General features: G+C 40.4%; 1 protein-coding gene across 1 annotated transcript; it reads right to left on the bottom strand.

Annotated features, from left to right (window-relative positions):
* Positions 1-52,549: 52,549 nt before the first annotated feature.
* On the bottom strand, positions 52,550-102,020 carry LOC126469774 (V-type proton ATPase 21 kDa proteolipid subunit c''-like). The gene is made up of 7 exons (XM_050097004.1): positions 101,876-102,020; positions 101,095-101,143; positions 96,382-96,465; positions 92,221-92,368; positions 79,796-79,931; positions 68,334-68,449; positions 52,550-56,694 (listed from the first exon to the last, which is right to left on the bottom strand). The coding sequence occupies exons 1-7, from the start codon at positions 101,934-101,936 to the stop codon at positions 56,662-56,664; spliced, it is 627 nt and encodes a 208-aa protein (XP_049952961.1). The 5' UTR covers positions 101,937-102,020; the 3' UTR covers positions 52,550-56,661.
* Positions 102,021-144,179: the final 42,159 nt, after the last annotated feature.

The following is a 144,179-nucleotide window of genomic DNA, read 5'->3' as shown; positions in this document are numbered from 1 at the left end:
GCTGTTTGTAGTAGCTTACCCGCACTCCTATTCATTATTATATCTACTCCTGCATTACCCCTATTTGATTTTATATTTATAACCCTGTATTCGCCTGACCAGAAGTCTTGTTCCTCCTGCCACTGAACTTCACTAATTCCCACTATACCTAACTTTAACCTATCCATTTCCCTTTTTAAATTTTCTAACCTACCTGCCTGATTAAGGGATCTGACATTCCACGCTCCGATCCGTAGAACGCCAGTTTTCTCTCTCCTGATAACGATGTCCTCCTGAGTAGCCCCGTCCGGAGGTCCGAATTTGAGACTATTTTACCTCCAGAATATTTTACCCAAGAGGACGCCATCATCATTTAACCATATAGTAAAGCTACATGCCCTCGGGAAAAATTACGGGTGTAGTTTCCCCTTGCTTTCAGCCGTTCGCAGTACCAAAACAGAAGGGCCGTTTTGGCTAGTGTTACAAGGCCAGATCAGTCAATCATCCAGACTCTTGCCCCTGCAACTACTGAAAAGGCTGCTGCCCCTCTTCAGGAAACACACGTTTGTCTGTCCTCTCAACAGATACCCCTCCATTGTGGTTGCACCTACGGTACGGCTATCTGTGTCGCTGAGGCACGCAAGCCTCCCCTCCAATGGCGAGTTCCATGGTTCATGGGGGGGGGGAGGGGGTTCGGGACTTTTCTAATATTACAGTCATAATTTATAAGCTTTCTCGGAAAGTATCTACCTCCATTGCAGGACGATTGTTAATATGTAAAATTAAAACACGTCGAACGTTACATAAGTGTGTTCACTAACTTCCTGGCACTGCCAAATAGGGGAGGTGAGATGTGTCTCGGCCAATCACAGGTCGTTCGTGGTCGTTTCTGTCAGGCGGCCTGAGAAGGGAAATCCACAATGTCGGGGATAGTTATCGGAGGGTGAACTAAACAATGATGTAGTTTGAGGTGCCAGCCAAGCCGTTCGCCTTGGTAGGCCATCGATCCGGAGGTTTCACCCTCGGAAAGTGGACAAGATGATTTTCCCGTCCATTAAAATAAAAAAGGTTAAATAGCTGTGCGAATAAGGTCCCAGGCTAGTACGCTGTGTTGCGTTTGTTCGATTCCACTCCCAAGCGAAATGTGTTTTTCGTTTCCTCTTTCTTAGTTCTTCCTCTTACAACTTACAACTACCTTCATTACACTGACTGCAATGTAGATGACTAAGAGATGAATACATCATATTTCACATTTAATATTCTGTAGGCGCATGTAAACGCATTTATTATTATAAGATTTAAAATTTTTATTGTGTTAGTCATCATAGCAACTTTGGTAACATACTGAATATTGTTCTTACATCATGATGATTGCATGAAGGACATCTCCCCAACTTGGCGTTCAGTTGTCACTAAACTGAGGGGAAAAGTATTTCATTAACATTCTGATGTCAATTATGTATCTCAACTGCAGGCATTTGCTCCGTGCGTTGACTCGCGAGTGACCGCATTGACATGAGACATGAACAGACGACGGCGGCGGCTACGATGGCCTTTGTTGAATGCAACACACTGAGCGAACGAGAGAATGTAAAGTCCACAGAGAATTCGCGAACGAGAGCATGTGAAGTCCGCAGAGATGCGTATCTTTCTTGCATCTTTGTGAGTGGAAAGAGATAAACGAGAGTAGTAAAGTAAAGTCTAGATGTCATTTTGAATATGCGATACCAGTTAGTGTTTGCAGTCTAACAGAAATTCAGCGGGCTTCTCTTCTGTTTTCAGTAACGTAAACTAACTCTTCTAAACGCCATCAAAGATAAGAAAAATTAAATATTACACTACTTGTATCGAACCCAGGACCCCAAAAAGGCCTCCCTAAGAGCAGACATACTTGGCTCTCTCACCATAACGTAACATGATGCAATTTTAATCTCGTCCACTCTCTGATGACGAAGCTTGAAATACCTGGCACCTTAAACTACATCGCCATTCATTCAGTACTCTGATCCCCATCCGCAGCCCCATGCTCTCCCCTTAAGAGTGTGGTATATTGTCCACTGCATTCTTTGAATTATCGTGGAATCTGAGACTTTTCTTCCCAATATTACTTTTAGAACTCTAGCTTAGACAGCATAGTCACTCCAGGAGACGAATTTTTTCACAGTATAGAAGTTAAGAATTCATAGTATTAATCAAAAATATATTATTCCCAAATTAACATATAATAATTTCTTTGCAGGACGATAGCCCTATTCATAGTAGCAGAATCGACCATAATTGTAATACACACATCAAAAAAAGTTTTGCATCATCACGGTTCCGAGAATTCCGGAACCTGTACAGAAAAATGGAATAGAGATCAACATAAATATCATTTCCGCCCTTTTTATTGCTCATGAAAACCACACATTGCATGTTGTACCACCATACAGCGAGACCTTCAGAGATGGTGGTCCAGTTTGCTTACACACTGGTACCTCTAATACCCAGTCGCACGTCCTCTTGGATTAATGCATGCCTATATTCTTCGTGGCATACTATCCACAAGTTCATCAAGGCACTGATGGTTCAGATTGCCCCATTCCTCAACGGCGATTCGACGTAGATCCCTAAGAGTTGTTGATGGTTCACGTCGTCCATAAACAGCGCTTTTCAATCTATCCCAGGCATGTTCAACAGGTTTCATATCTGGATAACATGCTGGCCACTCTAGTCGAGCGATGTCGTTATCCTGAAGGAAGTCATTCAGAAGATGTGCGCGATGGAGGCGTGAATTGTCGTCCATGAAGACGAATGCCTCGCCAGTATGCTTCCGATATGGTTGCACTATCAGTCGGAGGATGGCAATCACGTATCGTACAGCCGTTAAGGCGCCTTCCATGACCACCAGCGGCGTATATCGGCACCACATAATGCCACCCCAAAACATCAGGGAACCTCCACCTTGCTGCACTCGCTGGACAGTGTGTGTAAGGCGTTCAGTCTGATCAGGTTGCCTCCAAACACGTCTCCGACGATTGTCTTATTGAAGGCATATGCAACACTCATCGGTGAAGAGAACGTGATGCCAATCCTGAGCGGTCCATTCGGCATGTTGTTGGGCCCATCGGTACTGTTCTGCATAATGTCGTGGTTGCAAAGATGGACCTCGCCATGAACGTCGGGAGTGAAGTTGCGCATCATGCAGCCTATTGCGGACAGTTTGGGTCGTAACACGATGTCCTGTAGTTGCACGAAAAGTATTATTCAACATGGTGGCATTGCTGCCAGGGTTCCTCCGAGCCATAATCCGTAGGTAATGGTCATCCACTGCAGTAGTGGCTCTTGGGCGGCCTGAACTAGGCATGTCATCGACAGTTTCTGTCTCTCTGTATCTCCTCCATGTCCGAACAACATCGCTTTGGTTCACTCCGAGATACCTGGACACTTCACTTGCAGAGAGCTCTTCCAGGAACAAAGTAACAATTCGGACGCGATCGAACCGCGGTATTGACCGTCTAGGCATGGTTGAAGTACAGACAACACGAGCCATGTACCTCCTTCCTGGTGGAATGACTGGAACTGATCGGCTGTCGGATCCCCTCCAATCATGCTGCTCGTGCTTGGCTGTTTACATCTTTGGGCGGATTGAGTGAAATCTCTGAACAGTCAAAGGGACTGTGTCTGTGATACAATATCCACAGTCAACATCTATCTTCAGGAGTTCTGGGAGCCGAGGTGATGCAAAAGTTTTTTTGATGTGTGTATTTCCAGCACCAGCGAAGAATAACGCTTCTTCTTTTCCTGCCGTGATCACCAGACATAAACCCCATTGAAAATAGTGGACAGAGGTTAAGAGGTCACTCCACTTGAGTACCGAATGCAGATGACCTATTGTCTGGTATTGATAGTAGGCGATGGGAGTTAATGCTCAGGAAAGTATATTTACGCGTTTAGCATTATCAGTGTTCCAGCGCCTTCGAGCGATACAAAAATCGTGAGAGGGTTTGTAGGGAACAAAAAGCGAAAAAAGTGCTAATCCAGTCAAAGTTAATGCAGGCCTGATCTCCCACAGGAGTCGTGCTGTCGATCTTCTGCTGGTCAGTGTACAACTGCCTTATAGCAGATCTCCAGCTAGTTTGTTCAGCGTCCTTCAGTCTTCTTTAGAAACAATTTCCGTTTTCAGGACACAGAAAAGGCTCTATCACTGCACAGTAACTGATGATTGGATTGGCGCATATGTTGTCCATGAAACTTAGATCATCTATCTCACTAAACTACAATTTCACATATCATCGATGTATTAGTCTAGTATCCACAATATATCCACATTTTCGTAGTATTCCTGATATCCTACCTGCGCATAACCCAAGACCAGACGTGGATACAATCTGTATTAGGCCAACAATGCACGTAGATACAGTCAGTTTTAGGTCAACAGTGAATATTGTCTTACTGCTTCTAGACATTGTACCCAGGTCGTTTTCAGTCATTTTTAGTTTTTTTTTAAATAAGCTTTTGCCACTAGCCGATCAGAATAAGTGTGGAATTTATTTGTGTTTTTCAATTATGTAATCTGCTGATGGTCTGAAGCCTTCCCTTACATCCGTGGTAGTCAAGCAGGTCGCTATGGTAAGTAATTACTGTTGTATGCTTTAATTTGTTGTAACTCGCTTTATAAATTTTATAAAGCGTAGTTGCTTCCGTACGTTATAAATCACCTTTACTGCGGAACTGATGGGCGGTTAGAAAATTTTACCATACTACTAACAGAGTTATGAAAGTGGACCGTAGGTAAAAAAGGTTGACTACCCCTGCCTTAGATTGACGTCTGTCACTTGATATGGAAATATTGTTGATGATGTTTGGGACCTCTGTGATTATTCACTTCCTTTCGGGACTGGTAGGGGAACCTGGTCTAAAATGAAATACTAGGATAAAATGACACACCACTTGTTTCTCGAATACCATGATACTCAGCTTTAAATCTAGTGTAGTGCGCAATTCATAAGTTGGTAGTAGTGGTACTGTGATAATGACGTGCGCCTCTTGTGTTTATTTTCCGCGCTAGATGTTCAAAATGGTTCAAATGGCTCTGAGAACTATGCGACTTAACTTCTGAGGTCATCTGTCGCCTAGAACTTAGAACTAATTAAACCTAACTAACCTAAGGACATCACACACATTCATGCCCGAGGCAGGATTCGAACCTGCGACCGTAGCGGTCGCTCGGTTCCAGACTGTAGCGCCTAGAACCGCACGGCCACTCCGGCCGGCTCCACACTAGAGCTCAAAGTCGTAATCAACAGGCGCTGATCTAATGTCAGTAAGTCACATAATGCTCTAAACACGTGCTTTATTATATTGTTATCAAAAATGTAAGTTAAGGTCACGGAACCGTATTCTTTTCTTTGTTTGTTGACTACAAAGTTTTGTTGATAGACATAAGCTAGTCATGTGTCTGTTGTTCCGAGTACAAAATGGCTGTCCAGGGTAAAATGATACACCATTTACTTGGGTATAGTGAAACAGTTGATCATTTTATTCGTATATAGTGTGCCATTTTACCCTGGCAAATAAATCATATATTTTGAATATTTATTGTTGTGTTTACATATTAAAATTAATTATAATACTAAAAACAACAAAACAGTGTTAATAAGATAATGAAATTATACAGGGTGATTCAAAAAGAATACCACAACTTTAAAAATGTGTATTTAATGAAAGAAACATAATATAACCTTCTGTTATACATCATTACAAAGAGTATTTAAAAAGGTCTCTTTTCACTCATAAACAAGTTCAGAGATGTTCAATATGGCCCCCTCCAGACACACGAGCAGTATCAACCCGATACTCCAACTCGTTCCACACTCTCTGTAGCATATCAGGCGTAACAGTTTGGATAGCTGCTGTTATTTCTCGTTTCAAATCATCAATGGTGGCTGGGAGAGGTGGCCGAAACACCATATCCTTAACATACCCCCATAAGAAAAAAATCGCAGGGGGTAAGATCAGGGCTTCTTGGAGGCCAGTGATGAAATGCTCTGTCACGGGCTGCCTGGCGACCGATCCATCGCCTCGGGTAGTTGACGTTCAGGTACATAACTAACCTTTTTCGTCGGACTCTCCATACAGTTGATTGTGGAATTTGCAGCTCTCTGCTAGCTCTGCGAGTCGATTTTCCTCGACTGCGAACAAATGCTTGCTGGATGCGTGCTACATTTTCATCACTCGTTCTCGGCCGTCCAGAACTTTTCCCTTTGCACAAACACCCATTCTCTGTAAACTGTTTATGCCAACGTTTAATACACCACCTATCAGGAGGTTTAACACCATACTTCGTTCGAAATGCACGCTGAACAACTGTCGTCGATTGACTTCTGCCGTACTCAATAACACAAAAAGCTTTCTGTTGAGCGGTCGCCATCTTAGCATCAACTGACGCTGACGCCTAGTCAACGGCGCCTCAAGCGAACAAATGTACAACTAAATGAAACTTTATAGCTCCCTTAATTCGCCGACAGATAGTGCTTACCTCTGCCTTTTGTCATTGCAGAGTTTTAAATTCCTAAAGTTGTGGTATTCTTTTTGAATCACCCTGTATATCATAAATGTTTTATATACAGAAATATTTGTAGGCTTAGGCTATAACTGCTGGCTGATAGTAATTGATGCAGATATAATAATATCATATGCCTAACTTCAAGTATGCTGTCTATATAGGGTCATAAAACAATAGATGCGTAATACTCAGCTTCTTTTCAGCACAAACGGTTGGGACCTACAAGAGAGAGACAGATCGTCAGTCATGAAGCGAAGACTCAATGAAACAAGCTATTCAGGCTATTGAAAGAAAAGATATGGGTTGGCTAAAAGCTTCAAAGACATTTGGTGTTCCAAAAGCTACATTACGTCGAAGAGTTATGGGAAAAAACAAACGTATCACTGGAGCAGACAAAGGCTTAGGTCGATTCATCCCTACATTTTCTAAGAGACTTGAAACATTGCTGGTCGATCACATAAAAGATTTAGAATCCCGAATGTTTGGTCTTACATGTAACGATATACGGAAATCAGCTTTTCAGTTAGCAGAGAAAAATAGAATACCTCACAGATTCCGGCAAAAAGATGAAATGACTGGCTGGCATCGGCTTAGGGGATTTCGAAAGAGAAATCCAGACATTTCTCTCAGAAAACCAGAGCCCACTACAGCAGCTAGAGCCCAGTCTTTTAACAAACAGCAAGTAGAAATGTTTCTTAACATTCTTGAACAAACATTACAGAAAAATAATACTGAGCCCGCTAGAGTATGGAATGTTGACGAATCAGCACTTTCAACAGTGCAGAAACCTCCAAAAGTGTTTGCGACAACTGGTAAAAAATAAGTTGGGACAATCACCAGTGCAGAGAGAGGACAGCATATTACTGTTGTATGCTGCATGAGTTCATCAGGAAGCTTTATCCCGCCAACTCTACTTTTTCCAAGGAAAAGATGGAAGCACGAGCTTTTAGATGGCGCACCTACAGGATCACTAGGGCTACCTAGTGAGTCTGGCTGGATGACAGGAGATTCATTTCTCAATTGGCTTAAACATTTTCAGAAGTATGCAAATGGAAACAAAGATAACAAGGTTTTATTTCTATTAGATGGACATAGACCGCATAAAGGCTTAGAAGTAGTCACTTACCCGAGAGAAAACGGAATAATAATGATTTCGCTTCCTCCTCATTGCACACACAAGCCTAGACATATGTTTCTATGGTCCCCTGAAGACTTACTATGATCAGTCCTCCACAATGTGGTTAAAAAATCATCCTGGAAGAGTCATAACTCAATGTCAGGTAGCTGAAATATTTTGTGAGGCATATGGGAAAGCTGCTACTATTAGTAATGCCTTAAAACCAGAATTTGGCCGTTCAACCCACAAATATTTCTGGAGCACGAATTTTTGCCTTCTTTAATAACAAACATTGACGAAGAGCGCGAAGAGACTGGCAATGGAGAAGTTAAAGTGGAGAATATAGTTGAGCCAACGCATTCAGAAGAACAACGTATCCAGAATGACTCGACTTCAAAAGAAGACGTTACACTTCCATATGGTTCTAATGAAAATAGTGAGAATAGTCCAGATACCCCTCTACCAGGTCTAAGGGAAACGTACTGTTCTTAGACCCAACATATCCGAGTTTCACCACAGGATATATTACCAGTCCCATCAGCTTCTGGATTTTATGTTCGAAGCAAAAGAAAATGGGATGGTTCCCAAATTTTAACCAGTAGTCCATATCTATTAAATTTACAAGCAAAGGTCGCGGGAAAGCGAGCATTCAAAGAGAGAAAAGCGGGAAGAAATGCAAAAAGACAGCTGACATTCAGGGATGAAAGTGAAGACGAACCAGATATTTTGGATAGAGATGCTTGTAATGCGACAACGTGCCGTCTAGTGAATGCCAGGCATACTCAAGGCGCAACGGTAGAGAAAGTGGACGCTTATGCCATCTGTGGGCCAGAATTGAAGGCAAAGCGGAAGTGCTTCCGTCTGGTGGCAGCTAAATTAAAGAATGCTGTGCGGGAGACAGTGTCTGGCTTGTGCTGCACTCTGACAGCGAAATAACAAAAGAATTAAACTAAATAATATTGTTCCCTGTAGTAAAAATATAAATGTAATATTACTTTAATATTTCAAAATGTCTGTAATTGAATATTGTAGTGCAATGGTGTGTTTAATTGTAAATAGAGAACTTGGCGTAATGTAAAATAATGTTTAAGTGTGGGGGGGGGGGGGGGATTCCCCGAGAATGAGAACAATGTACATGTTGGCGCGTAATATTGGCCTTAGAAGTAAGTTGGCGTAGCTCTGAGGCAGAACAAGTGTCAAGTGGCGTAAAAGTGACTGGCGGTGTGTGCTACGGTAACATTGCTAACAGACCATTTAGAAGTGAGCTGAAAACAGATATGGACACTTCATTTAATGTATGGTTACAAGCTAAATGGACACTAAGAATTGTAAGACACGGTATTTCGACGGATATGGGCTGTGAGCGGCAAAATAGTACGGTTTCCTGCTCTGAGGTACATGCCACTGCATGGTACAATGCTTTGTTAATTGCGACGAGTTGCTTGTGCCAATGGCGAGGTGTGAAGGGACCAGTAGCCGCATCCAACGGCGTATTGTGATCTCAATAACTGATGAGGTCCATTGGTGAGCTCACTTCGGTAGCAACGAACTAAAAGTTATCTTACAAGAGTATTATTATGAACAGTGGTTGTTATACCGACGCCATTACCAGTACATCTATATTTTGTGAATCAATTTGTGTAATAGTCAAACCAAGTTCTCTACAGTGTGTAAAGTTTGGAGGCAATAATAATTTTGTGGTTTAAATTACATTCCCCGAGTGTAATCAATTATTTAAAGGAAATAGCTCATTATTACCCCATATCCAGTGATTTGTATGTGCTGCAACATCAGTGAAAAGTTATGGTACGTGAGTATCGACGTAGCTATATTACAAGAGAAAATAGTCGGAATTAACGCCGAAATTGCTAGCAGACGCCGCTTCATGCAACGGATGGAAGATGTCAGATACTGTGTCACCTTAATTACTATCCAGCTCGATGTCGTGGCTTTCCAGTACATTGCCATAGGCAAAAACTACTCGGTTCCGTCCGAGCAACGTGATTCTCAATTAGTGTTTTCAGTAACTATATTGACAAGCAGATCTATGTTGTTCTTTAATTAAGCATTCAAGGAAATTGCTGCCACCACAGTACACATTGTGCCTTCAGCACAATGGAAGCTCAATAATATTAAATTCAGTAATTACAATTTGTGTAGTTTACATTAACTCAAAACAAGTTCAAGTGTTTATCATGTGTGTTTACGTATTGTGAAACGATTTCAGCCTGTGGTATTGTTTTAAATGAATAATGTTCTCCTGATAAGCAATACCAAACATACAGAATTAAGTGCTCCCTGTTCAATCACTTCAAAGAGATTATCAGTGCTACTAATAATCAAATATAGATGTAAAAATAAGTTTGTTACGCGCCGTTATCATTATTTATTCAAAAAATTCCGTGTAGTAGTTGGATCACCATAGGGTGTCTATTCAAACCTATTACAAGCGAGAGCCGCTTTCCGGAAGTCCGATGCCACATGGTCTAATAATAATACAGTAAATTCGATGCTCCTTGTATTTACTGCAAAGACCTTACTAGTCGTTCTAAGCCTAGAGAGACTTGGCTGCGGTGTGTAAAATGCGCCATGTGGGCACATGCTGAATGCGCAGGTCTTCCTAGGACAGCTAAGAGATTTGTATGTGACAAATGCAAAGACTGAATACTTTATGCCGGCCGGAGTGGCCGAGCGGTTCCAGGCACTACAGTTTGGAACCGCAAGACCGCTACAGTCGCAGGTTCGAATTCTGCCTCGGGCGTGATTGTGTGTGATGTCCTTAGGTTAGTTAGGTTTAAGTAGTTCTAAGTTCTAGGGGACTGATGACCACAGCAGTTAAGTCCCATAGTGCTCAGAGCCATTTGAACCATTTTTGAATACTTTATAACATGATATTTTTACTAGGGTAAAATGACCTACATGTGTTTCATTTTACCCCCAGTAACTAGGGTAAAATGAGACACTGAAGCAATTTTGCAATGCTTATTCTCTGCAAAAAATATTTTCTTTTTTAAAATATCTTGTGTACTAAAACATGTGTTTGTTGGTTATCTTCGTGTTTGCAACTTTGTACAAACAAATACAAATAAATATCCAGTACAGAATCAGTTTTGCTTAGGGTGTGTTATTTTGGGCCACATTCCCCTACTAACTGATACTACGTAATTCTCATAATATTATCTTTTCATGTTCATGAAGTAGTCATCGAGTTTACATGACACTTGGCTTGTAAATTTAGTTTTTCGGCCCTTGGAAGGTCATTCCACACTCAAATTGCAATTGGTTTCGTGTCTTATGCTGTTACCAGACCAGTAGACTTCATTCATTATTATTAAGTCATTGTTACTATTATTGTTTGTATTCGTTCACTGGCAAGAGCTTTCCTGTCCCTCTTTGTTAATGGTGCACATGATCAGTGGATCTGGAAAAATCGAATGCTGAATGTTTCGCCACACAAAATACATACATTTATGTCGGTGTCTTGTATTCGGGGCTTATGCTGTTACCAGACCAGTAGACTTCATTCATTATTATTAAGTCATTGTTACTATTATTGTTTGTATTCGTTCACTGGCAAGAGCTTTCCTGTCCCTCTTTGTTAATGGTGCACATGATCAGTGGATCTGGAAAAATCGAATGCTGAATGTTTCGCCACACAAAATACATACATTTATGTCGGTGTCTTGTATTCGGGGCTTATGCTGTTACCAGACCAGTAGACTTCATTCATTATTATTAAGTCATTGTTACTATTATTGTTTGTATTCGTTCACTGGCAAGAGCTTTCCTGTCCCTCTTTGTTAATGGTGCACATGATCAGTGGATCTGGAAAAATCGAATGCTGAATGTTTCGCCACACAAAATACATACATTTATGTCGGTGTCTTGTATTCGGGGCTATAGGAAAAGCCCAATAAGAAAAGATGACAATGGGAGGCCGGTGACGCAGGTAGAAATCTCTAGCAATTTCTGTTAATTTATCACCGCAAAACAGATAAATTGGCTTCGCAGCATATTACTTGATAATCGAATATGTAATATGGATTCTGCCAGTGCTACAGATAGTTGCAAATTTGTGACCACGACCAGCCGCTGGTTACAGTGTTACAAAGTAAATGGAAAGCTAAGTTTGATAATTTTGTTGTGCTGCTTTTCGAATGAATTACGTCAACGGATAAAATAGGATTTCTTCTCGCTTTTACTTACACAGCTACATAAACTGAAATCGAAATTCTGGGTATTCAGCTGTGTGTTTCAAGCGTGACATTCGATTTCAGATACAATTTGTAGCCTTGTGGAAGCCCCGACCTGGTATTTCGTTAGAGCATGCATAGTGGTCTGCTTTATGAATACCAGGCAACAACACATAAAAGAAGTCACTGGAAAGATTCGCAAGGAACAGATTACACCATACTCACTCACTGTGACTCGACGAAAACATATCGAATTCCTGGCAAAAAACATTGCATGAAGAATTACCTTTAAAAGGAAAAGAAACGAGACATAAAGCATTCATATTAACATTTAACAATGTGGTGATGCGTTTTAACTGGATCATAAACTATAAATTTAATTTTGAGTCATATTCATGTGTTTCGTATTAGTGTAATACAATACCCATGATGTTAAAATGGATCGTCTTGCCTTCATGCGGCGTTCAGAAGCATTCTGCCAACAAATCTGTCACAAAAATTTTATTGAATAGAACTTTTATTACGGGTGTGTCAGAAACGAAATACATTGTAGCTGTGTTACCATTACACTCATGACCTCAGCATTCAGGCAAAAGGCGCTATAAGAATTTAGGTAACGAATGGTCTTGACGGCCAGATATTGCAGTCAGAGGACACACAGTTTACCACTAAACCGGGAGTGTATACATCACATAACAGCATGAATCGAGAATGGTACTTCATCTCAACTATATTGCATTTGCGTATCTCAAGTTGGTTATTGGTTTTAACCACTAACTACAGTGATTTTCAATGTAGTCATTTGTCACTCTTCACTATCAGTTATAGTCACAAGGGGAGTACACCAGCTCAAACGTTCCCATAGGATTCCTAAATCAGTTTTGATGAATCCAAATATGACACATACCAGATGTCACAAAGAAAAACAAAGCACTGGGAATAGTAACATGGGGCATTTCACAGACTTAACAATCCTCCATCAAAACATGCAATCAATAAAAAAATAAAACACAACTATTAGATGTTGAGCTCCAATCTTTGAATGGCACTGTAGTTTGTGTTACTGAGCACTGGCGTAGAGAGACAGAAATCCAACATGTAGTGTTATCATCATATAAAAGAACAAACTCTTACTGCAGAACTGCTTCAAGGGGTGAAGGGTAATGCATTTATATCGGAAAAGGAACACAGTTCAAATCAAGACATAACCTCAGTACAGTAAGTGAAGACAAACACTTTGAAATATCAGCTATTGAATTAACAAGGCTTGATATCACGAAGAAATTAATCATTTTGTGTGTGTATAGATCTCTCAGTGAGAGTGTGGGCACTTTTTTCAATAAGTTGACGGAAGTTTTAGATAAAGTCTCAAGTACAAAGGTGGGGACATTCATATCAACACTAATACCATAAATGAATCCAGCAGCACCCTCATAAATATCCTTCAAAGTTTTGGCATGTCGCTATTGGTCAATAGTGCAACAAGGGCTACTACAATGACTGCATCAGTAATTGACCATGTGGTCACAAATATGGACAGGGAAAAATGTGATGTAGCTGTAAAAGATCTCGGACTATCAGACCATATCTGTCAAACAACAACAGTAAAATTAGGCATCGAATCATTCCCTAAACTACAAGCCTACAAACGACGTCTATCAGAAATCAAAATAAAAGATGTTTCAAAGGAACTAGCAAAACAAAGCTGGGATGAAGTGTATAAGGAAACCAATGTGAATATGAAATTCTCTAAATTCTCCACATTGTTTTAATTGAACTTTGAAAAGGCATTTCCAAAAGTATGCATGTCTGTATCAACATCTCACAAAAACAGGTGGATAAAGCAGGTATTAAGAAGTTCTCCCAAACACTCAAACGCTTCAGTTTCATGAAAAAGAGTCGCAGTGATCCAGAATTCTTAAATTTCTATCATAGATACAAAAAGATCTATAGGAAGGTGCTGATTGCTGCAAACAGTCATTTAATGACAAAATAATATATAATGCAGAGAATAAAAGCAAAGCAGTCTGGGATGTTATAAAAAAAGGAAACCAGGAGAGGCATTTAATGACAAAATAATATATAATGCAGAGAATAAAAGCAAAGCAGTCTGGGATGTTATAAAAAAAGGAAACCAGGAGAGGCAAACAAATGCAGAATAACATACTGCTAAGGGAGGGGGATAAGGTAATAAATGATCCACAACACTTAGCAAACTATGTAAATGAGCATTTTTCAAGTATTTCAGAGAAGTTACAGCAAAAATCTCCCAAAACAAATGTAACACCTGTAAATAATGTTGCACTGAATAAAATGATGTTACTTTGCACCACAGAGAATTAAGACAATAAAACTGTTCAAAAACCAAAAAAATGTCAGTAGGCGTAGATGAAGTACCAATGTGTGTACTGAAGCAATGCACAGAGATTATATACTAAATGAATCCTTCACATCAGGGACATTTACAGAACAGTTAAAACAGGCAAGAGTTGTACCTTTGCTTAAGAAAGGTAATGCAGAAGACATAGAAAATTACCAGCTCATTTCCCTGCTGTCACCAACCTCAAAAATTATAGAAGCAATTATGAAAGACAGACTAATGAATTACCTGAATAAATACAATCTTTTAAGCGAATCACAGTTTGGTTTCCGAAGTGACAAAAATACGAAGTCAGCCATAGTAGAATTCACAAAGGTTGTACGTGATGCTCTTGATAAAGATGAGTGTGTCACAGACATACTTTTGGATCTTTGGATTTGATACTGTCGACTAAAGGATTTTATTAAATAAATTAGAAGCATTAGGAATAAGAGGGGTAGCTAATGACTGGTTACGATCATACCTAACAGACAGGGTACAAAGAGTAGAGATATCACATACTTCACATAGATCTAAACATTTAGTAAAACACTTATCAGAACCAAAATATATTAATATATGGGTTCCACTAGGTAGCATATTAGGACCAATACTGTTCCTGATATACATCAATGACTTTCCCAGTAGTGTTACTCATGGTGAAAAAATTCTCTTCGCTGATCGCAGCAATATTATACTCACTGAGAAAACAAGAGAACTCCTTGCAGAGAAATCAAATGAAGCTCTCAAGGAAGTTTGCGATTTGTCAATAAGCAATAAAGTGACATTGAACATAAAGAAAACTAATGCCATGAATTTCAGTTTGAAGAGGGAAAATGACATTCTTAAATTAAATGTAGATGGCATGTCTATAGACTGTGTAACAAATGCAAAATTTATAGGAATGAATATTGATTCTCAGTTGAAGTGGTGTGAACACACAAAGGTACTTGCAAACAGAATGTCATCGGCATGTTATGCCCTTAGAATCCTATCATCAGTGTGTAACATGCAGTGTCTTTTAGTTAATACTATTCATATGTACACTCAGTTCTTAGCTATGACATTCTTTTTGGGGAACAAATGCACAAAATATGAACACAATTTTCACACTCCAGAAAAGAGCCATAAGAATCGCAACCAAAAATGGTAGTCGAGCTCATTGTAAAGATCTGTTCAAAACACTGGGGATTTTAACTGCTCTGTGTGAATACATTTACCAGTCAGGTGTACACATCAAAAATAACATTGGTAATTGCTGCACAAACAGTTCTGCCCATGGCCATGGAACAAGAGCTTGGCTCAACTTACATTAGCCAAGAAAAAATAAACATAAAACTCAAAACAGCATTTTCTACCAAGGAATAAAACGGTACTATAAATTACTAAAAGAGATAAAAGAAATTGCAAAAATGCACTTATTTAAGTAGGCAGCTAAAAAGTATTTGATATTCAATACATTTTATACATTGAAGGATTACTTAGATAAAACAGAGTAGGTGTTTGGTAAAAAAAAATGTTATACAAATAAATAATAATAATAATAATGATTATAAAACATCCAACATTCCACACAACACCTTCACACTATCTTATTTTCCTTCTTTTTTCCATTTCTACAAAAACTTACCCCTAAGCTATGCATTTCACAATACTAACACCCCTTTCTGAGCTCAACATCTCATTCATTATAGAGGGATGTTGACTCAGTTTTTCAGGATAGCAAATGGGAAGTTGTGGTACAGAAAATGACAAATGGCCCAGAGATCACCAGTGTGTGTGTGTGTGTCTTTGTGTGTATAGTGAGTGAAGTGTTATGAAACAATGTGTGTATAGTGTGTGCAGTGACTGATATTGAGATATGAGTGAACAGTGTGGCGTTACATTATTTAATAAGTTATTTGTAAAAAAAGTATTGTATACCAGGAGTAAATCTAATGATTGTCTCTAACTAGAAGTCTGTAACCGTATGTGTATGTGAATTAGCTTATTTTAAATTGATCTAAACTTGTAAATACTTCAACATGTCCTATATGTACGTAAAAAGAGATCTACGATTGAATAAAGCTACTACTACTACTACTACTACTATTACTACTACATTAGTTCACTTCCCCCATTTGCTTCTTAAGTTAGCATACTCTAAGGTCAAGGTGTAATGCAAATTAATTTTTCGTTTTTGAGTCCAAATTAGAGAATTTTGTGGTTAAATTATTGAATTTTGAATCGAAATCAGTCAATTTTGTGCTAAAATCAGCAAATATTGCGCTGAAATCAATTATCCTTGTGTCAAACCTGTCCTTTTACCACTGAGCTTGTACATGGAAGAATCAAATGTAGCTATTCACTCAGTATTAAATTCTATAAATGACACCTGACAGCAACCACATCATAGAACATTTACACATAAGGTTCTTGCATCACTATGTGTTTTACGTTGAACATAAGACATCAGACTTTTCACAGGGTTTCTGAATAATTTCTGATGATTGCAGCATGGCCTGAAAAGGAATAGTTGCATTGGTCTGCTGGAATCGCATCTACAAATGTGATGTACACATTTGATGTTTTTTACGAGGTGGGCAAGCTTGGTACTGTGTGGAAATAGCTAACACAGCAGAACTCGAGTAGCAACACATCACAAGCCTTTACACACTGCTGGCCTCCTCAGTGTTTAATGCACATGTCAAAAGGCATTGCACAGGCCAAACATTTGCAGGTTGGAAGAGTATATATACCCCCAAGACATCTGTATTAGAATCACTTCTGTCAGCACTAGAGCCCTACCACCGTGAGGGCTGTATCACCTGACCACTGTATGGGATGCTGATCTAGGACTGCAGTTCGCATCTACCCTGGAGTAGCCTGCCCTGAAGCTGTTTGGTCCTGTAGCCACTGGTACAGGCAGATCAACAACAACCCAGGGCAGCAGCTCACTGGCCACTAACACGGAGGCAGTGGGTCAATGTCCACAATATCACCAGTCCACTGCATTCCAACAGTGTGTGAAGGCAGGCTGAGGAGCCTACTGCCTCAGTATATGGCCCCTGCAGGGGCCACTGAGCATAGTGAAGCCCCATCAGTGGAGGAGATTGTGTTAAGAAGTCATCAACCAGCTAGTGTTGTGCTCTATCAGCAACTCTGGGTGTCAACCACACCTAAGCCAGCGGAATTCCTAAGTCGAGTCACCACCATCCTGACCTGGGTTGCAGTTAGGTACGATAATGAAAGGTATTGAGCATTAGCAGACTGTTTCTCTGGCACTGCCAGGCATCCATCTGACCATGCCCACCTACTGACACCCCATCATGGCATGTACAAGAGGGTTCCAGTAGTCACCAGGTGTCAGGGTTGCTGGTATCATCTTTTCAGCATGACGCTTGACTACCACGATATATGAAAATTAATTTTGTTAAGAGTAAGGAATCTGTGGATGTATCAGGCTAAAGAGGTAATGATAAACAGAATTCATTAGTACCTGTCAGAAGTACACAATGCAACTTGCTGCATCATTCAGCATCACGTATGGAGTCAATAGCAATGGTATATTTATAACGGAAGGATTACAGGGACATGGCTAGACAAGGCCAAGAGTCGAAGTGGTTGTGATTAGATGCAATAATTAAGCTGTTATGTTTTCTTCTGTTGTATTTATAATTTATTACTTCTCCAAAATGATGAAGGCAATAATATTGCAGAGTTGGGGACGCAAGGAGCGTCAGAGCCGGAGGTAGTGCAAATATATCAGAAAGATTAGCACAATTAACAGCAGTTAATACGGAGCTGCGTGCTTTATTAGAAGCATGGTCACCACAGCAAGACATGTATTTGTCAGCCATGGGTCTAGTTGCTCCTTTCTCTGGTAAATTGACTGAGAATGTGCGAGCATTTGTTGGGGATCTTAAGAATTTGGAAAACATGAAAGTTTAAGTTGACTTGGAGCTTTGGAAAGTGTAAAAAATAAGGTTAATAGGAGAAGCAAAGACTTATGTGGGATGTACAGAAGCTAAGGGAGTAGATACATATGAGGAGTTTGAGAAGGGATTAATATGAAGGTACAGAAAGTGGAGTAGTGTTAGGCATTTCCAGTGGCAGTTAGGTATGGTAGTGAAGAGTCATGGACAGTCTTATTTGCAGGTAAGGCAAGAGAGATCAATGATTGTATTTATCAGATGGGAATAATATCATGGGGGGCTGAGCAAAGGGCACTTGACACAATATTTAAGGGGGGTGCCTTCACAAATGTTAAAAAGAGTGTGAACAGGAGTTCCAGTTGACTTGCACTCAGCAGGTAGTTTGGCAGCAGGATGTGAGGAAATTCGTGTGTCTACAAGATTACAAGGCAGACAGGGAGTATTTTCACGTAATATATGGTGTTATGGGTGTGGGCAAACGGGACATGTGCGGAGCCAACATCACCAGACATGGAGCAATGGAAGTAAGGACAGAGGTCAGTATGTTGGTAGGAGTGGTTGTAGGGGTAGTGGACCCACCAGTACCTCATCTCCCTTACATCAAACTTTGCAGAAACTCTCCTGAGAAACTTGCAAGACTAGCACTCCTGGGAAAAAGGATATTGCAGAAACATTGCTTAGCCACAGCCGGTGGGAAGTTTCCAGAATAAAATTTTCACTCTGCAGCAGACTGAACACTGATATGAAACTTCTTGGCACTCAGTTTTAATACACCAAGAAGTTCAATATCAGCACATACTCCACTGCAGAGAGAGAATTTCATTCTGGAAACACACAGTGGAGCTTGACGGCATGATGTTTCACAGAGGCAAAGCTGTTTCCAGCTGAGAACTGTCGCAAGGGGGTCTAACATGTTGACAAACCAATTAAACCCTGAACAATTGTACTAAGACTTGATTCACGCAATTGTGTACCCAAGGGTACTGGGAAATCGCTTGGATTCATGTAGAGTCTAACTTACCTACAGGAATGCTGTATGTGGTGGAACCATTAGAAGTAAATGAACTATTGGATCCAGCAGATTGTTTTGCGAAAAGAAGCATTATACACATGAAATAGACGAATGGGGATAAGTGCTATCTGTAATCATAGATAATTTCAGTGCCGAGGATTTGATGTTAATGAAGAGGCTATTAAGTGCCTGTGGATATCCTGTATGAGGAAGAGTGGGACATCACAGCCGCTGGTCATGGGAAATTCCCACATGCCATTGAAGCTGCATTGTGAGGAAAAGTGAAGAATGTGAAGGGGAATAATAATAAAGCAGAGTTACTGCTGGAGTTGGAAGATTTGTTTATTCCAAGAGATCTGTTGTCAGCAACACATATTACGCAACACCATATACCGATGAAGAGTGAATCAGCAGTTTACCACAAACCACATAGAGTACTGAAGTACTTACAGTCAAATTTGGAGAAGTTCATTCATCAACAATTGAGGAATGTGATCATTGAGGAAAGTAATAGCCGATGGGACACAGGACTTATCGTCATGCATAAAAAATCATTGGATGGATCACAAAAATACAGGTTTTGTTGCGATTGTTGACATCTTAATTTCAATACTGTAACAGATGCTTACCCTTTGCCGAACATTATGGATACTACATACTATCTAGTCATTGCAAATATTTTTTGATCATGGACTTTAAAATTGGTTACACATCTACAACATTTCAGATATTTTTTCTTGTGGTTCTAAGAGATTTAAAACCATGTCAGTGTATAGTATATCTGGATGATATAATCATGTCTGTGAATGGTATGGAGCAGCACAGGCACCACTTAAGGGAGGTATTCTAGAGGTTGAGGGCTGCAAATCTGACTTTGGACATGGGGAAAGGTAATTTTGTGGTAGAAGAGGTGGCATATCTGGGCTACATAATTAGTAAAGACATTTTAACGTGGATTTGAAGTCAGTGAAGGCCATGTGTGACTTTCCTGTACCTGAATTGCTAAAGGAACTGCAAACATTTCTTGGGTTTGCGAATTACTATAGGAGATTTGTGAAAGTATCTGCAGATATTTCCAGACCATTACCGAAGAAAGTATTGAAGTTTGTGTGGATGGAGGATTGTCAGCATGAATTTGAGAAATTTAAAGAAGTTTTTACAGCAATTCCAGTTTTGGTGTTTTCAAATTTCAGCAAGGCGTTTATTCTTTCATGTTATGTGTCCAACCATGCATTTGGTTGTGTATTGAGTCAAGAAGTTGAGGGCGTGGAACATCCAGTAGCCTCTGCATCAAGACAGATGCTTTCAATGGAAAGGAATTACTCCATGACATGAAAAAACATGTTGAGACTCATTTATGAAATCATTTACTTCCAGTGTTATTTCTATGGGAGGAAATTTCGAATCATAATAGATCATGCAGCATTAAAACAGTTGCTGGGATAAGAGGATTCACTGAGCAGATTGACACAGTAGGCAATACTGTTGAGTGAATTTAATTATAAGGTAATAGACAGACCTGGAGAAAAGCATGGGGCAGTGTCTCACTACATCACCAGTCCACCACATTCTGACAATATGGGGAGCCAGGGCAAGGAGTGCACTACTATAGCACATTGGCCTTGCATGGGTTGCTGAGCAAGGAGATGCACCACTGGTGGAGGAGGTTGAGCCATGGAGGCCACAGCCAGCTGATGCTGTACTCCATCAGCAATTCTGGGCATCAACAATACCCGAGGAATTGGAATTACTTGGCCAAGTTGTAACCATCCTATACTGGGCTGCAGGAAGATGAAATAATACAGAGCATTGAATATTTGCACATTGCTTCTCTGGCACCGCCAGACATCTGTCCAACTGCAGATACCAACACCCCACGGTGGCATCTATAAGAGGGTTCTAGTATTCAATGGCCTTCACTGTAAATAAAATAAATACCACTGTGTGTAAAATAGATATCAAATTATGACGATCAGTAACAATAGCAGGAGACCTCAGCTATCATCTAACACCTTGACTGGAAAGGTCACTTGAAGAATTTACAATAAGTTAATTTAGTAAGATTTGTGTCATATTGTTCGTATAGAGCATTTTCATAATTTCTATAGTTTTTGCAATAAGGTTGTTATTAAAATGGCAACATGTTCTGGTCAAAGACATGATCACTATTATATGTTTGAATCCGAAATATGATGATTCTGTGATTTACTAGATAATTATGAGGTGGTCTGAGGTTGCCATCATCCACTACATTGCACAATCCGCCATCTTAGATATCTCCACCTTGCCCTCAGTCATGCCAGACTTAGTAGTTCATAGACTCCGCCCCACTGACAGCTCGCCAGATTGTCACAAGTTCAAGTCTCGATCCAGCACACAGTTTTATTCTGCCAGGAAGTTTCATATCAACACACATTCCACTGCAGAGTGAAAATTCATTCTATAATTAATAATGATCTTGATTGAAATATGATTGTTCAAGAACAACATACAGTTTCAGATAATCTGTAAAGTATTAAGGAATATTCATTCAGAACACTTCTTGTTCTATACCTCAAAACAACAGTGCACAAGAAACTTATTCAAAATATAAAAAGAAACATTTTTCTTTTTCTCTTCCAAATGGACACTGACTGTCATGAACAGTTTTTCAGAGGCCACTACCAGTCAAAATGTTTTGTTGTTAATTTGCTTAAATTAATATTAGCCAGATGAGTAGGTTATACCCTGAAACCCTAAGAAATATTAAATATTTAAGCAAGTTAGCAACAAAAACAGTGTGACTGGTTGCAGTCTCAGAAAAACTTGTACAAAACTTTCAACAAACATTCATTGGTTAATAAGCACCAGTATGGCTTTAATCAAGCACTGATAGTTGAAATCAAGAAATGTGATGCAGTGAATGAAACAAGCTGTAAGAGAAGAAGAAGGGGCCACCCTGCTTGTACTTACACAACTTTTCACATTAATATATTTTTTTATTTAATCTTGTTTCGTTAATGGTGTACATATGATATTTACACAAAACAGCTTATGCTTTTTCTCATTGAACTCAATTATTCACTTTATAGTTTCCGATTACTCATGATAATATTATAGTTAGTTTACCTGGAAATATATTTTCTAAACAAAAATATAAATAATGTATGGTTCATGAAAAACATGTGGAGGTGAAATCTTCCTTTAGCTAATAGCTGTTTATTTCTAAATTTAGTTAGTTCGTTTAAAAGCTCTTCTTCTTCCCTATTCAACGAATGTTTTATTTTTTCCAAAAACTTCTTATTCAAAAAGTTATTTGGACACAAAGTTTTCGTATTCCAGAAAGTTCGAACATTAAATGGTATTTATCTCCAAAATTCTGTATCATAGTTTTGTAGCCCAGGTTTTTGTGATTACAGACAGTCCCAATTCTGCTGGAATAACTTATTAGTTTGTTAATTACTCAGTTTGAAAAATTTCTCCTCCTTGATACGAGGGTAGTTTGAAAAGTTCTCGGAATCACCACGAGAGGTCAGTGCTAGCACAACGAGTTGTTCATGTGATATTCATTGGACTGTTGCCTGTAAACACATACACATCAGTGCTCTTAGAAAAGAGCTGTGGTGTTGACATGGCTATGTTGTTCCTGCATAGTGATTTGCGAAGATGGAAAAAATCGAGATTCGAGCAGTGATTAAGTACTTCGTAAAGATAGGTATGAAAGCAAAGGACATTCATACTGATTTCCAGAATGCACTGGGAGACTCTGCTCCTTCCTATTCAACTGTTGCCAAGTGGACAAATGAATTTAAATTTGGTCAGGAGAGCTTAGATGATGATCTGCGCAGTGGTCGGTCAAGATATGTCACTACTCCAGATATCACTGCAAAAGTGCACAAAATGATCATGGTGGATCGCCGATTGAAAGTGCATGAAACTGCTTGTGCTTACCAGATTTCATCTGAAAAGGTATATCACATTTTTAACTGCAGAACAAGAAATGAAAAAATTATCTGCAAGATGCATGCCATAACTCTTGACACTGGATCACTGTGCACCCACACACATGTGCCATCACCATGGCAAAATTATGCGAACTAAGGTATGAATTGTTGTCTGCCCCACCTTATTCACCTGATATGGCTCTGTCAGATGTCCATCTCTTCAAATGAAGAACTGATAGCCAGAGTTGACAAGTATTTTGCAGGACTGGAGGAAACTCATTTTCAAAATTGGATCAAGGCACTGGAACATTGTTGGACCAAGTGCATTAACCTACAAGGAGACTACATTGAAAAATAAAAAAAGTTTCAGTGATGTAAGTACATTTTTTCTATTCCATTCTGAGAACTTTTCAAACCACCCTTATATATTTGGTGGACTTTGGGATTCCCTGCTGAAGTAGAAACAATTTTCATGAAATAATACCTACAATTTTGCCTTTTTATTGTTTATACTGTTCACAGTTAAAATTGCTTGCTCTTTTGCCTATTGTAATTTCATTTTCTCTACTTTTTCTATCTTTTATGTTAATATTAAAGAAGGACATATATATAAGCAGGCGTGGCATTCATTACCACAAGCCAGTCCTCGTTCTGTAACCACAGTATATAGTTACTACATACACTCCTGGAAATTGAAATAAGAACACCGTGAATGCATTGTCCCAGGAAGGGGAAACTTTATTGACACATTCCTGGGGTCAGATACATCACATGATCACACTGACAGAACCACAGGCACATAGACACAGGCAACAGAGCATGCACAATGTCGGCACTAGTACAGTGTATATCCACCTTTCGCAGCAATGCAGGCTGCTATTCTCCCATGGAGACGATCGTAGAGATGCTGGATGTAGTCCTGTGGAACGGCTTGCCATGCCATTTCCACCTGGCGCCTCAGTTGGACCAGCGTTCGTGCTGGACGTGCAGACCGCGTGAGACGACGCTTCATCCAGTCCCAAACATGCTCAATGGGGGACAGATCCGGAGATCTTGCTGGCCAGGGTAGTTGACTTACACCTTCTAGAGCACGTTGGGTGGCACGGGATACATGCGGACGTGCATTGTCCTGTTGGAACAGCAAGTTCCCTTGCCGGTCTAGGAATGGTAGAACGATGGGTTCGATGACGGTTTGGATGTACCGTGCACTATTCAGTGTCCCCTCGACGATCACCAGTGGTGCACGGCCAGTGTAGGAGATCGCTCCCCACACCATGACGCCGGGTGTTGGCCCTGTGTGCCTCGGTCGTATGCAGTCCTGATTGTGGCGCTCACCTGCACGGCGCCAAACACGCATACGACCATCATTGGCACCAAGGCAGAAGCGACTCTCATCGCTGAAGACGACACGTCTCCATTCGTCCCTCCATTCACGCCTGTCGCGACACCACTGGAGGCGGGCTGCACGATATTGGGGCGTGAGCGGAAGACGGCCTAACGGTGTGCGGGACCGTAGCCCAGCTTCATGGAGACGGTTGCGATTGGTCCTCGCCGATACCCCAGGAGCAACAGTGTCCCTAATTTGCTAGGAAGTGGCGGTGCGGTCCCCTACGGCACTGCGTAGGATCCTACGGTCTTGGCGTGCATCCGTGCGTCGCTGCGGTCCGGTCCCAGGTCGACGGGCACGTGCACCTTCCGCCGACCACTGGCGACAACATCGATGTACTGTGGAGACCTCACGCCCCACGTGTTGAGCAATTCGGCGGTACGTCCACCCGGCCTCCCGCATGCCCACTATACGCCCTCGCTCAAAGTCCGTCAACTGCACATACGGTTCACGTCCACGCTGTCGCGGCATGCTACCAGTGTTAAAGACTGCGATGGAGCTCCGTATGCCACGGCACACTGGCTGACACTGACGGCGGCGGTGCACAAATGCTGCGCAGCTAGCGCCATTCGACGGCCAACACCGCGGTTCCTGGTGTGTCCGCTGTGCCGTGCGTGTGATCATTGCTTGTACAGCCCTCTCGCAGTGTCCGGAGCAAGTATGGTGGGTCTGACACACCGGTGTCAATGTGTTCTTTTTTCCATTTCCAGGAGTGTATAATCTACATGGCAGGTATCAATCATTTCATCAACAGCTCTTGTCATTATCAGTCAGTCAGTGGTTAGCTACTGAGAATAAGCTTACTTCTGAATCAGTCACTGCGAATGTGCATGTGTAATGGGTCTTTGGTTTGGTAAGGTATGGTGAGCAACTTGTTCTCTGCTGGAGGTGGGAGGTGATGCAGATGATGCAGACACTCATTATGTTGCCAAAACTCTTTATTCGCAAACACATGAATGCAGAGTAGTGCATCAGTAGCGGGCGAACGGTAGATGACCAGTGGTGACGAGCTAGGTGGTATCCAGGGCTAGGCAGGTTAGCCAAGTGGGACTACCCGGGAGATGAACACGGAACTACCAGCAGAAGAAAGGCGGTGGATGGCAGCAGCTGCTGGGCTCTCCAGAACTCACAGTTTGGCCTAGATCAAGGAGGTGGCAGCAGATGCTGGCAGCTCTGGGCTCATGCAGTCTGATGGCGGTCACATTTTCACAGCCCAGAGATGGAAAACACACCTCTGTCACATGTACAGCGAAGAATTTCCAGATTCTGTACACCACAGTAGGGCCTAGCTGTGTTGCTGCTGATGGGCTTGATTAGGGGGTTTAAATACTATGGCCAAGCAGTAGTTTGTGGAAGAGCCACATTTCTGTGTCACCTGGAAACTCCTGGAGTGGAGGCCGATGAACAGGGTCTGACTGTTGTTAATGCAGCAGCTACACAAACTGCTGATGCTTCCTGTAAGCTGTTCCACTCCCAGGTCATTGGCATGCAGGCATGGCAGTTCAGACGTGTCAGCATCTGCTGAACTGCAATATCAGTTGGGGAATTGTCTGGTGGGCAAACTATGACTGTGATCTGATTATGGTTCTGGGCTGCTTTCCATGCTGCTAGAGCTTTGGGCAGCTACATCTGTGTTGTTATGTGTCAGTTGGCTCGTAAACAATTATTAAAATGCTAACTTCTTTGTCACTTACCTGTCCAAAATGTACATTTCATGTCCAAATGGAGTAATTAAATGCAGCTATGTGATTCCAGAGACCTTTTCAAATCTTCGACATCTAAGAATTTTTAACATGTTGCAGCCCTGTTAGCAACTGTGATAAATTAATATGTCAAAAATCCGCCTCAGTTGCGAAATGTTACTGATCTTTACCCAGGTTTCAGCTAGAGTAATCTAGCCTTCTTCAGGAGGATAAAAGAAACTAATACATGCCAGAATAAGGCATGGTCAAACATAAAAAGCTAAAGTACCGTGGTACCATGTCAAGCTACATTACTTAGCTGAGGAACAGCCCCAGCCCCACTTCGTGGAAAGTGGTCGGTTAGCCACGGACGCTACGTTGGACATCTATTATATATACAAGTAGAGTGAACTACATATTAACATGCCACCATACAAATGTATCATCAAATACCTGTAAATGCGACTTTTCCCCTGGTTCATACGCTAAAACTATTGCTTACAACAAAGCTTATCACCAGACCTTGAATATTGGTTATAAATACATTAGAAGAAACTGAAACTTCTTAACTGCCATATAGTGCACATTTTTGACATGTCTGTCAGGTAATTTCATAACAGGGAGATTGTCAATATCAAATGCCAGTGCAGCTACTGAGTGCAGAATACCAGATGAGTGGAAGTTACGTGGAATGCTTGTCAACCGGGGACACGTTGTTACCTTGGCACAATGTAAAGAATTAACCAACTTTAAAATATTTGGACCAAATGTGGCAACAAACTAAACAGTGTTTACTGAGGAACTGTGGCAGTGTACATAGTGATTCACAGTATAAGAGATGGCAGTGCTTTTACGAAGTATTCATAGTTTAAGTGGGTCAGGATATAAATAAGGAGAAATCTGAGTTCAACACCTAGCAGACAACCAGTAACAGAATGGATTTTCAGTGAACAAGCTGGAGTACTTTAGCACTCAATATAAACCCAGGCATACTTCTGCCATATTGGAATAGACTTCAGCCAATTGCGAACCAAGGATATTGTTACCATATTTGAAGAGTATTATCCAATAGAAAGTTGACCTGATGTAAATAAACTGACCTGGTGCAACAACAAAATGCATCATAGCAGCAACAAACACAGAAAAAATTGTAAGGTAAAAATGTTTAATTTTTAGTTAAGTGTTAAATAGCTATTGGCAAGGTGAGTGACAGAGAAGCTGAGGACGTGTGCTAGGGAGCAAGGATTAGAAGTGAGTGATGAAAAATAATTTATAATTACGACTGGACCATATTCTTGTCAGAGACCTAACATTGGGTATGGACTCGACTTCAGATAGTGAAATAAATGCTATTCAGCTAATTGATGAAATTACTCTTGAATGTCAAAGGTGCTTATTGTAATGCTGAAATGGTGGATGCATTTAGTGTGAATATAACAGTAAGAATGTGATGGCTTGAAAATCTATGTTGTTTAAATTCAAAATTGAGCAATTTAAAGGTAGAAATGATAGAAAACAATCAAAAAACTAACAGTGACCTCAGAAATGACATTAATAACTTAAAATCAGGTTTGAGTAATGATACTAAGGATTTGGATTATAAGATAGATACAGTGACAATGTGCTGAGAAAATAAATTAGAAAATGTAAATGAGAATTTGGAAATGAAATTAGTAGCTTTTAGTACTGATATGAGGTCCAGTTATAATGAAATTCAAAACCATTGTAATAGGAAGAGGGAAGATGTTGTTAATTCTTGTCAGGCTAAATTAGAAGTAGTTATTCAGTCATAAGCTGATGATAATAGTAACAAAAGATGGCCTAAGCAGATCAAATAGTTATTCTTGATGTTAAGAATTTCGAGGTAATTGGTGAAATTATAGATGCAGGTATTCATACATTAGAAACATTGTGACAGAACGCCAGCTTAAGAGGTGTTTAAAAATCTGTAATGATCTGTGAGGAAGATAAAGTGCAAACAGTTAATAGTAATATGAGTAAAATTAAAATAGAATGTATGCAAGTAGGGAGTAAAAACGTTGGAAAGATAAATGCTGAGAAATAAAATGAAACTGTGATGAAATTCCCAACTGTAGATGTATCTAATATTTTCAGTTGAGAACAAAGTGACTAAGGTGAGGAGGCATTCTTCAATGTATATACAATGTTTAATAGAATTGTATCTGTAAAATGCAAGATGTTCAAAAATTATAAAGTTTATAGTATTAAATTTCCTATGCAAATCAATAGTAAATGTTGGGTTTCAGTGCCTTAAAACTGGGCTGTGAAGTAAGGGGTCAAACGAACTTTGGTTGGGGGTTCACTGTTCTTTATTGAATACATCACTTCATGAGTAGTGGTTGAATCCATCCTTCATTTCGTGGTTCACTCTTTACCTTTACTATCCTATATGTAGATGGTAAGAGTAATGTGTGATCCTCTACTACACTCTGTTCACATGTAATTAAAATTTTTATTTCAATATATATTAGCTTTGTCTAAGTGTGCGGAGGCTAACGATATGTTAACAAAATTATATGACACTTTTTTTTCATTTTTCTATTTAGTAACAATGAAATTTTCCACAGACTAAGAAATTTTTACGCTGAAAATAATGTAATATTTGAAGCAAGATAAAGTATGAAATAATGTTAAAATGAAAATATCAATTAAAAACTAGTGAAAAATGTAAGCATGAAAAAGTAAGGAAAATTCTTATAACAGCAACAGTAGAGGGAAAAATTTTAGATATTAAATTCAGAGTCATTTGTGTAAGTTTTTGAGAATAATGGTGAAGAATATATTCATTTTAAACTGCAATTAAATTCAATTGTCTATAATAGCATATTTTGGGTTAAATATTTCACATTGTAGCTCTTGAGGCAAGAGCAAAGTAAAACATGTTGGTTAAAGTGAAATATTAATTTGATTAACTTGTGTATTATGTGTTGTGCAAGCTGAAGTTATATACTGTCTGTATTAGCTATTCTTCTTTGTTGCCATGAAGTTTTGTTCTTTAGAGTCATTTTTGTAAGGAAGGCAAACCAGGGAATTTGATTTTCAATGATGCTGAATTGAAATAGTGTTTAGTATAATACAGTAGTGTACAATAAAACAAGGTATTGATTAAGTGATATGAAATAATGGAGTTAGATAAAGTATGTGAAGTAATGACATGCACTGAAGCACCAAAGAAACTGGTATAGGCATTTGTATTCAAACACAGAGATATGTAAACATGCAGAATACAGCGCTGCGGTCGGCAATGCCTATGTATGACAACAAGTGTCTGGTGCAGTTGTTAGATCTGTTACTTGTAGGTACAGTGGCAAGTTATCAACAGTTAACTGAGTTTGAATGTGGTGTTATAGTTGCCGCATCAGCAATGGGACACAGCATCTCTGAGGTAGAAGAGAAGTGGGGATTCTCCCATATGATCATTTCACGAGTATACCGTGAATGTCAGAAATCTGGTAAAACATCAAATCTCCAACATCGCTGCAGCTGGAAAAAGATCCTGCAAGAACAGGACCAACGACGACTGAAGAGAATCATTCAACTAGACAGAAGTGCAATCCTTCCACAAACTGCTGCAAATTTCATTACTGAGGGATCAACAAGTGTCAGCATGTGAACCATTCAATGAAACATCATCGATATGGGCTTGCAGAGCCGAAGGCCTACTCGTGTACTCTTGATGACTGCATGACACTAAGCTTTATGGCTTGCCTAGGCCTGTCAACACCAACATTGGACTGTTGATGACTAGAAACATGTTGCTTGGTCAGACGAGTCTCTTTTCAAATTGTAACAAGCAGATGAATGTGTACGGGTATGGAGACAACCTCGTGAATCCATGGACCTTGCATGTCAGCAGGAGACTATTCAAGGTGGTGCAGGCTCTGTAATAATGTGAGGCATGTGCAGTTGGAGTGATATGGGACTCCTGATATGTCTAGATACAACTCTGACAGGTGACACATATGTAAGTATTCTGCCTGATCACCTGCATCCATTCATGTCCATTGTGCATTTTGACGCTCTTGGGCAATTCCAGTGGGACAATGAAACACCCCATACACCCAGTATTGCTAAAGAGTGGCTCCAGAAACCCTTTTCTGAGTTTAAACACTTTCACTGGCCACCAAACTCCCCAGACACGAACATTATTGAGCATATCTTTGATGCCTTGCAACGTGCTTTTCTGAAAATATCTCCACCCCCATACTCTTACAGATTTATGGACAGCCCTGTAGGATTCATACTGTCAATTCCCTCATGCACTACTTCAGACACTAATCGAGTCCATGCCACGTCGTGTTGCGGCCCTCCTGCATGATCGCAGGGCCTTACAGGATATTATGCAAGTGTACCAGTTTCTTTGGGTCTTCAGTGTGTATGAGATAATAATGAAGTTATTACCGTATTTACTCGAATCTAAGCCACACTCGAATTTAAGCCGCACCTGAAAAATGAGACTCGACATCAAGGGAAAAAAAATTTCCAATCCTAAGCCGCACCTGAAATTTGAGACTCGAAATTCAAGGGGAGAGAAAAGTTTTAGACCGCACCTCCAAATCGAAACAAAGTTGGTCCGTTATAACATGAGACACAGTTTAAGTCGAATGGATGAAGATACAGTTACAGTAGTTTGGTTAGAGTCGTAAGCTTAGCAGTTAAGCTGCTGTGCGTCAGGCGCTCCATCCGTATTTATACGGGTACCCATCATTTTCACGTGCTTTGTCTGGTTTGAATCGATTGCTTATTTTGCTTTGATCTGATAAGTGCCGTTCTCTTTGTTATAGGTGTTTATGTCACTATAAGCTGAAAATGCATTTTGTACTGTGTCATGCATTGTTTGTCGCATTCTGATCATGAGTGTTTACAACCTGTCGTCGCTCGAGGCACGGCTTGCTTTTGTGCGCGCTACCCCCGCGTACAATAAAAAAAGAGAGGCATTGTCTCATTAGCGAAACAATGGGAAGAAACTGCTATTTGTTGTTACTTACGTTGGTGCTTTCTTTGATAATGATCAACAAGAACCAAATAATAGACTTCGTATGATAGAAGATGTTGTGAATGAGAGTTTAGCGAAAATTTTTCTTCATTTGAAAATCTTTGCAGACGCCTCTTTAGTACATTACATTCAGCGCAGAAATTAGGGTCATTTTATATCTAAAAATCTAGTCAGTTGCCATGTTTCATTTCTGATTATATCACTATTCAGCATAAGAATAATACGAATATAAACATGACATGATCTGTATATTCTGCAGCGTTTGCTGTTGTCTCACTCTAGTTTCGTAGTTTATTGGGCAGACAGGATTTAAATGAGATAGCAGCTAACACGAAAGAATACATGGCATAATGTTTACATTCGTATTATTCTTATGGTAAAGAGAATACTGCATGTGATTCACGATTCATAAAAGTTCCTCTTAGCAACCATCTCTTGTCACAGCTAGGAAAAAATTCAGAACGTAGAGTTGGCCATATTGACATACATCCCAAACAGTCTTGCCAGTCGGATTTTCGTAGTACATTTTTAGTGATGACTTCAAATGTACAGTGTGTTGTTGTTGTCTTCAGTCCGTAGACTGGTTTAATGCAACTCTCCACGCTTTTCTATCCTGTGCAATGCAGAGTAGCAACACTTGTAAAATAAGAATGAAAATAACTTAGAAATTAAACTCTGAAATTTAAAACAAAATTTTATTAGGTTTGTAATACATCTTATATGAAATGTTCGTATATGATTCTGAATCACTATCATTCGATTCTTTCTTACTCATTTCTTAATACAGAGCATCGTCCCACGTACCATCTAGTGCATTGGATATCGAACATTTTTTAAATGCTTGTTGCACCGTCTGATTTGAAACACACTTCCATGCATCATAAATCCATTGGTACACTTGCGACAAACTTGCGCGTTTTACACGTCCTGTTGGTGTCAGTTGTCTGTCGCTTTTCGAAAGCCAGTCTGTGTACACGCGTTTAAGCTTGTCCTTAAATGGTTTATTCAAACAGACGTCAAGTGGTTACAGAATTGGCGTCATCCCGCCTGGAATTACTGCCAAGTCCGTTTTGCTTTCCTCTAATTTTCGTTTTACTGCAAGTGTTGTATGGCCTGCATACGCATCTAATACCAACAGACTGCGTAAACCAAACATTGCGCCAGGACGACGATTGCACACACGCCTAATCCATTCCAGCACCATGTCCTTTAAAACCACCCAGTTTCGTTTGCTCGTACACTTACAGTTTTTGGAAACACTTCCGATTTCGGTAAATTCTTTCGCTTGAAAACTATGAATGGGTCTAATTTATGTCCACCAACTGTGCAAGCAAGCATGACGGACATCTGCAGTTTTCCACACCCGGATGTAAGAACACTTACGTCTTTCATTCCTTTGGCGTCAACCATATAATTTGACGGCATGTCAGAATACATGGGAGTCTGGTCAGCATTTCCTATATGACCAAGAAGGTATTATTGCTTTTCTGTACGCCGCCTAATCATGAGGCGCTGAAATTCCAAAGTTTTTCTTCATAATTTTTCGTCAGTTTCTGTGCAACTGAGGTTTGCCTCGGAAGTGAAAAACCTCAGCGCCTGATAAACAGATCAATCCAGCTGCGACTAGGCTTAATATTTTCGATTTTTTGCTCTCTAGCAAAAACATGTGCCTTAATTTTTAAATGTTCGGCGTTCAGAGACAGGAATTTCTGACACCGTTCCTTAAAAAATTCATTTAAAGTCACTTCTAGTGCGCGATATCGGCCACACTTTGGCTCCTTAAATACTTTCCTGCCACAATATTCAAATAATTTATCTCTCTGCAGTCGCCATCGCCTGACGTTGCTCTCATCAATCGCGTATCGCAGACCTGCAGCACGATTAGAACTTTGTTCCGCAAAAGAAATAACTACCTCTTGAATTTGGCACTATAATGAAAGTGCTTCATTATGATTCACTAACACTAACAAGCACTTCACAAAGTTCCACGAAGCAATAGGTGCTGCTAAGTGAAATCGTACTGAGGCCCAGCGTATCAAATCGTGCAACAATCCTAAAGCCTTGTGTTGGTATTTTTGTGTAAATAAATTTATTTTTGTTGCTACGAATATTTGAAAGGCTGCTTCATTCGAAGATGGACAATACCGAATTTCTATTTACTTCGTTGGATAATGTATGAATATGCAGTAGTCGACACTCGGGGCGGAGAAAAAAGCACGTAATCTACCTTTTTTTTAAATTCATTTACTGACGCAGAGGTTTTGGCGCCAGTATTGATCTTTGTCCCCGCAAAGCATGCCTGTGTAGCGCTACATAATACATATATAGATATATTCGATGGCAGAAGTTAGTTGTGGCGGCGCCTACCAACATGTTTCAGAACTTCAACGAACTTTGCGCTCGATTCTGAGCTGTAGGTTGTGTTTTTGGATTACAGAAGCCGGAAAAAAAGTGCGGCTTCGATTCGAATAAATACGGTACTAGTGAGGAATATTAAAGATAGTATGTAACACACAAATGGTTCGGGAATTTGTTAGAAACCCTGTCTTTGCAATAGTTAATTTTTGTGATTGCATGTCATCAGTTTGCATACTGTAAGTTTAAAATAATGAAGGAACTGGTAAAGAAGTAACTGGTATTACAGATAGTGTTAAATGTTAAGAAATGATTGTGTAATAAAGGTATTTTCTGTGAAAAAATATCTATGTGATTTAAAACAAATTTTAGCACTTTAAGTAAATGGTGTGGCGCTAAGATTAACACAGTTTAATAGTTTCAGAAAAGTAATGGTAATATTGAACAAGTTCAACAGGGTCCTACAAAAATGCAGAATAAAATGACATTTATTTAATAGTGCGTAGGTAGATACAGCTGTGAACTTGTTTTCAGGCTGTTGAAGTGCTTACCTCCAGACTACAGTAAATTTGTCTGTTTTTTAATATTGGTTGCACGTGATAATTATGTGTAGAAATTAGTTTGTGGATAATTAACTAAATTAAATACAACAATATATTTCAGTAAGATTAAACATAATTGGATTTCAGATATCACGTAATTTACTTTTGTTTTGAGATCATTTGGATCTCCAATACAGCTTACATCTGTGTAATTAAAAATTCACAATATGAAAATGAAAAATGTAGTAAACATTCTTTGTTTGTTGTAAGAATTTGAAATTCTTACAGGTATACAGTACAGGTTTTGTGGAGGTGAAATTTTCAGTGAGCAAATAGCTGTTTCTAAATTGAGTTAGTTCATATAACAAGTTGACTGCCATGAGACAACCAGCAGCCCCAGTAGAGCCTCACATCCAATGCCATGTGCCTGCGGTGAGCTGGTGGTGAAACATCCATTACTAGCCGTATGTGTGGCAGTCAACATGTTAAAATTCTCAATCTCCTCTTTTCAACAAATGTTTTACTTTTCATGAAATACAGTAGTACCTACAATTTTGCATTTTTACTAGTTACACAGTTAGTTAAAAATACTTGCACTGTTGCCTACTGTAATTTTCTTTCCTCTAATTTCGTTATCTTGTATGTTAATATTAAAGAATAACATCCATAAATAGGTCTGGCATGTAGTGCCACATTACACTCATTGTTTACCCATCAAACATTGCAGTTACTGTTTATAAGTCAGTTGGCAGTTATAAGTCTTTTCATTGATGTCTTTGAATCATTATCAGTCAGTCAGTGGTTCATTGCTGAAATGTAAACTTTATTGTGAATCCATCAATGCCAACATGTATGTACAAGGTCTGTTCAAAAATTTCTGGAAAATTCGTAATTTCATACCAACTGCATGTTGGAAGTTTCATTGTTGTATGTCTGTTAGTTATTGTTCAGTGTTGTATTGAGTAGAACGTTGTGCTGCACAGTTTGTGCTTCTCGGGATGCCAGAATTAGAAGAGCAATGTTACTGCGTTAAATGTTCTGTGAAAACCAAGAAAACCTCTACACAAAAACGCTGAATAATGCAAGAAGCCTACAGTTATAGATGACCCTTGTTCAGGACGCCTTGCGACATCTACCGACAGTGCTCGTGTCTGGAACATCTGCAAAATTGTGTGTGCCAATTGAAGACTGACTGTCCGGGAGATTGCAGAAGAATTTAACATTTCAGTTGGATGATATGAAATCCTGACACAGCATTGTGTTTCCGCCAAGTTTGTCCCTGAGCTAAAGAGTCAAGACCAGAAAGACCATTTCACAATCTGCGAGGAGCTTTTGGATCATGAAAATAAGAATCTGCCCCCTGAGACTTTTTTCTATTTCCAAAGTTGGAAACCCTGTTGAAAATGCAGTTGTAGACAAGATAAGGGAAAAGTCACAGACAGTGCTTTGCACGATCCACCAAGAGGCAGCACAATAAGTAAAAGGTAGGTGTAGAAAAATTTTGTGGACAAAGTTCTGGAATTTTTTGAACAGACCTCGTATCACTGTGTGCCAGTTAGTTTGCATCTAACTATTAAAATGTTAAATGTTTTGTGAACTAGCAATCAAAAATGTACAGACTGCAGCCAGATATATCATTTAAGTATGCTGTCATATAACTGTGTGAAATAGTTTTTGTAAATGTGACCATTTGCATGGTTGATGTGATGAATCTATTACTTTTGACAAAGCTGAACATCAGACAATGAATATCAATAATTAATAAACATGAATACATTGAAAATTTGTTACTTCAGTGAGGTGCACATTATTTGACGTGTCCACTAGGTCCTTTCATAATGGCAAGATTATCAACATTGATTGCTACTGCAGCTATCAGGTGCAGAATACCAGGTGAACAACAGTTACCTTTAATTGCAAGAACTGGAGGTTCAATTTTATGTCTGAATGGGTTGGTATAGGTTTACCATGATTTCCAGAAATCTTTCCTGTTGTGAATGTAAGCACCATTTCCTCAAAGGTCTAACCAGTGTTTTGTTTCTCCCATCTTTCTCTCACACAACATCATTGCCTTAACATTATCTTATAACCTATTCCCCTCATTTGACAACTGAACTCGGGTGGAATTAGGTCACACAGACACCGTTAAGTGTTTATCAACAGTCAGTCAGCACTAGTAAACTCTGTTTGAAGCATAGTAACACAACAGGAAATATCTCAAACCTGTCTTGGCTTGCCACCACAACAAAGATAACCTCACACTAACTCATGTGCTTATTAAAAATCATACTTTGGAAGTACAGCAAAATAATTGGGCCACTGTAGATAAAACATCAGAAAATTTGGACCATTTGGCAACAGCAGCAGAAAACCAGTTCAGCACATGTCAGACAGTGGAAGAGTGTCACTGATTCAAGATATCTGGCACTCGCCCTTTAACTGCCTATGCCCTGTGTGTAAGAATTGATTACTTGACTGCCTGGAAGAGGATGTTCCAGAATGCATTCTGGCTACACAACAGATCAGGACCCAACTGAACATTCAAAAAGTGTCTGCAGCAACTGGATATCAACATATGTGAGACACAGAGACTATTGCACTTTTAAGAATGCTGTCTTAAGGGCTCACTTCTACTGCTTAGGCTTAACTGTTTTAAGTTGAAATAACTAAAAATGAAAATCCTATAACACCTACATGTTTCTTTCTGAGATCACCTGTATTCATCTTTTGCAAACTGAAATTATAGTTTTGCATGTTTCGGAATGCTAATTACTGCCAAAGTATTACCTTCCATGAGTGTATAGACTCATGTGATCATGTTAATTTCCTCATATGGTCTGGGTAGTGGAGTGGTAATATGAAAATGCATAGTTTTTTCATAATTTCATCAAATACATTCACTAGAAATAAAATGATCATGAAATTTAGAACAACATTTATCCAAACTATACAACAGTGTGTGAAAGCAATGGAATGGCAGACCTTAATGCAAACAAGCTGCACTGTAGCTGAACCATATTTCTTCTTCAGAAAGTATTGAAAGATGTGATGTCTTGTTGGAGAGTGATTTTTAAAAGTAAGAACTAATCTTTGCTCTCTCTCTCTCTCTCTCTCTCTCTCTCTCTCTCTCTCTCTCTCTCTATAGGACACAGTGAATTTTAGCAGCATATCTTCCTCTCGAGACATATTTGTGATCCAATGCTATGGGTATTGGACAAGTTATGTTTTCGGTAGTCAGACTAACGAAAAGTTCTGTTCCTGTGTGCGAGCATGGAGATTCAATAGTAGTTTCCAACTTTTGAAAATTATTGTTGCTATTTAGTATAGAGGTATGAGACTTTATGCAGCAGCTTCCAGTAGCGAGGGCTGATTAGTAATTCTGTAGTACAGTGAAAGAGAGAGAGAGAGAGAGAGAGAGAGAGAGAGAGAGAGAGAGAGAGAGAGAGTGTGTGTGTGTGTGTGTGTGTGTGTGTGTGTGTGTGTGTGTGTGTGGACAAGAAATTGGTGTCAATAGAAACCAGTCTTAGTGTATAAATTACAAGCAGTCAGAGGCTTCTTAAAAATAAAATGAACTATATTGTTTCTCTGAGAACTGATTTTGGATTTCCCTGTTTTGAACATCAGTCTTCAGAATTTTTCTTTGCTGAGATATTTGATGTTGTTGCAGTGCTCCATTTGGGAGTCAATTGAAACATTGTAGTGTGAACCCTTATGGTTCAGTGATAGGAAATATGTATGAATTTAATGGTATGTAATCATATTGCTACAAAGCTGGCAGTATATGGGTTGTATTGATTTTTTATTCCATTCTCGAGAGTCAGTGGTGACTGGTGACCATTGTCTAAATTATTTCGTTAATACTCAGTTGTTGGAATTTAATCCAGGTCTGCAATAAATTTTTCCAGTAATTGTATAATTGTCTCATGTAGTGATAGTGCACACCTGATTGCAGTGGGATTGTGTTGACACCATTGTGACCACAAGATACAAAACTAATAATACATCTACAACACAAATTATGGGTTTCTTCACCATTTAGGAACAATTAAACACAGGAAAGATAACACAAACAATGTACTTGCTTCAGTGCCTAAATGTTTTGTCTGTTCTACTGCCATAATCTCTAAATCACTGATTTAGCATTTTTGACTCTTTAATGTGTTCCAACTACAGCGTCACTAGTCTCAATACCTACTTGTTTGGCTTGGAAGTGAGGAGTGTAGCTTGCATCTCAATGATGTGGCTGCTGAGTTGATCCAGGCCTTAAAGACCAGAAGTAGAAGCCAATGACTTTTACTCTTGTTTATTATAGTTAGACTTAGGGGTTATATCAAAGATACCAATAATACTGAGATGCAATGAAACTCAATGTAGGTTTGTACCAAAGGAGAGTAGGAAGAAAAGAGTCTTGCTGCTAGGTAGCAGACGTGGGAGGGGTGTAGGCCAGATGCTACAGGAGAAATTAGGGACAGGGTACCAGGTCACAATTAAACCAAGTGTTAGCCTTAGCCACATGACATAAGACATAGGTAATTTGTGCAAAGGTTTTGGCAGGAAGGATCAGTTCTTGCAGTTGGTGGAGCAGTGAACAGCCTGGCTAAGAATAGTAATTACTGCATTAGGGGTGACCTGGATAAAATAGGACTAGCAACAACAGACACAAATGTGAGTTTTGTGGTGGTCCTGCATTGCTATGACCAGCCCTGGTTAACTAATACTGTGAGCCATGTGAACAGTGGGTTGAGCAGGCTGCTGTTGACTGAAATGAAATCTCATATGAGTGCAGTGCCTGTGGGTACATTTGGGAGATGGAGGTATGCCACCATCACACGTAGCAAGATCCGTGTGGTTACTCATGTCAGAGGGCCACCATATTTAGGTTAGAATCAGGATTCAGGCACCCTGTTTTGAAAGAAGAGAAATAAGGTAGGTGAGATTTTTGTCTGTTTGGAAAAATTAGAGAACTCTGAAAAGATAGGCATCCTGTGCCTGCCTGAATACCAAATACACTATGTGATCAAAAGTATGCGGACACCTGCCTGAAAATGACTTAAAAGTTCGTGTCGCCCTCCATCAGTAATGCTGGAATTCAGTATGGTGTTGGCCCACCCTTAGTCTTGATGACAGCTTCCACACTCATAGGCATATGTTCAGTCAGGAGCTGGAAGGTTTCTTGGGGGAATGGCAGCCCATTCTTCACGGAGTGCTGCACTGAGGAGAGGTATCGATGTCGGTCGATGACACTTGGAATGAAGTCAGCATTCCAAAACATCCCAAAGGTGTTCTATAGGATTCAGATCAATCCATTACAGGGATGTTATTGTCGTCATGCACTCACTCCACTATAGGCCGTGCATTATGAACAGGTGTACGATTGTGTTGAAACATGCAATCGCCATCCCCGAATTGCTCATCGACAGTGGGAAGGAATAAGGTGCTTAAAACATCAATGTAGGCCTGTGTTGTGATAGTGCCACACAAAACAACAAGGGGTGCAAGCCCCCTATATGAAAAACACAACCACACCATAACATCACCACCTCCAAATTTTACACACTGGCAGATGACGTTCACAGGGCATTCACCATACCGACACACTGCTATCGGATCACAACATTGTGTACTGTGATTCATCACTCCACACAACGTTTTTCCACTGTTCAATCATCCACTGTTTACACTCCTTACAACAAGCAAGGCATCATTTGGCATTTACCGGCATGATGTGTGCCTTATGAGCAGCCGCTCAACCATGAAATCCAAGTTTTCTCACCTCCTGCCTAACTGCCATAGCACTTGCAGTGGATCCTGATGCAGTTTGGAATTCCTGTGTGATGGTCTGGATAGATATCTGCCTATTACACATTATGACCTCCTTCAACTGTCGGCGGTCTCTGTCAGTCAACAGACGAGGTCGGTACGTACGCTTTTGTGCTGTGTGTGTCCCTTCACGTTTCCACTTCAATATCACATTAGAAACAGTGGACCTTGGGATGTTTAGGAGTGTGGAAATCTTGTGTACAGATGTATGACCTAAGTGACTCCCAGTCACCCGACCACATTCAAAGTGCATGAGTTCTGTGGAGCACCCCATTCTGCTCTCTCACGATGTCTAATGACTACTGAGGTCACTTATATGGAGTACCTGGCAGTAGGTGGCAGCACGACGTAGGGGTGTCCGGACACTTATGATCACATAGTGTAACTACAGGGTTATATAAGTTACATATAAAAGATTACACTGTTGTAGGTTACTCATGCAGAAATAACATAGGAAAAGGAGGTGTTCTTACATACATTAAGGCAACACAAGTTTGAAAACATTGAGACAAGTAGATTTTGTAGTGATCAGTACATAGAAGTGTGTGCTTGTGAACGAATGCTGAAAAATAGTTCTTTTAATTGTCACTGTATATAGATACCCTCTGGGAAATTTTGACTTTTTACAGAAGAATCTGGATTCCCTTCTGTGCTATCTGTCAGCAGCAAGCTGTTAATAGTATGTGGTGACTTCAGTGTAGATTTTTTAAAGGATTCTGATAGGAAAAATGATATGGAAACCTTTTTTGGATCGTACAATTTGTTCTCAGTAATTAATTTTACAACACAGGTGAATAAAGACAGTAGGGCCCTAATTGATAATGTTTTCTATGGTGTAGCTCAAAGTAAGAAAAAAAACGTTTTACCCAGTAACATATGCTCTCTCTAATCATGATGCACAGTTAGGATAAAAAACATTGCACTTGACAGTACGGATACTCCTCGGTGGAAATCAGTTAGAATTATTAATGACTACAGGACAAATGTTTTTAAGCATAGTTTACACAAAGTGACATGGGATGGAATTTATAATGAACCAAATGCTAACATAAAAATTTGATCTATTCCATGATAAACTCATATCATTATTTGAAAATAGCTTTCTGCATAAGCTAATCAGAAAGGACACTAAACAGCCATGTAAAAAAACTGTGAATGACTAGAGGGATTAAAGTATCGTGTGAAAGGGAAAAGGACACACACACACAAACTTAAAATTACCAAGATGGAATGTAGCAATTGGAGAGACAGGCCAACCAGGCACAGAATAACTGAATAGAAGGGTTATAAATGTTGAGTTACAGGTAGCAAATGCATTTAATAATCATTTCTTAAATATAGTAGAAAGCATAGGGTCTAACAGTATGTTAAAAATGTAACTTTCATAAAATTTGATCATATAAATGTATCACCAACTTCTCCATCTGAAATTAAGAAAATTATACTTTTTCTCAAAAATTATAGCTCATCTGGTTTTGATGGTGTTTCCAATAGGGTACTAAAAATTGGTTACCATGTGATAAGCCCAGTCTTATCCGAAATATGTAATGCATCACTAACTCAAGATGTATTTCCAGAGAGAAAGGTGATAAGAGAGATGTCAATAATTACTGACCTGTTTTACTACTGACATCATTCTCCAAAATTTTTGAGAAGGTGATGTATTCTAGAAGAATATTTTGCCCTAGTAATAACGGTATCCTTAGCAAATCACAGTTAGGGTTTCAGAAGGGTTACTCTACTGAGAATGTCATTTACATTTTCACTCAGCAGATTTTACAAGCATTAAATAATAAAATAGCACCGGTTTGTATTTTCTTGACCTCTCTAAGACCTTTGACTGTGTGAATCACAGTATTCTCCTAAATAAATTAAAATTTTATGGGACTGATGGTAGAGCCTACCAATGGATAATGTCATATCTAACCAAAAGAATGCAGACAGTTGTACTTAGTAATTAAAGCAATATAGTCCAGCACACATACACAAACAGAGGAAATGTTAAACAAAGCTGTTAAAAGTATCATTTACTGGTTTTCTGTGAATGGTCTCACCCTCAATTTTAAAAAGACCCAACATATTCACTTCTGGACATCTAGAGGTAGTACACCTATGATAGTGCAATACCTGGAGAGGAAAAAATAAATAGGGTGGAAGCTTCAAAATTCTTAGGGGTCCATGTTGGTGATAATTTAAATTGGAAAAAAAAAAAAAATTGGATCTCCTGAAACAACTTAGTTCAGCCACATTTGTACTTAAAATCATTGAAAATCTTGAGACAAATCAATACATTCACATATTTTCATTCAATAATGTCATATGGAATAATGTTCTGGGGTAACTCATCTTTAAGAAAGACAGTCTTCATTGTGCAAAAATGTGCTGTGGGAATAATATGTGGTGCTCACCCACAATCATTTTGTAGACACCTGTTTATGAAGTCGGGCATTCTGACTACTGCTTCACAGTATATTTATTCCCTCATGTAGTTTGTTGCAAATAATCCACTACAGTTCAAGAGGAACAATGAGGTACATAATTACAATACCAGAAGGAAAAATGTCATTCATTACTCCACATTAAGGTTGTCTTTAGCACAAAAATGGGTGCACAATGCTCCAACATAAATTTTTTGGTCATTTACCCAGTGATACGAGATGTCTGACAGAAAGCAAAGTAAAATTTGATAACAAGCTGAGAATGTTTCTCCTTGAGAACTACTACTATTCCATAGAAGAATTTCAGTTATTGTAATGTGTAAAGGGTGGTGGGTAGGAATTACTAACTCAGACCTGCATTTATTTTTCTTTCGAAAAAAATAAAATAAAATTAGGAATGTTCAGAATGTAACCGTACGTGCAAAATTAATTTGTGATGTGAATGACTAATGACTTGTTCCACATCATTATGATCTATAGTGCAAAATGATCCATGGAACACGTTACTAACTACTACTGCTACTACTAATACCACTGCTACTACCACTACTACTGAAAGCTGAACATCATAAATCAATAGCTGTCACAATTATTATTGTTTTTCTTTCTTAAGCAAACATCCACAGAGAAATTTCATAAGCCATGGGTAGTATAAAGCCTCAAAAATGTGGGAAGATACAGTGCAGGATAACTGAAAAAATGTACTGCAAAGGCATAAAGAAAAGAAAGCAGGCAGTCTAAAAAGGAACACAATACACTAACAATAAAGTCTTTAATACATCATTTGTAAGAAAAACTGGCATTCAGTTCATATTAATCACAGAAAAGACTGCTACATTATGTGTCAATTTGCAAAATTAGCTCATTATTTGATCTCAACCACTGGAGCATTCAGCATATCCCAAAACAGTTATAAAGCCTGCAGATTACTTTATGGGTTTAATAACTCCTTCAAGATAGCTCTTTTAATGAAAAAAATCGGTTAGACAGCTAGTGCAAAACCAGAAAGACAAGTAGGCATGGAGTCTAGCAATCACTCAGGTGATTTCACCAAGGAAAAATGTGAAAAATTTATTTAGAAATCAAAAATGAAATAGAAACAAACATGCATTGTTTAGTCCCCAGCTACCATCACGCACTGCCATAAGAAATTTCAGCAGAACAGAAAAACAGGTCTAACAAAATAATATGGTTTATTCCAGTTTGATGAACCTCTTAATGACCATCAACTACCATCACTAGTCGTTTACTCTATAAGGCTGCCTTCAATTAATAACACCGTCTTCTTCTGTCCCCATGCACTATGCTTTGAAGAACAAAGCTACCAATCGTGTCAATACCGGAAGCTGCCAGGGTCAAGTCAAGTGCTTCTGGGCTAAATCACGACAGTTGCCATCAGATACTGGTGATGAAATTCGACACCCACACATAGAAACATAACTTACTCTTCTAGTCTTTCTGTGCCCAAAATGAGCTTGACCAATGCCTGTGGATCCGAAAAGCCAGCTCAGAAATTGATATGTACTATGAGAAATCAAGATGTTCTACTTCCATTTGACCACTAAGACCTCTCTTCTGTCCTTGATGAGGGGCATCAATCAGCTTGTCGATTCTACAAGGTTCTAGCAGTCCCTTGAATATTTTAACATCTATGCATTTTCACTAATCAGCATTGTAGCTACAGTTTGGCATCTTGCCACACCTGCAGAATTTTGTGATAGTCTAGCCTCTTGTGCCTCTAAAAGCATTATTCTAGTACAGGCTGTGATCTGATCAAATCTCAAGTACCTATCTCACAATATGCATCAGAAAAGTTTTTGTGACATCACAAGACACCCTCACATAAAGTTCAGGACAGCTGATGAAAGTGGGATCCCATCAGTAATGGCTGTATACAAATGGAAGCATACAGCCACTAGCTCTTTAAATTCTCTAAATTTCCCACAGCTCATCCCACTGTTATGAGAAACCATATTCCAACTATGAATCAGAAACTGATTGGAATAAATTACTTTTCTACCAGTTTGTTCCTAAGGCCAATAAATAACTTTTTGCCAATGCCTATTCCCAAAGATAACAGATTGAGGTAGCCAAGGGTTTATGAATAGTTTCCAGTATCACAAGAGAAATTCACAGTTTTGACTATGGGGGTTTGACCCAAAAGCAAGAAAGTGCCCTGTAGTTTCACTTCTTCATACCTTGTAAATTAGGCACCAGATTGCCAATATGATAAACATTGTCTACTTTTTTCGCTTAGTTCAATGGAGCCAGCAGTTGAAACAACAGTAAACCATTCTAGACTACACAGTTGTCATTTTCTGGTAGCATGTATTAATTAATAGTTTGGTAACATGCCCCAGAGCGAATGCTTTCTCATTGTGGTGATAAATCATATGAAGTGGTTGTAGATTTGTACCTGTATTGCTTCCCATATCAGCTACTCTGGGTGTTTTCCTTTTGCTCTGACAATGAAATAAAAATACTGGCTTCCATTCTTCCAACCCCATCATTCTAAAAATATTGAAAATAAGTGGTAGAAAAGCTGTTATGGACAAATAATAGAACTGCATAATTTTAAGTGTTTACTTATTTTAAGTGAAACTGCAGCTAATATCTACACTGAGGTGACTAATGTCATAGGGCACCTCCTAATATTGTGTCGGATCTCCTTTTGCCTGGCATAGTGCAGCAACTCAATGTGGCATGGACTTAACAAGTCACTAGTAGTCTGTTGCAGAGATATTGAGCCATGCTGCCTCTACAGACAATCTATCATTGCAAAAGTGTTGCTAGTGCAGGATTTTATGCACAAACTGACCTCTCAGTTATGTTGCATAATTGTTCAATGGCATTTGTGTCAAGCAATCTGAGTTGCCAAATCATTTGCTCAAATTGCCCAGTATGTTTTTCAAACCAGTCACGAGCAATTGTGGCCCGGTGACATTGTACATTGTCATCCATAAAAATTCCATCATTGTTTCAGACTCAATGGTTGCAAATGATCTCCAAGTAGCTGAACATAACCATGTCCAGTCAATGATTGGTTCAGCTGGACCAGAAGACCCAGTCCATTCTGTGTAAACACAGCCAACACCATTATGGAGCCACCACCAGCGTGCAGTGCCTTGTTGATAACCTGGGTCCATAGGTCTGTGGGATCTGCACCACACTCAAACCCTACCATCAGCTCTTACCAACTGAAATTGGGACTCTGGTTTTCCAGTCGTCTGGGGTCCAACTGATATGATCACAAGCACCGGAGAGTCGCTGCAGGCAATGTAATGCTGTTAGCAAAGACACTGCTGCCACAGCCCATTAATGCCAAATTTTGCTGCACCACGCTGATCTGATGGATACGTTCTTTGTACATCCCACATTGATTTCTGTGGTTATTTCATGCATTGTTGCTTGTATGCAAGCACTGACAACTCTATGCAAATGCCACTATTCTGTCATCAAGTGAAGGCTCTGTGCACTCTTGACACTGGGGATCTCTGAATATTGAATTCCCTAAAGATTTCTGGAACAGAATGTCCCATGAGTCTAGCTTCAACTATTATTCTTCGTTCAAAGTATGTTAACCCTTTCACGCCAGCACCGTGATTGTTGCATCATGCGCTGTGGACGAGCGCCAATCCCACCCAGCTGTGACCGCTGTATGGTGCATTTTTCACACTGCCCGTGGTGCTACTCTGCCCTGCTTTCGCACTCTTACGAGTATCGCTATTATTGGACTTTATATTATATATTTATTCAGGAAAATATTTATACAAATCAAACATGTTTTTGATATTGTGTCATGTCTGTGCACAAATCCGTCTGGAGATGTCAATGGAACAGCTGGAGTAGCATGTATACCTGATGCAGAAGCAGCTACAATAGGTGTTTCAAGTTCATCATCAGATTCGGATGATGATTCGCTTTCATCTTCAAAGTCATTATCCAGTGTGAGAGAAAAACCTTCCTTCACAATATATTGCTTATCTGCCATATCACTTCTAGTACAAACTAATTGAGGTTAACAACACGTCACTTCAGATTCAAAACGAGGCGGGAAATGAGCAGCCAACTCAAGCCAATACTTTGAAATTGAATGCAACTGCCATCTGGTGACTCTGTTGCTAACTACAGATGTTGAACAAAGTCACTAGATGATGCATAGGTCAAACTTCCACACAAGTCGAGCGTAGTGAAGCAGAGAAATATGAAGTTAGGCGGAGCTGCTACAGCAGTTCACTAGTTGGGTGGCACGAGCCGCACTCGACTGCTGCAGCAGTCCACCGGCTGAGCAGCACATATGCTCCAGACTTCTACAGAAGTTCACCATAGTGAAAGGGTTAATTCAGGTCATGCAGCCTTAATCATGTGATAAACCTTGTCACCCCCTGAGTACAAATGACAGCCCCACAAATGCACTGCCTTTTTATACCTTGTGTATTCAATACTGCTGCCATCTGTATATTTGCATATCACTATCCTTGGCTTGTGTCACCTCACTGTACCATTATTCAGAATTGTAGTAGTTTAGATCACAATTGAGCAGCATCTGGCTATTGTCCCCATACTTCAGCACCAACTGCCCATTTGCACGATTGTCACATAGTGATACCTCATGCCGTTCTGCACCAGGGCTATGTTGTTGGTCATGACCATGATGTTGAGCTATTACAATAAATCTCAAAGAGGACACCAGTGTCATGTCTTAGAGGTAATCTCATATTGTAGGGGCAAATCAACACAGAAAACATACAGAAGTACTGCATTTTATTTTGGTACTGAAATATTTAATTAGTGCATCTCCAGTATCATCTAAACCCACTGCTTTACCATTTAGTTCAACTTCTTAATGACTTTTCAGGGTTTTCTAGTAATATCAGTTGCAAGATCACTAGTTTCGGTGCTTGTTTGTCATTCTGGTTTTGCTCTATTTGTACAGACTCAAAAACTTTCATCTGAACAAGAGCTACTGTGCAATAGTATCTGGAGAAAAGTGAACATCTCCATGAGCTGCTTAGAGGCTTTTTGACTAGTTTGAGGCATGTGCAACACTTCAAGGGTTGGGATTCAACAATTTTGTCTATCTAGCACTGGTGATCCTATTTGCAACATGCCTTCATCAAAGGGGTCAGTGGTAATCCTGTCTGCAACATCCCTTTACCAAAGGAATTTAGATATAATGGAGAATTATATTCAAATAGAATCTTTTACTGCAACCATGTTCATAATTGATGAGAAATGACAAGTTGAGGGGGTTGAGATGGGGCATTTGGTGGTGTGATAGTCTGTTACTCTTGTTTATCACCTCCACACTGAGGTGACCATCTGCTTCAGAAGGAATTAAGTCATCTGCAGAAAGATGCATCATAAGGCAATTTCCACAAATAACTAACACATGATTCTGGGTGTAGAAGTTAAATGTTCTTCACACATTTTTCAGCCATCCTTTCACTGGCAGAAATTAAGTGTGGGCTATAATCCACCTTACAACAACTGTTATGGAATGATGATCATTTAGCATAACGAATTAATATCATGTCCATAGTTTCCACACATTCCAACTCAACTCCAATCTGAATCATCCTATTTGTATTTCCTAACGTTGTTGTGAGGCACTGGGCGTAAATACCACTCCAAATTAAAACCTTCCTTTTTTTTCCATTTAAGGACTTGGTGTCATTGAGCTCTTCGGCAGAGTATGTTTCAAAATATTTCACTAATTACCATTTACTGCAGCAGTCTCTAATAGTAATTACTTCTCAATGACTCTCATATAAATATAATGGCTTTGATGTGTTGTTAACATGAAACCATCAGTCAGTAAATTAAGAAAAAACTGGACTGGCTGTAATATTTTGCATTCTAAATGCACCCCACATTCAGCTAAAAGAACCTCTTACTGCTATTGCTGTGCCTCTCTGTCACAAACTTAATGCAAGTTGAACTATTTATTCATCAGAATATTTTTGTTTTTATAGGCAAAGCATCAAGCAAGGATTGTTTTGCAACAATTATGGATAGGAGCTACTTTTAGTTCTTGTGATTAATATAGACTACTGTTAGTGTATTGCGTTCCTGTTTAGATTCCCTACTTTCAGTTTTGTATGACTGGTGCTCTTTCTTGGTCACTGTGCACTGTTTTATCCCACAGTCCACTTGAATGATTTGAGACTTTAAATTACATGTTACTCGTGAAACCTTCCTGTGGGCACTCACATTTTACACTCAGTACTCTGCTATTGTCTTCTCATTTGTACTTTTCTGTTTTCGGAGGGTAGTACAAATAGCAGCACTTTCAAGAAAACTGTTTTTAAGTCTATAAAGATGTGTTACTCATAGGTAATGCTTACACTGTATTACCCTATAAACAGCACAGATCCTACAAAAGAGTGGATTGTCTCTGCTGAATGAGTTTTCCAGTTTACAGTATGCTTAAGAAAGTAAAGCAATAATAATTGTGACAGCTATTGATTCATTCTGTTCAGCTTGTATTCAGTGGGTATGCATCACATTCACTCGTGACTCAGAAGTGATGTCAGAATAGAACAATGAACTATGACGAAATCGATATGGCATCTGCAAAGTTGTCAACTGCACGCTCAGCTTACTGTACACATTATTTTGACATTTGACAGCAAGCCATGACTATGTAGCGCATCCCACAGTTGGTGTAACTGAGTATTATTAGTATCTGTGCTGTATCCCATAAGTCTAGTTTCAGAACTAAGAGTTAAAGTAACTGGCTTCTCTTTTGGTATTTTGGTCCTCGGTCAACTTGGCAGCCCCATCTTTGAGATACAAGCTGCACCCCTCACTTCAAACCCTATTCAGGAAACTATTCACTGTGGTTAATATAATTGACATCACTGCAAAATGTATTTAGCAACCACATGATCAAATTACTTCATTAATATGCTAAATTTACACAATATTTTCTTGTCATTTACATTGAATAATCTGAGTGATTTTTATGTAGAATGTGACAATGGGGTATTAAAAAAGATCGTCCCATGCAGAACATAATACTAATCTCGTCTCATTAGGGCAGTGATAGACTGTAGATCACAGTAATGGCTCGCTAGTTGAATGGTTAAATGACTGTCTTCTGAAACGATGAGTGTATTAGCTGTAGGTTCCAATTTGGCTCGAGGACAGGTACACTGTGTCAGCATTTTCTTCTTCTTTAAACTGCCAGACCAAAATCAGCAAGGAAATCTTAAGAAACCCTTTACATTGTACATCTTCTCATAAAACTGATTCAGTACCTCACAGATCTGAAGGTGAAAAACGTATTAATTCTTGAATTACACACTTGTTAATGCCAGCATTCTTCTGCTTCAGATAAGAAAATTTAAAAAAATTGTGAATACATAATTTAATTAATTATTCAATGACATTGAACAGTTTGTTAAATAGGTACCGTTAGATAACTATCATCTGTTGCAGAGTGAGACCTTGCTGTGGAGGTGACAAACAATAGTTACAGACAAATACCGCACTTTCAGCCTCCCAGCATTGTGTAGTGGGACATAAGCTAATGTTGTGCTCCATGAGTATTGCTCTCTGTTTCAGCTAAACCCTCCGATAACGAAAGGTAGTTGAATGCTTAATGGGAGATAAGCAAAGTCATTTGATTTTGACTTATAAGTGTTCAGTATGTCCAAAACCAGTCGAAAAGCTTGGAGGCTATTGTAAAGTGGAATAATGCCTTTGAGGTAAGTCCTGGGAACATCAACTTGTCTCCTGTTGCGACTGCCCGTCCATCAGCTCATGCTTAACTGAAAATTTGGAAGTCGCATAAATATAACATGAGGGAACAAAAAATAGATTCTGAGACTAGCAAACCCGTAGCGGGAAGTCAAAATTGCTCAAGCAAAATGAAAATGGCTCCAAGCACTATGGGACTTAACATCGGAGGTTATCAGTCCCCTAGATTTAGAACTACTTAAAGCTAATTAACCTAAGGACATCACACACATCCATGCCTGAGACAGGATTCACACATGTGACTGTAGCAGGTGCGCAGTTCTGGACTGAAGCGCCTAGAACTGCTGGGCCACAGCAGCCAGCTGCTCAAGCAAAGGTTAACAAAATATGACAGTGGAACAGACCAAACATTTAGGCACCAGAACATGTTCATTGTTTGTTAGTTTTCCTATGTTTAATTGCCTCTAAATGACAAATTTGTAACGTGTGTCACAGATATATTCTTACTTTGGTAGCTCATGGTCGCAATAGCGTCAACGCAGTTGCAGTGCGATAAGGTGTGCAGTTTTGTAAAAGGCAACACTTGTCTATTAACAAAACAGTTTAGACAAGGGTCACCAGCCCCCAGTGACCCTCGGAACAAGAACAAAAAAATCACCACGACCTATATATTATCAGCTCTGTAGCAATCTGATTACATTCCGTTAACTTAATATTTTCTATCACTGAACCAGAAAGATTCCTCACTACCATGTTCAATTTAACCACCAAATGGAACACTGCAGCACACTATATTGAATTACAAAATTAGCAATTAGTCATCACTACTGGAAACAAAATTAGCACATAGTCATCAGCACCAGAAGCTGCCAGCAGGAAAGCTTGTACCTCTGTACTAAATAACACTTGCTTTTGAGAATCTGAAATTGCTATTGAACCCCTATGACAGCACACGAAAATAATTTTTATTTTCTGGAATCTGATTGTAGCTGAAACATGTGACCAATGTCCACAATTTTTAAATATATATGTATGTGTGTGTGTGTGTGTGTGTGTGTGTGTGTGTGTGTGTGTGTGTGTGTGTGTGTGTGTGTGTGGGGGGGGGGGGGGGAGATGCTGCCAAAATTAATCACTGTGAAGTAAAGTTCAGTTCTTTCAAAAATCACTCTCCAAAAATTTATTTCAATGTTTGAATACTTTTCTGAAGTAGGACTCCATATATTTAATTACTTTCTGATGAACTGTATAGTTTGGAGAAACATTTTCCTAAATTTTGCAAAAAAAAAAAAAAAAAAAAAAAAAAAAAAAAAAAAAAAAAAAAAAAAAAAAAAACTGCATTTTCAGATCACCCCTCCACTACCCAAACCATTACACTATGAGATAATTGACAAGAGTATGACCACACGAGTGTATTTACTCACAGCACACAAACTTTTTGCATTGATCTGCATTCCAAGATGTGCAAAGTTCTAACTTCAATTTCCAAAACTTGAAGATAGGCAATTTTAGACTGAAGCATGTTGGTATAGTAGGACATTTTATTTATTTCCAATATGGCAGTTAACCCTGAATGGTAGATAGTGACCTTACAAAAAAATTCTTGAAAGTTTTGTAGCCTTCATTTCATATAAGTTGGTATTCAATTGCTATCCCAGTTTTTGAATGTTCAGTCACATCCATAATCTGTCTTGTACCCAGCAGGCATTCTAAAGCATGCTCTTATAGTCAGTCAAGTAAGCAATACTTTCACATGTGACATGCACAGGTAAGAAGTGAGTGTCAGATACCTCTTGTTTCCTGAACCACTGATTCATTTTAATGTCAGATCCTGAAACATTTTTCTGATGGTATTGCCAAATGGAGGGAATCTTCTGCTGTTTTGTCTACAGTGGCCGAATTTTCTTCCTGTCGGGTGTACTTCTCTAACAGGAGTAGCTTTTATTGCTGTTAATCATATTGGTACAGATCTTGTGGTTTTTGAGAATAATTTGGTGCTGCAAGTTATTCGGACATGACATGTTATCACATTTTATGATTACCTTTTGCATACTGCCTCTTTCAAGTGTGTGTGTGTGTGTGTGTGTGTGTGTGTGTGTGTGTGTGTGTGTAACAACAATCAAACATTACTGTATTTCTTTTGAATCATAGCTGTACTATCAAACAGTCTCCAATTCCTTCAGATTCATGACATATGAACTTAAAGTAATTTCTAGTTACTTTTTTTATTCCTGGAAATCCATATTCACATCTTGCCCTCAATGGAAAACAATCACTTGCTCACTATTTGAATGGCATATTTTTTCCTCCATGCTTCACTAGTCTTAAAGGACTTTTTATTTACATTAATTTCTTAAAAGTCTCACATGCCATTTTCCTTTTCAGCCTGGAAATATTCTGAGAATAAAAAATATGTTTAACCGGAGTGTCTAACTTTGTGACTTTTTAAGTCAAGAATGTGCAGGATCTTGTAAAGAGTTTTTCTTCCTGAAGTACCTTACATCTCAATGCTGCAAGATAGAGAGTATCTTAATTTCAAATACATACAAAAACCAGACAGCTGTTCAGGCAAGCACAGAGCTGAACTATTACAAAGTTTATTATTTTATTCATACAGACAGCTTTATGTCGACAATTAAAATCCCTGTACCAACATTTAATATTCACACATACAATGTAAAGTTTTGCAAGGTTTAACAAAATTTGCACATACACAAAAATCAACCATATACACAAACCAACAATAGCATATTGTGGCATAGACTGCACCCTTAAGGTTCGTTATCAATTCACATGGTACAGAGTTTATTTTTACACAGTTGGAAGACCAATACTGTGGAAACAGCTTTAACATGTATTTGCATGAATGACTAATGCCATAATAAAAAGAAAAGAAAATTTTAAATTCAGGTACATGAGAATGGAATGTTTGAAACGATTTTTTCTGGCCACTGTATCTTACATCAGTAGTTTGCTCACCCCTGTAAATATCAGGAATCTGGGAAGGAAGCACCCATAGCATGTATGAACTTCAGAAGCCTATTAAAACAGCTGCCACATCATAAATATTCATTATATTCCACACACACTAATTTTATTTGGGCAGCTTGATTTCAAGTTCCATAGAAACATCTACCACAGAAACAATCATGCTGACTATCACAATGCACAAGTAACAAATACCATGAGAACAATTACAAGCATGGTACAAGTGGTAGGAATGGATTACTCATCTGATCTGTATGTCTACAGATTTCCATAACAGTCAGCTGTGCACTGACAATTTATACTTCATATTATTCAATAGTTTGTGTGTTACTATACTGTCTGCAAGTTGCAACTGTGCGTAAAAGCTGAGAACATTATTACAACAATTATGTACAGCTACCAGGCTACATAAATTCAACCCAGGTTCACTTTGTTGCCAAAATCTTTCATTACTGACACTGCTGACTTGCATTTATCTACGAGATGTTTTCTAAACATCAACTACCATTAAATATGTCGGAAAGAAATGACCCTACATACATGTGTACTGAAGTCCATTAATAAACAGAACTATAATTAATTGTTGATGTAATTAATAAACTGCAATTTTTACTGAACAAGTATTTTAAAAACCCACTTTTCTCCCACAGAATGCATAATTTTAATATCTGTTCTGCCAAGACACAGGAAAGTCTACTTATGCCCCACACTATCTATCTACTCCATATCACTAAAATATTGAGTTTCTAATTTGATCCTGGGTGGAATATGAACAAACACTCACAGTACAGTGGAGGAACTGAGCAGTTGATAGGAAACAAGAAGTTTTTAACCTTACTTCAGATTATAAACTTCATAGTTTCAATGTTTAAAATGATGTTTGGATGCACTATCTTGTACAAGTTTTTCATAATATACATTACATACTTTAACAATGAATAGTACTCTCACCTTCGTTATGCTCATATGAAATGCTTGCAGGGTGTATCATGCGAACAGGTCATTAATCCAAAATCATGAATAGGCATTTCATCTGATTATGGGAACAAAATTACGGCTCAAGTCTTCGTCTGATGCCTTTCACAAAGGGCTGTAAGTACATAACCCAGGTGACAATCTCTCTCACCTCTTTTTAGCCAGTTGCACAATCAATGAAATTTAAAACAAAGTAAATGCATTCTTAGGAATGTACTCATGAGGAAAAAAAAAAAAAAAAAAAAAAAAAAAAGAGGACCATGAATGTGGAAATCGAAACATTCATAAAGTTTAAAAACAATACAGTTTGTACAAATTATTTTCAAACAAAGATTAACTGTGTCCACAGAATCTGTAAGAGATCAGACTACATTTGTATCTTCATTTTCAATTGTAGTGTGATCCGACATGATTTAATTAGGAACAAACGAATAAAAACTTCAAAAACTAACAGCACAAAAAAAACAGTACCCCGTACATTTTCTGATAAAAATCAACTGAAAATTGTGGGGTACTTCATCTTCTCTTGTAATTCATGATGACTACTGTATATCACCATTCTTCTCTCAAACTATTATTTCATTGTTCTTTTCTCATCTGCAGTAATATTGTTTTTACTTAAAGGATTGTCCACATCTACAACTGTCTGCTGACAAATTATTGTACATCCAGCCAGCTATATTTTACTGGTAACACACTTACAATCTCATGTGACAAATTGTACAAAAATTAATTGGTAGTCATACTAAACATGCTCCCTGTCACAATTGCAAAACATCATTCCAACAACTTAAATCTGCAGTTCATATATTGAGAGAGGAAAAAAAATAAATTTAAGATCAAAGGGGGGGGTTACAATATATGAAATCCAAAATGTGCACAATGAACACCCGTTTTACCCTTAAATGCCTCTTTTTAATACTGTTATAAGGCAAATATGCACTAAAACAGTACTTCAGACTACTCCACACCCTACATTTTATTTACAGTGTGTGTTCTTTAACTTGCATAAAAAATGTTAGCATTGTGTCTTATATGCTACAGTGCAGTCAACACACCGCTAGAATTTTCAGCATCTCCTCCCAAATTACTTCTACATAGAATTCATTCAACAGGTAGTTATCCGACTGCAGCAGAAGGCCTCTGCTCGAAATCTCAATTTTCAAATGACATTCCCTTTGTATCTGGACAGTTCAGTATATGTGGAAAATGTCAAGTTGTACTACTAAAAGTTGCTTTGTGGGTAAGATATGCCATTTATATATCTTTCAATTGTGTCTATAACACTTGAATGCACAGCTTGATGATGATGATAAAAGTAACTTGTCACATGAAGCACTTATATCAAATTAGAAACTCATTTACCACATCTTTTCAGATATAATTATTATATTGTTTGTTCAGTGTGGCAGTGCTTTTTTTAATACATCCTTATGGTTTCAGCATTCATGTTTTCAAAAGTGAACTGTCACTAGGTCCTATACTTAAAATTGCACTTCAATTTTTTTTCCCCCAAAGCAATTTTCAATTTCAGCATAACTTTTTGGAACACAAGCTGAAGGCAAGAATTTCATTTGCTTCCTGATTATCTTCATCTGAAGCAGCAATCAAGTTACTTAGAAGCCTAAGATTAAACACAAAATTACTAATAGATGCAAAGCTCTGAGTTAAGCTTGGCAAAAATGGTTATTCTTACAATGTATGAGACAACATGCAACGTCAAATAACAAATTTCATTGATGACAATATTCTGTGGATGGCACCTACATGGTAGTACAGGAAAAAAAGATACACATAATCTTGACACCAAATACTGATATTGTAGTTTGAGAAATACATAATGGACAGTGAATCAGTACAACAAATAGTTCATGTATATGAGCACTATAAATAATATGCAGGTGACAAAACTTACAAAATAATGAATTCTGTGCAAGATAATATTTAACATCTGAATATGCAAGCAGGATAGAGGAGTGATTTGATAAAATTAATACAGGCGGACATTTGTAATGCCCTCTCATTCTCAACCCTGATGGAAATGAACTATATTAATTGTCCATTCCTCTATATCCCTACCACATCATCTTGTCATCAGCACACTGTGTAAAAAAACAATTTCATGTATGTCTTGTTTCCATTTACTTGTTTGCTCTAACAACCAAGAAAGTTACAGTTTGAAGAGCCTGGACAACAGTTTCTGCCTTAATTGTGATCACACCGCAAAATATTTAATACTGAATGATGCTCTAATTACAACGTGTATACTTCAACAATTATTCACACATTAACTATATTTCATTACCAAATCACCCCACATACTTCACAAGTATAAATTACACACACTATTCCGAGCTAGATTCATTAAATTAACACAAATTTATGAAATATTTCTGGTATAAACACTAGGTTCTTCTAAGCATAATTATGTATACAAAGTGAGACAGAGAGACTTCAAATTTGAAAACTATGTACATATGATACAGTTTATATCAGGAGTAACAATCACGCATCTATGTAATTGATTAAAATAATGTAATAACAAATACATTTTCATTACATAATACTTATCTTCTCTACACCCACTTTATTTTTTACAAATATACAAAGCACATTCACACTTCTGTACACCAGCACCCCTAATTTATACATGAAGTCTCTGTACAATCCAAAAACAGCCATATTTCTTGTCTGCTGAAATGGATCACTTGTTTACTGCTTGTCCCCCATCTTTACTTTGGCAGTCTGAAATTAAAAATATACATAAATATATATTTTGAAATTCAAATTAGCTTTGAAGTGAGACAGATATACAGGTAGTAGAGCTTCAAAAAGGAATGCATTAAGTGAGACACTCTTCTGCATCTATATTCCAACTTATCACACAGACTGTGACAACACCTGGCACCAGTATTATTATCATCTTTTCTAGAAACATGTAATTTTTACCCCTCTATTATTGGTGAAGTTGTGCACATGTGAAAATGCTTAAATGAAACACAGATTGGAGCAATATGTTCCTTTCTAATGAAAGTGTGCATCAGATTTAGACTAATCTGCTTCCATGGTTTCACAAGTATTCCTGACATCTGAGCTACCTTAATGTATCAGGAAACTTTTAAGAGAAGATACATCCTCAGCTCAAAGACCATATCCAAAATAAACTACACATTGCACAATTCTCACATCACATAGGGAACCAGCCACAACCTCAAACAATACTGATCAGCTAAGCTACCCAGTTTAAATTTTTAATCAATCCCAGGTCTGTGTAACTATTCCTAACAATATTTTTATTCAAAATTAGCAGAAGAGCATCTTTGGAATAGTAGTAGTAGTAGTATTTGTTGACAAACTTTGACACCTTTCAGTCAAATGAGATGTGACAAGTATCATGAAACTACTACTACAACAATTTTATTCTTATAATCTTGTATGCACCACAAACACTAAGTCCACACAGAATTTCTGAACAAAGAGAGTGGAAAATGAAGACATTCGAGATTTACTTCAAACCTACACTATCATGTATAAGCAAGCAAAAATTTTCTATTATTGCTGGCAGTGTGTGTGTGTGTGTGTGTGTGTGTGTGTGTGTGTGTGTGTGTAGTGAGCACCTAAATGTTAATGCAACATGATCCTATGGAGTTAATCTTGTTTATACCACTATACAGTGGATTTTAACAGGAGTTGTTCATATTTGAGATCAATGCAACACTTACAGTATCATACTTTTAATGCCTGATTGTTGCAAAAAACTTAAGTCATTGTCCACATCAACTTCCTGAAGAAAATCATTTTCAGCAGTGGTATTCCCCTTCAAATGAATGGCTTCATCAGTTATGAGGAGAAACTCCCAACTGCTACAAAAAAATATTTGCACCTACAGAGGATGGCAATATACTGTAGACTATGGGTCAAAAGAGTTACTAAACTCCTATTTAATACAGATAAGTAGTGTGGCGACAAAAGGATGCTGCATCATGTTATGTAAAACTACTGAGGCATTACATGGGAGTTTCCTCAAACTTCCCACAAATCCTTACACCTAACAGTGAGAGCTTTATGGCCTCCTCCTACTTTCATAGGATTACCTGAAAGGGTAATACCAAAACTAAGAAAATTACGCGATATTTCCATTGTCAAGTTACCATGAGTTTGTAGTTTTGCACTGGTGGATCTGAAAGATGAAGTTTGTTCTAAACTTAGGAAAACCACTACAGAAATGAAGGAAATGTTGACGCAAGATTTTGGAAGACACTTGCCTGGTATAACCATTTCAGAAATGTGTAAATATCAGCTTCTGATGACAATGCCTCTTGTCTACTTCATCAGGAGAATTGAACATGAGAAGGATTATGGCTCAAGTTTGTGCCACAACTACTTCAAGACAATCTGACGCAGCATTGTATGGAACTCTGCAGGGAACAAACAAGTACAAGACAATCCAAATTTACTTTGAAAGGTTCTAGAGGTGACAAAAGTTTGGTTTATGGCTATAGCCCTGAAACCAAGCAGCAGTCATCGCGAAGGAAGAGTCCTTCGCCATGACCAAAAAAGCTCAATATGTCAAGAGTAACAAAGTCCTTGTTGATACACTGATGGGATTGTTCAGAGACAGATTGACACTAAAGCTCAAGAGAGTTCAATCATCATGTTCTTCCACAAATGGCTTGAAACATGAGAAGTAAAGTCCACAGACATCGTGGACAAATGACTGGTAGGCTTGTATGACAATATAGGACCACGAAGTCTAGCTTACTCAGGAATATTTGACAAAGAAAATCACCAGACTTAGCTCTGTGCGACTTTTTCCACTTCCACAAGATGAAAATTATGTTGAAGGGCTGAAGATTTAATACATTTTAGGAATGTCAAGCAGTCACACAGGGCACTAATCATAACAACATAAGCCTTTCAAAAGTGGCAGACTGCGACAAGTAGAACAGGCTATGGACTGCATTAATGTTGTTCATGTTTAGTGTTGCTGCAAGCCCTGGTAGCCTATATAAGGAGTGTGAACAGCATCAGATGTTGATTGATTACTGTGAAGGACGCAGATGCCATGTATTGTGAGGTACAGTCTTATCAGCACCCATCAGTGTTGGAAAAGGGGGGGGGGGGGCAGCAGCACATCACTGAATTTCCATTTGCACTGCTGGTCAAATCGTGCAATATCCATGTTTGCAGGCCATTTGGATTTGACAGTGACTCAGTGTTGGACTCCATGTGAATGTGAGGGCATGCATACTCATCTAGGTTCCAGTCAACCACAACCACCGGAAGAGAGGTCACCATATTGTGCACCAAGCACATTGTAACCCCTTCATATTGGCAGCTGCCATCCGAGAACAAGTAATTGACTCCCTGTACCATCCCACACCATTGGTCAGAGACTAGCAGTAGCCAGACTAGGGAATTACCATCTTATGTGTAAGCTGTCGTTAACCAACCACAACACAAACAGCCAGGTTAGGAGTGATGCTGTGACCAGGGAGCATGGAATGCTGACAAGTGGCATTACACTGTGTTCAGTGATTAACCACAGTTCTGCACTACCCCACATGACCATCATCTGGGAGTATGGCGACAAGCTGGGGAGAGGTCCCAATCTTCCTATGATTTGAAACAGCACAGCATCATTACTCCTGGCGTTGTGTGAGGAGCCATCAGGTATGGCTTTATGTCATGGCAGATACTGTCTGAGTGAACTCTGATGGCACAACAGTACATCACAGACATTTGGCTTCCTCGTGTGTTGCATCTCGTGACAGGGTACAAAGTTTTAAGAGCAGCCTAGAAGAGGTAGAATGGGATGAAGTATACACAGAAAATGATGCTGATGACAAATTCAATTTATTCCACCATAAATTTGTCTCAATATTTGAGAGTCGCTTTCCTGAAATGTTATCCAAAAAAGTCATTACAAAGTCAAGTAAGCCATGGACTACTGAGGGAATTAAGATATCATGTAAGAGGAAGACAGAAATATATGGACAGGCCAGAATAAGTCAGGATCTGACATTACTTGCTTACTACAAAAGATACTGTAATGTTCTAAAGAAAGTCATTAAGAAGTCGAGAAGCTTGTGTGTTATCACAGAAATTAATAATGCGGATAAAAGATTAAATCTATATGGAATATTATCAAACGGGAGATGGGGCAGCCTGACAGTACACAGAATACCACAGCAATAAAACTAAATGACGATGTTAGTGGTAATTCACAAGTGGCAAGTATTTTTAACAATCACTTTCTGAATGTAGCAGCAAAAATAGGGTTAAAGGGTTCAGTTGAAGAAGCAAAAAATGTTAATGTCATTCCCCAGGATTTTAGGCCTTTAGAAATAGCACCAACATACCCCATTGAAATTAAGAGAATTATAAATACACTGAAAAACAAGAGCTCATGTGGTGGTGATGGAGTCCAACAGAATTTTGAAGTGTTTTCTAATTCAATAAGGAGTCCTTAGTGATATATGTAATGCTTTGCTGGCAGAGGGAATTTTTCCAGACAGATTGAAATATGCAATTGTCAAACCTTCATAAGGAGGAGGAAAAGAGAGACTAAAATAATTGTAGACCAGTCTCATTGCCGACTTCATTTTCTAAAATATTCGAAAAAGTTATGTATTCAAGAGTAGTCTCACATTTAACTGAAAATAGCTTACTCAGCCCGTCACAGTTCGGATTTGGCAAGGGTTACTCGACTGAGAATGCTATCTACACATTTAACCGTCAAACAGCACAAGCCCTAAATAACAAATTATCACCGGTTGGTATTTTTTGTGATCTTCCCAAGGAATTTGACTGTGTGGATCATGTCAATTTTAGAAAAACTCAGGTTTAATGGAATTGAAGGCTATACACACAGCTGGTTTGAATCATACTTAACGAACAGAAAGCAAGAAGTTGTGCTGAACAACACAAATAATATTAGAAGGGTGGTAAATTCTAGTGAATGGGGAGTTATCACAAAGGGTCCTCTGCTGTTCCTTATTCGTGTGAATGACCTCTCACTTAACATTCAGCAAGCAGAACTAATACTTTTTGCAGGTGACACGAGTGTTATAATAAATCCCATTCCAGAAAAAGCAGCTGAAGATATTGTTAAGGATATCTTTCAAAGAATTATTAAGTGGTTCTCAGAAAATAGACTCTCCTTTAATTTTGAAAAAACTCACTATATCCAGTTCTGTACACCAAATAGTCATACTGACAATTGATGTAGCATATGAACAGGGCTCAGTTAACAGGGTAGATTTCTCCAAATTTTTGGGTGTTCACATTGACAACTTTAACTGGAAGAAGCATATTACAGAGCTTCTCAAACAATTAAGTTCAGCTTCTTTCGCTCTTTGTATAATCGCTAGTCTTGGTAATAAACAGATCAGCCTCCTAACATACTTTGCATATTTTCACTCAATAATGTCTTATGGAATAGTTTTCTGGGCTAACTCACCACTTATAATGGGAAGGCCTCAGACACGGCCAATCGATTCGGCTCAAATATGGCAGATCGCTTATGTACAACCTAAAACGAAGGAATCTAAGATATTTTGGGTCAATACCCCCGCGTTTTTGAGAAAACCACCACTAAAGGTTATGACGAGCAATCAACTCAAAGTTGGCGGGATTGATAGATAATTGTAAATAGAGCATTTTCATCATCAGGTATGGGGTCCGCAAACGCAAACTTTTCCAGAAATCGAGGAAAGAAACTTTTACAACTGCCACTTCTGTACCCCCATGGTAAACGCTTTTCGCCGACAGCAGCGATAGTCGCCGGCACGGTAGCTCGGCGTGTTTGGTCAGAGGGTTAGCTGCCCTCTCTAATAAAAAACTGAGTTAACGGCTCAACACTGAACTTGAATGGGTGTCATGTGACATCCGCACCTGCAAAAGTGAATCGAACAAAACAAGAACAATAAACAAAAAAATAGCGCAATGGCCAAGGTAACTGTCTGGGATTCGGAGAACCCGGGTTTGAATCTCTAAGAAACCTAGCGGATGTTGTTCTTTTCCATTTGTATTTTTCCATATCTCAATTGATAGGGACAGGAGGGTCAATAAGATAAGTAAATCAATAAGGAATGATAATATTAAAGTAGGCAAATAAATTTCTCAAACGCCGAGAAACAGAGCTGCCTGCTTCCGGTAGTGTGCTGATAATGCATCTGTCTTGCAACACTTTTATAAACCAAAACACAGCATCGGTAACTTCCTGCTTGCCATCGTCTTTGACAGGCTCCCAACTACATATTACAGTGCTAGTCAAGTACATCCTCCATTATTCAGATTATGCACCTGAAAGATATGACACAACAAACAATAACTAGTTACCACAGCATAAACAGACGAGCTAATTACTACAAACTACATACAGTATTCATCGTATGTTACTTACGGAAGAACACTGTATTCATTCACAAAACGTATTTCATTTGGCGCATTAACGATGTATCCGCAAGGTTCGCGGCAGCCTAATGACTGAAAACAATTCTTTCCGATTGACCTCTATTATGCTCGTGCTGGACACCTTCACTCTTCCAGGTGCACAACTATTAGAGGTGTACATGTTCCGCTTTTAACCCGCCCATGCTTGCCCGGTGGCCAGGCGGGCAGGCCGCCGCTCGTTGTCAACAGAACGGGCAGGCTGCTTCACTCCCAGCCAAGCCAAGCACAACCCAACCCGGGCAGGCTGCGGGAAACTTGCTTGCCTGCCCATATTACTGCCGAGCAGCGCTACGCAGCCGTTTAGTCTGCGCGCTTCATTGTCGTACTATGAACGTTAATTGAAAGTTTTTATTTTACCTGAGCACCAAAAGACAAACCCTAACATTATATATATATATTAATTTCAGGTCAAAAAATATTGGGTTTTATTTGTACATTCTTCCTTTACGCGTATATTTCGGGCTTATTATCTATATAAATAAAAATGAATTGCCAAATGCGTCGATAAGCGTAAAACTCGAGAACGGCTGGGCCAATTCGGCAATTTTTTTTTTTTTTTTTTTTTTTTGCTGTGTTCGTAATTCTCAGGACAAGGTTTTTATGAAATAAAATTTTTCGAAAATCGACCGAAAAATTGGAAAATTTGAGAAAAACTGAAAGTGTGTTTTAATTGTGTCCGTGTGTTTGTATTGCATACAATCTTGATGAAATTTTGCACACTATGCATTGAAACCAAGAGGAAGGTCACAGTCTACTTAAAATTTCGTAGGATGCATAGCAAAGGTTACTTTACCTAACGGAATTCGACAAATTGAACGTTTTTATTCCGATCTTGATGAAATTTGGCATACTTGATATTCAAAGCAGGATGAAGGGCGCTGTCTGCTTAAAATTCTGAATGGTACATGGCGGAGGGTACTTTACTTACACACTTCTACACCAACCTACAGTTTTATTCCGATCTTGAAGAAATTTTGCACACTTTAACATCAAGAGGAACATTACTGTCTACATAATATTTCGGACAGTGCATGGAAAAGAGTACCTTACAAAAGATTTTGACATCGTTTGCGGGTTACCATGAAATCCTTCTCCCTCTATACTGCTAAAAGGTCTCAGGTCCTTAGCACACATTTCGACGCCCTTTTCGGCCACTAAATCTTTGTCCTCTTTCAAGATATTTACGGAGTGAAGGAACTGCTTGTCAAATTTGCACACATGTCGTAACATACTCGAGGTTCCTAAATAAGTACTTAAGAGCTTTTTACATAGTTTGCATTGAGACACACCTACCGATTTATTTGAAGCGGCCTCATAAACACACGAAAACGTTTCCTATGGGGCACTTGTGCTCTGTTTCGTTACCAGCATGTATTCGCCAGTTGTCAATTTTTTTTCAATCTCACTGAAGTCCGACCTATTCATTGTGCTGCCCCCACCGTTGCGATAAATGTACTGCGGGCTAACTACCTGGCTACTCTAGTCACGGTAACTTGACAGCGCAACCTGTTGTCAGGCGTAGCAAGCTGAGTGGGTCCCGTGAAGCTTGGCAGGCCTGCGGGAACCCAGGTAGCCCGGGCTTGCGGGAGCCCAAGTCGCTCGCATTACCCACTATGCCTCAGTACATGCGTACTCTTGTGTTTACGTCGCGGCAAGCTGACCTGCATGAATGGTTGCAGAGGAGCTAGGGGCAAGCAGGCTGCAATGGGAATTTGTACACCTCTGACAACTATGATATGACGAAGAGGCAACCGGGACAACGTAACTCTCCCCGCGTGCATTCTGTCCCGTGCCTAGCTGTAAACAAGCGTCGCGCAGTTGGCTATCTGTCATCCCTCGTGAAGAATTTGCAGCACTCTTACTTGGAGTTGTTTTCATGTGGCGAGGCTTAAAACTAATACTTTACTAATTCGTGGCGTTTGGTAAATTAATTTGTCTACCTTATTATCATCATTCCTTATTGATTTACTTACCTTATTAAGCCTCCTATCCCTATCAACTGAGATATGGAAAAATACAAATGAAAAGAATAACATCTGCTAGGTTTCTTCGAGATTCCAACCCAGGTTTTCCGATTCCCAGCCAGTTACCTTGGCCGCTGCGCTATCGGCACTGTTGGAGAAAAACGTTTACCATGTGGCTACAGAAGCAGCAGTTGTAAAAGTTTCTTTCCTCGATTTCTGGAAAAGTTTGCGTTTGCGGGCCCCATACCTGATGATGAAAAATGCTCTATTTACAATTATCTATCGATCCCGTCAATTTTGAGTCGATTGCTCGTCATAACTTTAAGGGGCGATTTTCTCAAAAACACGGGGGTATTGACCCAAAATATCTTAGATTCCTTCGTTTTAGGCTGTACACAAGCGACCTGCCAAATTTGAGCCGAATCGGTTGGCCGTGTCTGAGGCCTTCCGCTTGTTAGACACAAAGTATTGATTGCACAAAAGAGAGCAGAGAGAATAATTAGTGGTGTTCACCCAAGGACATCTTGTAGGCACCTATTCAAGGATTTAGGTATTTTAACTGCACCATCAGAGAACATATATTCACTAATTAATATTATAAATATAAATCTGACTTATTCCACATCATATCGATAAAATAATCATAAAAATGATATATAAAACATGACATAACTAAACTAAACGATATTTTGGTGCCATTTTTTAACGAGAATGTTGATCCACACACAGCTTGTGTCTAATGCAAGAATAAAGTTGGCAGGGATCAACTGTGTGTTATATACTCAACAGATAAGCATTTGTATCAGCAAAGCAACTTTTATTCATACTGAACTTTATAATAGGCTCCCACAACTTATACTCTGATAATCTGTGGACACACCTACCATTAACTGAAAATTCTACAGTACATATGTACTAAGTTACTGACACTTAATTGCAAACCTACAAATCATCTTACATAAACCAGCCAGTCTCCACTTTACCAAACTGGTGCCTTACTAAGAACTGCAGCCTTTATCATGCCAGTTCAGGACTATTTTAATGAAATAAGAAAACTGTCAATATGGGCTGTTAAAGCACATAATTATTTTGAGAAGAGGTTAATAATTATTAACTCACTAAACAATAAAAAAAGTGAAAACTATCAATGATTTTCATATGAGTGTTTGTGGCAGTATTCATGACTAGCATTTGTGACAACAGACACAAGACAGTCAGGAATGTAGATTTTTGTGCAGCAAGTAAAATGAAAACTGCACATTAAGATGTGACATTAACTGTTTGAGATCCTGTCAGGACTTTAAAAACAACAGGGATTTTAAAAGCATATGGAGATTATGACATAGCATATTTCTTAAGATATTGTTTGGGCCCTACATCTACATACAGACTCCAAAAGCCACCATATGGTGTGCATGGGGGAGAGTACCCTATACCACTACTAGTCGTTTCCTTTCCTGTTCCTCTTGCAAATAGAGCAAGAGAGAGACGACTGTCTATGCACCTCCATATAATCTCATATTCATGGTCCTTACGCAAAACGTATGTTGCCAACAGTAGTTTCAGTCTGCAGTCAGCTTCAAATGCCAGTTCTCTAAATTTTTTCAATAATGTTCCTCAGAAAGAACATCGCCTTCTCTCCAAGGATTTCCATTTGAGTTCCTGAAGCATCTCTGTAATACTGGCATGTTGTTCAAATCTATTGGTAACCTATCTAGCAGACTGCCTCTGTATTGCTTCGATGTGTTCCTTTAGTTCAACCTTGTATGGCTCTCAAAAACTAACAGTACTCAAGAATAGGTGACACAAGCATTCTATATTTACAGATGAACCACACTAAACTGAAGTCTACCAATTGCCCTCCCTACCACTGGCCTCACATACTCATTCTATTTCATGTTTCTTTGCAATGTTACGCCCAGATATTCAAATGGCTTGACTGTGTCAAACAGGACACTACTAAATGTTGTATCCAAACATTACATATTTGTTTTTCCTACTCATTCACATTCGCTTAAATTTTTCTACATTCAGAGCTAGGTGCCACACACTGCTGCCCATCCTGTCCACCAGATCATACATGTACATGAAAAATAACAGTGGTCTTTTCACACTTCCACAGGATACTCCTGATGATACCCTCGTCTCTGATGAATATTCACCACACCAGGTTCTAAGGAGAGCATTCAGCAAGTAAAGCAACACTTTTTTCTCAGCCAATTTTGTTTAAAAAATGGAATTTTTTGTGAGACATTGCACAATATTCTTGCTTCAGCCCCTATAGTTTCATGAAGTTCTGATAGATGGCAGCACTATATGTAGCCTTCAAAATGGCATCTGTAAGGGAAGTGCGTTCCAAGCAGAGAGCAGTCATTTGGGTTTCTTTTTGCAGAAAACCAGAGCATATCAGATATTCATAGACACTTACAGAGTGTCTATGGAGATATGGCAGTGAACAAAAGCACAGTGAGGCATTGGGCAAGGCATCTCATCACAAGAAGGTTGCATAAACCTGTCCAATGTCCCACGTGCCAAGCGACTGCATGCAGTTGCGACTCCTACAATGTTGGAACATGTCGACATCCATTCAAGATGACCAACAGATCACAATCAAATGCCTTCCTGTTCCACTGGACAACACTTTATTGATGCACCAAGACGTGGGTTCCAACATCAACCAGTAGAGTGGTACCATGCAGGCAATACAGGCCCTCCCCGTTAGGTGGCGTAATGTTGTCAGATTGAACAGAGATTATGCTTCATAGCCTAAAGAATGCAGAATAACGCGGTGATTGGAATCGTGAACAGAACCAACATGCTTTCAGAAAAAAATTTGTTGTTTCACTTATTGAACAGTTCAGAGTTGATCGTTGCACCATGAGGAAGGACATCAAACAGAATAACCCCTTGAAAGTCCTGGTACACCATCGCCATGACTTTACTGGCTTTTCCCTCGGAGAGAAGTGGTGTGGCACCACTCAATGGATAGCAGTAATCACAGCTGTGTGTTGCCCGCTAAATTGTTGCTATTATTACATTTCCTTCACTCCTAACCACCCATGCACAATTTCTTGCACGACTGACGTCTTGTTTAGATACGGTACGGTATCTCACAGCAGATACAAGTACTTTGCCAGAATGGTAAAACATTTCAATACAGGCTGTCAGCTTGAAACAAGGGTATAAACAAGGATGTCAGAATTTTAATTGTACCCAGACATGCACCTATTCGCCCAAAGCAAATCGACTGCCACAAATGTCTTGCTCCAGGACTCCAAAAAACACAGAAACTGCATGCGAAGAGATCAGGACTGTATGGAGGATGTGTATGGGCTCCCTAGCAGAACTTTTGCAGCAAAGTTTAAACAACTTTGGCAACATGTGAGCGCCCATTATCCTGCAACAGAATGCCACTGCCCGTCAACATTCCTGGGTATTTGGATGTAATGGCATGCTTCAGTTTTTGCAAAGAGTGTCCTGTGTGTGTGTGTGTGTGTGTGTGTGTGTGTGTGTGTGTGTGTGTGTGTGTGTGTGTCCGAGTAAACAACCGAAGTTTTCCTGACACATTCTCCATACAATCCCAATCTCTCCCCATGCAATCTCCACATTTCTGATGCAACCACCAACATCTTTCCACAAAGGTATTGAGCATCTTTTCTCACTGTGGGATAAATGTAGTAATGGTTATGGCGATTACTGTAGATGTGAAAAATGGTTTACTTTTTTTCCATGACTTATTTTCATTTGGCTGTCCCTTACATATTACAAAGTTACCAAAACTTATAAAGAACAAACATGTACAATTACTGGCATAAAATACATGCACAATGTCTGTCTCACATGAACAACATTAGTACTTGACTGCAAATGTTGGTGAATGGTACTAACAGCAAAACATTTGACAGTTAACAAATCTCAGTTGATTAATACAGCTTTTAGAAAGCAAATTTCAAATTGACTCACCATATAAATTCCAACAATGAGTCCAAAAAGTCCAATAGCACTTCCAAAAATTTCTACGATCAAGATCTTGACAAATAATGCCGAGTTCGCAGCATCTGCTAGGGCCGCACCTGATCCTGTAAAATATTTGACACTCATATAGCAAGTAAACAACAAATGCAATGTGCTGAAAAGGTTTGACTTTGTGACCTTAAAAAGGGAAAATCATCATTAAAGTGAAGCTATGAACAAAATTTTGAATTATCTGAAATGTTTAGCACCATTAATCAGAATTTTACACACACTGTTTTATAGTGTTTTAGTTCTTTTCATGACAGTTCTGAAGTTCACGTATACAATGCAACCAAAACTTCAGGCAGCTTTATCTGACAAGCAAACTTAATAGTAGTGCTCTCAGAGAAACCTGCCTACATTCAGGTGTTATCAGTGAGAAACTTAATCTGAATATGACACCTTTTGTGCTAAACAGGTCACAGTTTTTTGCAATATTAAAGATATTGGTGTATCACAGACAGAATAGTACGACCTATTTTCACAATAAATAAGACACTCAAACGAAATCATTCACATCTATTCGTCAATGTCCCCACATTCTGATGGTTGGTTGGTTTAAAGGCGGGAGAAGGGACCAAACTACGAGGTCATCGGTTCCTTCTTCCTAATAAAACAATGCCACAAGTGTGAGAATAAAATGGATGAAACATTTAACACAAAACAGAAAGAAAGGAAAAGCCACAAGAACGAAGGGAAAGGCAACGAACAATAAGAGAAACAAAAGAGGACAAGAAAACAATGGAGAGATGCTAGAAATAGAAGAGTAAAACATAAAAGCAGATTACAGTGGCTGGCCAACCACGAGAATAAAAAGGGAAAGCCAGCCACTCTGCAACACATTAAAACCACCACACTAAAAGCACTAGGGTCAATGACACAGAGGGGACAAAGGACATGCACTAAAACCTACATACAAGTATAAAACTCACTCTCACGGATAAAACGTAAAACTAAAACTGATGTGGAGGCATTGTCGCCCAACACCGAAGGCAGGGTGCTGGGAAAGTGAAAAGTCTGCCGCAGAGCAGCTAAAAGTGGGCAGTCCAGCAAGAGGTGGATGACTGTCATTTGGGAGCCACAGCGACACTTAGGTGGATCCTTGTGACTGAGTAGGTAACCATGCGTTAGCCACAATTGCCCAATGCAGAGCCGGCAGGAGAAATGACTCACCAGGGCATGACCGGATGTACTCAAGAGCACGAGATATGGCCACCAGCTCTGCAGTAAAAACACTGCAGCCAACTGGCAAGGAGTGCTGCTCAATATGTGCTCCATGAACATATGCAAAGCCTACGTGACCATCAGCCATTGAGCTGTGAGTGTAAGCCTCTTCAGAGCCCCGGAACATGTCAAGAATCGAGAGAAAGTGACAGTGGAGAGCTGCATGGTTAACGGAGCCCTCAGGGCCATGCAAAAGGTCCAGTCGAAGCTGTGGCTGAGGCATACACCATGGAGGCGTACGTGAATGGACCACAAGTAGATATGGTATGGAGAAGGACTCCAGTTCGGAGAGTAGGGACTGCACGTGAACCGCAATCGTTAGCCCTGATCTGGGCCGCCGATGCGGGAGATGGACTGCCGTGGGCGGTAAAAGGAGACGGTAATTTGGATGTTAAGGGGAACTATGAATGTGTGCTGTGTAACTGACAAGCAGTTGCGCACGTCTGATCTGCAGAGGAGGGAAATCAGCCTCCACCATTACACTGGTCACCGGACTCGTCCTAAAAGCTCCTGTCACTAATTGAACCCCACAGTGGTGCACAGGGTAAAGTAAATGCAATGCTGAAGGCACTGCCAAACCATAAACCACACTCCCATAGTCAATTCGGGATTGGACAAGGGCTCTGTACAGCTGCAACAGCGTACAGCGATCTGGACCCCAATTGGTGTTGCTCAGGCAATAGAGGGCATTGAGGTGCTGCCAGCACTTCTGCTTAAGCTGATGAAGATGAGGGAGCCAAGTCAATTGAGCATCAAAAACCAGTCCTAGGAATTGATATGTCTCCACTACTGTGAGTGGATCGTCATGAAGGTAAAGTGCGGGTTTCAGACGAACAGTACGACGCCGACAGAAGTGCACGACACACGACTTTGCAGCTGAAAACTGGAAGCCGTGGGCTAGAGCCCATGACTGCGCATTGTGGATGGCTCCCTGGAGGTGCTGCTCAGCAACTACAGTACTGGAGCAGCAGTACGAAATGCAGAATTCGTCTGCATACAGAGAAGGTGAGACTGAGCCCAACAACTGCTGCTAGACCATTAATGGCCACTAAAAATAGAGACACACTCAATACAGAGCCCTGTGGGACTCCATTCTCCTGGATATGGATGGAACTATGGGAGTCACCAACTTAGACATGGAAAGTACGGAGCAACTGGAAGTTTTGGATAAAAACCGGGAGTGGTCGCCGGAGACCCCACTCATACAATGTGGCAAGGATATGATGTCGCCAAGTCATGTCGTATGCTTTACGTTAGTCAAAAAAGATGGCAATCAAGTGCTGCCATCTGGAAAAGTCTGTTTGGATGGAAGACTCCATGGAGCCAAGATTATCAGTGGTAGAGCGACCCTGGCAGACGTTGCCCTGTCATGGGCCCAGCAAGCCGCGTGACTCCAGGACCCAATCCTACCGCCAACATACCACACGTTCCAGCAGCTTACAAAAAATGTTGGTGAGCCTGATGGGCTGTTAGCTATCCACATCAAGTGGGCTTTTACTGGGTTTGAGCACCAGGACGATGGTGCTCTCCCGCCATTGTGATGGAAAGTTGCCATTGCACCAGATCTGCTTGAAGATGACAAGATGATGGTGCTTGTAGTCAGATGACAGATGTTTAATAATCTGGCTGTGGATGCGATCAGGCCCAAGAGCTGTGTTGGGGTAATGTGCAAGGACACTAAGGAGCTCCCACTCTGTAAATGGGGCATTATAGGATTCACTGCAGCGTGTAGTGAATGAAAGGACGTTCCCTTCCAGCCGCCGTTTGAGTGTGTAAAAGGCTGGGGAGTAATTTTCCAACACAGAGGCTCGAGCAAAGTGCTCGAGCAAAGTGCTCGGCAATCATGTTTTCATCGGTACATAGCTTGCCATTTATGGTAACACTGGGGACAGCCGTTGAGGCCTGGTACCCGAAAAGACGTTTCATCTTTGCCCAGACTTGGAAAGGTGACGTGTGGCACCCAATGGTGGAGACCTATCTCACTTATGACACTGTAGAGCTCGCCAACACTCCTTAATTGCTTCAGCAGCTTCCGGAGACCACCAAGGGACTGCCTTACGCCTCAGGCACCCTAAAGAGCGAGGGATCACGTTTTCTGCTGCAGAAACAATTGTACTAGTCTCCTGCTCAACCATCACATTGATGTTACTGTGTGGAGGAGATTCAGTGGTGACAGCAGAGGTGAAAGTTCCCCAGTCCGCCTTGTTCAAAGCCCATTTGGGCAGGCGTCCGTGTGCCTGACGCTGCGGCAGTGACAGGAAGATGGGTAAGTGGTCACTACCACACAGGTCACCATGGCTCTCCAGTGGATAGATGGGAGAAGTCCTGGGCTGCAAATTGATAAATCAATGGCTGAGTTACTACCATGAGCCACACTGAAATGTGTCGCAGCCCCAATATTTAAGAGGCAGAGGTCGAACTGAGACAGTAAAGTCTCGACATCTCTGCCTCGGCCAGTAAGCATGCTCTCCGCAGTTGACACAGATGGGAAGCGGGGCACATGGAGTATTGGGATGTGATGGGCATCTGCAATCTCAGCATGTGACGCTGGATGTACAGCGGGAAGACATATGGCCGAACTTCCAGCACTTGAAGCACTGCATCAGGGGATGGATATAGGGCTTTACATCACAGCAGTACACCATCACCTTTACCTTGGGCAATGTTTCTCCCTCAAAGGCCAAGATGAAGGCACGGGTGGCAACCTGATTATCCTTTGGACCCCAGTGGACATGCCGGACGAAATTTACACCTCCCGCTCTAAATTAGCGTGCAGCTTATCGCTGGACTGCAAAAAAAGGTCTCTGTGAAATATGATACCCTGGACCATATTTAAGCTGTTATGGGGCGTGATTGTTACAGAAACATCCTCCAGCTTGGCACAAGCGAGTAACTCCCGTGACTGGGCAGAGGATGCTGTTTTGATCAAGACTGACCCAGATCTCATTTTGAACAAGCCCTCCACCTCCCTGAACTTGTCCTCTAAATGCTCAACAAAATACTGAGGCTTCATTGTCATGAAAGATTCCCCATCAGCTCTCGAACATACAAGGTACCGGGGTGAATACGATCCGCTGCCATCCTTAGCCTGATGTTCCTCCCATGGTGAGGCCAGGGACGGGAACGATTTGGGGCCATACTTCTGTGCGTTGAATTGATCTCGTGATCACTTACAGACTGCTGGTGTTTCACCTCCATCGAGAGATGATGGACTATGCTTCATCACGTGTCATCCACCCTGATGCCACCCACTCCGAACAAGGGGCCCTCCCCACGGGTGCCACCCAGCCGCAGCAAAGGTCACTTGGCAGGATGGCCATTGCCGGGAGGCCTGATGCCCCAGGGGGATTGGCATCTACCCTTTGGCACACGTGGGGAGTTAATGGCGCAGGCATCAGCAGAGTGATCCCTGTGTGGTCAGGGGGCTACAACCAACAGGGTACATGGCGGCCCCACCACAACGGACTGGCTACGGTGCTGGATATCAAGTGCATCAAATAAAGACCGAAACGAGTGAAGCTCCTTTTAGTCGCCTCATACGACAGGCAGGAATATCTCAGGCCTATTCTAACCCCTGGACCCGCAGGGGGGTCCCCACATTCTGATGATGAGATAGGACTTCTATGAAGTGTTACAGTAACTGATTGACAGCAAATTCCACTAGAAGATGATAATTGATGGTTTTAATGCAAAAAATGGGATAACTAAACAATAATTCTTTGGTAGGAGGCTTGAGATATAACAACAAATGACAAAGGCATTACTTTGATATAATCTGCAAAGAAGAATAGCTAAATGTTTGATTCATTCTTCCAGACAAAACTACAAAATGGACATGGAAAGAACCAAATGGAATTAACCACATTTGTGCCATCACAAGACATCACACAGCTGCCACATGTTAAAACCTGGGGAATTGCATGGTATACATGATGAAACAGCTTGGTGGCGGCACTGTGCCATATGACACAGCTGCCTCCGAGTGAACCTTCACAGAACAGCTAGCAGTACGAGGTGTCTGGTTTTGGATGGTGAGCGAGTATCTGTCAGGGCCAGAGCTCAGCAGTGGAAGCGGCCACTAGATTTAACTGCATGCCATGGTGGACGATAACAACGAAGAAGGTCTTGGCCGATACTTGTGATATGGCAAGACTGGGAGAAGTATACTTCTTCAGGGCTATCTGGCGGGCTGTTACCAAAGCAGAACCTGGAGACAGCAGAATTGAATGTGTGAGTATGTTATTGGACAGGGCTGTTCTCTCATGTTGGAGGTCTGCAGATGTTATTACATGGTGTGCGCTGTGGTGTGTACCGACTGAATTCAGCTCAATAAGCACACATTATTAAACCAGTACTTTTCTTCGAAGCTACGCATCTCTGTCAATTCTTGATTCCCTTTTTTCAGATGTGTATTCTTTCGGCCACTGAATTTGATGTCACTTGATTTTGTTCAATGCAATCAACCTGCTCCTTATTTAACTGTCACGTTGCAGGTGATGCTTATTTGGATTCTATTAAAGATTTGAAGTAGAATTTGCTCCTTGAGTAATGGTTTGGAGTGTAATTTAATATGTATGTATTTTAAATCAATTTTTTATTACGAAGCAGCACTGATGCTTCATGTGTGTTCACTGCAGTGGAATTTCATACTGTTACATGAGCATTTTGGTGTTGAGTAAATTCTTGTTGAGTAGCTACACAGTTGATTTGTTTGCCCATATTGCGACAGTTTTGGTCTGAAAAAGTAATTATCTTTTAAATTTCTAAATTGTTCTATTTTTATGACAAAATAAATATTCAGAACTTGTTTAAATAAAATAAAAATTACTTTAGCAAGGAGCAAGAACCACCCACAGTTCAACCCAGTCCTACCATTCCCCCTAGCAGTGTAACATTTTATTAAATAATAAAGAGATTATACAGGATGTGTCAGTGCTGATATACTTTCTAACAAATATGGGGAGGGGTGGAGGTTGTAGAAAGAGAAAGGAGATACATGGAGATAGAAATCACATAGAATCAAAGTAGAAGTTGCAATGCAGAAGATGATGATGATTATTTAGGAATGGGGAGATTAGTCACATGAAATTAAGCAAGGTATTACAGAACTAAAGATGTCAGGGCAGTTATTAATGAAGAAGCAAAAATCCCAAGCAAGCAATAATAAAAGCATGACCCAGTATGTTTAGTTTAAAAAAACTATTCAAAAATGTCTTCAAGAGTACAATGAACATATGGTGAAAGCAACAACTGATAACAAGGGAAGTATCAAGAAAACAAAACAGAATCTTATAATGGGCAGACACCACATTTCATCAGTTAAGAGGGCATATAGGGCACACATCTGGAGGTGGTGTTTCAATAGAATTTATGAAAGCTTGAGGGAAAGTAATACAAATGGAATTTTTAAAACAACTTACAGAATTTTTTTGTAATCTTATTTACCTCACAAGAAAGAAGAAATTGAACTATATGCATACCAGTCACTTACTGTAATTTAAAATATATTTACAAAAATATTATACTGAAAAAACATTAGTTGTAATCGAGCAGAAGGTCAAGCTGGTATCAGATGTACATATTTTACAGGCAAGATGCTCCACATCAAGGAAGCTTTTCTCTACAGTCCTACAGGTAGTTTTTAGATGCTTAAACAGTGAAAACAAATGAGACTTAAGTTTTAAAGGAAAATATCTGAACCACCTTCATTTTGCACACAACACTGTCAGTTCAGCAGATAACTTCAACAAAGAATGCAAGATCTTAATAGAATAAGAGTGGCAACACACTCAAAAATTAATTGTATGACTAAAATGACATACTATGAACTCCTAGAAACAAAAATCGTACAAATTTATCAAGTTCCAGTCCCAATATTTTTTTGCCATCAATGCATTTGATTTGCTTGGTTCAGAAATTCAAGACAATATGCATACTATCGATAATCAGTTTTCCCATGCTAGCATTCAAAAACTGTGTGAAAAATAAGGACATTTGCTCAATGGTTCACTGGGGCTTCAAAAGAATTTTGAAGCATACATTACACTCAACAAACCAAAAGTTTTACAGTGTACATCCAGTAGCTCATCCTATTCACAATGAAGTTGCTTCTGAACTCTACAGACTGGAACAAATCTGTGTATGGAAACCCAATTCACTATGACTGGGTATCTCTAACACAAGAAAATTGGACAGGGAAGTCAAACTTCATGCAGATTTTAAGGCCATAGTTAGCACTCAAGACAGTTATTGATTCTTTCTTGCTTCGCTGCATCATGGAGCTTACAAACTGCATACAGGTGGACGATCCTTTTCCAAAATTTATTTAGCCAAAGCTTGCTCTCAGCTCCCCTCGGGTGATGGAACATGAAAGATTTGTGGTGGTCAATCTGTGTGTGTACTTGTATCAAACAAACATCTTCCCTTCGGATGCACATCTGCCCTCACATTGTTTCAACACTTTCTCCAACACGTGACATCCAAAGTTCCATGTGTTCCTAATTATTTGAATGACATCTTTGTGTTTGCCCAAACACCAAACAGCATCTCCAAAATTTAAACACTTTTTCAAGTTTTAACTGATGTGACTGAAGCAAAATCTGCAAACAAAAATTCATTTTTCAATAATAAAACTGAATATTTGGGTCATTTCAATGACGCTCATGTCACTCATCCCTCAAATAAGAATTTAAAGGCTATTCTAAGAACACTTTCACCTAAACATGTACAGGAGCTACAGGCAGTTTATGAAAAACAAACCACATTAAATTCATTCGAAACCCAGCACACACTGCAACTCCTCTTCATCGCCTCAGGCATAAAAACATTAGTTTCCAATGGAATGGAGAATGAACAATCATTTCATAGGTTGGAAAGTGCACTATTTAGCCACTTAGGTCTTCTTCACTACAATCTGCATAAACAGGTAGTGTTTGCAGTTGATACATGATCACACGTAATAGGCGGAGTTTTATCTCACAACATTGTAAACACTGAACACTCCACAGTTTTCATGTCTATGATGTTGAACAAGGTCCAAATCAACTACCGTCAGCTGTAAAATGAAGCCTTAGCCATCATATATGGCATCACAAAATTTCATCAGTGTCTGCAAGACAGAAAATTCTCTTATGACAGATCACAAGCTTTTGACTGCTCTTTTTTATCCGACAAAGGATTTGACTGATTGTACAGTGCAGAACCGAAAAATTGGTCTTTAGTTCTTTCAATTTACCAGTATGAAATATATTGCTCTATGGTGCAGCATGCAAACGCAGACAAAGGTCACACTTGCCTATGGGAAGTGACCTATGGGAAGTGATCCAAATTCAAGAGATCAGAAATCTATCTTCAAACCTATCAATCTAACTGAGAACTGCTGCAGGCTTTTCCCATTGTCAGCAGGTCGCACAAGTTATTTAACAGGATCAATCACTACAAGTGTTCCAGTATTACATCTACACGGGCTGGCATCTTAATTCGAAATCTATTTCAGAAGCAGTAGCATACAAATATTATGCGCATTGCAACAGCCTCTCTTTGGAATGGTGTAATTTTATTGCATATTCCTAATGAACAAAGATGGGTCATGATTCCCACATCACTGCAGCAATGCGTTTTAGAACTTTTACCTAGAGGACATTGGGGAATCATTGAAGCTAAGCACCTAGCACATCAGCATTGTACATGGTTCTGTCTTGATAAGCAGACTGAACAAATGATTGCCCAATCCAATGCATGTGTGGGCAACCAGGCAGCTCCACATCAAGAATTTTTCTCTTGGCCTCGATCTGATGCTCCTCAGCAATGCACCCACATTGACTCTTCTGGCACACATGGTGGCTGATGATCATTGGTGAAATCAGTAGATACCCATTTGTCATTTCAATGAATTCTACAACTAGCATTAGTATTATCAACACACTTGCTTCTGTCTTTAGTTTAGGAAGCTTGCCACTATCATTTCAGACAGTGTGCCACATTTTTCTCCATTGGAATTGCAACACTTGTCAACAAAATGGGATTCAACATATCCAAATAGTTCTGTTCTCTCTACAATCTGAGGGTGAAACCAAAAGTTTAATTCACACTTTCAAGGCTCACATGTCCAACCTTCATGCTTCACACTCTAAGGAAAGTTTCTCAACAGTTATCACACTCTGCCTTTGCATGATGCTTTTATGGCAGAATTATCACACGATGATCTTCACCATAGTTTCTTGCATCTCTTCCACCCTTGACAATCTGCTTCAGATGCAAACTTCATAATGAAATTCTGCACAAGTGGGACCAAAACCAACTTTATTTTCGTGATTATTGTGATCCTGCCATAGACTTTTCAGAAAAGGTGCCTGCAACCTCCAGACTACTGCCCTTTAACAGTTTTTGCCACCGGAGCCTGACATTCGGAAACATGGATCAACAGAAGACTGTCATGCAGGTTGACCCTTTCCATTTACACAGCCATGATCATGGTCATGGTCACAGGCACCACATCAATTGCCATTCACAGTAACATCCATCATAAACACCAAGCCTGCATCAATCTCACCATCTATGACATCCTCAGCAGTGCAAAAATGTTGCACCCATTTTTGCTGTTAGATGGACATCCTACCTCGAGTTTTCTGGCAGTTAATAAGGTGACTGTCAGGACACGGGTTGATTAGTGCTGCCTGCTACATCCAACTCCATCAGCTGCACCATGGCAAACACCTTCCCCACAGTATCAATCATACCCACACTATGTGAAGACACTGTATTCCTTCCTCCCCAAAATTGCACTATCAGTGGTGTCTTTTTCAACCACACAGGATGTACCACATGCCACTCACATCTCCATGGAAGAAACGCATAAACAGGAACCAAGAGCATCACCGCAATCCAAGCTCTCTCCAGGACTTTTAACCTTCCAATGGATGCCATCAGAGGTTGCCGTCTTTGCCTCAATTCACTGCATGTAAATTTAACCCTCCACATATCTTTTTTAAGATTCTGCACACACCAAGCTCTGCCCCAGTTGTCTGAACACACACAGTGAAAACAGAAGGACATAGCATGACACTACTAATATTGTAATGGCTACAAAGTACTCAAATTAGACACATTGCTGGAACAGAGAATTAAATGATCCAATGATATGTATTTCATTCTTTACTCTATAAATAGTGTAAATAAATGTTTTATTCACTTATTCACTTTTTAGTTTTCTACACCACCTTTTACAACTACAGACAAGTGTGACAGAATCAACCCCCACATGAATTGTACAAATGATGGTAGTGAAAGTCTGAATGATTTTACTGCCAATTTGTTGCTCTGCGAAAGACAAAGAAAGTAGAAAATTTCCTGCAGGGCTTTTGACAAACTAAACAGACTTTTCAAATGAAATTTCTGACTTGCGTGCAAAGGAAAGTTCACATTCACTGTGTATAACTAGTTTTGACCTAATGACAGAAGGGAACAATCTTTCAATTCAAAAACCATTCAAAAACTGAGGGTTGTTCAGAGAGCAACAGCGAGGTGCACAATGGTAATTACTAAGAGAGAAAAATAAATGGGTCACGAAACAGACTGGAGCAGAAGGCTATTATGACCACTATGAAATTCAAATGTATATGGCAGGACATTCAGCCAGGTAAAGGGGTAATAGAAGGGCTGCATAAGTGTACTCGATTTCAGGAGATAAGGAACGACCAAGAATGTGACCTACATGAAGAAGGGAAGACAACATTCGAAAACATGTAGGAACAACATTGATTACATATTAGCTGAAGACCCTAATACACAGTATCCTAGTACAGTTATAATTTTCAGGCTATTCTGTGAAAATATCTAACATGCCCAACTAGCCATATCTTAAGTGCAAGGTCACACTGTCTCCATAGAACAGAACTACTCGAGTACTGGTTATTCTTCATGATTTTCTGTTAACATACATCATTCAACTGAACACCACACTGGACTAATTTGGGAACACTTTATTTAATGGGCACAAAAGCTTTCACTTAAAAAAAAAAAAATTCCCTTGAAAGGGAAACAAACTATCATTTTCCTTTGAAATGGGGAGTTGCTTGACTTCATCTGAATATCAAAGAAACAAAATTGCAAATATCTACCGAAACACCAGAAAAAATTTTGTGTGTGTGTGTCAAACATTTTAGTACATGGTTCTGTTCAGTGCTTACCCACAATTCCAACTGCAATTCCACAGAAAAGGTTAACCAAACCAACACTTAATCCAGCACCAAACATTATGTAGCCAGAAAGCCAATTCTGGCCCTTCAGATCAATATTACTTTGAACGGCATCCCAACTGAAACTCTGAAACAAATTAGTTGTAATTAGTTATAAATAGTACTAAATCTGCACAAGCACATGATCTGTATGGTTAAAGTAAGTGTGTGTAATATTTCACATACAAGTTAAATATATTAGGGCCAGTCAAGAAAGGATTTAAACATTTTAAAAGAAATGAATTTCCTGAAAATACATACTGCTGCCACTACTCGAATTATTGATTCTGATCTTCAACATAATTTTGTCAGGCCCAAAACAACTTTTCATTCATTCCCAGTAACAAGAATCAGTTCTTGATTGCAAACAGTAATGGTTCCTTCCAATGCTTCAAATCATCCTTTAAACTGCTGATATTCTTTGGACACTACAAATATGATGGGAGTGATGTTGGACCTTTCCCTTTTTTGCAAAATTCTGAAGTGTGTAGTGCCTCATGGTTTTGTGTACTGTAATAAGAATAGCTTAGACAGTGGGATGTCAGGTTCAGTAGTGTTTATAATGGTACATTATTTTTTAAGGTGATGCTGGAATGAAAGATGAAGCTGCCTGGTAGAATTTTGCACAGAGAATAACTTAATCATAGCTAACACTTGTTTAGGAATCTTTAAAGAAGGCTGTACATGTGGAAGAGACCTGCAGACACTGGAAGGTTTCAGACAGAGATTTCAGAACCAGATTTTAAATTGTAAGACATTTCCAGGGCAGATGCAGACTCTGGCCACAATTTGTTGGTTATCCCAATAGACTAAAACTGAAGAAATTACAAAAGGTAGGAATTTAGGGAGATGGGTATTGGATAAACTGAAAGAACCAGAGGTCGTAGATAGTTTCAGAGGGAGCATTAGGGAACAATTGACAAGAACGGGGGAAAGAAATACAGTAGTATAAGAAGAACAGGTAGCTTTGGGAGATAAAATAGTGAATACAGCACAGGATCAAGTAGGTAAAAAGACATGGGCTTGTAGAAATCTTTGGGTAACAGAAGAGATATTGAATTTAATTGATGAAAGGAGAAAATATAAAAATGCAGTGAACAAAGCAGGTAAGAAGGAATACAAACGTCTAAAATATGAGATTGTCAGGAAGTGCAAAATGGCTAAGCAGGGATGGCTAGAGGACAGATGTAAGGATGTAGAGGCATATATCACTATGATTAAGATAGATACTTCCTACAGAAAAATTAAAGAGACCTTTGGAGAAGAGACAACCACCTGTGTGAATTTCACGATCTCAGATGCAAAACCAGTTCCAAGCAAAGAAGGGAAGGCAGAAAGGGGGAAGGAGTATATTGTGGGCCTATACAAGGCCAATGTACTTGAGTGCAGTATTATTGAAATGGAAGACTATGTTGATCAAGAAGAGATGGGAGATATGATACTGTGTGAAAAATTTGACAGACCACTGAAAGACCCAAGTCGAAACAAGGCCCTGGGAGTAGACAACATTCCATTAGAAATACTGATAGCCTTGGGAGAGCCAGCCCTGACAAAACTCTACCATCTGGTGAGCAAGATGTATGAGACAGGCGAAATACCCTCCAACATCAAGAAGAATATAATAATTCCAGTCCCAAAGAAAGCATATGTTAACAGGTGTGAAAATTACCAGACTATCAGTTTAATAAGTCACGGCTGCAAAATACTAACATGAGTTCTTTACAGACGAATGGAAAAACTGGTAGACACCGATCTTGGGGAAGATCAGTTTGGATTCTGTAAAAATGTTGGAACACATGGGCACGAGTCAAATACAGGGAGCAAAAGGCTATTTATGATTTGTACAGAAACCAGATGGCAGAGTCTAGGGGCATGAAAGGGAAGCTGTTGTTGAGAAGGGAGTGAGACAGGGTTGTAACCTATCCCTAGTTTTATTCGATCTGTATTTTGAGGAAACAGAAGAAAAATTTGGAGTAGGAATTAAAATCCATGGAGGAGAAATAAAAAATTTGACATTGTAATTCTGATTGTAATTCTGTCAGAGACAGCAAAGGACCTAGAAGAGCAGTTGAACGGAATGGACAGTGTCTTGAAAGGAGGATCCGAGATGATCAACAAAAGCAAAACGAGGATAATGGAATGTAGCTGAATTAAATCAGGTGATGCTGAGGGAATTAGATTAGAAAATGAGACACTTAAAGTAGTAGATGAGTTTTGCTACTTGGAGAGCAAAATAACTGCTGATGGTCGAAGTAGAGAGGATATAAAATGTAGACTGGCAATGGCAAGGAAAGCGTGTCTGAAGAAGAGAAATTTGTTAACATCGAGTATTTATTCAAGTGTCAGGAAGTCTTTTCTGAATGTATTTGTATGGGGTGTAGCCATGTATGAAAGTGAAACATGGATGATAAACAGTGTAGACAAGAAGAGAATAGAAGCTTTCAAAATGTGGTGCTAGAGATGAATGCTGAAGATTAGATGGGTAGATCACATACCTAATGAGGTACTTAATAGAATTAGGGAGAAGAGGAATCTGTGGCACAACTTGACTAGAAGAAGGGATCGGATGGTAGGACATTCTGAGGCATCAAGGGTTCATCAATTTAGTACTGGAGGGAAGCACAGAGGGTAAAGATCGTAGAGGTAGACCAAGACAAACACACTAAACAGATTCATAAGGATGTAGTTTGTAGTAGTTACTCAGAGATGAAGCTTGCACATGATAGAGTAGCATGCAGAGTTGCATCAAACCAGTCTCTGGATTGAGAACAACAACGCATAATGTGATACTCTGCAAATTTCTTCCATGCCAGTTGTTACAGAAGTTGATCTTTCTACCTTTTTACTGCCTATATTGCACTTATGTTAAAAGCTCAATTCGAAACACTATACAAGACTGCTGCATTGTTTCTGTATTGCAGTCACATACAGATGACTTCAAGACGGGGAAAAAATGAACAAAATCTTTATTTTCCACTTATCTAATATTTATTTATAAATAAATTTATTTATTTGCAGAATATAATGACATTCATCCATCAAGTGGTTGTAATATCTTTGTAAATAATGTGATAGAATCATAATGCTGATTTAAATTATCTCAATGAAACTGAAGATGAGAATAGAAACTTGTGGAAGTGTATAGCGGACAGAGTACAGATTATGTGATACAAAAATGAAGCACTGAATGTGAAGCTTTCAAAAACTTAAGAATGAATTTTAGTGCACGAGAAACTGAAAGCTCCTTTCAAAAATAACATCCATCAGTTTTTCAAAATAATTTTTTTAGGAACCACCTGACATACCATACAAAAATAAAAATACTGGTATAAATCAATTCTGAAGACTTTTCTAATACTAGATGTAGAAAAATTTAAGCTAATGTGGATTAGTAAGAAAAACAAACCAGTAATATTCAGATACTGCATTAGTACTGTCCTGCTTCACACAGTCATGTCATTTAAATACCTGGGCATAACATTGGAAAGCAATACAAAACGGAATGAGCATGTGAGGATTGTAATAGGAATGGTGAATGGTCAACTTTGGTCTACTGGGAGAATTTTAGGAAAGTGTGGTTCATCTGTAAAGGAGACAAATAGGACACTACAGCAACCTGTTCTTGAGTACTGCTCAAGTGCTTGGCATCCGTACCAGGTTGGATTAAAGGAAGACATCGAAGCAATTCAGAGACAGGCTGCTAGATTTGTTACTGGTAGGTCCAAAAAATACGCAAGTGTTATGGAGATGCTTCATGAGCTGAAGTGGGAATCGCTGAAGGGAAGGTGACATTGTTTTTGAGGAACACTGTTGAGAAAATTTAGAGAACCGGCATTTGAAGCCAATTGCAGAATGACTCTACTGCCGCCAACATAGTACCACAAAGATAAGATACGAGAAATTAGGACTCGTATGGTGCAAATACACAGTAGTTTTTCCCTCGTTCTATTTGCATGTGGAACAGGAAAGAAAATGACTAGTATTGGTATGAGGTACCCTCTGTCACGTGCCATGAGGTGGATTGCGGAGTGTACATGTAGACGTAGATGTAACTGTAGCTTTCAGCAAACTCTACACTACAGGAACAACAGTAAAAGCAAAGTTCATCGGCATAGAAGAAGGGTGATACTAAAGACGCTACAGCTGTTGCTAGATCATTTATGACCACTAAACAGAGAGGGACACTTAATTAATACAAAGCCCTGCCGGACCCCATCCTCTTGGATGTAGGGGATACTGTGGGAAGCACCAACTCCAACATGGGAAGTATGGTGCTACACGAAGTTCTGCACGAAAGTCTTAAGTGGGTCCAGAGACCCCACTAATATAAGGTAGTGTGGATGTAGTGTTGTCATGTGGTGATATAAGCCTTTTGTAGGTCAAAGAAGGCAGCAATAAGGTGTTCACATCAGTTAAAAACCCGTCTGGGTGGCAGACTCCAGGTGAACGAAATTATCAGCAGTGGAATGGCCTTGGCAGAGACTAGCTGGGCAAATAGCTGTCAATCTCTAGGGGATACTTGCCCAGTTTCACTAACAGTACGATGATGCTCTCTCACCATTGAGATGGGAGTTCACCCTCAGTTCACATATGGTTTAAGATGGTAAGGCGACGATGCTGACAACCCACTGATACATGTCCGAGCATTGGTTGTGGATGTGGTATAGTCCTAGAGCTGTATCAGGGCAAATGCCTAAGGTACTGAAGAATTCTCACTCACTGAATGGAGCAGTATAGGGCTCCAGGTAGTGTGTAGTGAAAAATAAGTGCAATTGCTCAATCCACTGTTTAAAGCCATGAAAGGCAGATTGCTAGTTCTCAGATGCACATGCTAGAGCATTATGCAGAGCAAAATGTTCAGCTACGGTGACTAGGTCAGTGAAAACAGCATCATTCAAGGAAATACCAAGTGCACATGCAGAGGACTGGTATACATAGAGGCGCCTGACCTTCACCCAAACCTGCGAAGGACATGCATGTGGTCCAACGGTAGAAACATAACGTTGTCCGCATTCTTGCTTCTGTCACTTTTTTAAGTGGCAGACCTGGACATGGAGCCATTTAAAGGCAATGATGTGCCCTCTATTGATGTATGCTGCTTATGGCATTGGAGAGCTTGTCTATGGTCTCTAATGGACTTGGCAACTTCTGAGGTCTACTCAGGTACTGTCTTCCCACAGGGGGATCCTGAAGAATAGGGAATTGCTAAGTCGGCTACTGACAGAATGGCTGCTGTTGAATTATGGAAAGTCTCGTCGCTGCTTCGATTTGGTGGGGAGCTCAGAATGACAACGGCCTGATGAAGGGCATACAGCTCCACGGTAAAAATCTAGCACTGGTCAAGAAACCGATACTGAAAAGGATCATCGCCAAGTACAAAGGCAAACCTGACATCATAGTAGTCTTGGGACTGTCAGTGTAGATGAAAACACTGTCTGCAAGCCACTTGCAAAGAGCGAGAAACTATGCAATGCACCAGACCAGAAGTAGTGTCCTTAGGGAGCAAACGGAGTCTGAAATGAACCCATACGTCGGCATGAAGCCAGAGCAGTGAAGAGCTTGCACTCATGGGGAACATGGCAGGGAGTGTACAGCAAAGCTGTCTAAGCAGCAAACAAAAGTGAACTCCAGAAGGCAACACAAGACAGGTGCAGCCCATACTGGCAGTCAATGGGATCTTCAAAAGAAAGGGAGCATAGGATGTGTGACCTGGCACAGAAGACAGATGGCTGCTGCAACAACTGAGAATGTCCCACCAGTAGGACAATGGTAAGTCAGCAACCTCAGCATAAAGACTCAACAGGACTAGTATAGAAGGCACCAGTGGCTAAACATATCATGCAATGGTGGACTGTGTTGAGACGACTAAAGACAGACGGACATGCGGATGAATATATGATACTTTCATAGTCCAGTTTTGAATGGACAAAGGACCAGTACAAACAGAGGAGGATGGTCCAATCTGCTCCCCACGAGGTGCTGCATAGGACACACAGAACATTGAGGCAGTGAGTACAATGAGCTGCCAGGTAGGACATGGCAAGACCAACTAAGTTTCCTATCAAATGTGAGTCCCAAGAATTTAATCATGTCAATGAACAGAAAAAGGAATGGGTCAAGACATAAGGATAGGGGAAGAAACTCCTGGCACCATCAGAAGTTCATACAGACAGTCTGGTCAGCAGAAAAGTGGAAGCCATTGTTCATGCTGTACACAAAGAGCATAAAGACATAGCTGAAGATGCTGCTCAAGTAGACAGGTTCATTGAGAGATGTAATAGTACCTGGCAGGAGACAATCCATAATAGGGCACATAAGATGATGCTGAGCACAGAACTGTGAAGCACCCAGTTCTCTTGAATAAGTGTCCAAAAGAGCCAAGCCTCAATGTAACTTAAAAACATTGTCTTAAAAATTCTTGGGTAAAAAGGGGAAAAGGCACAGGCAACCCCAGAAGCCATGCTCTTACATACTACAGAGAATACCCATCCTCCAGCAGGTGTCATACACCTTCTCCAAATCAAAAAATATGGCCACCGTTTTGCACTTCCACAAAAAATTGTTCATAATATGAGTTGACAAGGTGATGAGATCAATAGCAGAGTGGTGCCTACTGAATCTGTGCTGGCGTAAGCTGTTGCCAGTACACCAGTCAGCAAAGAGGTTGCAAGATCAATAATAGGCACTGAATCAAGTGTGCTTATCAGAAGACAGGCCAATGACAGACACAAAAGCAATGTGCCACCAGTTTTTAGATAACCACCACGGATTGGAGGGCTCAGTCAGTCACAGTTCCAGGCAGTTGGAGTCACAGTCTCTAGCTCAGAGTGACCAGAGTAGTGTTTATAGCGAGACTTTTACGTGGACTGTTACGGAAAAGCTAGTACGACAACAACTAGTTTAAAGATAAGTAGCATTCTGTTCCAATAAATAAAGAATCCTGTTAATACAGTGCAGTTTTGTTGAGAGGATACTGGCCACCAAAAAACATCCTCTCCCTCAATTATCCTCGTACAAGACTCGACAGTTTCATCAACGACAAAAGAATCCACACTGGGCGTTAGTGAGGAGATTCCGAAACTAGCCACCACAGCAGCCAACCATTACTCATATGTAACATCACTTTGTAGATGCTACTGGTGAGAGAAACCGTATGGCAGCTGGAAGGAAGGTGTTTGTCCTTACCAGGTTTAGGTACAGAAATGACAATGGTCTCTCACCAGGGACTGGAAAATGTGGCATCTATTTAAATGCAGTTATATGTAAGGAGAAGAAAGCATAAACCTTCAGGAGAGAGGTGTTGCATCATCAGAATGTACATGACATCCATTCCTGGAGCGGATGAGCCAGATAAAAAGAGTGCATGTTTAAGCTCCCTGACAGTAAAAGCAGTATTGCAACAATCACAATTCTGGGAGGATAAGGATGATATCCTTGCCTCCACTGCCTGTTGCAGAGGGAGGAAGGTAGGATGGTAGTGGATGAAATTAAGTGCCTGCAAAATATCAGTCCAAGGTGTGAGATACCAAGAGGTCTACAACGACACTGTTCGCCATAGTCAGACCAGGAACTGTGGAATGAACTGTGGTTCATGAAAGCTAACAGATTACGCCAAACAGAAGGTGGAGTAAAAAAGAGCTTTGAAAAGAAAGCCAACTAGTTTTTGCTATCCCTGAAAACACAGCAGCACTGCACACATAGCTATTTAAAATGGATACAGTTTGAAATAGTGGGACAACATTTAAAACCACAGGGAACTCCTATCAGCACACAGATTGCACTGCGGCATGTCTCAGTCCACCAGGGAACAGGGGCGGGTCACTGCAAGGAAGAGGTGCGAGGTAAGGAAAATTCTGCAGCATCAAGGATAGCATTTGTAAGGAATTCTACCTGGTCATCAATGCAGGGGAAATGGTGTTCGTCGAAAGAGGCCAGTGAGGAGTAGAATGCCAGTAAGCTTTGTAAAGCTGCCAGTTGGTTGGCTTCACAGATGGGATAGAGGTATGCAAATTAATGATACAGATAGAATGGTCACTGAGTGTGTGTCATAGAGAATGGACCACTCGAGACAACAAACAAGCTGAGCAGTACAAATTGAAAGGTCCAAGTGGGAAAAGGAGTGTATGGAATCAAAGAAATGTGGGTGTACACATGTTCAAACAGTTTAGATTGAGCTGGTTGAAGATACCTACTAAGAGAGAGCCTCTCAGACAGAGAAGTGGAGAGCCGCGAAGGGGATGATGGGCACTGAAGTAGGCAAGCAGCAAGGGAGGAGGAAGTTGAGCAATACACTGAAATGTCTGCCTCGGTGACAGCAGAAGACAAGGGTGAGTAGACATTTCAAAGAGAGAAAGTCAAACCAGAAAGGGAAAGACTGAAAGCAACAGCTTGATGATGATGATGAGTGTTTTTTTTGGGGGTGAGGGGGGGAGGGGGATTCAACTACGCAGTCATCAGCACCCGTACAAATGTCCAATTTTTCCCCACAGTCCAATTTTTCCCCACAGTCCAATTTTTCCCCACAGTCCAATTTTTCCCCACAGTCCAATTTTTCCCCACAGTCCAATTTTTCCCCACAGTCCAATTTTTCCCCACAGTCCAATTTTTCCCCACAGTCCAATTTTTCCCCACAGTCCAATTTTTCCCCACAGTCCAATTTTTCCCCACAGTCCAATTTTTCCCCACAGTCCAATTTTTCCCCACAGTCCAATTTTTCCCCACAGTCCAATTTTTCCCCACAGTCCAATTTTTCCCCACAGTCCAATTTTTCCCCACAGTCCAATTTTTCCCCACAGTCCAATTTTTCCCCACAGTCCAATTTTTCCCCACAGTCCAATTTTTCCCCACAGTCCAATTTTTCCCCACAGTCCAATTTTTCCCCACAGTCCAATTTTTCCCCACAGTCCAATTTTTCCCCACAGTCCAATTTTTCCCCACAGTCCAATTTTTCCCCACAGTCCAATTTTTCCCCACAGTCCAATTTTTCCCCACAGTCCAATTTTTCCCCACAGTCCAATTTTTCCCCACAGTCCAATTTTTCCCCACAGTCCAATTTTTCCCCACAGTCCAATTTTTTCCCACAGTCCAGTCTAGCCACTGTCACGAATGATGATGATGACACAAAAACCCAGTCCTTGGGCAGAGAAAATCCCCACATCAACTGGGAATTGAACCCGGGACCCCATGATCCAGAAGCAGTAACGCTAGCCACCAGACCACAAGCTATGGACACAACAGCTTGAAGCTGGGTGTGCAAGGAAATGGTTAGACTATGAGCCAGAGTCCCCACCTCAGGTGGGAAAGTTAAAGCGGACTGAGGTGAAGTGTGGGAGATGATAATTTTGTTCCTGGGGGTGGAAAACAACAGTATGATCACAACCCTATTGGATCTGATGCCACAAATGTTCCACTGGAAAATAGCCACATCTGATGAGAGAGAGGAGATAGGAAAAACGAGGGGACAGTCACCTCAGTGGCTCTCAAGTGCCAGGAATAAGAAAAGGAAGAGACTTCAAACACCAAAGCAGAGGAAGGGTAAGAACAGGATGGACGGGGGAGAGGACGAACTCATACGCAGTTTTACCAAGAAATGTGTTTTCCGAAGAAAGTATGACTCAGTCTTCAAGGGACAGGAGAAGAATAGCAGGAGGATACACATGCCGCACTGAAAGGGAAGCAGCACTGCAAGGCTGGGCCCCATGTAGCCAAGCATATACTCACCAAATAGTAGTAAGCCCCTCAGGGAAGGGGGTGGAGGGGGGGATTGGGGGGGGGGGGGGGGGGAGGAGGTTGAGGCAAGTGAGACACACAAGCACACTGCACAAAATATTGTTTCAAATGTGGTACAACAAAAATACATGAAACTTTATAAAACAAAGATAAGTTACAGGATGAAGTGATAAAAGGGAATAGGAAAATGAAAAGAAAGGGAAAGATGGGAAAGGAAATGGGAAAAGAAAGGGAAAGGAAATAGAAAATGAAGGAATTAACGAGACTGTGTGGGAATAGTTCATACGTGTATGGGCAAAAACTTATCTTTGTCTGGACCCACATTACAGAGTGAAGCTCTGAAGGTCGCTGAAGAGCTTAGGAAACTGTATGGCTGAAAATTTCAAAGCTACACACAACACTGTGTGGAATGAAGTGTGTGGGGAAGGTAAGAATGTGCAGGAAAATGTAACTGAATGGAAGACAATATTGCACAATCTACTTGCAAATTATGATACAAAAGAGACATTCAGTGCCGATTAAACAGGACCTTTTATCACACACTGCCTTAGACTCTAGCAATTCAAAGTGAAAAGTACACTAGTGGAAAAATGCTCAACAAAAGATTCACAATACTGCTGTGTGGAAACATGTTAGATGAAATGGAGAAGCCACTAGTGACTGAACAGGTGGCAAATCCTTGTTGTTTCAGAAACATGAACATCAGTAAGCTTCCAGTCACATGGGAAAGTGATAAAAAGGCACAGATGGTGAGTGGTCTTAGAGAAAAGCAGCTAGGCCCTTTGAATGCCAAAATAAAAAAGGAAAATCACAAAGTCCTCCATTTCCTAGATAATGCAACCTGCCACCCAACGTCAAGTTATCTAATGTGAAACTGGCTTCATTCCAGCCAGGTTCAACCAACCTCACACAACCAATGGCCAAGGGACTTACTTCCACATTTAAATCCTGTCATAGGCAGTTATTGATGTAGTCTCATTTTTAGCATTTAAGAAGTTGAAAATACACTTGCACATTCAGTTTCTGTTCTGGATGCAGTAAATTGAATTTGTTTGGCAGTATGAGAAACAAAGCCCGAAACTGCCACCAAGTGCTTCAACAAAGCAAGGTTTGGAGGTTATGAACAACATACTTCAGTACTCGTCAAAGCTCTCAAAAATGCAGCAGCAAATTGCTGAATCAATTCAAATGCAGAACATTTTATGTAGTCAAGATGACTACATTCAAAGTAATGACTATCAACTCACTCTAGTTTTACTTTGGTAACAGATATAAAAGAAATTCTTAACACAGAAGACTGTGATGAGGAAATAGTGGTAGATGAAGAGGAACAAAATGAGCTCTTGAAAAATAAATATTCCTGAAGAAGCTACTGAATATATAAATGATGTTATTCAGCACACTCAGTCTCTCAAGCTGTTGGAACTATAGTATAGCCCAAAAAATTGTACAATTTTGAACAGGAAATTGAAACAGGTTTCCCTCTCTGATATGTGGCAAAAATTGAACTGCAAAGCACATGAATACCCAAATGATATTGCATGTACAACAATAAAATTACAGTAAAACTACAGACACGCCATATTACGTATCAGTGCATGTAAACTTTTTACACTGTAGCACAGTGGTATAGAAGTAGTCAAGACAATCAAATTGATATGACATTTGTGCTCTATCAAGCCAGGAAACTACCTCAAATTGGCGTACAAGAACCACCCAAGCTACAGTGCATGCACATTGTGCAAGATTTCCAATATTCACCCACTCTCTACATGCAAACTATTAGTCCTACAGAAAAAGGGACTAGGACCTTTTTTTTTTTGCAGGAAATGTAATGTAGTGAAATTTTGTACTGGGACACATTTTCACCAGACACAACAGTGAGTTATTCAATCAAAACATACGAAAGTGACCTTCAAATGCACTCCCGCCCTATATTCAACCACCAGGGTTTTTGGTACATTGTCAATTGCACTCCTTCCTACCACTATAAAAGATTGTGTACATGAATTATTTCCCCACCTTTGATCTCCTTTGGTCTTCACTCATCTTAATTACTATTTCATTAACATCATTAATTTGAACTTCCCCGTAAGGGTAACGAAACAGACTTTCAAATGTTATGGACAAATTAATTATATTTACAATTCGATTCAAACTTAACAAGCACAGTAGTTTCTTGGTAATAAGGCCAAACAAACAAAATTGTGAATTTTAACAGCATAAAATAATAAAGTTTTGAGGTAAAACTGACACAAATGTCACTTTTACAATTTGTAAGTGCACGACTACACCAGCGCCATAACACACCAATTAACATAGACCGAAAAACATTGAATACGGGAAACAATTCATGTAGTCACTAATTTTTGAGCAGCTGTAGGAGGGAGTGCTACAAACAACATATTACAAGTCCTGACTGGTCAATACACGTGCACACTGTAGCTTAGGTGGTTTTTGCAAGCCAATTTGACAGTTTTCCAACCTGATAGATGGCATGTGTTCTATATCAAACTGTTATCTATACTTCCTCTACATCACTACAGTTTATACCCTGTACACACAAATACATAAAAGCTCAAAGACCACCACCTGGTCCAACAAGACAAGCTGACAAAAATATTGAACAAAAGCTGTTATGTAATTACCTCTATCAGCCCAGAAAGAACAATTGCAGTAATGAGACCATAGATTGCAACCGCTTCACAGAAAATGACTGATATCAAGTTCTTTGTTTTTATTCGGGGTGCTTTTACACCCCCACCAATAATACTGACTCCTGTTGTATGAATGCCTCTGTAAGGAAAAATAAAAATAAAGCTGAATCACTTTATTACAATAAAAACCACAGTATCTAGAAAAATCTTGTGCACAACTATGACTAATATATATCAATATGAACAGTGCAGCACCTAGTAAAGACTCTACAAAGCATCATCAGAATGCCAAACTCATGTGGCCCAGCAAAGTGTCTTGTGCATAAGTTTAATTAATTTACTCACAATGACAGAAAAACTGTTTGCATGCAGTAAAACACACAGTTAAATATTTGCACTACTTCACTAATAGTGAGTTGTGTTTCACAATTACAGCTATTTTATTGGCAAATTATACAAAAGTTGGACAAATATACAGAAACACAAGAAATGCATGCTTGAACATAAATGCATATGCTAGCCAAGCCTGCAGGTCGTGTTGGATTTGATCACGAACGGCATGTGTGCAATTCCCTCAAACATTGCAAGTGTCATTCATGGTTGGAACCATGTTCTGTGGAGTTGTGTGTGCATTACTCAGAGGTAAGCGACTTTGAATGTAGGGAAATTGTTACTGCTCATATTGTGGGTGCTTCCATAACCAAGGTAGCCAAAGTGTGTGGCATTTCACAGTACAACATATCAAAAATTTACCCCACATATAGGATAAGCAGAAAAATATCACCCATCGCATCTCAACACGACAAAAGTTTGTGTTAAGTGATGATAGACTCATTGAAGAGGATTATGACAAAAAATAAAATGACAGCTGCAAAATATGCTGCAGAGCTGAATGTCATGCCCACAAATCCTGTCAGCATCTAAACAACATGGATAGAACTCCATAAGTAGCAAATTGCAGGGTGACCTGGAATTCCAAAACCACTCATCAGGGACACAAATGCCCATAACAGGAAAATGCCATGTCAAAGCCATAAATCTGAACTAGATAACAATGGAAGAAAGTCATTTGGTTGTGCAAGTCTTTTTACACACTGTCTCCAACTCCTAGCCATGTTTACATCCCAAGAGTGAACAATGACGAGGATTCAGTAATGATAAGGGCAGCTGTAATTTGGTATTCCTTGGACCCTACGGTCACTCTGTATGGTTGTTTTACTATCAGCATTGTGTGACCATTTTGGCTGATCAGGTCCTTCTCATGGAACAATGGTTCCCAATGATGATGCTGTGTTCCAAGATGACAGGGTCCGTGTTCACACAGCCCACATCACACAGGAGTGGTTTCGTGAGCAAGAATATGAACTGTTGCATTCTCCTGACCACCAAAGTCACCAGGTCTCAATATTATTGAGCCTTTGTGGTCTACTTTAGAGAGAAGGATGCATGGTCGCTATCCACCTCTATCATTACCTGATCTTTCCATTATTCAGCAGGAAGAATGGTGTAAAATACCCTCGAAAAACCATACAGGACATGTATTTATCCATTCCAAGACAGCTGGAAGCTGTTTTCAATGTAAATGGTTTTCCTACACCAAATTAGGCATGACAATGGGTTGTGACTTCAGTATTTCCTCTGAAAATTCACATACATTAATTTATTATGCCTAACTATAAAGATGTCAACCCCAAAGAAAATTAGTTACAATTCACAAGTTGTATTGATGACATAATTCAGAAGACAAAGGCTCATATCTGTGGAAATTTCAGGCAGAAGTTCTATTGGCAGCAATGGAGAAATGTACAAAATTGAGAGAAACCAAGTCAACAATACATACCAACCAATACCGCAAAATCCTACAGTTCCCCAGCATGCAAATTAACCACTATAACCAGAAATAGATCACACAAGACCTACACTAAAAAGCCAAAGAAACTCTTATATCTGCATAACATCATGTAGAGTCCCCACGATCATGCAGAAGTGCCACAACACAATGTGGCACCGACTCTACTAATGCCTGGAGTCGTGCAGGAGGCAATTGACAGCATGAGTCCTGCAGGGCTGTCCATAAATCTGTAAGAGTATGGGGGGGGGGGGTGGAGATCTCTGAAAAGCACGTTGGAAGGCATCAAAGATATGCTCAATAATCCAGAACGAGATTTCCACTCTGCAGGGAATAATGTTTGTGTCTGGGGAGTTTGGTGCCCATTGAAAGTGTTTAAACTCAGACGAGTTCCTGGAGCCACTCTGTAGCAGTACTGGATGTGGGGTCTCTCATTGTCCCACTGGAATTGCCCAAGTGCGTCAGAATGCACAATGGACATGAATGGATGCAGGTAATCAGGCAGAATGCTTATGTATGTGTCACCTGTCATAGTTGTATCTAGACATATCAGGAGTCAGTCCCATATCACTTCAATTGCACATGCCCCACATTATTGCAGAGCCTTCACCATCTTGAACAGTCCCCTGCTGACATGCAAGGTCCATGGATTCATGAGGTTGTCTCCATACCCGTACACATTCATCTGCTTGTTACAATTTGAAGAGAGACTCGTCTGACCAGGTAGCATGTTTCTAGTCATCAACAGTCCAATGTGGGTGTTGACGGGCCCTGGCAACACTTAAGGCCTTGGGTTGTACAGTCGTCAAGGATACACAGGTGGGCCTCCGTCTCAAAAAGCCCATATCACTGATGATTCGTTGAATGGTTCACACGTTGACAGTCTGATGGCTCAGCACTGCAATTTGCAGCAATCTGCGGAAGGGTTGCAGTTCTGTCACACTGAACGATTCTGTTCATCGTCAGTCCCGTTCTTGCAGGATATTTTTCCAGACGCAGCAGTGTTTGAGACTTGATGTTTTACTGGATTCCTGATATTCATGGTACACTCTTGAAATAGTTGTATGGGAAAAATCCCCACTTCATCACTACCTCAAAGATGCTGTGTCCCATCACTCATGTGCCGACATTGAAGTTCACTTAAATCGTAGTAACCTGCCATTGTAGCAGCAGTGACCGATCTAATAACTGCACCAGACACTATGTTTTATAAAGGCATTGCCAATCGCAGTGCCATATTCTGTCTGTTTACATGTCTCTGTATTTGAATACGCATGCTTATACCAGTTTATTTGGCACTTCAGTATATAATACACTGAGTGGCCACTGTGCTGATAAAACCTGCAACTTTACAATGAAAGAAACAATAACAAGAGCTTTGGAAGAAAATAAGGGGAGGGGGGGAGACCCAAGTTGGATTACTTAGTAATTCCCAGAGCTTCCATGCAGCGAAAGTTCTTTCGGGTGCTTATGATAGTCTGTTAGAAGAGAGGGGCAGGATTAATGTATAATAAATAGTCCAGGAGGCATATGTGAAGTGAACATCATGGTGTTGGTGGTGAAAACAACAAAAATTCAGGGCACAGGGAAAAAGATATTGTTTGGGTTGACTATGCAGTAGTATACCATTTGTGGACACAGGTAGGTAGGTTAACAGGGGAAGATAGTCCTCATACCAAAGGTCTCAAAGATTTTCATCATATGAAGTTGTCTTTGTGGTTTAGTATACAGAACTGGTATACTGTACACTTACGGATGTATACTGTACAGTATTACACAAATTAACAATGTTAGGAACAATAAGTTTACATGTAGCTAGAAAAATGAAGTAGAAAGTAATATTTGTTCTTGTATCATTCAAAAGACAGAACAACAGTTCAGTTTCATAGTTGTTTCAGTTATTCACTGATTAACGTCTACAACAGTGCTTTAATTTTATGAACTAAATCAAAATACTTTAAAACTTTTTTTGCATACACATACTATTTTATGGAAATTATACTATATCACAAACAATAACTCATGAATTTTCTGTGAAGAATGACTTTTTCATCATTATGTCAGAACCATTACTATGCCATAACTACTACACTGATATGAACTGCACTCTTTAACAATGAACTAATAAAGAATAAACAGTTACAAGTATTGTTATCCATTTACTTTTGATTATGGACAAAATAATTTCAGCTTTCTAAAAGAATGTTGGCATGTATATGTGCCATCTTACTCCAAGAGTCTCATTCTAAATTGTTGAGATACTAGAATTTATAATCATTTGTAAGACAAGAGGTTCCACTCACAGTGCAGCTCCAACCACAGACAGAGAAACAGCCAATCCAACACCAACTGTTGCCCACATGTATGGGCTAGTCTCCGTTAGGAACCTGCAAAGGAAAGTTTTTCCAACCAAGGTGCACAAAGTAGCAGTTGTGCAACAAAAATCAACTGAAATATCCTAACGAAAATATTTAGCAATGTTAACAACTGAAACTAGTCTGACCATGGAAGAGAGAGAAATCTTTACGCATGTCGAATAGGAGGATAAATTAAAGTCTACATATACAGAAAAAATTCGACACATGCAATTTACTCTAATGTGAATGAAGTATCAGGCTATTAGAGGGGTTAAAAAGGAACCAAACATTCACTGAATATATATGTGGAAAAGGATCACCTTTGAGAACTATTTCTCTCGCTTGTTCTTCTATGCTTGCTTGGTTCAAATGGCTCTGACCACTATGGGACTTAACATCTATGGTCATCAGTCCCCTAGAACTTAGAACTACTTAAACCTAACTAACCTAAGGACATCACACAACACCCAGTCATCACGAGGCACAGAAACTCACTGATCCAGCCGGGAATCGAACCCGGGCATGGGAAGCGAGAACGCTACCGCACGACCACGAGTTGCGAACTGTTCTGCTATGGATCATGCGACTTGACTATTCGAAGCTTATTATTTTATACTTGTATGATTAACAGCCAACACTAATGACAGTAGTCATGAGTATTTTGAGTGGTCAACAGCACAGTTATTGATGAAATCATCTCAGGTTTCCATCCGGGTAGCTGTGTCAAAAATCCGCGACATTTCGATGAGTGTCATTCATATCTTCACTTTGCCAGAAGATAATGAGAATGACACTCATCAAAACATTGTGGATTTTCAATACAGCTACATGTAGTCCGAGAAGATTTCATCAGCAGTATATACCACGAGAGCCTACATTCACATATGAAGCACAATTTCGTCCTTTTTCATTATTCTCGAGCACATATGCAGGAAATTTCTCCAACGAACAGTCCCATTGTCGTGCCACACACACACAATTCTGCCATTCCTTCAGCACAGTCATTAGTGCTCTAACTAAAACACCGGCACAAAAGGTGGCCTTAATATTTTAAAGCCAACTGTTCTAGAATAACAACTTATTTAAAATAGGGCTCATTCCCAGTGACACAAATGTTCATATATTTATTCACTTTCAAATAAACATAAGTAAAACTTTATAACTTTAAGAATATAATGATAGAAAAACACACACACACACACACACACACACACACACACACACACACACACTCTCTCTCTCTCCAATTGATTAATATTTCTTTATAAAATGACAGGGAGATCTCCATAACTATGATTATCAAAAATCTGGGTAGGTACTCAGTAAACATTGTTACACCCAAAATTGGAAGGTACTTGTTCCCATTAACAATTTTACAAGTACTCCCAACATACATCATCATTTGTCTCAGTCTACATCAAATCATCCAACGTATCTTAACATAATTAACAGAAGTTCTATGGATCCTGTTGTTGCAAACAAAATTTTACAAATAATTTTCCAAATTCCTAAGAAGTAATTTATGATTTCATGTTATGACCAATTACTACAATGAATGGAAATCTTACAATCCCATTAATAAAAGGAAGTGAAGTGTGTATAGCAAGAAATGTAAGAAACAACTACATTTTCTCACACAAACCCTGTGTGAATGCTATATGAAAGGGAATCACATCTACAGCAAAAATACAATAATCACAGAGAAAATGTGACTGTATCACAGGTCTTGAAATTTTGAAAATATAAAATTTCAGTCAACATTATTCTTTCAGCCACACCCTTTGAATTGCACCAACAGTTTCAACTGTAGTATGACAGAACTGATTTAAGGCAAACAATGACAACTGCTTGTTATCACATTAACCATTTTATTCTGGTCATTGTTTCCATATACATTTACTAACGTACACCAGAGATCTTACCAATTCAGTTTAAAGTGTCACTCTTAGACCTTATTTCCTTTGACACTTGAGCAAAGGATCTTACTTTCAAAAGCCTAAAATCAATGTTATCCTTAAATTGTTCCCATTGATGCACTATGTTCCCAACATTTAGCAATCTCTATTCCTCTTTAAACTTTTAGATGGCAATTCGAGCGATTTCTGCAAATCAAGAACAAGAAAATGCTATGTACAAAGCAACCATTGAGAGGAAATCACTATCCAACACAGAAATCTCAGGAATGTTTATTTTAGAAACTCAAGAGGTATAGCCAAGAATCATTTTCATAATACTCTGAAAACTACAACTTCCCCATCATCTTCAGTGCATTCCTTTATTCACACTAAAAAGCACATACCGCATGTGCAAAACCATTGTCGCTTTTATGAAAAGCAATGAAAAGCAACTACATTTCTGCTGAAGGGACATGCTACCAATCGCACAATAGAACCACATGAAAATAGTTTTCTTAGTAAATTCCACTACGATGCTTCATCTGAGAAAATCAGAGTACAGACTAGGTGCCCTTATTTTGTTCTTGGGTCAAACAAAAAGGCTCAGATATAAAAACTTTGGAAAAAAATTGTGTATGTCTAATTATAGTCCAATTACAACTATTTGCTAGGTGGTGTCTAAAATATGCTACTACAACATGGCCCTGACAGCTTTCTACTGCCTTTCACTTAGCACATGGTCAAATCCAGTGGCTACTACAGATAAAATTTACTGCTGCTGTTGATGAAAGTTAAACAGATCGTGGCTTGCATGTGCCAGCTATTTTAACACTGCAAGTGAACTGACACTTTACTATTGCATATTAGCAACAGCAGGGAGTATACAACTACATGCCTAGTCTGCAAGCCACCACATGGTTCAGAGTAGAGGGTAACGTGTACCACAACTAGTCATTCCCTTCCCTTTTCCATTTCCAAATGGCGCGAAGGTAAAAGTCTGGTGTGCATATGTGCGTACATATGTACATATGAGCCCCAACTTCCCTCGTCTTGTCTTCACATCCCTTGCACGAAATTTATGTCCGGGGGAGGGGGGGGGGGGAGGAGGAGCAGTAGAATCTCTCTGCAGTCAACAGTAATTTTCTCAATAGCATTCCGTGAAAAGAATGTCATCCCTCTCCACCAGGATCCCCATTTGATTTCACAGAGCATTTCCGAAATACTCTTGTTATGTACAACATTTTCAGCTCTGACTGGAGAGCCTGAGTTTCAGTAAGTGACATGTTAACTAAAAAGTAATTTTAATTACTCTACACACAGTACAGTATACGTACAGTCATTACACGACAATTTTCAGACACAGCTTAAACAGTAACATTTTAATAATGAGCTAAATTCACACACACTGAGGAGAAAAGATTTGTGTAAAGCAATAACAAGCAATTGAAAAAAATTGCAACAGCTGTGATTCTGTTCATCACATACAGGCAGTCAAAATACAGATTTGGTTCTTTCCACATGGTACTTAAATTTTCATTAATATTTGTAGATCTACAACATCGTTAAATTATGCAGCACAGCAATTTAAGTTGTTGAAAGTTGAATCCACCAGATCAGTGCATATTCCAACTTATGTAAATAACCTGTTCATCTATGGCTACAGTATGATGAGTAATTCTTATGCTCTTTTGCCCCTGTGCACCATATGACACCCATGCACTACAATCTTAACTTTTGTACCATCTGCTGTTTTTATAAATTTCATTAACCATCATTTATTTCAGTTGGGCATATTTTTACAGGAAGACTTATTTAAAAATTTACAACACACCATTTGCTGCAGGATCCTTTTTTCCAGTTACATGCTACAAGGAAACATTGATGCACTACCATGTACAGGTCAAGATAAGTCACCCAAGAACCAAGAATGTGTGTCATAAGAACAATTACAATGGCCCAAGACGCAAGGTCACTATCAGTCAATGCCATCTGTGTTCTTTATTGCAAATCTAGATTTCAACTGACAGTGCAGCTATCATCAGTGCATTATAAGTAGTCCTGTAGACTCTATGTAGTTATAACACACATTTCAATCCAACTTATGCATATACAAGCATTAGTCCAACTAATTGGGTCTAGTGTAGCAGGGGATACAACCCGTAGGCTTTGGACAATGAAGTCACAAGTCGCCAGAGAGCAGTTTACCATTTTCGCTTTTGCTGTTATGTTTCAGTTTCGTTTTTTTTACTGATTGCTTAATAAAGTGGATCTGTTTATTCTATCTCGTGAGATTTTTTTTTAAAAAGCCAAAAAACACTTATCAGCTACTGAAGGGAGCTACAACACTAAGAAGAATCGCTTCTCGTTTGGCGACTTGTGACATTGTCCAAAGCCGACGGGTTGTATCGCCTGCTACACTAGTCCCAACTAATTCGTTAGAATTACATTAGTCTACTTGGATAATGGCTACACATAACACACTGACGACAGCTGCGCTGTAAGTTGAAATTTAAATTTTTTAGAACTCACCAGGTGACATTACAACCAGCGCTGCCATATCAGTCATGGGGCACAATCATTCCAATGGAATCTAGCATGCTGAATTACAATGACCACAGCAAAACTAATGTTTTGTATGTATCACAGTTTCCTTCAGTGAAAGTGACACCCACACACATCAACTTAAGTTACATCTGAAGTGCTTCTTTTAAGTTTTATGAGACTTAACTGAATTTACAGAACATAATTTAATATTTCAACTTACCAGCCAAAACTAATCCTCTCTCCTTTCCCAGTAAGTACATAATACAGCACTGAAACAGAAAAAAATAATTACTGAAAAAAAAAAACCACAGTGACTGAACTCAAAATGTTATGAGTTGGCAATAAAATAATTAAATTTGTTAAGTGACCAGTACTAAACCTGTAACAGCAATTCAAACTAATTATGAGACAAAAGAAACCTTGGGATTAGTGTGGCTTGGTTAGCTGCACATATAGTCTGTGCGTGTTCATGGACAGTGAATATAACTTTTAATGGTTACTTGTTACACGCACTAGTAAGAAAATAATTTGAAGCTTACGTAAGGCAAAGTCCTGGTTTTTAAATAGCACATTTCTGCTATGTATTTTCTGTTCTAATAAGGTCGCTTAATAGTTTACACCAGTAAACACTGTACAGGGACATGGATGCTGACATGAACGAACCTTATTGATATAAATATTCGCAGTCCACAAAGCTTATGTAATTTCCTCTAGGCCAGCATACGAACTTCTAGCAATGTCCATACATACAAATCACAAACGTCGAAGGCTCTCTCTTCATTACATTTTGTACCCTTACAAGAGAGCTCCAACACCTACCAAAGTGACAACACAGTACGCATCTGTCAGGTGTACATTTTTTGTAACTTGTGTCCTACCGTACACGCATCAACGCCTATTTCTTACTGAAAATAAATACCGTAGCTAAACATACACCGTGCACTACATAGACATAAAATACAAAACGGCAGCTAAATATAATACCAGCTGTTAATACTTACCTATTATAGTCACCGCAGACGAAAGCGTCGCTAAAAAAGTATATCCCAGCCCGTACCTCATTTTCAGGAAAATAAATAGCCACCTCCCCGTTGGAATTCTCACCTAACCAACACCCCTAACTTGTCAGCTGATCGATGAATATCATGTGACACGGGCAACAAAGAGTATCAAAACAAGATAAAGCAGTTCGTTCCAATGGCATAGTATATGAAACAAGAAACTTTGGCTCTTTCGATAAATCGAATTCTTAAATGTAGCAAAGTTGTAAAATACAGTGTTATTTAAAACGTTTGGAGAGCCCGTGACTAGTACCTACGTTGAGCCTAGCTTTGGCGGGATGTACGAATATCAGTTATTTACGTGGCGTGCAACAGTAAGGTAGTCCTATTGTACTACCATAGCCTGTAAAGCCAGCTGTACTACTACACTGTATTGTCATTAAAAAACTATGTAAACAAACTGTAACAAAACAATAGTAGCTCATCAATCAGGCCTAAAGGAAAATTAGGTATAAACTGCATTTTCGGGTTGCAGAAAAAAGCAATCAGATGCGTACAATGATAGGGTCCCAGAGAATCCTCTAAGAAACACTTCAGTCACCTCTATATGACACTCCCAAGTCTTTATACGCATAACTGCTTAATACACACAAAGAAAATATGCAGAAATTTTCCCCGAGAATGAATGTACATATTCACAGTACCAGAAATAACGGCATGCTAGACATGTGGTATTCAAGGCTATCCACTGATACATAATAGCCACAAATACCTAAGTCTGAAGATGTATAATAAACTGTCACAATCAGTAAATATCCTCATTCTAAGTAAATTTAAGATAATATTAGAGGTATAGTTTTAAAATGTGACATATTATTCAGTGGAAACATACCTTCAAAGTAATCTGAAGGACACATATAATGAGGGAAAACCCTGATTTCTAGTAAATAAAGCCCAGTTCACACTAGCCGTTGTGTTACATCAGTTGCGTAACGTCAAAACATTCCGCAATGCATTTCAAATGGCGGGATCCATACTGGCTCTCACGTCACGTCACGTCACGTCACATCACGCCACCACCAAAGTTTCATGGGAAGAAAGTTTTGACGGCTGACGTCATCATCAGTTGTCAGCCACATGAACCTGAATCTCATTTATTTACCGTTAGTCACATATGCCGTCCTGGGGCTCGAATCCCAAACTGCACTGATTAGTTGATGATATTAAGTTCCTAGCAATATATCTGCAGAGTGATCTCAAGTGGAATACACACATTAAAGCTCTTACAACCAAGCTATCGTCAATCTGTTACATGCTACGGATACTAAGCACAAGCTGAAATAGAGAAACAGTAATACAGACATATCACGCACATTTCCAGTCAGCAATCCGATATAGAATAATATTTTGGGGGAATGCACCCTGTAGTCAGTGTGTTTTCAAAACACAGAAACGAGGTATCAAATGGTTCAAATGGCTCTGAGCACTATTCGAACCTGCGACCGTAGCGGTCGCTCGGTTCCAGACTGTAGTGCCTAGAACCGCACGGCCACTCTGGCCGGCAACGAGCTATCACAATCTTCTGCAGCATAAAGAGGCAAGGTTCATGTCGCTCTCTTTTTCCTACTCTAAAGATACTGAACCTTCCGTGCCTATATATATTTGAAACAATAGTCTTTGTAAGAGAATATTTACGAGCCTCCAATGCCTATCAGCTGAACAGCTCTGTGCACAATTACACAACATGAAAAGGCAATAACATTCATGTCTCATATGCCAGGACATCAGCCTACCAGAAGAGTGTCCTTCATAGAGGCACACAATTATATAACCACCTTCCTAACAACATCAAGTTGGTAAAGCAAGACAGCTTGTTCAAAAAAAGCTGAAGTCATTTCTGATGGACCGCAGTTTCTCCTCTGTAATTGAATACCTCTCAGAATGAAAAAGAATTTTATAATCTTAAATTAATAAACAATTTATGGCAATTATTTGTTTATTAATGTGTACTAGTTGTGCATCTAACGTTGTATTAATGTATATATTTCTAGTCCACAGCATATATATATATATATATATATATATATATATATATATATATATATATATATATAATGTAATTTTTAACTTTCTGTATCATTTAATGACCTGTTCTATATCTGTACAAGATGTCACAGGACCAAAACTAAATAAATAAATAAAATAAATAAAGCTGAAGAGTTGCAAGTTGCACAGTTTCAGCAGACAGAATGCACACAAGGTGACGTGATCGTGGTTTCCACACTATATTCTAAATAATATGAAACTAAAATAGAAAACGCTTGATAATACTGTTTATAACTGACTTTGTATTTTTCAAGAATCTTGTTTCGGCGACTATCCATTTTCTCACGAACTTCAGTCAGCGATTCAGTGTTGTAATCTGACGGAACATCAATTCCTTCATTCTGATCTTTCAACAAAGACACCGCCATTCTATTGCTCTCTGTTGGTTCAGGGCTTGAGAATGGGATGGACTGGGTAGCTCTTGCCCTGTTCGCTGTAAACAGTCTCTGTTGTTGAACTATTTTTCTCTTATGTCATGTGCAGTGTCAGTTTTCGTTCCATTTTACACTCGAAGCGACATATGAGCATGAATACCTGCATATGATAGTTTTGTAGTCAGAACACATCAGTCTGCAGCTGCATTCCACCTTATTGTCTTTGATCAAATAAATTTCCATGACAGCTGAGTCAGATGCACTTTCGAATCACTATCTTCCCCTATATTGTGGTCCTTCCTTACTTCTGCACTCGAATTATGCCTGTGACAAATACCTTTCGTCTTGCTGATGAGCTTTCCTTTCATCATCACCATTATCTGGTCTCATAATTAATTTTTGAAAAAAGATGTTAGTACAAAAAGAGCATTATCAAGACACCTAACATGCTTTTCCTCCAGATAGATGTATATCAAAGTGCCATGCATTCTTTCGATTTGAATATTGTGTTCAGTCTGGCATATAGTCTATGGCAATACACCCAGAAGTGCATGTTGCAGACATAGTTCACCAGAAAGTAGGTTCCATATTCTGCTTTATCAGAATGATACTCTAAGTTTGCTATTACAGCAGGTAGCATAATTTTAAATGCAGCAATATCTCTGTCCTGTAACATCATCCTCAGAATCTCATACACCTCCTCTTGTTTTTCTCGGCCCCTTAATTTAGTGTTTATGTTTTTCCTCCAGGCCTTGTCTAGGTGCCACATGCAATAGTGTCTCCTCTTTGCAGCTTCGTTTGAAACCTTCCACCCATTAAAGAAAGTTTCTGCTATGTCTGACACGATAATTTTTGGTAGAATGACTCCAACCGCAGATTCTGTGTACTCGAAGAATACAAACAGTGCTTGTTGATTGCTTCTGTTTGATGTGAGGAGGACACATGGGAATCCTTACCTCATATCATCCAACACCAGTCATATCCTCAAAATCACAATTACTGCACATTTTTCATTGTAATTAACAGAAAATCTGTGCTTTTCAGCTTTGGGTGTGACTCCTTAATTGTGTCCTGCAGTTTATAAAATAATTCACACAGGCTTTGCCCTTCATTAACTTTATGCGCCACACATCTACGCTGGTAGCATTATTATGATGCCTAGCCATTGCAGAGCACACAGGTTGTAGTAATGCTCAGTGTTACATAAGGCTTGCCTCGTTAACAGGTGAATTCTTTCAAGTTGAGGGTCAGAAACCGAGTCTCAAACTTTATTTGGTATAGTGCGGAAAGGGACTTTACATCTACTCTACATCTACATTTATACTCCGCAAGCCACCCAACGGTGTGTGGCGGAGGGCACTTTACGTGCCACTGTCATTACCTCCCTTTCCTGTTCCAGTCGCGTATGGTTCGCGGGAAGAACGACTGTCTGAAAGCCTCCGTGCGCGCTCTAATCTCTCTAATTTTACATTCGTGATCTCCTCGGGAGGTATAAGTAGGGGGAAGCAATATATTCGATACCTCATCCAGAAACGCACCCTCTCGAAACCTGACGAGCAAGCTACACCGTGATGCAGAGCGCCTCTCTTGCAGAGTCTGCCACTTGAGTTTGTTAAACATCTCCGTAACGCTATCACGGTTACCAAATAACCCTGTGACGAAACGCGCCACTCTTCTCTGGATCTTCTCTATCTCCTCCGTCAACCCTTTTGTGATATCCACAGTTACACTTTTCTTTTCAGTTTCAGTAAATCGCAAGTGATTTTATTTGTGTGTGTGGTCAACGTTAGTAGACACAAATTTGACATGGCATGATTTACCTATGACCTGAGTGACTTTATTTTTGCAGAACATTCACAAATTTTATGGCTGCCTTGTAATTTGAGCAGTCTGATGCCTTTGCTCAACACAAAATTCTGTGAGCTATAATATGCATAATAATGTGATACTGTTGTCAGTGGGAGAATGTGAGCAAGATATTTTACAAACATCACTTGTGCAGACTTCTCAGTTCAAATGGCTCTGAGTCCATCTATGGTCATCAGTCCCCTAGAACTTAGAACTAATTAAACCTAACTAACCTAAGGACATCATACAACACCCAGTCATCATGAGGAGACTTCTCAGTTTCCACTTTCCGTTCAAATGATGAAAATGTAGCTCTTCAGACTTTATACTCATACATCATGTGCCAATCCTGAGTGTTCAAAATAATGATGCTCTGTAAGAACTTCATAATTACATATTCTAGACTTCACTGATCTTGTCTCACAAGGAACTCCTTGAGTGTGAGTTCGCAAAAGGCCAATGATGTTTACAGCATTCGATGCCCCATATATTGTCTACCAAGCAATCACAATTTTGGCTGCTAATGGCAACAAGGGGCGGGATTGGAGGTATCCAATGGTGAGTACAAAAAATGGTTCAAATGGCTCTAAGCACTATGTTACTTAACATCTGAGGTCATCAGTCTCCGAGACTTAGAACTACTTAAACCTAATAACCTAACTCATCCATGCCTGAGACAGGATTCGAACCTGCGATCGTACCAGCAGGGCAGTTCCGAACTGAAGCGCCTAGAACCGCTCGGTCACAACAGCCAGCTAGTGAGTACAGTATGAAGCTATAGAGTGTAGTTGAATTGCTTAGTTGTCGAGTAATTGACAACAGTGTTACAGTGCTAATGGTGTCGATACAAAGCAGAGCAATGGAAACGATGAAAAAAAAGCAAACATTGCATTATATCTACAATAACAGTTGCCAAAGTTGAAATTTCGTCAGAAAGGGACCCAAGGAATTTCGCAGAGTGAGAAAGAAGCGGTAGATGAAATAATAGCGTTTCTGCAAGCTGAGTTAGTGGAATGAGTGGCGTTGTATATGCTCGACTGTGTGAACTACATACATGAGGAGTGCAATGATGACAATATGTGCTTAATAAGTGAAAGTGATATTGAAATAGGTGTTGAGTGATGTAGTTCATCATTCTTGTTAGACAGGGAGCCATAAATCCCATCTCCAGTGAAACACAGTAAAGGACAATCATTATCCAAGGAGCTAATACTAAATACAATTACACATATGGAAGATCATCTGCAGCACAGTAAAAAAAAAAGTGATGAACAGAATTCGAATAAGTCCGCAGCAATACGACCATGTAGTTCATAAGAAAAGCTACGGATATTCAAGGGAGGACAATGCTGTCTTGGTATAAAAAGTGGTGTTTGTGTGTTTCAAGGATGGTCGATACAATTTACAGGATGTGCATGATAGTGACAAACTATGTTATGCACATAAAATTGCGTGCAACATAGATTATAGTTATTTCAAGGGAAGCAGTGGATGCTTGCATAACTTCAAACAGTGCTACACAATTAAAAGACATAAGATAACGAAATTTCATACAAAGCATCAACTTGAAAACGCACAGAAAACTTGTGAAATCAGACTGAAAATTTGTAGGTAAGACAACCAAATTGATCCTATCGTTCAGTTTTGTTTTCAACTCCAACCAGTAGAAATATGAAGAAGAAATGCATATGAAAGGAATCCTGAAAATTAGGGGTACCTAGAGAGTTAAATAACGTTAATGCCTTAAAACATTCGTAAACCATTACGCTGACTGTTAATCTGGATGGTAAATTGGCTTGAAATTTATTTATTGTGCTGCAAGAAATTGTAGGTGCTCTGTCCCCTACGATTCTTTCTCATATGTGTGATCTTGAAGAGGCAGTAGGTAATATTTATGTTACAGAGTGGGAAAATGGGAGTAAGAGAACTACAACTATGGTGTAAGCACTGCTTTTGGCCAATAGCTGATGAAAATAACTTGCTTTTGCTTGATACCATACTCCTTCAGAGCAAACTGCCCCTCCTGAAAAGTGGTGACATTGCAGATCATACCACATGGAACCACTGGACACATTCAGCCTCTGGATACTTGTTGCTTCCATGTCTATAAAACATATAATCGCACTATCTGCTATGCCTTACGCCTTAAAGGATAGCTTGTTTCATGTTAAGCTCCACAACAGACTGTGTTGCATTCAGTTGCATGCCATTACATTCCATCAGTTCTCATCACTCCATTCCACCAGTCTGATTCTATAAGCATTTTTTGAGAGTGGATACCTAGCTGAATGTCTTGTATGGTTTGTAAGTATCCAGGAGTTTACCTTCGATCTTGATGCCATGAGGCTTTGCAATCGCTGTAGCACGCCATTTTTCAGTCGGTGTTCATGGCGCAAGTTAATGGCTTGTTTCGAAGATTTCTTGACTGTTAACGATGTCCATTTTGTGAAGTGTAATACATACATCCCATAGGAAGCTGATCTCTACAACTTCAAACACCCATTTTCTGTCGCCCTCCTGATGCACAAAAAATGGCTCTGAGCACTATGGGACTTATCATCTATGGTCATCAGTCCCCTAGAACTTAGAACTACTTAAACCTAACTAACCTAAGGACATCACACAACACCCAGTCATCACGAGGCAGAGAAAATCCCTGACCCCGCCGGGAATCGAACCCGGGAACCCGGGCGCGGGAAGCGAGAACGCTACCGCACGACCACGAGCTGCGGACCCTGATGCACATGGTGAGTCATTAGCAACTAATATTTTTCCTGTCATAATTGTTAACATAACACTCTCAAATGAGCCTTACTAAATACTGAACTTGCGACCTCATACTCAAGGAATTCGTTGTCAGTCAGTGATTCATCGTCATGATCTCGCTGACTTCGTTTCAAATTGTGCTCATAACTGAAACTCTTGCCACAGATTTGACAGCTATATGCAAAAGATACCTGTCGCTTTAGTCATGACGTGATTCATTAAGTTTCTCTTGGTGAGCATTAGAAACATGCTTCTGCAGATTTTTGTTGCGTTTGTATCTAATCCCACATTCTGAGAACGACATATTCGTGTTGAATAGACAACACCACCGAATACAATAACGAAGAGCTACTGCTTTCTTCACAGACTGCACTACCAAATGCAATAAGAGAAAGCTACTGGCACTTCTTTTGAGAGCATGGATTGCAGCGTCGCTTCGTAAACTATATAAGTTCGTCTCTTCCAGCTAGCGTTCAGCCCGAAGCTCTAGGATGGCGTCTGGCGCTAATATCTAAGTGCTCGTTTCCTCCCGATTCGCAGCCGTTCGCTCATCTCCATACTTTGTTTCGTCGTACTTTTCGTTGTTGATATAACCTGTTATTCTAAATCTTTGTTATTCGTCATTTTTATTGTTTGTTATAAACTGTTTTGTTTCGTTATTTATTTTGTTAAAATTCGTGATTTCATACCGAATGACGAAAGATTAATTGAAGCTGTGAGGCAGCAGTCTGAACTGTGCGACACAAACATGCTAAAATTCTTGCGCTCTACTACATTTATGAAGTGGATTTTTATACATGCCGGTGCAGTATTTAATATTTTGCAATTAAATGCATTGCAATATGACTGCAACTTGAAGTGAAAGAAGTACTGTGGGAAGAATCAAATAGATTGTGAAGTGAAATTTAAGTAGCTCTCTGTATTGTTTGTGAAACAGTTTTGCCAGCATCTATAGTCAGTATTTATATGGTTTCACTAGCTATCCTCAGTACAAATAAGGCACTGGAACTATTAACAGCCAAATATAAGATGCAAAGATAACCTATAAATCTTGAAGGGAAATGTATTGAGGGAGATACGACTATTACATGAAAATTTGCACTGGTATGCAAACTAAAATTAACCCTAAAGCGACCAATTTCAGCTGGGGTGTTACAGCAGCTAATAATACTGCGTTTCTTTTAGTAATTTTGTGTGATTTGATGTAACAAATGAAAAAATTGGTGCTTCGACTTTCTAAAAATCTATAAAATGCAGATTTCTCTTCTTCAGACTCCTTGTAGAGAGCATGAAATTCCCCTTCCGTTCCACATAATGCCATTTTTTGGAACCACACCCTTTTTTTTGCATTGTTTCACTCTTCTGTTTCCCTTCTCTAATATACAAGGAATCTGCACAAGCTGCAAACCATGTGTGTCCGATAAAAGTAATTTTCGTATATAAGTGGATTCCAACATCTACGTAGATATGCTATCGCATTGTCTATGAGCACTTTGCTCATAAAAACAGTTAAGAATTATCTTGCAAAGACCACAATTCCCGCGAAAAAACTGTTGAGGACAACCATGAGAGTTGAGATCACATGACTTGACTTGATGTTATGGACAGTGTGAATAAACCCCGATGTGATGGTGCCGTGAGATGATGGCCAATGTGAATTGGTCTTAAGAGTCTCATAGCTGTGTAATAATAATATACTTTTCCATTCATGTGGAACGTAGATATATCATACACATAATGTGAAACTGGAAGAAATTTGATGTACGTTTGTAATTAATATGCAGGTACACAATGGAATAGATGGAGTATTTATTTATATTTGAATGTGCAGATGTGTAATAAGATACATTAGAATGTAAATTATGTAATGAGAATCATCAATTTGTAAACGTGCTAAAACTGTATGTATTTAACTAAAAAGTACATATATATATATATATATATATATATATATATATATATATATATATATATATATATATATATATATTCAATTAACAAAGCTAACTGCATGGTAAACATGCTAAAAGGCTTATAAATAAACATGTAACCATGCGCTACTGACTTGCTGGGATGTGGTTCACTGTAATATAACGTCATTTGGAGGGGCATGAGGTCATTAGAGGACTCTCTCCATTACTGTCAGCTTTTCAGTCTTTAGAGTCACAATTTCTTATTTAAATAGCTCCTCAGTTGGCCTCATGACGCTGGATACACTCCATTCTAGTTCTCACAACCAAGGAAACATTCTTGGCATGTTGTGAACTGAATGTAGGTCCTCCACATCACAGTTATACATGCTGACCAATAAGCTACAGTAGTATAAACACTAAAAACAAATACACTTGCTAAAGGAATGCCTTTTACTTGTTGTATTACATGTACATTCTCTACTGGTGAGAGCAGCTGCTTCGAAAGTCGTGCTACAAAATGTTGTCTTTTCTTGTATACCCCCGGTCTTCGCGTCACTTAAGACCAGTTTTTATTGTTTTATGAATAGCCTATATCTATCAGAAAATACAACTCCCAAGAAACAAGAAGAAACACAGCACTGAGCTGCAGAGCTCAAAGCACAAATTAAAACTTCTTCAGATACATTAAGGACAACTATTTATGCATTATTTCACTGACTGAAACGTAGTGGCAAGAGTAGAATTACGGTATGAATTACGAAACACTAACAAATGCTACAATTAAAATGTAAATAAATATCTCACCCTTAGTAAAACTCAGTATATCGATTCACTATCTTGTAAAAAACGTAGTAATGTCTTGTACCTCAAATGCATATGATTTCTTGAAGTGCACAGATCAACAAAAGTGTTGCATCACCCCGATATGTATTGTTGATGTGATGGTATTGTGACTCTTCCTGTACCAATTAGAAAGTCACTCTGACGTTGTTTGTAATTATAGAAGTACACACAATTACCATGAGCGTAATCTACAGGTAGAACGCCGTACTCCAGTGGACTGCAGCATTTCAGCTGAAAGTGAAGCACCAGTATTGACTCTTTAGAGACGCATATGGAACCATAGACTAAATATCCATCATGCCACGAAGGACAGTTGAGGCCAATAATCGGATCTATATAATGACGTTATGCACAGAAGGCTTGCCAACTAGCCACTGGGGAAGTGTGCCAGGGTCAGAGTGATGTAGGCTACTGCGGACATGGAATCGGCTTCAATTGACAGTTAGTGTTGAGGTCTTCTCAGCACAGGCTATCTACTGTTGACACGCGCGCAGGATGATCGATATCCACGATGTTTGACTCAAAGGAAGCATGAGCTGAGTGTTACAGAACTGAATTCGGCGATCGAAGAGGCCTCAGGACTTCGTGCATTGAATCAAACTGTAAGGAGACGATTCATGCAAATCTCCATTTCTAAAGACCATAACAAGCACCCTGTCATACACTATAACACCACAGAACCCGTTATAGATGAGCAAGAACTCATACAGAATGGACGCTCCAGAATTGGTGCTGGGTGATATTTAGAGACGAAACTCGGATCTCTCTGCACCCTGATAATCACAGACAATGTGTCTAGAGACAACCCAGTAATATCGAACTCCTGCTACGCTGTGTCCCACATGTGCAACAAGATGGTGGTGGAATGATGTTCTGCAGAACAGTTTTTATTGTTTTATGAATAGCCTATATCTATAAGAAAATACAATTGGTCCACTATACACATCTCATGGTTATTGAGGGAAATTTCACTGCTCTACAGTAGAGGGGAGAGATTCTACAACAAATAGTGGGGCAACATCGTCTAAATTTTGGTGACAATTTCATCATCATCATCATTTAAGACTGATTATGCCTTTCAGCGATCAGTCTGGAGCATAGTCCCCCTTATAAAATTCCTCCATGATCCCCTATTCAGTGCTAACATCGGTGCCTCTTCTGATGTTAAGCCGGCAATTTCATCTTGATGGATAATTATTTCCGTGCTCATTGTGCTATTCTCGTGAACAAGTTCCTACAGTATGCTTGGATCACCATAACGGGGTGGCCTGTCTGTTCCCTGGACATTAACCCAATCGAACAAGCGTAGAATAGACTGAAACGAGCTGTTTTTCAACGTCGAGAATGACCACATACTCTGTGCAACTTACACAGAATCGTAATTGAAGAGTGGGACAGTCTGGGCGAAGGCTGGCCTGATGATCTTGTCGATGATATGTCATAGGGGATGCAGGTCCGCATCCGAGCAAGACGACGGTCGGCCATAGACTGACATTGTTCATGAATGCTGTAAAACCCACACGCTCATGGGAAACAGGTTATTTTGTCGTCACACAAATGTTCGTTTTTTTTTATTTGATGAATTGGGCATATTGCAGATGAATATGTATCCATTCCTCAGATCCAATTTTTATTTTCTGTGCCATGAATTTCGAAATAAAGAAGTGATGCAAAACTTTTGTTGATGTGTATAATATGTGGCACCACTTTTCTCCATTCATAGAACAGAAAACAAAAATTATCTCTGAGGCACTCGTACATATTCATTTGCAATGTGTCCATTTCACCAGGTCAAAAAAAAAGTTGTGCAACGACAAATAGTCTGTTTCCCATGTGGGGGAGGGGAAGAGGAGGAGGTGAATTTCACAGCCCTCATGACGAATGTCAGTCCATGGTGGAATGTTCCCTTGTTAGCATGCAGGGTTGAATCCATAGTGGCATACCATTGATGAGATCATCAAGTCAGCACTGGTGCCACTCTTCAGAGACGATTATGCATAAGTCATGCAGAATACATGGTCGTTGTTGACATCCAAAAACAGCTCGTTTCAATGGATCCCACACACTCTCAATAGGGTTCATATCCGGAGAAGAGGCAGGCCATTCTGTTCTGGTGATCCAAGTATGCTGAAGGAACGTGTTCAGGAGAACACCGTGATGAGCACGCGAGGTATCATCCATAAAGATGAAATTGTTGGCGATACAGTCCTGCTACTGGGTACAGACTCTCGTCCCTGTACTGTAGAGAAGCGACTCTGCCTTCAACCACCACGAAATGTGTAGGGTGGTGCTATGCCATACCACCGCAGAACTTTGCTCCACATGGGGACCACAGTGATGGAGGTGCTCGATATTACTGGGATGTCTCCAGACACATTTTCTGCAATTATCAGGGTACAGAGAGATCCGAGTTTCGTCGCTAAGGAACATACAGCACCAATCCTGGAGCGTCCATTCTGTATGAATTCTTGCGCATCTATAACGGGCTCTGTGGTGTTATGGTGAATGACATGGCGCTCGCTACGGTCGTTAGGAGTGGAGATTTGCATGAATCACTCCTTACAGTTTGATGCGATACATGATGTCGTCCTGTAGCCTCTTCGATCGCCAAATTCAGTTCTGGAACACTCAGCTCATGGCTCGTTTGAGTCAATAGTCGTAGATGTCGATCCTCCTGTGCACCTGTCGAAAGTGGACGGTCTGTGTGGTGTACGTCCCAAAAACTGTCAACTGGAAGAAACTACGTCTCCATACCACATCACTTTGACTCTAGTGCACATGTCAAGCAACTTCCCTGATTGACAAGCCTTCTGTCTGTAACATGATGATGTGGACTCTATCATCAGTCGCGATAGTCCTTCGTGGCGTGACGGATGTTCACGCTACTGTTCCCCAGACGTCTCTAAAAGCGTCCCTACTGGTGCTTTGCTTTCAACTGAAATGCTGCAGTCTCTTTTAGTGCGACGTTCTACATGTAGGTAGCGCTCGTGATAACAGTGTGAATGTTTACGAATAATGTCAGGAGTGACACTCGGATCGGTACAGGAATAATTACAATAGCAATACACCAGCATGCCATATCAGGGTGGTGGAAAACTTTTGTTCATGTGTTTGTTTTTATTTCAGTTTTTGGTTCCCTTTCTTCATACGTGCGTAATATATCTCCATTGATGTGACCATTAACAGCTCGAAAATTATTGACGTTTACTGAACTGAATGACTGGCTTTATTTGTGATGGCAGACGAAATGAGTAGGCTACACATTCCTTCTGATTCTGGAGTCTGTGAATGAACATGGGCCGCGCGGGATTAGCCGTGCGGTCTTAGGCGCTGCAGTCATGGACTGTGCGGCTGGTCCCGGCGGAGGTTCGAGTCCTCCCTCGGCCATGGGTGTGTGTGTTTGTCCTTAGGATAATTTAGGTTAAGTAGTGTGTAAGGTTAGGGACTGATGACCTTAGCAGGTAAGTCCCATAAGACTTCACACACAATTGAACATTTTTTGATGAACATGTGCATTGATGGATGCAGCAGACTCGACATGCAGTACAAATGAATTTGCACCTGCAGTCATGCAAATTTTCCTGACAAAAATTAGCTACCTTCACCTTGGGTGCATATAGAACAAGTTGGCTGCTTCCTCCATTAATTATTCATTCATGATCCACCTCTGCTTCTTTCTAATATTCTGGAGTTTGCTTGCGACTTTTCCCTCTGTCAGAATAATGAGCCTTTGAAACGATTTCTTTCTTTCGAAGGTTACACGTGAGTGAATGGCTTTGTTCAGATGTTTCAAATTTCTGCAATGTAAAGATAGACAGCGTGATTCTTATTAACGTTTAAAATCCCGTGGAGCGACATAGATGACGCTGAGGCAAGTAATTTAAGACACTTGGGGTCGCAAATATCGGGATATACCCAAAAAGTGGATGACAGATTTTGATCATTTTTCGTCACCAGATGATGTACCTCGCCACAAGTGCAGTGGTTGAGCCTCTCAGTCAGTGTGGCTCCGGGGCTACGAGCGCGGCTTAAGGGAATTGGGCTCAGGGATCGAGGCTTCGCCTGTCAGGCAGTACTTTTCTCATAGCAATAGACAATTATTTGTGTACGCTTAGGTAAGATTCATTGTTTTGTTTATCGGTCTCGCGTTCTACGATGGCTAATTGCTAAGTACAGTACAACAAAGGCCTTCTGTATTGCGTCACAAGTAAATAAAAATAAGCTTCCGAATTGTATCACTATCAGTAAATGACTTACAAGATCTTTCCTAATTGAAGTCCGTAAACAAAAAAAGACTGGACAAAAGGGAAGAAGCACGAAATTAGAACAGCTTTTGCTTGGTTACAGCGAGGACAATAATTTTGCACTTCTAGGTTTACAACAGATCATATTTACAAAAGGTTTCGTCAAAAACAGAGTAGCCTAGTGGAACGATGTGTACCACTGCCCCCTATCGGCGAGGGTAGGATCGACAAGCTCAATCGCTGCACGTTCGATGAGGTACGTCATCTGGTGACGTCACATGTTCAACATTTGTCAGCCACTTTTGGGGTGTTTCCCGACATTTGTTACCCCATGTGCCTTATATTAAGTTTCTTCTCTCAGCTTTATCTACGTCGCTTTAAGGTTTTTTAAACGTTAGTAAGAATCATCCTGTATATTTCATTGTTGGGCGCTTTTTTTCTAGATCAGTGCTTGCATCTAAATCCCACTACTGGTTCAGTAAAAATTGTTCAAAACCTTGTATTTTGAGACTAATGTTCTTGGAGTTCAAAATTAAAATGTTGTTGTAATAGCATGTGTAGTCAGTTACTATACATATGTTACAGAGATAATAACTTCTGCTTCTTGCATCAGACTTCTCATCAGCCTAAGCACTTCAGCTTTTCTTTCCCTCGATTTAATTTTCGTTCATCTGAGGTGAACCAGAACTGTACCAACAAACTTTTCAAATGTGGCAGTATTGAGCAAAACACGAAAAAAAATGTAAAGTAAACATGGTCTCTAAAATGGACACCTTAAGAGCTATGAGCGCTTGCTCGTCATCGCTACTGTGAAACACATCTCTTCCACTCAACAACCGCTCATAGCTTTTAAGGTATGAATTTTAGAGTCCATGTTTCCCAGACAATTTTCACTTGTTTTGCCCTTACTACTTCCTTCCAGGACATGGAACTGGACGTTATACCCTGAGCTTTGTGGGGTTGCAAGTGCTGGTGGTAGATGTGACACCCAACGAGTCGTCTTTAGAGAGCCGATATACAGAGAGAGAGTGTACAACGCCGCTGTGGCAGCCATGTTTCTGCCAAGCTGTGACGGCACTTCCATGAGATGACGATAGCTGAGTAGAAAGTCCTCTGTTTTACCTCTGGCACTGAGGCCAATATATAAGATGAAATTGCGGAAAATACACTAGTAAACTTTTTCGAACTATTATATTCTTACTGCCAACGGCCTTGTCGCAGTGGTAACACCGGTTCCCATCAGATCACCGAAGTTAAGCGCTGTCGAGATTGGCTAGCACTTGGATGGGTCTTCCGAGGCAAATTGAGGAGCTACTTGATCGAGAAGTAGCGGCTCCGGTCACGAAAACTGACAACGGCCTGGAGAGCGGTGTGTTGACCACATGCCCCTCCATATCCGCATCCAGTGATGCCTGTCGGCAGAGGATGACACGGCGGTCGGTCAGTACCATTGGGCCTTCCGAAGTCTGTTCTGCCGGAGAGAGAGAGGAGAGTATTCTTACTAGATGAATAAACAGTATATGGGGTTTTATACAGTGAATGTAAAAGATATTTATGCAGCTACATATTTTTTCTTTGAAGCTTGTTCAGCAAACAAATCACTGGACTAATGAGAATGTATATTACAAATTTAGGTGTTTTCAGATTTTTTCCTTGAATGCAATGTGACTTGCTAGTCAGTTAGTGTGTGACAGTCCAAGCAGTATGCTATGAGTGGACGATAGCATTTATCAATGCAGAAAAAGCTGACATGGTCATGGTGTACGGAAAGTGCAGGAAGAATGCAGTCCATTGTTGTACAGTGTATGTGACAAGATATCTCAATAGACATCAACCCCTTCAACTAGTTATGCGAAAGTGGTAATGTAATGTGCAGACAATGTAATAGAAGAAAACAAGTGATGACAGAACAGGGGGAAGTTAACGTTCTTGCTGCTGTTGCAGCTGATCCACACATTAGCTTCCCCACAGTAGCACAAGGAAGTGGCATCAATCAGGCAAGGGTCCTACTCACTCTCCATCGGCATTGGTTCCATCTTTATCACATCTCTCTCCATCAAGAGCTACATGGAAATGATTATGAGAAGCATGCTAACTTCTGTACATGGGCATTAACACAGGATACTTCAGATGTATCATGTATCTTGTTTAGAGATGAAGCCACATTTACCAATCATGACCAAATAAACTGCTGAACCATGCACTGTTGTTCTGTTGACACTCCCTGGTGGCTTCATCAGATGGAAAATCAGTGTCCATGGAGTACAAACTATGGAGTGGATAGCGAATCATCAGCTCATAGGCCCATTTTTTGTAGACAGAACAATGAATGTGCACAAATATCACAGCCTGCTAACAGACCATCTTCCATGGATGTTAGAAGACCTTCCTTCGCCTTCAAGGAGGAACCTGTGGTACAAACATGACTGACAAGTTCATAGTGCACTAAGTATTACAGCATGTCTTCACCAATTGTTTCCAAATCTTGGACTGGATGCAGAGGACCTGCACCTTGGCTGGCCTGTTCCCTGCATTTGACGCCTGTAGACTTTTTTCTGTGGGGAAAGCTGAACGATGCTGTCAAAAAGAACATACCAACTACATCTGATGATATGCAACGATGTATTACTGCAACCTGTCCGGACGTCGCCCCTGAAATGCTAGCATGTGTGCAGCAGTTGTTCCGTAGCAAACGAAGTGTGTATTGCCGCTGCCCGTGATCATTTTGAACACAACCTACGATAGTCAATTGTTGCTGCTCAGAATCCATGTAACTAGTGTATGCAATTGTGTTGTTCTGTAGTGTGTGCTATCACAGGTATTGTAGAGGTGTCGATGTGGGAATTTTTTTAAATATGATGCCTCGTAAATGACTCACACTAGAATCTTGCAACAAACACCACTGGCATTCTAATTTATCCTACCTTCAGTCAGTTAACGTCAATAGGCATTGTTCCGTTTAAAGAAGTGAATGTTTGCATAAAAATACACTTTCTAAGTATTGTTACAATCTGTTGATTGGTTAACAATACGAGCCCCAGATTACCAATCCATTCTGTGAAAAACATACATTAATAGCACTTTCCACTTCTGCAGTATTTGTGGTGCAGGTTTTAGGTAATTCACCACATATATGCCCCTCACTTCTCTTGATAGGTATGAACTCAGAATTTTAACAGTTTTAGGTAATTCACCCTGTATATGCCTCCCACTTCTCTTGATAGATATGAACTCAGAATTTTAAAAGTAAATTTCTCTATGATGCAAAATGCCTGTCTTGTAGCCACTGAAGATTGATGTATATTTACACGACCCTCTTGAGTGTATGTATGACTACTATGAGTGATGCCTATAAAAACAATTGTTTGCTTTTTCACCTCAATCACAGCGATTCTGAAAGTTGTACGTGACTATATTAGTTTGTTTCTGCAAACATCATTCATTTCACCAGTAATGGAAACGTACTGATTTTTTGATGGATATATATATATATATATATATATATATATATATATATATATATATATATATATATAATAGAGCGAGCGAGAGAGAGAGAGTAAGGGGTACAAGAACACATATTTCTATTGATGACTGATGACTGAGTACAGTGTACCGAACAACATCACATCGATATTTACTTCATTTGCTGACTAATAATTATAGCTATTATGACTAGTATGTTTTTAGGTTGAACTAACAGTTATCCAAGTGATAGGCACACCTATCACTTAATGTACACATTATAACATATTTATTTTCCTGAATATCAGTCTTTTTCGACACATAACTTCACTGGTACATGCAACAAAGGAAACTAATCTCACTTCATTTTCTTACAACGTAAAAGTAATTGTAAATGCACCTAATGGTGGCAGCATGCTGCCAAAATCCTCATGGAAATAAAATATTAGTAATAAGTGCTTGTTGCAGTATATACTATTTCATAAAAATGTTTTTAGGTTGGTTAGTACCACCAAGTATGTGGGGTACCAGCAGGACATTAAAGTTTATTTTCCCCTGGGTCAGGTATTGAAGTGCTAACACATGGATGCAAAGTGGATAATCTATACTGAAAGGTGTAGTCCACTTCATGGCAAAGTTACAACCATGGAGAAAACATCAGGCAGTAAATTATTTGATGTGTTTGCAGGAAGACTGTTAGATGCAGAGAAAAACAGCTAGTAGACTGAAGTGAGTATGTATTGAAGTGCCAATGATCAACATATCTCTACCTATATGCTAATACACTTTAAATATAATCTGCAGTAATACTGAAACCGAAACAGAGACTGGTGTTCTGGATCATGATAATAGTGACATTGGAACTTTACATTACAAGCAAGGACTGGGAGATATTGCCTTCATAGATTGTGGTGATTATATGCACGAAACCTTACAGAAATTCAGTCCATATAAAATCAGTATGCTTCCATACCTGGTGGAATAAATTATCTTTACAGAAATAAATTAATACTGTGACATAAAATTTTGGGAGTCACTGTGAGTAAAGTGAAAGAGCAAACAATTATCATAATAGACATCCCTCACAGTAGTCATCTAATAGATTCCAGTATGGAAAAATTCAAAGGGGTGGATAGTGTTACCAGATATATCTGCTGGCCAACTGCAAATACATTGTTTCCTGGCTATTCCATATCTCCTCTGTTTACTACTAATTCCCACTAATTTTTAGTTTCTTCATTGTATAGAGAAACGAGCATAGAAAATGCCCTGGTATTACTGATGAAACTTCCTGGTAGATTAATGTGGTTTTAATCTGGGAGGAAGTATCATTTCAGCCCACATTCCTCTGCTGAGCTAAAATTCATTCTGGAGATTTGTTGATGTATACAAGTTATTCCAAATATCTGTATCAGACTTTAATCTGCTTTGTATGACACATAATTTAAAAAAATGTTACTTTCATTTGAATATTACGATTCAACATTTGTTCATTAAAATTTCCCCTTGACAAAATACGTAGAATCAACATGCTCTTCAAACCCCAGACTTTGCACTACATGCACAGCTATAGGCATTTATGCTATATGAATGAAATGTTCTTGGGTATCATCTCATTTTTATAGGTGACTTCTTCGAGATTTTCTTTTCTAAAACTGTCCATAGTCAGTTAGAAAACTGATGTCTGTGCAAAGACTTTTAAATACATAAATATATGTAAGGTAAGAGTTTAATGATGAGTAAAATGGAAAACAAAGATCTTTCAGTGGAATAGGGGGGTTTCACAGAACTGAAGGCGAGCAAGTGCTCACAGCTCTTTAGGTATGCATTTTAGAACCCACACTAAGTAGAACATTTTTCTTCTTTTGGACCTCTAAGAGTTTTTCGGTGGCATTCTGGTTCGCCCTGTATATTTTATTTACATGGTCTGTCAGAGTGCCGTGAACAGCACAGTATTCGCACAGTTTATTCCATCTGTGAAAGCCAAGTATTGTAAAATAATTCAGTTAAATCTGTCATGAATAAATGAGAACGTATTTTGCCAATCTCAGTCCTGATGTCTTCCAAAAAAGAAGACAGGATCTCTGAATCAGATCTGTTTGAAATAATGAACACTCAAGGGATACCTTGTCTCATGTTTGCAAGCACAATACAGTGGGAACTTCTGCCAGCAAATGTATCAGGATGACCAAATGTATTGGGAAGATGTAGAAGGCGCCATATTAAGACTCATCTGAGCTTTCCAAGTGATTTATTGTTTCCAACTGCAGTGCCGTGTTCCCCTCGGTCTGCATCACCGGGTCCCGCAATGCTGAGGACACGACTTCACTGTCTGCGAAACGGCTTGGTGCAGAATGGCTGCCTCAGTGACCCGTGCATACACTGCTGTGTGTCGGCCTTGTACGGCAGCGGCAGCGGTATCATCAGGATGCCGGCAATCGACTCAGTGGTCTGCATCCCTGCTGACTCAGCGCCGCTCGGTGTGAGCCGCAGGTGGCCAGCTGCGTGGTTAAGATTGTGGTGACAACAAGCACCTGCGATCCGGAGTCCGAATCTGCGGCTCTCGCCTCGGGATGCCTCCGGCGACTGCCCGCGGCAACAAATCGGTACTTATCTGACCTTGCAATGCGTGATGCAGCGCTTCTTGCAGATTCGTTATTACTCCCTGCACATCCCACACACTGTCAACTACTCCTTGCAAAAATCTGGTTAACACCACTCTGGTATCTAGTACTTCTAGATGCCCCTGTAGGGTTCCCAGGTTACGATTCATTACGTCTTCCAACACCTTAGCGTATTCCACTACCTACCCTGCTAATGCGCAGAGCAACCGTGTGTTATTCAGGACTTCCCCTTCCAATGTCCCTATCTGAGTTGCATGCCAATCTTCTGTTGCCCTACTCTCCTCTGCGAGTTGCCTCACCGCTTCCACTGTGTTGTTGATTCCTTTTATATCGCTTTCATCTGTGGTTCCACAAACTGTCTTTAAAATTTTCTCCCCCATGTTCAGCCATCATCGTTTCCATCTTACCCGTGGCACCACTTCTTCCGTCTGTCCTACCTGCTTCCGTAGCGTTTTATAAGCCTCATTCAATTTCTTATACTCCCCTGCAACTTCCTTCGGCATTCCCTTGCCCTCTACACATTGTCTAAGCTCTTCGAACACTTTCTCAAGCCTCCTTACTTCATTCCGCATTTTCCATACGTTCTATACCAACCTTAATGCCCACTGGTGACCCAACACCACCACATCTTCCTGCCTTGACTACAGCACACCCCCATCCAGGTGCTGCACCTGTAAAGCGTCCACCCCAATGATGAAGAGATGAATCACCACCAATGCTCCCTCTCTCAGTGACCTGAGGACAGGGATCACCATCACCCTCCCTCCATCTTCAAAAGGACTTCTGTCGGCAGCAGGCTATGTTTGAAAACACATACAACAGATGAAAATACAATGCCTAATTGCTCTACGCAAACCAAATGATACATGACAAGAAAAAAAAAAAAAAGAAACTATAAATACTTTACTACTTTCTGGACCGTAAACCATACGGTACTTCATGCTATACTCTATCTTCCTGGTTTTCTCTGCGCTGAACACTTCTCTTCACTATCCCTTTCTTCCTCTTTCCTTCATGTGACACACCTGGAATCACATCCGGGCAACCCTTAATTGGCTGTAACCAACCAATGTGTACTATAGTTGTTCTAGTTGGCAGCTGAAGCTAACATTAACGGGGGATGTGGTTTCAACAACTTGGTATGGCCCTTGATACCTCTTGAGGAAATTCTTCGTTTTCCCTTTTTCGTATAGGGGCTGGACAGCATTACCCATTGCCCCACTCTATACTGCATTAAACTTCCTTTCCACTGTACTGCGTCTTCTTGCCTTTCCAAAGCCTTTGTATTCGCCTTTTGTACCCATTTTCAAACATCCCGAATTGTCCTTGCGAACTGACGTACAGATTCATTTGTCCTTCTTTTCTATAGCCTCACCAAATCAAACAGTGACAGTATTTTTCGCCCATACACTACCTCATATGGGGACAAATCGGTATTTGTATGGACAATACTCGTCCCACCGATAGTGATGAGAACCCACATAAAAACAGCATCTTTCTGATTCCAGAATGAGATTTTCACTCTGCAGCAGAGTGTGCGCTGATATGAAACTTCCTGGCAGATTAAAACTGTGTGCCGGACCGAGACTCGAACTCGGGACCTTTGCCTTCCTGATTGTTCTGTGTAACCGTTCTGTCCTTCCGTTGGCCTGTGGTTGCAACGCGCTCGTCCTCAACTTTTTTACGTTCAACAATTTATACAGTTCCTTCATTAAATCCGGAATGAAGTTGGTCCCTTGGTCAGTAATTATTGTCTCCAGTCCACCAAACTTCAAAATCCGGTTGTTTAATAACGCTTCCACGACCATTGTTGCCTGTTGATTTGGCATAGCCACCATCTCCACATACCTCGATAAATGGTCTATTATTGTCAGAACGAATCTGTTCCCCGATGGTGTTCGCCTAAAAGGTCCTAAGACATCAATCCCCAGCAAAGAGAAAGAACATGTTGCTTCCGGTAATCGTTGTAGCTGTATCTGTTTCCGACTCAAATCTGCTCTCTGCGCACATGGTATACAATTCTTGACATACTGATCAACATCTCCTTTCCTACCTCTCCACCAATACCTCAACGCCACTCTCCTGTTCGTCGCTCTACACCCTCCATGACCACATAACAGGTGATCATGTGCTTCCTTTCAAACCTCGCCCATCAACTTCACTGGCGCTACTACCCATGGCCCTAACTTCGTTTCCCTGCACAGAAGACCGTCATACATATTGAATTGCGGCTGTGTCCGATACAATTTACAATCCTTGTTCGCGTCCTGTAATTCGTGTCATACTGCTAGGTCATAACTTATGACTTCTACTTTTGCCACCTTCCCACTTAGTGCATCCGCATTACCATGCTTCTTCCCAGGCTTGTGCACCACCTCGTAGTCGAAATCACAAAGCCTCACAGCCCATCTAGCGAGTCCAGTGGACGGATCCTTCAACCCCAACAACCACTTCAACGCAGCATGATCTGTCACTACCCGAAATCTTCTCCCATATAAATAACATTTAAAATATGTGATTCCATAGATTACGCTAAGCATCTCCCTCTCTTGTGTTGAGTAATTCCTCTCTGCTGCATTCAACTGCCTAGACGCATAGGCTACAGGATGTTCTTTCCCATCAATTTCCTGACTAACAACACACCCTAATCCTTGAGTCGATGCATCGCATGCTAGTATAAAATCCTTTTCAAAATCTGGAAGCACAAGAACCGGACTTCATGTTAACACTTCTTTCATTTTGTCAAACGCTTTCTGACACTCTTCTGTCAACTCAAATTTCACACCCTTCCGTAACAATCGCGTCGACAGCTGTGCCAAATCTGCAAAACCCTTCACGAACTTTCGATGGAAATTGCAAATTCCGATGAATGACTGCACTTCCTTAACTGTTTTCGGTTCCCGGAAATCCCCTACAGCCTATAACAACCTCGGATCTGACATTTCTCCAGGTTCAACGTCAAACGAGCTGCTCTTAACCTCATAAAGACTTCCCTTAACTGCTGTCTATGTTGCTCCATACTACTTGAAAACACTATAATGTCATCCAAATAGACAAGACACTGTCGTGGTTTCAAACCCCTCAAGACACTGTCTAAAAATCTCTGAAACGTTGCCGAAGCGTTTTTCAAACCGAATGGAATTATAGTGTACTGGTAATGGCCTCCAGGTGTAGAGAAAGCAGTTTTTGGACGATCCTCTGGAGCCACCTCTAACTGATGATAACCACTTGTCAAATACATCGTAGAAAAGTACTGGCACTGTCCTAAGTGATCCCAAGTCTCCGATATGTTTGGAATGGGGTATGCGTCCATTACTGTCTTATTATTGAGGTATCAATAGTCACAACAGAACCTGTATTTCTTAGTTCCATCCATAGATTTTTTTAGGCACAATGACAATGCTCGCTCCCCAGCAACTATTACTATGCTCTATAATACCGTCCGCAAGTTTCTAATCAATGAAGTCCTCCACAATCGGCTGCAAATATCTCGGTATTCTGTATGGTTTACGGTAAACAGGTGCTTCATTTCCTTTTGGTATCCTATGTTGAACTAACGGAGCTGCTGGTAACGGCCCTTGCGGAAAAAACAAATCCTTGAATTCCAACAATAATTCTTCCATATGCTCTCTTTCTCCTCCTTTCAAATGCTTAATTCTGTCACGTAATGCAGCTCTATCGGTAGTTAGTGGTTGATTGCTTCGCCTACCTCTCGAACACCAGTCTTCGTCATGTGGCACATCCAAATTTGCTTCTAAAACTCCTTTCCACAAATTCGCGTCTACAGCGCTAAAATTATCCACGTTCACTGGGACTCCTCGCCCGTCGTTCCCCTCCTGTACGCGTACAACACTACGTTTCACAAAACAACTCAGTGAACACAAAACTTCATTATCCTCCAATGGTTCCATTACACATAGCGTACCCACAGGTAGATTCGACTCCACACTTTCCGGTGCCACTAGACACACACGCATGAGAATTAAGCCTTAATGCTCATGTACGTGGTTCAGTTGGTTTGTTCATTATGTTGAACGCCTCTCGTGACAATTCTGCATTGACAACAATTTCCTCTAGCTGAAATAATATTCCACCAAGTTCCACAGTTCGTTGTCTAAGGTCATTTTTGGCATGATGTTGATGCAAGAAATCTACTCTTAGGATCACGTCATAGCCCTCGCTTACCCATGGTACTATCTCCATGCATGCATCAAATCGGACTTTCCCTATGCGAAAGTCAACTGTCACCGACGCCAAAGGCGTGACCTCCTTATCCCTTACTCCACGCATTCTATAACGTGGTGGGTCTAGCTTCCTTTGTCCCATTATTTTCCTAGTAGCCACTGACACTTGCGCCCCTGTGTCAAATAAAATCTTAAACTTTTTAGTTCCTATGGATCCTACCACTGAACATTCCACCTCTGCGTACGTATTCGTAGCATTGAAATTAAACGGGAGCTCCCTTAAGTAGGCCTTGGGCCCCTTCTGCCGTTTAACGCTTGTCAATCTCTCCAATCTCCACTTCTCCATCCTCCCCGCCGCCGATTTCCACCCCTTCCTTTATTCCTCGGTGACTAGGTACATTGCCTGTGCACATGTCCTGTACGACCACACTTAAAACATTTCACATCCACTGTAAACACTGTCTGCCTCTCGCGTATTCCTGCTGCCACGTCTATTTCCATTACTTTGAATTGTCAGCTGAATGGTCGAATACAAATCTTTCGGAGTCCCTTTACGCAATTTCCGTGACATATGCGCCGGTAACCCTCTCAAAAACACATCAAGTGCCCTTTGCTCGGCCTCCTGCAACAGAACACGATTCACCTCATCGCTCCGACCCAACTTGTAGGTATACTCACTTATTTCCCTTTCCTGTCCGCAAATTTCTCCATCGTCTCCCCCTGACTCTTTGACATTGCACTTTACCCCTCTCTAAAGTACCGAGCGCTATTCTGTTTTTTGTACCTTAGTAAAAGTCCTTCCTTTAACTGTTTAAACTGTCCCGCCTTCCTTGGGGCCTCAGAACACCTTACATATGTTTTGCTTCACCGTTAATCTAATCTTGGCTACATGTAACAACTACTTATCAGCCCAACCATTCATCACCGCTGAAGTCTCCAAGTTCTCCACAAACGAGCGCACATCCTCAGATGCCTTGCCAGAAAACGGAATAATCAAACTCGCGGCCGCTGGATCAATCTCCTGAGCCCTAGGCAACAACGACTGATCAGACGCGGTTTCCCGCTCACTTCTAGATGTTAATTCATTTCTCAACTCCGTATTGTCTGCCGTCAGTTGTGCTATTTTTTCCAACAAAATCCGTGCCGCTTCTGGTTCTGACACACCTCGTGTCCCTGACTCTGCCACTGTGTTGCTTTTGTTCCCAGTTAGTCCCGAAACAAAACATTTAAGTACAAGAATAACCCGACTCCCTACACCTCAGTATCATCATACTCGGTAACATCATATTCAAACTAATACACAAGTAATTAAATACCACAAAAAAGAATAACTCTTACTGCCCCAAATACACTGACACTTATTCTGACAAAAAATAATACACTACTGGCCATTAAAATTGCTACACCAAGAAGATGACGTGCTACAGACGCGAAATTTAACCGACAGGAAGCAGATGCTGTGGTGTGCAAAAGATTAGCTTTTCAGAGCATTCACACAAGGTTGACGCCAGTGGCGACAAGTACAACGTGCTGACATGAGGAAAGTTTCCAAACGATTTCTCATACACAAAACAGCAGTTGACCGGCGTTGTTTGGTGAAACGTTGTTGTGATGCCTCGTGTAAGGAGGAGAAATGCGTACCATCACGTCTCCGACTTTGATAAAGGTCTGATTGTATCCTATCGCGATTGCGGTTTATCGTATCGCGACATAGGTGCTCGCGTTGGTCAAGATGCAATGACTGTTAGCAGAATATGGAATCGGTGGCTTCAGGAGGGTAATAAGGAACGCCGTGCTGGATCCCAACAGCCTCGTATCACTAGCAGTCGAGATGACAGGCATATTATCCGCATGGCTGTAACGGATCGTGTAGCCACGTCTCGATCCCTGAGTCAACAGATGGGGACGTTTGCAAGACGACAACCATCTGCACGAACAGTTCGACGACGTTTGCAGCAGCAGCAGCAGCATGGACTATCAGCTCGGAGACCATGGCTGCGGTTACCCTTGACGCTGCATCACAGACAGGAGCGCCTGCCATGGTGTACTCAACGACGAATCTGGGGGCACGAATGGCAAAACGTCATTTTTTGGGATGAATCCAGGTTCTGTTTACAGCATCATGATGGTCGCATCCGTGTTTGGCGACATCGCGGTGAACGCACATTCGAAGCGTGTATTCGTCATCGCCATACTGGCGTATCACCCGGCGTGATGGTATGGGGTGCAATTGGTTACACGTCCCGGTCACCTCTTGTTCGCATTGACGGCGCTTTGAGCAGTGGAAATTACATTTCAGATGTGTTACGACCCGTGGCTCTACCCTTCATTCGATCCCTGCGAAACCCTACATTTCAGCAGGATAATGCACGACCGCATGTTGCAGGTCTTGTACGGGCTTTTCTGGATACAGAAAATTTTCGACGGCTACCCTGCCCAGCACATTCTCTAGATCTCTCACCAGTTGAAAACGTCTGGTCAATGGTGGCCGAGCAACTGGCTCGTCACAATACGCCAGTCACTACTGTTGATGAACTGTGGTATTGTGTTGAAGCTGCATGGGCAGCTGTACCTGTATACGCCATCCAAGCTCTGTTTGACTCAATGCCCAAGTGTATCAAGGCTGTTATTACGGCCAGAGGTGGTTGTTCTGGGTACTGATTTCTCAGGATCTATGCACCCAAATTGCGTGAAAATGTAATCACATGTCAGTTCTAGTATAATATATTTGTCCAATGAATACCTGTTTATCATTTGCATTTCTTATTGGTGTAGCAATTTTAATGACCAGTAGTGTAATATGCCTATGCGAGACATCTAACGCGACCTGCCATGAGCCATACTCAAAAACACACAAAGGCAAGAAAACGTCCAATACTGAAAAGAAAACTGGCCAAAACTCACCACATGGTGTGAATGTAATGCAGGCTGTGGGCTCAAACGTCGTACTTTACTGACGACGTCCGCTATTCTGACAGCAAATGTAGTGGGAAGAGGTAGAAGGCACCATATTGAGACTCGTCTGAGGTTTCCAAGCCATTTGTTGTTTCCAACTACAGTGCCGTGTTCCCCTCAGTCTGCGTCAGTGGGTCCTGCATACTGAGAACACCACTTCGCTGTCTGCGAAACGGCTTGGCGTAAAATGGTTGCCTCAGCGACCTGTGCACACACTGCTGTGTGTCGGCCTTGTACGGCAGTAGACTCAGTGGTCTGCGTCCCCGCCGACTCAGCACCGCTCGGTGTGTGCTGCAGGCTGCTAGCTGCATGCTTCTCGCTGGCGTGGTTAAGATCGCGGCGACAACAAGCGCCCGCGATCCGGAGTCCGAATCTGCAGCCCTCACCTCGGAATGACTCCAGCATGCGTAGGAAGCCAGGACGATTGCCCGCGGTAGCAAGCCGTGGAGTAGCCCACCGCTGGCTGGCCACGGACTCGGTGTTGGTCTCAGAGGGTCGAACCAGCGACCTGCCGTGGACAGGAACGCTGGCGCCTTATCTGCCGCTGCATGTAGCTGGTGGTGCGACACGAACCTCCGTCCAGGAGAGCTGCCACACTTGAATGAATCTCGATAGAGACCCGCACCTATTTATGCTCTGCTGTGCGTCTCTGTTTTGCCATACGCACCACTTCACGTCATGTACTCATAACACGCTACTTTGGATAGTGGGCCCCTTCTGCCTGCAATTTGACGGCCTGTGGCCTCTATTCTACTTCACAACTGTTGGTATGGCTAACTCACTGCAATCCGGCCTGCACCTGGCTGTTACTTGTGCTCAGAATATTGCAAAAAACTAACTTTCCCTATCCAAAACGGTGGTGCCTCTACAACAAGAATTGTTGACACGACACCATTATCATTACTTCCAAGATGCAAATAGAGTCAATACCATAATTTTTCAGCATTTCACCTTGCACACTAATAGTAATGTGAACAGTATTCCTTTTTTCAGGCTGTTTACGTCTCGTGACATGCAAAGGACGAAAAAAGGTTGTTCTCGTTTATCCAAGCTTGGAGACTGGCGTCATTGTCTTTATGTGACATCGGAACGTAAATATTACGCTACTCATTGCTACATGAATAATTTGGAGCGCTAAATTGATTTGCTATAATTGGTACTAATATTGTGTCTTATATTATGTCAAGTACTGTGTGGAATGGAATTCTAACTGCGATTTCAACAGCCAGCATAGTCCTTTCCGTTTCTGTTAACTGTAACTGATTGTAACACTGATGACCCACACAACTAGCTACATATTCGATTTTTGAGTCCCCCCTTACTTAATTTAATGTTTGCAGATAATCACGTTCTATTTCTGCTCCCTTGAGATTCCATGTGGCATTTATTTCAATGTGCCACTGCCAGTCATTGACTTCCTGGAAAGATAAAAGAACTACATACTCTTCTGACACTATCAATTTATTATATTAATATTGGTGCAAAGAAGGGTACGGTCCCACTCTCCATTGTCGCCAGATGTATCCAAGATGGCGGCGATGACGTCATCCAAGATAGTGGCGTGTAGACTTGGTAACAGTGAATGATGTCATTCAAAATGGCGGACATGACGTCATTCAAGATGGCAGATTTTGCCGGAAAGTTTTAATTTTGGCGAGAAGATCGGTCAATTGGGCTATCTCCATTACAGGGAATGGCCGGAAGTTCAAATTCCATCAGGATAATGGAGCTCCTACTAACCTAAGAAAATGGTGGGAAAGAAAGGGCAGTTGTGCTACCTTCACTAACACAAGTCAACCGACCACTACCTCATCCTAGGAACTGGCGCAAAGTTTGAATTTTGGTGGTAAAGAAAGGTCACTTGGGCTATCTGTACTAACCTAAGAAAATGGCAGAAAGAAAGGATGCTTGGGCTACCTTCACCATCCTAAGTCACGCGAACGCCACCTCTTCCTAGGGATTGGCGGGAAAAAGACTTGGACTGTGCTGGACGTAAGTCTTTATTATTTTACATGCACCAGTCTTTATTTAAACAATTTGATGCAGTACAGCCATACTGTGTGTTCACCACAAGGTCCAGAGTCCAACTGACCTAGTACACAGTACCACCACCAGAGGGCGCTCTCATATATGACGTAATCCAAGATGGCGTCATGACATCAGCTGATGACGCAAGTACCGTTATCCAAGATGGCGGGAAACAGTGTGTTCGCCATGAGGTCAGGGTATAGTACACGGTATCACCACCGGAGAGCACTGTCATCAGTTCAATGGGGTGATCAAAGATGGTGGGATAAAATAGCGGTAAACAGTGTGGTCGCCATGAGGTATGGATCTAGTACACAGCACTGTCACCAGAGGTGCAGTCGTCCATTATGTGATGTAACACAAAGTGGCTGTCTGGAGGGGAAAACGACTCAGCCTGTGGTGGGCTGCTGGAGAGAGTAAGGAAGGGGTTTACTTTATTTATTTTTGCAACAATTTATTTAGGGAAGGATTTTGAGAGACAGTATATTTATCACACTGATACAAAACATATGCCCTGAAATGCTTGGGGTCAGACCGCACAGCCTACAGACCTGTATACTACTCCAAAATAATGCTCAGCAGACATGGAAACAACTCCTAAATTACCGAAATAGTTTCAGCACAGACATTAAACTACTCCTAAATAATGTACTACACTGATGTGTAGACACACTCAGTACTCGTAATCTCTCCAAACAGCGCATAGCACAGCCTAATGACCTGCTCACAAAATAATGAAACAGACACACACCGGCACTGCCCGCTGCCCCCTGTCCACTGGACCGTACAAGCTCCCATAAGTTGAGATGCACCGACAGCCCTCATGAAGAGACGCAGCCACCAGCAGAAAAGCCACGCACAGGTGTCCATTTGGGTTCCTCAAGCATGAGGCGGCGATATCATTTTCATACTTGTTACCTGACCTCTCGAAATACGTGTTCACTTAGGCACCGTTGCTGACGCGACTGGAAGGGAGCGAAGGTCAATTTGTAGAGTGCTCGACACTGGATGCAAGCCAGTGTGAGCCATCACTCCCAGTCCACTGCCGACAGCATGTGAAAGTTCTTCGAATGTTATACTGCGACACATGTCTATCTAAGGAAGTGCGAAGTCATTCTCTGGACCTCGTATGCGGGTGTTTACCATTGCTGGCGCGATGACGCATAACTGCGGTGTGGGTCTAGACGAGACTTTCAGCGGGAAAATTATTTCGCATGGATAGCTAAATTTGCACTAACAGTTAAGCTCGCAAAAGTTGTCTACAGATCATCAAATACATACGAGACTTACAAGAATATTAGAAGCCAGGAACATATTTACCAGTGTAACTACAATTAAATATTACGATTGCTGCTACAGTCTGACACCAATCGATGTACAGGTATTGTCTTCTCTTGATTCGAATCTTGGTTCTGGAATGAATCTCAGTATCTATAGCGCACATAATTTTCCAGATAAAAAATCTCTCTCATACCCTCACGGATATCGATGTGCTGAATCTATATGTTCCTCATGATAGGACACACACTCATCTATCTGGTCATGCCACAACAAAAGCCACAGTAACTTTCCAGTGCAATATATATACACAAACAGTGCAGTTACCTTTTATATCCGTACAGCAACTGAAAAATTATGGGATGCCTACACTCACACCAGCTATATGTCTTGATTCTCCTCAGTCCTAGGAAATTATCTGACAAAGTCTGACAATCAGCGCTTCTGGAAGTTGCTGTATCCTGCCAAGATTCTATCAAAGAAGTGTTTGTGAAGGACAGGCGCCAGGCACTATGTGTGATAATGAATACCACAACCGCGGACGTAATGCTTGGAAAGACATCACTGATGCAGGTTGGTGTACTGTAATCATCATCACTATCGATAGAACAACAAGGAAAATGCGAATTCATTCTTCCTCGCGGCCCTAACATGGCACCCCATCCATCACGTGTTACCCTTCCTGCTTTCAACACATACAAATGTTCTCACCACTATGTAGAGACTCATATATCCCAGCACAAAGGATGTCTTGTGAATGAATGGGGGGTTATGATTGGCTCTTATCGAATTTACCCGCAGAATTACTGATGCCATCAGTACGCAGACGAGACTTTCAGCGGAAAAAACTATTGTACACTGATCGCCATATTCCATTGACAACTAAACCTTGTAATGTGCCCTACACATCATCAAATATGGAAAGACTCTTACTCAATTACACTGCTCTCCCACTGAGGACAGGAGCTTGAATATTAGTGCATGAAACCGATCTCCAACCCAGCAATATATCATGTTGTACCATGTCGATGTAGTAAACATACAATTCGTATCCTGCGCCATACAAAATCAGCCCTCTTACATCATTTGTACATATAACATGAAGACAGACAGCACCATATGTACACCTCACAGCACTAAATGTTTCCCTGTGAGGTCGGTAGTCATCCACTCTCGACAGGTGACCAGAGTGCCCTCAGCAGACTGAAGTCACTCTCATAACTGTTCTACAAATTCGGACTCGTTCCCCCTCGACACAAACGCATTACTGTTTCTGGTCTGGACCTGCATTCCTGCTTGCTTTTTTCTACACCCACCTCCAGACTCTGGGATTACAAGAACAAATATATTTTCGCATGGTTTGCACACAGCAGTATCATACCAATCGCTGGCGCAACATAATTCCGAAGATGCAGACTGGGAATTATTTCTCTACAAACCCGAAACTTTAGCTAGGTGGAGTGAGCTCTAGACCCCTGAGTAACTAGAATACCTTTACATGGGATCTCAAAAGAAATAGAGGAAATAGAAATTTCCACTCACGGATATCGATGTCGGTAATTTAACAGATTACAAATCATCCCTATAATCTACAAAGTCAACTACGGTGTTTCTCATATCTAGAGAACCGGCAAACGTGTCCTCCACCTGCTAAACGCACACACCACAATCGATATTATGTCAACTAAATAAAGACTATCTGCTACAATAAAAATCCAACGTGGTTTTAGTCAGTCCCTACGCATCTTGCAACTGCCCCCATTTCTGCAGTTTTGCATGTGTGATCATTCCAATTTAACTCAGAACTGAGTAGAAGTCGGGGAAAGCCATATCCACTAACTCCTGCAACCCATGTAGAAACAGAACGACATGAGTTAGTGCAACAGGACCATGTTTTGACCATTCAGTGGAAATACTCGCATTGTGCTGCATCTCCAAACCAAATACAGATACCAAAGTCCGAAGCAGATCAGTGTCGATTCACATATATCAGCCCAACATACTATCATCGTTATTCTGTACCACCCAACAGAGAAAACTTACGAATTATAAAAGCTCCACTAACTTCATCCGATATAGAACCCATCTAGACACTGATGTTGGCGCGATGAAGCGTAGCTGCGGCGGGGGTCCAGCATGGAGAGAGAGATGTCGCAATGCTTCCCAGAATAGCACAGGGTACGATCCTCCTAGCAATCCTAACTGGACACACCGTCCATCATTGGATTTACCCGTCAAACTACTGCTGCTGCTGCCAGTGTGGGACGATTCTATTAAATATACAGCTTTTGATCCACTGCAGAGGCCAGTTTAAACTTTCAACACCTGTACTATAGGAGGATGATCGCATCCCATGGACTATACTGTAAATCGCAAGAGGCACTCCCAGTGACCCTGTGTCGTTGCTTGGAAGATTGTTTTTTTTTCTGCTGTAACACGCTTTGTACACTGCCATACATTTTATTTTTCTGCCACGACTTCGAGGTCTGTGTCAGGTTCGAAACTAACATTAACACACTCAGATCGACTGCCACTCGCAGAAAACTGGACGTCTCAGGGAGTAAATCAAGATTTTACTGCACCTACCATAACACGCCGCACACATTGGATGATTTTAAATAAAAGAGAGTTACAACATAAGGAAACTGGAAGAGTTTTATAGCGTTGGCGCGGGTTACCAAATTACATTTAAACTCATCTTCATAGTGACCGAATAGCTGATGATTCTATGGTCCATTTCGACTGATTCCCCATATTGCAGTCATGTACATGATCACTGTTTTAGTGTTATCAGCCCCAGAAGCTGCTGTCCATCCACCAAAACTCTTTCTCCAACTTAAACAAGTGATACCACTCAGTCATTATGTGGTAACAAACAGAGTGCCAGTGAACAGATGGGATGGAAAAGACACCATCGATGTACCCTAATAAAAAATAAGCATTACAGTTGATAGTGCAAACAATTTTTTGAATTTTACAGTAATTTCAACATCTACCAATGATGTGACAGCATGTTTCCCAATTTCAGTATCATAGATAAACTACACCTTCTCCACTTTGCGAGTATCATTGCGCACGCAGATAGATGACTGTGCAGTACATCCATTCATTGTTAATTCTCGAACACATACACCATAAAAGTATATCAGAGACCACTCTACATATTTCTAACACCTCGAGCATAGTGCTTAATTTACGTTCTGCCTCTCTGCATATGGGAGTCACAGAGCGTCCTCACTGTCTTAGGGTAAAATTAGTGAGCGAAAGACCCCCTCACACTGTCATTGACCAACCCACCCCGCAGCACCATTACCTATTTAATCTGCAACCGACCAGAAGGAGACTGCTACATTCTACATCTCGTGAATGAATGGAGCTTGCCGAGTCCTCAGCCATCCAAGTGCACTTGATTTCTCGAGATTGCACCCACGTCGAGGAGGTTAGCACTCCTTACCGATGTATAGTAACAGATTTGAAAGTGTCATGATGTAATAAGAGACGGTTAAGAAGAACAAGAAACGGATGATTTTTACGCATGATGGAGCTCCAGACAGACAAAGTTCGAAGCATTTTTACGTAAATCAACCAAGCCATCAATTTTAAAGTATTATTCTGGAGTCTAGGATCAGTACCAGGAAGGTATTAGAAAGAGAGAGCATAAACACAAGCACTCCTAAGGCTACAACGTTCTGCACTTAAAATGGGCTAAAATGTTAGATCGCTTGCGTTTGCGACCTATCAATCGTATGGAATGTAGCGCTGTTAATATTCTAAGGTAAGAAATTTATTTCAAGCGCATAACATACACCCTACTTCCCAGTTTCTCTACGATAAACTATGTTATCGAAGCGTAAAACGAAAAAACTACTTCCGTAAAAGATTTGCTCTGCACGATAGAAGCACAATATAGCTTTCTGGTGACATATAGCGTCCACTGTTCACATCCGATCATGGAAATTATACTATGCCTGCATCAGCCCTATATACAATGATCGTTAGTAATGGAGGATACCTCTTAAAAGGAAACAGATAAACGCATAGCAGCACCACCCCACATGTGAAAATTACAAGTCATTTCGCCACTAACTCTGTACCCACCACATCTGTCAGGCAAATGTATACACGAGGAATGCAGCGCCTCACAAGCGCCTATAGCTTACTTAGTTATGAAACTGAAGTCTCGATTTTACACCCAAGATGCGACAGGGGGGATGGAGTACATCGAATAAATGAAAGTTCGTTTAGATGAATGTGTCACGTTTCATCACACATGAGATGGAAGGTCTCTGATGACCGACAGGTTTACCGTTAACGATCACAAATAGACAGTGCTCTAAATCACATACAGAACACGTGGCTGTATACGTGTCGAATGCAGGCTAAGTCACGTGACTGATGCATTCTGAGAGAACAGTGGAAAAATTGGCCTCTAGCATGATCAGTGTACCATTAAATCGTACCTCTTTACAGCTCCATCTCAATCAATCACCCCGTCCACTCTCTGTTATCCTTTAACGCAGATGCAAATACACTACTGGTCATTAAAATTGCTACACCAAGAAGATGACGTGCTACAGACGCCATATTTAACCGACAGGAAGAAGATGCTGTGATATGCAAATGATTAGCTTTTCAGAGCATTCACACAAAGTTGGCGCCGGTGGCGACACCTACAACGTGCTGACATGAGGAAAGTTTCCAAACGATTTCTCATACATAAATAGCAGTTGACCGGCGTTGCCTGGTAAAACGTTGTTGTGATGCCTCGTGTAAGGAGGATAAATGCGTACCATCACGTCTCCGACTTTGATAAAGGTCGGATTGTATCCTATCGCGATTGCGGTTTATCGTATCGCGACATAGGTGCTCGCGTTGGTCGAGATCAAATGACTGTTAGCAGAATATGGAATCGGTGGGTTCAGGAGGGTAATATGGAACACCGTGCTGGATCCCAACGGCCTCATATCACTAGCAGTCTAGATGACAGGCATCTTTTTCGCATGGCTGTAACGGATCGTGCAGCCACGTCTCGATCCCTAAGTCAACAGATGGGGACGTTTGCAAGACAACAACCATCTGTACGAACAGTTCGACGACGTTTGCAGCAGCAGCAGCATGGACTATCAGCTCGGAGACCATGGCTGAGGTTACCCTTGACGCTGCATCACAGACAGGAGCGCCTGCGATAGTGTACTCAACGACGAACCTGGGTGCACGAATGGCAAAACGTCATTTTTTGGGATGAATCCAGGTTCTGTTTACAGCATCATGATGGTCGCATCCGTGTTTGGCGACATCACGGTGAACACACATTCGAAGTGTGTATTCGTCATCGCCATACTGGTGTATAACCCGGCGTGATGGTATGGGGTGCCACTGGTTACACGTCTTGGTCACCTCTTATTCGTATAGACGGCACTTTGAACAGTGGGCATTACATTTCAGATGTGTTACGACCTGTGGCTCTATCTTTCATTCGATCCCTGCAAAACCCTACATTTCAGCAGGATAATGCATAACTGCATGTTGCAGGTCCTGTACGGGCCTTTCTGGATACAGAAAATGTTCAACTGCTGCCCTGGCCAACACATTCACCAGGTCTCTCACCAATTGAAAACGTCTGGTAAATGGTGGCCGAGCAACTTGCTCGTCACAATACGTCAGTCGCTACTGTTGATGAACTGTGGTATCGTGTTGAAGCTGCATGGGCAGCTGTAAGTGTACACACCATCCAAGCTCTGTTCGACTGAATGCCCAGGCGTATCAAGGCCGTTATTACGGCCAGAGGTGGTTGTTCTGGGTACTGATTTCTCAGGATCTATGCACCCAAATTGCGTGAAAATGTAATCACATGTCAGTTCTAGTATAATATATTTGTCCAATGAATATCTGTTTATCATCTGCATTTCTTCTTGGTGTAGCAATTTTAATGGCCAGAAATGTACATGTGTTCTTGTAATCGCAGAGTCTGGAGGTGAGTTTAAATGGCTCTGAGCACTATGGGACGTAACATCTGAGGTCATCAGTCGCCTAGACTTAGAACTAATTAAACCTAACTAACTTAAGGACATCACACACATCCATGCCAGAGGCAGGATTCGAACCTGTGGCCGTAGCAACAAAGTGGTTCTGGACTGAAGCACCTAGTACCTCTCGGCCACATCGGCCGGCTGAGGTGGGTGTAGAAAAGCAAGCAATTAAGCAGGTCTGGAAATGAAACAGTAACGCATTTGTGCTGAAGAGGAGCGAACCCAATTTGTAGAACAGTTCTAAGAGTGACTTCGGTCCTCTGAGAGTGCTGTGGGCTTTTGTCATCCATGGATGACCGCCAGCCTCACAGGGAAATATCTAGTGCTGCGAGGAGTGTATACGGTGCTGTCTTTCTCTGCAGTATACGTATGACTGACGTAAAAGGGATGATTTTGTATGATGCAGGGCAGGAATTGTATGTTTACTACATCGACACGGTATGCGGTGATATATTGCTGAGTTGGAGATCGGTTTTGCGCTCTAATATTCAAGTTCCTGTCCTCAGTGGGATAGCAGTGTAATTGAGTAAGAGTGTTTTCATATCTGACGATAAGTAGGGGCACTTTGCAGGGTTTAATTGTTGGTGCAATATGGCTATCTGTGTAAAATACTTCTTTTCCAACTGAAAGTCTCGTCTGCAGAAAGGAAGAAAAGGCGGACGTTGCTTCGTTACTGGTGGCATCAGTAATTCGGCAGGTAAATTCGATAAGAGCCAATCATAATGCTCGAATCATTCACAAGACATTCTTTTGTGCTGGGATATAGCAGTCTCTACACAGTGGTGGGAACGTTTGTGTGTGTTGAGAGCAGGAAGGATAGCACATGATGGACGGGATACCACGTTAGTATCATGAGGAAGACTGTATTCATTTTTATTCTGCGCTATTTTCGTAAACAGGTTGTTTTAGGGCAAGAATTTCCGTGCATACAAGCTGAGACATCAAGAAAGCGAGCGATAACTGTTTCTGGGACACTGTACAATTTCCGGTTCTGATTTTACATAGCCATGTGATATCAGTATAAGATTAGGAACCTTGTTAAATGCACTTCCGATGGTTCGTAACTATGCACGCACACTTTGCAGCTTTGCATCGCTCGCGCTGGGCTGTTAAGCACAGTTAGACTTGTCTCGCAACTCGCGCTAGGAAAAATGTACCCTGTGCTATTCGGTGACGTCAGTATCCCCAGGTATCACTTCAGCAGTGGTAAAGGACATGTGCTGCCCAGAGGTGTCTCACATATTAGACCGGCGTGAGCGCACGTTGTAGTTCTGTGACATCAGTATAACTCTCGAAGAACTGTAACTGTATACCCGAAAATAGAAGCAACTTTCACCTGCTCGCTGCAGGTAGCAGCGGCGTGAGAGTGATGGCTCACACTGGCTTGTGTCCAGCGGTGGCCTCTGCAAATGGGTGTTCACCCCCATCTGGTCGCGTCAGCAATGGTGCCTAGGTGATCACGTATTTGCGAGGGGAATTTCTCAGGTGTCAAGAATGAAAAAGATGTCGCCACCTCATACTTGAGGGCAGCTGTGCATGGTTTGACAGCTAACGGCCGCGCCACTCACGGGAGCCACCGGTAGCCTCCTATTCGGTCTAGTGGGCATGGGGTGGCAGACAGTGGTTGTGCTCTGTGATTGTGTGACTGTTGCATTATTTAGCTAGCAGGTCTGTAGGCTGAGCTATACTTTATTTGTACAGTTTATGAGTTGATTCACATCAGTGTACTGCAATATTTAGGAGGAGTTTGCATGTCTGTACTGAACTTATTTGGGTAATTTAGGAGTTGTTTCTGTGTCTGCAGAGCATTATTTAGGAGTAGCTTACAAGTCTCTTGGCTGTGTGGCGTGATCCCAAGCATGTCAGAGCATGTGTTTTACATAGATGTAATAAATACACTATCTTTCAAAATCGATCGTTAAATAAATTGTTCCAAAATAAATAAAGTACACTCCTTCATTACTCTCTCCAGCAACCCAGCGCAGGCTGAGACATTTTCATGTCATTTTCTCCCTCCAGACCACCACCTTGGATTATGTTGCAGGAGAGATGACAGTGCACTCTGGTGGCAGTACTGTGTACTAGGTCAGTTGGACTCTAGGTATCATGGTGGAGACACTGCCTGCAAAATAAATACTTATGTCCAGAACAGGCAGACTCCTTTTCCCGCCATTTTCCCCACCATCTAGAGTTACATCATGGAATGGACGACAGGGCACTCTGGTAGCAGTACTGTGTACTAGGGCCTGACCACGAGGTGAACACTCTGTCTGCCGCCATTTCCCCCGCCATCTTGGATTACATCACAGAACAGATGACATCAGTGCCATCTGGTGGTGGTACTGCATACTAGGTGAGATCTTGTGGCAAACACAGTTTCCCGCCATCTTGGATAACGGTACTTGCGCCACCAGCTGACATCACAGGTGTTGTCTTGGATTACGTCACGAATGAGAGCGCCCTCTGGCGACAGTACTGTGTACTAGGTCAGTTGGAGTCCAGACCTCGTGGCGAACGCACTGGATGGTGGTCCTGCCTCTAATTGTTTAAATAAAGACTGGTGCATGCAAAATAATAAAGACTTATATCCAGCACAGGCCAAGTCGTTTTCCTGCCAATCCCTAGAAAGAGGTGGTGGTTGGGGGACTTAGATTAGTGGAGGTAGCCCAAGCGCACTTTTTTTCCCGCCATTTTCTTAGCTTTGTAGAGATAGCCCAAGTGTCCTTTATTTACCACAAAAATTCAAACTTTGCACCAGTTCCTAGGATGAGGTGGGGGTCGGATGACTTGGGTTAGTGGAGGTAGCCCAACTGCCCTTTCTTTCCTGCCATTTTCTTAGGTTATTAGAGGTGTGTTGCATTATTCTGATGGAATTTGAACTTACCGTCATTTCCTGGGGGGGGGGCCGTTAGGTTAGTGGAGGTAGCCCAATTGACCGATCTTTGCACCAAAAGCCGCCCTCTTGGATGACATCTTGCACAGTTGCCAAGTCTACACGCCGCCATCTTTGATGACGTCATGGCCGCCATCTTGGATACATCTGGCAACAATGGAAAGTGGGCCCATACCCCTGTAGCCCCCCTACAGCAGTAAAGTTTGTACTCATTGTCTTCATTATTCGTGTGACTATCCTGATTCTGGTCGTTATTATTTAGATGATAATCACAGTTCCCTCTCCATTGGTCCTTGTCTTCGACTCTTTCTAAAAATGATAAGAACCTTATGTGATTACCTCCTATGTAACGTTTTCAATGCTCTGGGAGCTTTTTCCGTAGTTCCCACCCTATTTCGGATTCGTCTGTTTCTCAAGTGTGGCAGTTTCAGATACCACATTTTGCCAAATTCTTTCATTGAGTTTCTACCTCTGTTGTCATATAACCTGTCCATGATAGACTCCCGCCATAGGCAGTTCTGTTTTTGCTCCAATCAGAATTCCTCTATGAATTTCTGTTTAAGTTCCCCAAATAACATATATTCTGTATCAAAATTTAGGCCCCATGTTTTCGCATCGCTAGCTAATGTGCTGATGACCACATTTATATTTCCTTGGTCCATTATGTAATCAGGAAAATTCTTTTCACAGTTTTTCAAAAAATCGAACGGGTGCCATCCATTATACCTTTTTGCCATACTGAATCGTTCTTTGCCCTCTAGCAATTTGGTGCACGTTATTCTGTCAGTAGCATAATTCGGTTTTCTCTTATTTTCCATTGAAGATCCCTCACTTTACCTTGAATTTGAGACGTGTTCTGCTCACACTTCTTTTCGCATGTTGTCACTTGTTTGCTCAGTTCCTTTTCTGAATCATTCATCATTTGTCTCAATTGAGAAATTTCGGTTTTATGTTTGTTTACTCTTTCGGTTTGGAGGCCAAAAACCTTTTCATCAACTTTTGTTACAACCAGAGGTTCTAAAGTGTGTTGAATCTTCATTATTTCGGTATCGAACCTATCGTTGATGTCATTAATATGTCCCTGCGTAGTGGCGGCATTGTTATTGGTAGTATCTATTTCAGTTTTTAAGTCCTCGATTGCATTACTGACAACACCTACTTTTGAGTCTATCTTTTCGATCTGTTTACATAGTTTAACACCTTGCCTTTAATTACATCTGCCTGTGTTTTAAGCTGATTGTTAATATTATTACCTTGTGCTGCAATTTGTGCAGACAACATTTTTAACGAATCGTACATGCTCAGTGGTTTTTCAATATCTTGCTCTAAGGTGTCCTCATACTCAGATTCTACTTGTCGTGTTTCGCTCGGCTCACTTTCGACTTTCGATAAATTGAACATATCCATCGAGTCGTTAATATAGCCATTGTCTTCTTTCGTGTCGTCCTTCATACCTTGCTTTATTTGCGATGGGCTCATCATCTGAATTTGATCGTTGACGTGCGTATGGTACTCAAGGTAAGCCTGTTGCCGTTCCTTGGCGTTATCTGTGCTGTCCTCTAGTGACGTACTGCATCCTGGTACACTAGGTAATTTTCCACTTCGCTCGTTCTGACCTACTGCCGTCTTTGTATCCATTTTAATTTTGTTATCACTTTATATTTTATCTTTTAAAGACCTGTAAAGTTTTCTGTTACTTATTTTGCCCGATCTATTGCAATTTCGCACCGCTGGACATTCAGTGCTCATCTTACAGTTATTTTACGCCCAATATTTATGTTACAATCTATATTTTAGTGAGTAAAACTTTGACGAATAACCTGTTTGGGCTCCATGTATAACACTAACGTGCTGTGAAACATGCTAATGTTAATCTCTGAGAAGATTTCAAAGTTCGACCGTGCGTGTGTCTAATGGAAAAGGGTATCGGACTATAATTTCGAATTTTATGAAGTTAACAGAAAAACCACACGGACTTTAACCTTGGGAATTAACAGAAATGGTAAAATCATAAATGAATGAAAAAAATGAAGGGTCGCCAGCCTAATTAGGCACATTAATTTGGATATACATATGAAAAATTGGATATTAGTTATTGAAGTTACTTTTGTTGAGACTTCTCTTTGAATAGCAAACAGGATAGAAACTGATACGGCGCACTCTCTACTGTGTGTAGCAGCAGTTACCAATAACACACACACCAGTAAATTATGGGGAGCAAAATTGCTCCAAGCTCGTACTAATGACGGCCACAATCATTAGCATTACTTAATCTAAATACTGCAGCATCACTACTGGAAGTGCAGAAATAATTTTGACATGAAGGGCTTCTGTCTTGACTGACATAATAACACAAATAAAGATGAATAACATCTTAAATACATTGTTTAATCTCCTCTGTATATAGCAGTTTTCCTTAGTAATAGTAATAATTCATTTTTTTCTTAATAGATTGACAATATGATGGGGACCCATTAACAGGTATAGTTTCACAAGGGAAGATTCTTTGATTATTGCAGAAGTAGAAACTATCTCTAAAAGCTAATCATTCACTTAAATTACTTTGCAAGATAATAAAATGCAACACTGGGCTTAATCAACCTCAAAAGGGACCGTTCATGATGGGTACCAAACCTACACTGTCTTTGAAAATGTGCATAACTTCACTTCTAACAGTACTACCGCAAATCGGTTCATTAAAGATTTATATGTAATTGTGCTTTAATCACCTGTGAAGAAGGTATTCTTGGCATT

This window comes from Schistocerca serialis, chromosome 3 (assembly GCF_023864345.2).
Source record: "Schistocerca serialis cubense isolate TAMUIC-IGC-003099 chromosome 3, iqSchSeri2.2, whole genome shotgun sequence".
Lineage (NCBI taxonomy): Eukaryota > Metazoa > Arthropoda > Insecta > Orthoptera > Acrididae > Schistocerca > Schistocerca serialis.
Note: the sequence above shows the minus strand (reverse complement) of the source record. Positions and strands in the feature narration are given on the sequence as shown.

Excerpts from the sequence above, each read along its gene's own strand:
- LOC126469774 (XM_050097004.1), bottom strand. The coding sequence starts at position 101,936 with ATGAGGTACGGGCTGGGATATACTTTTTTAGCGACGCTTTCGTCTGCG. Across the intron at positions 96,466-101,094 it reads GAGAGGATTAGTTTTGGCTG|GTTCCTAACGGAGACTAGCC; the intron begins GTAAGTTGAAAT and ends TTTCCTTTGCAG. Across the intron at positions 68,450-79,795 it reads AATTGCAGTTGGAATTGTGG|GATCAGGTGCGGCCCTAGCA; the intron begins GTAAGCACTGAA and ends AATATTTTACAG.